Below are 140,559 nucleotides of genomic sequence, written 5' to 3'. Positions count from 1 at the left end.
TTTTGCCCTATGAACAATGAGAAGCCACCATAGCAGATATGAAGGTCCAGGAACAGATTAAGGGACTAGACAAGGCACCCAGGATGCAGGAGCAATAGACGGATGCAGAAGTCTGTCCTGAGCTGAAGTCTTGAACTAAAGGGGGGACTGAGCCTTCTATTCTTACACCCTCTAGAAAGAATGTTTTCTCAGCATATGTTCCCTTTGGGCTAGCATGGGTACAGAATACTCATTTTTGTTTAGGAAATAGGGAGCTGTTGAAAATAGTATTTCACTTTTCTATATAGGCAGGGCTTCATGTTCAAAGCATATTCACATCCAGCTTTTCATTCTGTCCTCAACAAAATTTATCATTTCGACTCATCCCTTATTTAAAGATCCTTGCATTCACAATCTTGATCCTATTGCGATGTGTATTTCCGGGCACATCATCAAAAACCTGCAGCTGCTAAGCCCATTATGAAATCCTAGACTCTCTGAGGTTTGAGGGAATATTGGCTCTCAGTTACTACCATCCCACTTATTTTACTGAGGCCCAAAGAGCTAGCTGGAGGGAGAGCACGCGGGCGGTTGGGGGGGTGTTCCAGTGAAGTAAAACAAGCACAAATCCAATCGATACTCAGGCTTCCTAGTAATTACTGTATTATTTTCATGTTTGCTTTTATTTCAGTGCTTGGGACCCAATGCAGAGTCCTGTATAGTCTAGGAAGTTTTCTTCTACTGTTTATCTCAAGCCTCTCAAAGGAGTATTTGTTTATTATTCTGTGTGTGCCTGTCACGTGTATGCAGACACTGGTACCACACATGCATATGGAGGTCAGCGACCAACTTTTTTCTTTACATGGGTTCTAGGGATCAAACTCATGACGCTACACCTGCATGTCAGGTGTTTTTACCCAGTAAGCCATCTTGCTGACCCTCATAAAGGAGTTTAGAAGAATTAAAATGACAACCACGGGTAGTATATGTATGCTTGTACCCCTGTGTGCAATCACGGGCAGTATATGTATGCTTGTACACCTGTGTGAAACCACGGGTAGTATATGTATGTTTGTACACCTGTGTGCACATGTACGGGAAGACACCAGATGAGGTTAACAGGACATCCTCCCCTATTGCTCTTTAGAAATAGTCTCTCGCTGAACCTGGAGCTCAGTGATTTCTTCCAAAGGCTATTCCACCCCTGCCCCTACACTGAGGTTAAAGTTGCATGTGGCTACACCTGGGTTTTGATATAAGTGTTCACTCTCAGGTTCTCATACTACAGCAAGTGCTCTCACCCATAGAGCTGAATGGCAATGTTAAGACTTTAATGTAGCTCAGTGTATCCCGATTATGCTAACATGACAACCCAGTTATCACATCTGACAAGCATATTATCTCAATCATCAAGTGAAGTGTGGCTCAAGGCCATGCGTAAGACACTTCAAGATGGAAGTGGCCCAGTCTCCTCATCCTGCCTCTCCAAGTGGGAACCAGCCCACACCAAGTACTTTCCTCAGTTGTCCTGCCTCCGAATTCAATACCAGGATAAAAACATCCAAATGGCGCGGCGGTGGCGGCGCACGCCTTTAATCCCAGCACTCGGAGGCAGAGGCAGGTGGATCTCTGTGAGTTCAAGGCCAGCCTGGTCTACAGAGTGAGTCCCAGGAAAGGCGCAAAGCTACACAGAGAAACCCTGTCTCGGGAAAAAAACAAAAAAACAAAAAAACAAAAAAAAAAACATCCAAATGGGTGGAGTGAGCAGGTGAGTCAGAAATGTCTGCTCTGGCAGGGACCCAGGGCAGCTCTTCTGAGAGACTAGAAAGTTGCACATTGCCTGGAATTTAATGAACACCAGAAGCCTGTTCAATAGAGAGGAGAGGGTGGCCGTGCACTCAGGCAACAAGCTAAACTCCCTAGCCTTAAAATCAGCCTCAAAACTCCTATGATCAGCTAGGGATGTAGCACAATGACTAGAGTACTTGCTAAGCATGCACAAGACCCTGGTTTGATTCCTAACACTACATAAACAGGCGTGGTGGTGTATGCCTGTAATCCCAGAAATCACGAAGCAGAAGGAGCAGTGTAGTCATTCTCAGTTGCATGGTGAGTTCGGGCAGCCTGGGATATGTGGATCCCATCTCAACAAAAACAAAAAATGGCTTGGGAAAGTCAGTAAAGTGCCTGTATTGAAAGCACAAGGACCTGAGTTCATATCCTCAGAACCCACATAAAATGCAGGGGTGGTATGGTGAGCAGATGGAGTTCTGAACTTGGCTAGGTCAGGGACCCCAATGCCTCAGACCCCTGGGAATGGTTAGGCCTTCTCCAGATGAGGCTCAGAAGAATGGCAAAGCCTCTCCCTGGTCCTAGTATGGGTGCGGACTCTGTGTGTAGAAATTGCCAAGCACAGCTTCCCCTCTCAGAGGACTGCAGCCTGAGGCTGCTCCCTCTGAGACCTCCTACTGAGATCAGCTAGCCTAGACCTTCCCCCTACCTACTGTGTATAATAAACTGGGTGAGTTTCCCTACTGCTGCTGGTAAACCAGCTTTAGCACCACATGGCCTAGCCAATCCCAGCTTTTGAGTGCACACACCTGTTATTTCTTCACTCCATGTTACCCCAGTTTGGTCAGTTTCTAAGCTGTGCAGGTAACAGCAGAACACTCCTGTAAACCTTGGTGGGGGAAACAGATTACTGAGGGTGGATTCTGGAACCTCACTGGCCAGGAAGCCTAACAGAATCTCTGAGGTCCAGGGTCATTGAATGATCCTGCCTAAATAAATAAGTAAATATAAATGCAGATTTCCATCAAAGACGTGTCAATCCTGAGTTATCTACATGTATGCATGAATAGCACACACGTGTCACACACACACACACACACACACACACACACACACACACACTTTTAAAAAGAAATCTTTAAAAGCCTAGGCAGTGAGTACTTTATGGGCTGCTGAGTCTGCCACAGCTACTCAGAACTCCTCTATGGTGGATGTACAATGCAGAGCATCCTACGAACACAAATACACATTCTACAATGCCAACTTTACAGACGCTGACATTTGAATTCTAAGTCATCTTCATGTCATAAGCTCATCGTTTTTCAACCACACTAACATGTAAAAAACCTTAGATTGCAGGCAGAATGGAAGCAGGTGAGCTAGCCTTGGCTCGCAGGTGTAAAGAAAGATGGCCAGTCTGGTTGTCTGCTGGGACTGGAAACATCGGTTCGTGCTCAGGAAAACTGAGCTACCACTGCAGAAGTGGTGCCACTGTGTTTTGTGGTTTGATGCCCCTTCAAGCCAGTAGTATTCCCCAGTGTGCTGAGTGGGGAGCTCAGTCAGTAAAGCACTTGCCTTGTATGCAAGGGACCTAGGTTACCTGTATATCCCATGCGTTGTTGTTTGCTTTTTAAGTGTGCTGTAATGTGCTGCTCCACGGCAGCCAGCCTAGCTTACCTGTCCACTTCCAGAACAGTGAGAGACCTTGTCCCCTCCCCCAAAAAACCATATTTTGGATGATGCCCAAGGTTGACCTCTGGCTTCCACATGCAGGAGCATATGCACCTGCACACATTATGAGCATGTACACCCATGCACACCTGTGAATGTACACACACACACACACACACACACACTTCCACCTATTTTCTCTGGTTCTCAATCTCCTTGTCTGTGCTTCCTTTCTCTGATCCCCACCCCATCCTCCCACCCTTGCAGCTTCCAATTGTAAGTAGAAAGGTGTGAAATATGAGCACACACTTTTCTGTTCCATTCATTCATACAAAAACTGCATGAACTACTTTATTAGTGATATCTTGTTATTTATCTATGCATTGGCTTTAATACATGGAAGTGAACCATGAGGAGAAAAAGACAAGAAACTGAACTCTATGGACCATTATTTGCAAACAGGATGGTTTGTACGGCAAGCAAGGTCAGTTTCTCTCAAGACAGCACTCAATAGATGGCTAAAAGCCCAGTCTCCACATCATGAATGAAAAAAAGAAATAAAAAGGACATGACTGCTCCTAGGTATGGTAGAGATTTTCGCAGATATAGGAATATGGAGATTTATTGAGATTTATGGGAAATTAAACGATAAAATAAAAAAAAATTAATATATAAAAAAAAGTATGCAACTAAAGAGAGCTACTTGTTATATCAGCGTTATCCTAAACTCGCCGAAAAACAAGTGCTGGGGTTAAGACGACAAAGCTTAATAGCAAGCACTTACGAGAAGCATACTAAGAATACCCTATTAGAAAACAAAAGCTGAAGGGCAAACAATCATTAAGCTAAAAGTCGTATTCAAAAAGGTAATATAAAAACATGTAAAAAACTTATAGAAAAAGACCACTGCGAGAACTCAAGATAATACTCCAAAATTACCGATTCTGCGAACGCTGACCTGCCGATAACAACCACCTTGCAACAACAATAATAACAAAGACCCCAGAAAAAGATAACTGGCCCACATAATAAAACGATCATACGAGAGTCAGCGGTTCTCTACGAGTATCAACCAACAAGGGCCCCAATGCAGAACAGCTACTTCTGAAGTGAGCAACGCAATCTGACAACTCATTATATGGAAAAAATCAGCAACCGAGGCCCATACTATGGTGAGGAGACAATATTGGCTTAGAGAGCAGCCGTAACCTCGACCGCAGCGGATAAATCGTATTATATTACCGCTTTAATTGGATACATGAAAAATGATACATCTCTCAGCATGTTCACCTGATAAACTACAATAATGCAAGATCAGGTAACTAATTTAAAAAATAAAATATTATACTTTATAATGCAAATATAAGCATTCTATATAGTGCTCAGGTCCATGCAGAGGAGCAACTGCACAACAGACAAGTGGCGCCCATTTAATTTCAAATAATTGTAAGAAATTAATCATTAATGTGGGTTATCTAAGGTAGCCAGGCGAGGAAAAACTTGGGATACATGGTGAAGTTATTAATATATAGCGTATAGCGTTATACAACTAACACTGGTATTAATAGAACTGACTTAGTTACATTAGATGGAAGTAAAAATCATAAAAAATAATGTCAAGCAAGTATCATAGCGCAGGACTCAAGCTCGCGTAAGTAAGCAGAATGATTAATGCCTCACAATCGCTCTATCCTGCTATTATCAGAGGTGACCCACCTAACCATAGAAGACTCAAATCTGCTACACCGGACTTAACACCTAAACTATATTACAGATTCAAATCCTAACCAATTATCCTTACCAATCAGCCATAAAATATAAACCCGACAGAGATGATTATGAAAAACTGGAAATGTACCCAGAACCATGATAACAAGCTCTTTCACCCATAAATAAAATTAGAAAACCCGTAAAGATCCCTTATCTGATCTGGATCTTATATATCTCAAAGACAACAGAAACCACAACGAGGTGCTGCTGCAAATGATCTTTCATTAACATTTAACTACTCCTATGACTTTTATGAAGCAAACTTAATGTCGAAAAGTAATAAATATTCATGTGAATCACAAAAAAATGGGTAAAAAAACCCATACATCTTCTCTCAGTCGAAGACGACACCAGAACATCCCTGCAAGACAAAGAGCTTAAAACTCAAGGAACAAACTTGGGTGGCTGTCCTGGATAGGCGAGTGTAGTGAACAAAAGCAAACATCACATAATAAGCCTAATTACGAAACGCATATTTCGAGAACACAGCGCAAGCGTGATGTGTAGGTGTATATCAAATATATTTCAGTAATGAAATAAATATTCAAAAAATATCATATAAAAGGTAGTTATCAAACATAAAAAAAAGAGAGTATAAAATTAAATACACAAAACAATGATGTAAAGAAGCTTTAAAGAAAAATGATATACTACATTACGAATTTAAAAATAAAAACAAAATTATTATAAAATTTTTTAAAAAATTAAAAAAATTTAAAAAATGATAATAAATAATTAATTTAATAAAATATTAAAAATAATATAAAATTCTGAATATTGATAAAAAATTTAAAAATATAAAAAAAAATTTAGTATTATAAAATTTAATAATTTATATAAAGTAATTAAAAAAATATTAATAACAGAAATAACTGTAAAAAAATATAAGTAAGAATAAAATTAAATAAAGTTAAAGTTAAGTTATAAGATGAAAATAAAGATTCTTTTTTACTTTTTTGTTGTACTATAAAAACAATGAGGTAACCATAAAATACAATGGAAAAAACAACAACCATAGATAAAAGATAAAAAATGATAGATAATACATAGAAAACAAAAAAGTATCACTAATAAATAAATAACAAAGTAAATAAAAAAATTATCAAACAAAAAAAAATATCATAATTAATAATTATATATTAAAAAATTAAAAAAAAATATAAAAATATAAATTATTATAAATCAATTAAGTATAAAAAAATTATAAATAAAAAATAAAAAGAAAAAAATTAGATAAAAAAAAAACAAAATTATAAATTGATACAATATATATAATCAGATATACATAATTAAATTACATTAAAGAGAAAATAAAATCATCAAAAACATACTTCAAAACGGAAAAATAAAACAAAAAAAACGATAAAAAAAAAAAAAAAAAGAAAAAAACATAAAAAAAAAAAAAAAATACAAATAATAAAAAAAAAAATTAATTAAAAAAAAAAAAAAAAAAAAAAGAAAAAAAAAAGAAGAAAAAAAGTAAAAAAAAAATAAAAAAAAAAAAAATAAAAACTATTAAAAAATAAGTGTTAAAGTAATAAGAACAAATAAAATTTAATAAAAAGTAAGAATATATAAATAATAAAATAATAATAAATATATATAATACAGTATATTAGGTAAACTAATATAAAAATATAGTGGGGATGTAGGTTCGAAAAAAAAGGTAATCAGTGAATAAACACACAACGCCCAAACTAACAGCCTCAGTCAGACCAGGTCAGAATGTCCTATGTGTAAAGCGCCAAAGGCGTGACTAGAGCGCTTCAAAGAGTTAAACAATGGATAGAAGCCCGACAAAAGCGCTTCATAACACCCACCACTTACTGGGTGTAAGTGCCTGACATGCCAATATTTTGGTATACAGATCAAGTCTCTCTGTTCATAGTATGGACAGAAGATATAGTGGTCGGGACGCCAAATGCAGTAGAAGTATCATGACCAGAACCCGTATCCGAACCCCCGCGAGTCGAAAGACTACTCTCATACATAGCATCAGAAAACAAAGTGAATTACAAGCATAAACACATAAAGCCTAAACCCTATGGCCAATAGCTCAATGGAGCATACTGTCCGTAAGTCTCTGCCAACGAGCCTCCATATAAAAAACCTTTAGAGCAACGCAAGCATCGACTGTCTTTTTTCCTTAACTCTTTACGAACGCCAAATACACCAACTCAATTGGAAAGCAGAGGGAGATCTCATAACCACAAAATTAACAATCCATATATAATATTCTACTTTCAAAATTTGATCTGCGTCTAATTTTGCATATACAGAAAGCAACAATAGCCCAATGCAAATGAAATCTCAAGTGAATCTTTAATCGGTCGGACATTGCCAGATAAGAGACAATAACGATCCAGACCTAGACTGCTATTCAGCTCAATGCTGAAAAAATGAACCGGGCTTTGCGTCAGGTACCCAAAGGTAGCAGCAGCGATTAATAATAAGCTGGCGAAGTATAAAGTTGATGCAAATAGATATCTTCAGATACGCGTTCCAATGTCATAATGGAGTAATATCAACTGCGGAGAGAGATGAGACTTATTAAATTATGAAGTTTGCGAAAAGTATGTTCTTTGCCTAGGAACAATTATGCCTAAAAACACTCTTAAAAGTCTCTGCGCTGTATCTAATAATATTACGCTCAATAGTTTTACCGTCGACAACTACCCTCATAGCAATAAATCTCGCCTGAATCTACCAGTCAATTATCATCCATAGACTCTTACCACCATCATTATAGAAGCATCTATAATACGCTCAGTATAGACCCGTGTCCAATTCAAGTAGGACTCCAAGACATAAAAACATATCACAAATGAAACATAATAATAGTCGCATGTCAAGATGGTATATGCTCCACCCAGGGCGAATGGTAAGAACAATAATAAATACAGAAATCGATAGGTATGTAATTATGAATAGGTAGATTATTAAAGCCAATCAATGACGTGACCTATAATGCGAACTGTGTAATTAATATAGTACTAGCGAAGCAGGAGATAGCAAGAAGATAATAGTATAGTTTCCTAGTATAATACTTATTAACATGCATTATGCACACAATGAATCATAGAAAATAATATATGTTATAATATTAGAGTAAGACGTGGGAGAAGATCCTGATGAGGACTGACCATACATGTGGCGTAACTCTATGATTACCGACACGAGATGAGGATACCTCTCTATGGATAAAATACATTAATGTGATGACATATATAGCATAAAGCATCCACCAATAAAGATAAATACTATGAGGGTACAGTCAATAAGGACAGCGCGGAGATACGACACAATTAAATAAAATAATAGAGCATAAATTTTGAACAGCTTAATATTAACAAAGCTAGTCTAAGATACCAATAGGTCGAGGAAATGACCTTATAAGTGCTCTGAAGAGTTCAGAGTAATAGCATGACAATTTCACTGCCAGAAAGTTACTATCTATAACTATCAATTTCCAAGAAGTGATGATTGGTACAGCGTAGTACTTAAATCTCGCGAGTCCATGTGATCAGCAGGACTGCACTGTCAAGCTCCGTAGGAGGGTTAACAAATTATTGGGTGAAAAAGATAAACCTCCCGCTAATATGATCATCATATCTCAACATAATGCCTGATCTAACTCCACCGACCCTTATGAAGAACCATGAAAGGCCCAGTTATCTTCACAAAACAAACAAACCTTCTATAGACAGAATTCGAGTAGCTTATAAGACAGGGAGGCTAAAAATGGTGATGAGATGTAAAGTGTAATAAAAAGTAAGTTAAAGAGAGGCACTAATAGCAGATAGATTAGGAAATAAAAGAGATGATAGTTATTGATAATAGCCAAGCAAAGAGAAGGACCATCTGAAGAGTCATAAGTGACATGGCGGGGGGACCAACAGAGCTGGGCTGGGGCCCCATGGTACTGTGGGGGGGAGAATAGCAGGAGCCAAGGGAGTCAAAATGGTATGTAAACAAGGAGCAGGTAGCGCCAAAATGGCTGGCTTATACAAAGAGCAGTTGTGGTGAGGGCAGCCCAGTCCTGGGGGTCAAGTTCAGGGGAGGGGGCAGGGCGTGCCAGCCAGCATCTGCTTTGATGTTAACAGCACCTCAGCCTGTTGTTCCGGGTTGAGACCTAACACACTGTATGCTTACTTTCCTGTTTACTAGAGTCTAATCGGACATTCTCATCTCCTTTCCTTACTTTCTTTGGCCTTATTAAGCTACTCTTCTTGGGTTTATTGCTTTGGCGTTCCAGTTTGGGTTCAATTTTACTTTTCTTCTTTTAAAAATTAAATGTTAAAGGTACAACATTTTCTGAAGTACTGCTTTGGCTGTACCATACATGTTTCGATATTTGGTATCTGTTATTATTCAAGGCCAGCCCTGGTCTACAAAGCAAGTTCCAGGACAGTCTGGGCTGTTATATAGAGAAACTGTCTCAAAAACAAAACAAACACAAAACAAATTAACTTCTTCCAAAATTTTACTATTGCTTCATGCTCATATATATATATATATATAGATAGTATATATGTATATATACATATGTATATGTATGTATGTATAGGCTCTCTATATATGGGGGTCAGTCTGTGAGGACAACCTGTCCTTCTACCATGTGGGTCCTGGGTATAGAAACTCAGATCCTTAGGCTTGTGGTAAATTAACTAACCCTTGCTCCTTTAACACTGAGTCATCTTCCATAGTGCTAATCTTAAATTTTTATCATAGGTCTATTTTATTACTTTTGCAGTGTTCTTAATGTTTCTTGTGTGTGTGTGTTGTGTGTGTGGGTGGTGTGGGTGCACAAGTTTGAGTATGGAGGTAAGAGGTTAGGTGTCTGTCCCCACTTCCACCTTGACACAGGATCTGTTTTGTTATTTCTATTGTGTATGCCAGGCTAGCTGGCTCATGAGCTTTCAGGATTCCCCTGCCTCAACCTCCCATTCTCCTCGAGTCCTGGAATTATAGGTACATGCTACCATGTCTGGATTTTAGAGAGCAAATGAGTCAGCACCCCCAAGGCCTTTAATATTTCTTAAATATTTGAGATGTCTATAACCTAGCCTTTTGAAATTTATTTTATTGCCTAATAATTTTATAAATTTTTGTTTGAAATTAAAGTATACTTCATATTTTTAAATGTTTTATGTATATCCTGCACATATGTATATGTACCATGTGTGCGGTGTCTGCAAAGACCTAAAGAGGATGTCTGATCCCCTAAAACTGGAGTTACAGGCAGTTGTGAGCTGCCATGTGGGTTCTGGGAACTGAACCCAGTTCCTCTGCAATAGCAGCAAGCACTCTCAACCACCGAGCTACCTGTCCAGTGCCATGTTTTATAATTTTGAGATACAGTGTGTATTCATTATGGACAGGTTTATTTTGGCTCAGGAGTTCAAGGATACCATTCATCTTTGTGTAGAAGCCATAGCCCCAGGAGCTTGTGCCAGCTGACCACACTTTCTCTGCATCAGGAAGTAGAGGATGAATAAATGCTAGCTTTCCCCTTTTACAATCTGGGACCCCAGACCATGGAAGGGTGCTACTCAGTTAGGGTGGGTCTTCCCACCTCAGTTACTCTAATCTAGGTAACTCTTCACAGATACTCCAGAGGTTTGTTTCCATGGAGATTCTAGATCCTTTCAGTCTAGATGGTAAATCTGACAACCAAGATTAACCAGCAAGCAGGGGACAAATGAAAAGCCTAAGAAAAGAACCATTCACTGGAAGAAAAGGGTTTCAGATCTTCAGGAGATAAGTCTCTACGATAATATGTCGGCCAGACCAATAGATTAGTTGTTGGGTGCCTGCTTATTGTGCTCAGGACAGTGAGCTCATTCTCAGAAACACAAACTTTAACAACCTTCTCTCTCCAGAGGGAAACAACTTTAATCAATTGCAGATCAAGCTGCAGGAAGTAATGGATGAGTGCCCACATTTGCTAAGCACAATAGACTTGAGGTTGCACTATGACCAGGAAGCAAACAGAAGCCTCTTTGTTAGCTCCTAAGGCATTGCACAAACATGGTACAGAGGCTCACCCTGACTTTCTACTGTCACCTTCGAAACATTCAAAGCATAATTCTTTTAGTGGCATTAATACTGAAGTCAGGAAGGATTTAGTTTTATTTATGTGTGCGCCTGTGTGTAGCACATGTGTACAGGTGCCCACAAAGGCCAGAAGAGGGTGTCAGATCCTCTGGAACTGGAGTTAGAGAAAGTTGTGCGTTGCCTGATGTGGGTCCTGGGAAACAAAACTAGCTTAAGAGCAGCTAGTGCTCTTAACCCCTGATCCATCTCTCCAACCTGATAGACTTCCCTCTGAAATCTTAATATTGTTTCAGCGTGGACAAGGCAGAGGTGAAAGAATGGAAGAAGCACTTACGTAAGTGGAGGGAAAACACAACAACAACAACACCTGAACCTAGAATGCGATGGGAATGGTGCACACCAGAGGCTGTACTGATGGAGCTGTGCACACCCGAGCCTTATTCTGAGATGGGAGCTGTGCACACTTGAGCTTTACACCACTCCCATCTCAGTGCAAGGCTCAGGGTGATGACTAGGCCAACTGGATGGCAGCAGTGCAGCGGTCCATCGAGGCAGAGAAGAGCATGGACAAAGGTCTGAGGGATGAGGGCAATCACTGAGAACTGGAGCATCCTCAACTTTCTGGAAGAGACACACCTGGGTAATTCAGCATCTGGTTTAATGGAAGGCTATTATGATGCAACTCAATGGCCTTGCAGAAATCTCTACATTTCCTTGACCTGTTACACAGAGTATACTTGTCTAAAGAGTGCCTTACAGCCCTGTGTCCCGAGTAAATCCGATGACTTTCTCAGCATCTCATTAAGTAACTGGTCTTAAACCCCATTTCTCCTTACAAGAACACATCACATCATTTGTAAACATGTTGCTTTCATACTTTAACAAGATCTACTAACTAGCAGGAAGTTCATGAATTCATTGTTCTTTTAAATTTTAAGGCATAGTAAAAACACCGACTCCCCACAAAAGGCCTTCTTGGTATGAACTGACATTGCCTGAAAAAGCTACATCCATGTCATAGACTCTACAACTGACTAGAACTTTGTCATTATGGAGACTCGTAATTTTGCAGGCTGAGAATCAGAATTACCTTGGGCTATCCTGAATTCCTTCAGTAACTTTATCATGCCTCCTCTGTATCAGGTAAAACCTTTGCAATGTACTAATTTAGCAGATTATTCTACCCGAAGCTAAAATATGCCACCAGATAGCATCTGAGACCTTTAGCAATGGTTTCCTCCCACTACAATTCACGTGTTCAAGGTTCCCACCAGTGTATGTGGGGATTGCATTTATGACTAAACATTTGTTCTGTGACCATAAAAGCTTATGCAATAATTTCCACAGCAGAATGTGTCATTCAGGATAACCTGAATCCATGTTCCCAGGCTATGTTCACTCAGACCTGGCTAAGATAAATCTCTCATTTTCCTTTTGGCATAAGAGCTGTGTGTTTTGCATTGCTGTGGCCTTCCTTAGAAGGACAGAGAGGTGGCTGTGTAGTATGTGTGTGTGTGTGTGTGTGTGTGTGTGTGTGTGTGTATATATATATATATATATATATATATATATATTATATAGTGTTAAAATTCCTTTTTAAAATTCTACCTCTACAGACTAAGTTGAAAATTATTTTTAGCAGGAAAAAGTAGGGAAGAAGATGGAGGACACAAAGATCTAAGATATAACAAACATTAAAAAAAACCAAATTGATGGTTCCAATCTGACAATGAGTTAATAAGTAATGGAAATAAAGTTAAACCAATCTTCAATTGATCCTGTCCTTCCTTCCTACTCATGCATAGCCTCTTAACTGTTAAAAATTATTTCCTTAGTACAACCAGCAGCTCTGAGGGAAGAGGGACAGTAATCTTGCCATGTTTAAGTAACCCTGCCCCACAACTCTACTCTGGTTCCAAGGACAGGCTTGTGGAAAGATGACAGAAATGGCTCACCGTTCTTTCAGGGGTGATAAGGGACTCACTGGAGATCACCGTTTTTCTTCTGCCTCAAGAAAAAGTATCTGCCATTGCTCTGGTGAAAAAGAATCCCTCTAGGGAAATGTCACCAGTGAGTAATTCCACACTAGACTATGTCTAGCTTTTAAAATAAGGGTCAGCCAAAGTGGCCAGGCCTCAAGGATTCCCTGAGCACCACTGCAATTCCATGTTCCACTTTTCTGGGACTCTCCATGCCTCAGTTAGAGGGCTGAACAGGGGTCCAGGAATGAAGGGGAATAGAAAAAATAACTGCCTCATGATCTAATTCTAGAGGGAACACTTATTTCACATGACCCTTTTAATCCTACGAAGTGTGTCTGAACCTGTCATAGACAGACAAAGTGCACCAGGACTCTAGAGTCAGAGACAAGGGTTCAGACCAGGGTGTTCACTCATGGGACCTCAGCAGCACTTCTTAACCTCCAGAGTCTCCTCTTAGGAAAAAGGACCCATACATTATAGTTAAGTAAGGATTAGAAGTGACCAGGTATAGGGTACTTCATGGAACAATAACATTCTAGTTATTCATGTTAGACTTAATATTACAAATGGAGTTTTGAACTATCATTTATTTCAAAGATCTAAAAACTCATATCTCAGAACGATTAATTTTAACTAAATTCACTCCAACTATCAGACATTGACAGATTTTTAATCATTTATGTGCAGGTATGTGTCTGTATGAACGTATGCCGTGTGTGTGTGTGTGTGTGTGTGTGTGTTGTGTGTGTGTGTGTGTCTGCTGTCTGTCTGTCTGTCTGTCTCCTCCATAATCAGAGAGTGCATCAGATCCCTAGAACTGGAATTACACGTCATTGTTTGAGCAGCCTGATGTGGATGCTGGGAACCACTCAGGTCACCTGAAGAGTAAGCAAGCACCTTGAACCGTGAGCCACCTCTTCAGCTATCTGGTTGCTCCTTTAAGGAGTATTATTGCATATGCCACTATATTAATCGCATCACAGGAACCCAATTTAACTTCACTGATATAAAACTGCTCTTATACTTGGTATTGACCTTATGTGAACATAAAAAACTTTCTCAAAGCCTATAAACAAACATGATTTTGTACCATGTACAATCTGGGTATAGTTCATTCTTCAAATGACTACAATTGTAAACACAATAACCTAAAAACATTATTTTGGTGTCGTGATAGTATCACAATTGATACTGCCCTAACAGTTCCCCCTTGTTTTTGACGTAATACAAAGGCCAAGTGGTTAGTGTACGTGTACACACACACACACACACACACACGTTTATAGTTTGTTAAACATTTGCCACACATCTTTAAGGTAGCTAGTAACTGCAGCATGGGTACAAACCAGTAATTATGTAAATTAAATAATTCTCTGGATCAAGGGTGAGGTCATGAAGTCGAACTGCAGGTGAACTTTCAGTTAGAGAATATGACTCTGAAGAATGAAACCCCACTTCAGATGAAGGTGCTTAGCCTGCCTGCTTTCTTCTCTAGCGATTACCATCTTACATAGCATATGCTCTGAAGAAGTAAGAAAAAGCCCTTTTAAAATTTCATGATTGGTTTAATCAGGTAATTCCAGGAGAAGGGAAATCACTGAAACAAATCGTCTACCATCTGATAAGTCCAATTACATGGTATGATGGAACAAAAGCAGTTACAAACTCATATGTGCATATTTACATTATATACTCACAACTCTCAAGCTAGTTGACTCTATGTGGGGAGATGCATTAGGACAGCAGTTAAACAGGCTTCCACTGCTCGTTAGAAAGGATGCAGTTAGGCTCCTAGTGGGGGTAAATATACACGTGAGGCACTTCTGAGGTCAAGGAAATAGCAAAACATCCTACACACTGGAAATGTTCACACAAAAACTTGTGTATCTTTTATACAAAGGCTTTCGACTAGATTATTTTTGAAAATTTTCAAACACTGACAACTTTTTCAATTCTAGCTTTTGGGACAATGGGTAACGTTAGTATACCAAAGCAACTGAAAGGTTTCTAATGGTCAGGCTGCTAGGCCACGGGGACCTTGATGCCCCCTGTAATTCTCCTTTCCTCCCCGCCCACTTTTTGGTTTGTATAAATCATCTCTGTCAGCGTGTGCAAGTTCTTAAGATTTTTAGTTTGACTCACCATAAAACACACATGGCCCTCATATCATTTATAGCAACTTCCTAGTGTTTTCCCTAATACTTAGAAATGTGATTCTGGAAGCCCAGTCAACATTTTAGTGATGAATTGGTTTTATCCGTTAACTAAGGTTCTCCAAGTTATTTTTCAGAGAAAGGTTACACTTGCTCAATTACACTGTTGGACTACAATTAAAATTACTTTAAAAAAACATTAATCGAAGTTACACATTCCAAAATATAATCAGATACTCAATTTCAACAGAAGACCCATAAAACTCTCTACCTTGCCCATTTAGAGGAAAAGTACATGCTTTTCTCACTCTGAAGACTGACAGGAGTATGAGAAATACCTGTTGTCCACTCATTAAGGGGAGAGGGAGAGGGAGAGGAAGAGGATAGCTAGCTCACCCAAGGACTTAGCTGGCACTATACACATGAATTCAAAGTGCATTTGTATCATTTCAGAAGCTCATTTTAGGCACTGCTGAATAACCAATGGAAATAGGTAGTTTCAAGTTTTTCCCTTTAAATTTAAGCCCTGTCTTATCATCATCATCATCTACTTAGAAAACACACACACTCTCTGGAGTTGTCATGAGAAAATACAGGCAATTATGTTTATTTTTTAAAAATTCTCCCTGACTGGCACTGGGAAGAAAATAGGAATACCATTTTGGTAATGGCTTCTCAGTTAAAGGAACTGGTTGTATAACTGCTTCAGTACATACATAAGTTTGACTGCCAGTTCCAAGTTTCAATAAATATTTTAAAATAGGATATGTAAGAAAAAAGTGCTTAAAATCTTCCAGCAACCAAAAAATGCATTTGAGGAAAGATTTATTTACATTCCTTTGAGCTGTTCCTTACCCCTGGTTTCTCTGGTAGGCAGTGGGCCACCCTCTGAACAGCCCTTTACAGGGCAGACACCATCTCCATCTCTTGGCGCTGGTCTAAAATCATCCAGCAGGTGGCACTGGGACTCCACAAGTATTCCTGCTCAACAAATCAAAGGCTTCCCGTGAAGCCACAAGAATCACTTGAGAACTACTGATTCTGAGCAAACGAGCCCACCAGGCAGAATTCTTTCTGGTCACGCCATTCTGATGATTTTCGAAATTTACTTTTACTCTAACAGTTTTGTTGAGCCATCTGCTTAAACTTTAGACACAAGGGGAGTTTTAAAGGAAACGCCCAATGGCAGTGCCAAATCTGTACAGCGAATGAGAAATCATTCCCAAATCCACCTCTACGGTGCTTGGGAATTGTATTAAACTGCCCAACTGATTTACATAGGGACTCAATACTACTATATCATCAGCTACTTTTCTGGACTGGTTTGAATTCATATATGCTAATTACAAAAATCCAAGGTGGAAAAAAAAACCATTTCATTACCATAGTTTTAATGAAGAGAAATGTTTAAAACTGTAAAGGAAAAAAATGAGAACAGGATGGCAAAATCTTAGCAGCAAAGTGGTTAAACAAACTGAAAATAATTAATGCACAAACATTAAAATATTAAAGCATGTATGTTGCATATAAAATACAGTAGAGAACCAGGAGATGCACTATAGTGACTAGTGCTTAACAGAAAAATGATTAATTTTGTTCATTCCCCGAAGTATATACACAGTTCATTTCCACGCATTTCCTACATAGCCAGCAAGTTATTTTCTTCAGTTATTCACACCTTGCTCCAACCTGAAATTATAAACTCCATACTTACAAATATGAATATTCATTCAGAAAGAAAACCAGTATTTCTATTTCAACAATAAAAAGGAATTTTAAAGTTAACAGTCTGCTCTAGGAAACCAAGTTATCTGAAAATGTCAGGGATGAAGATCATCTGTGTAGCAGCCTCCAAATATAGAAACAGTAAAAATAAGACTTAAAATTGCTGCTACAGTGTCCGGTTTTGGATTTAGTTCATCCAATTGATTTTAGTACAAAACTAGAAATAACCTCTTCTTCATAACATCTATAGTTATCAATATATTTTCTTCTTTTCAATGTGAAATAATACTTCAAGATGATCTATATACATAATGTTGTCAGTTCAAGCTGTCATATAAATATAAATGCTTTCTTAAAAAAAGTATCTTACAGACAGATAGTGTTATATATACATTGCTCAGTTTGATTCTGGGCAAAAGAAGAAAGCTAACACAAGCTGAAGCGTGACACATAAAGTAATGGTACAGAAATGACACTGAAAACCTGTGTGATTTTCTATCACTTCAGAAACTGTAAGCAAAGGGAAAAAAAGGCACACACTGCTCAAGTGTCAAGGGAATATTTCAAAGAATCCCCAGATGGTTAGAATTTTAAAGTAACATTTTTAAAAAAAGATAATTTGACCCCAAAACACTTTTAAATGGTTTGTTGAAACATACCATACCATTCTGTAAATCAAACATCCCATAATACAAATGCTCTGCAACAGGATGTGATGACAAGATCTGATGAACAAGATCTTCCATTCACAATGGCGGATTAAATACTTTCCTGGAAGAGTTCTGCATACATTTTAATGCAAAGTAAACTTTGCTCCTGGCTAGCTGAAATAAAATGCAGCTGAAAAATGTTATTGTTATGTAATAATACACACAGAGGATTAAGCTTAAAAAAAAAATCAGTGAAACAGCTGTGTACATTCCGGTTTAGCAGAATGATAGAGACTCAAGAAGAAACTGCTTCACACTAACTATCCAGTTAATGCTCCTGCCTTGTAAAACCTTATGAACAAGGTTAAGTTTTTTTTGAAGGAGGAAACTCTGAAAGAAAACAACTTGCTGGATGAATACCACAAAAACAGAACAACTAAAAACCCTCGCTTTCCCTTCTATAGTTACTCAGTCTCTTGATATAAAAATAAGTGTTACGTTTCCATCAGAACATTAGACAATTACATCTGTGCTTAAAAAAAAAAAAAAAGTTGGTCACTCAAGGCTATTAGAGTATTTTAAAGAGTTTAGAGTTCCAGAATGTACAGATAATAACTCAATATAAACTGCAGCCAAAGAAAAATGAGGATGAACATATCAAATCTTTCACATGGATACAAACATTATTAACTAGATGAGTTAAATACTCAAACTACATGGAATGTGGTGGTAGATATATGCACATCTACCTCAGAACTAGGAAGGGCAAGAAAAGTTTAATATGTCATAGTTCGTACCTTACATTTAGTTAAATATAAACATTTGTTATTTATACATAAAACTGCTTTCAAAAAACAACTAATAAATGATTTAGTTGTACTTGTTTTCTCTTTTAATTTCCAAGTATTAACTTTTCTGTACTGAAATCAACTGTCTCTTAGTGCACTTTTTAGTTAATGTCCTAAAAAATTCGTATCTTTAAAAGTCCCGTCACCTAGTGCATAAATATAAAAATGCCAAAATTAATCCCTTTTAGTTGGATCATAATATATGTTGACCTGTTGTAGTCAATAACCAGAAATGACTTTCTTCTGCAAATGCTCTATGATCTGTCCCAGAACATGCCATGCACTCAGGGAAACATCGGCACGGCTGGCATCTGTAAATCACAAGAACTGACGAGTTCTGCTTCCTCCAAGCATGGCCCCCAATACCAGGCAAGATTCCATACTGCTTGCCAACAGCTTCCACAAATCCAAGTTAGCTAATTCCTGGAGATGAAGATTTTAAGCTCGTGTTGGCCCTGGACTGCTTCACCCAGCAGCCTTATGTTTCCCACCACAGCACCCACACGCCTCACCACACCGATGGCACATTCTCAAAGGGACGTAGCAGCACATACATGGTACAATGAAGGACAGAGCTACCAGGGCTAACCATCTTAGCAGAACTTGTCATCACTAGTGTCACATGAACAAGGGTCAGAAAAGTCTCCCTCTGAGTCTGACATACAATGATACAGCATGCTCTCTGCACAGAGCATGCAACTAACTTGATATATGCATCTTTTAACAGGATCTGGAGCATCCTGGCATTTTCCCCTGCATTTTCTTCATGATTAAACCTTTCCTGGCAGTACACGCAGCGAGAACGTTCCCCATCCTCTTTTCTTCGTTTCGACTTAAATTTTAACGAGGGAGGCTGTGTCTTAAATACCACAGAGTCTTTCAGGGAACTTAACTTAGTTTCATCTCACAGTGGTAGAGATAGTCTGATTTTTTACTGTCTTGTTTAGAAAATGGAATATTGGAGTCAGTATCGTCTCTCTCCAAGTCATTTTTCCACATGTCCGGATGTCTGTAGTCTGCATACCGACGTATTAAGATATCTCGAGGATTTTATTCTGACAATTTCATCCTCATCTTGAAAGCTGACGTGTCTGATTGACTTCAAAGGGACCTAGACAAGATAAAAATTGCAGAAAGGACTATGACAGTTAATTTTATGTCAATTTGATGAAGCGACCCTATCTAGGGATTCATTCAAGGAGCTCTGTGAAAAGTTTTAGATGAGATCAACACTTCAACTGGTGGACCATATCTAATCAGATAATACCTAAAACTGAACTGTCTCTCTGGCATGGCAAGATGAAGTTCTGCCAGCAGGGAGCCTTTGTACTCAGGCTCCAGTTTTCCTCCATCTCCCAAACCAATGGCTTATCTGTAGATGTTGGGTTATTATTTCTCTCCAGTACTGGAGATTAAGCCTAGGATCTTGTGCCTGCTAGGCAAGCACTCTACCATTGAGTTACACCAACTAGTTCTTTGCACTTTGTATCTTGTTACAGGACCTCACTAAGCTATCTAGGCTGGTCTTGTGTTCTCATTCCTCTTGCCTCAGCCTCTTGTGTAGCTGGGCTTATAGGTCTGTGCCATGAGACCTGGACTAGATTTTGGATTTATATCCCATTTACTGTAAAAGCCAATTCCTTAAAAGGTCCACCTACTGGTTCTATTTTACATTTTTTTTTTTTTTAAGTGCCATAGAGCTGGCTGCCATTGTAGTATCTTTAAAAACATAAACAGGTAATGATTCCTGACTAGAAATGTTTTATGACACATGTCAGAGCCTCAGAAACTACTAGTAGAAAATGGCCTATAAGGGCCTGCTGGTGAGGACTAGGACAGAAACAAGAACGTGCTACTGGACACTGGGAGAAAGAAAATGTAAGTGACGAGATCAATCAGGTTTGGTACACTTGGAAGGTAGAACTTGGAAGTAACAATACTGAGCAGAAGTGCTCAAAGTGTGGCACAGTTTTCTTCTGTTACAATACCGTGTGTGTATGGCAGGTGTGTGGGCGGTTGTGCTTGCACACACAATAAAGGACTTCTAAGCAAGTGAAACTAAAACTTTGGATAATTCTCAGCGCACTTTTATTGCAAACAATGGGGAAGTGGAGAGGATACCCGGCACACGGCTGGATAAGGCAAAGTGCTGCCAACATGGACTAAGCAGGTAGTACAGGATGAAGACAGAAGGTTTCATCTCTGGGTCTCTGCAAAACAGGCCAAGAGCACTGTGTGGCTACAGGCATAGTCCATCCTTCCAGTAAAGAAGCCTGACTCTGGAGGTAGGCGCTGAGACATGTTCCCACAGTTCAAGAGGGAAGGCTAATCTTTTTATTGCAGTAGGCCATGCTATGGTATTCTAGGACCCTGATGTCAATACTGATACTAGGGGTGAGGAGGAAGCAGGGAGGATCACCAACTCAAGAGGGCAAGAAGAAACAACCCACAAAACCAAAGATGATTAATTCCAAGTCCTAAAATGGAACTAAATTCTTCTTATTAGGGTTTGGACTCCCTTAGGATGAACTATGGCATCTTCCATTTCAGTTTCTCAGTTTTCTGTAATGGGACTGTCTATTTTCTACTCTACACTGTTTCCTAACACTGTATTCTAGAAGCTATCTTCTGTCTGGTTCCACAGGATCACAGCTGGAGAGGAATTTTGTCTCAAGATGAAATCATTTCCCAGGGGTTATCTACACTTTGTTGAAATGATAGTTTAAGACTTGGGAATTAGAGTACATGTTGGAGTGGGACAAGCCTTCTGGACCCCTGGATGCAGGTGCTATTATTATTCTCTATGTGAGAAGGGCACGTGAAGGCCAGAGTATAAAGTGAAGGATGCAGTGCATAAATTAACAACATGAGTTCCTGTTTTGTCCTACTCTGATTGATGCAGAGGTCAAAAGCCACTCAGGCTGAATAGAGCCTACGTATAAAGACACAGCAGATACATACTGAGTAAATCCCATGTATATTTCACTCAAGTGGAAATTAGTGGAAATTGGATGCTGAGCTGCTGCATTTCAGGCCAAGAGACAAATGACCATTACTTACCCTATTTTGGGACTTTAGGCTCCCACACTCCTTAATATATTTGCCTCTGTACATATTCCATACTTCGGCTCTGAATGTCCAGGCCTTGCTGACTGAACGGCATCTAAAATTCCAATAATTTCTATTTTAAGTGACAGCAGTATAAATTTCTTACTTTAAACAAAACCAAGTACAACATACATTTCAAGCCTTTACACCTGATAAGTTGTAAAATCATGCCTAACCAGCCTCTCACCACCGCACACACCAAAAAGCTGTTTGGATAAAAAGCAGAATCAGGCTAGAGAGATAGTTTAGCAGTTAAGAATACTTGCTACTCTTACAGAGGACTTTGGATTTGGTTCCCAGCACCCACACGATGGTTCAAAGCCATTTGTAACTCAGCTCCTAGGGATCCAAGCTGTTTTCTGGCCTCCACAGGAACCACACATGTATGTTTGCTATGCATGTATGCATTGTGCATCACACATGCAGGTAAAACATTCATACACACAAAATAAATCTTTAAAAAATAAAAGGAATGAAAAAGCAGAATCAACTTCCTCCCCATTTTACTCTTGGAAAAGAATATTCTGTTGTTGTAAAATGCATTTTAAAATCCCAATTTAGCAAGTAATATCTTGCACCAAACTATCCCTTGCCCGCCCCCCAAAAAAAAAAAACCCTACCACCGCAAACCAAATAACACAGAAGATAGGTATGGTAACCCATGCCTGTAATCTCAGCACTCAGGAGGCTGAGAAAGGAAGATCACTAGAGCTTAAGGATAACCTGGACTAGAAAATTACAGTTCTAGTCTAGCCTGGGCTACAAAGTAAAAATCCTGTCAAAACAACAAAAATGGGAGGGGCAAGGCACAATAATCACAATGGGTTTTTGGAGTAATAGAAATATTATGGAATGGAGTATAGAGTGACTGTACAATCTTGTAAATATATTAAAACCAAACTTAAATACACTAACAGGAGAGATTTTTATGGTATATGAATTATGTTTTTAAAAAAATGAGGGCAGTTAATGTCCTGATAAGATTTCTTAGCTTGAGTTGTAAAGAACATGAAAACTCAATAGATTGTGGTTAAAATTTTATCAGTTTACTTTTAGAATTTTTATAGTAAAATTAGACATAAAAAGTAAAGAATATAATGAACTTCCATGTTAATCATCATCAGTATTTCAGTCATTCTGTATTCTTTTTATTGTTTTACTGAAACATTCTGATCTAAACCCTGCTAACACTTAATAATTAAAGTATCATTTGAAAACAGCAACACACATGTGTTCTATATGAAGTATGAGGTTTATATGTAGAACATATAAGAATTCAGGAATTAACAGGAAAAGAGACGAATATGGATTAAAAGTTCTGGTAAGACTCCATGAAGGAAACAGAGAATAAACTATTTGTTAAACTATTATAAATAGGGGAACATTACAGAGAAGGAAGTAAGAGGAAAACTTCTTGACTTAATATAATGACCTTAAGTTAAAAAGTACGTAGTCTTAATGGCCAAGGGTTATAGCTCTGGGGTAACACATTTGCCTAGCACGTACAAAGCCCTGGTTTCAATCTACGGTGCTAGAAGAAAAAAAAAAAAAACCCAAACTTCCTGTAATAGTTGTTTTATTTTGCTCTAGGAATAGACTTTACAAAGTAAAAATGTCCATTTTCTCTTATATCTCTATTTTACTATCTCAAAAATCACATATACACACCCCATATAAACACATACACATTCTGCAACTATCCAAGTTAATGGATACTGTTCCCCCGTGACCTGTAAGTAAAGAGACAAATGGACAATACTGGTTTTACACTCATTTAACAAAGGTGTTAAAAGAGACACTGCAATTAAGTGCTGCTTTTGAAAACACTGGGAATACATGGTATTTCTATTATCTTTAGGATAATTTATCAGCTCAAAAGCCAGAAGATACTTCTTAAAAGGATTCTACTCATAATGGCATTCTACTCATAATGGCAACAAAATAGTACAAAAGAGTAAATCTGACATACAATCCCTTTTCTTGAAGAAAATATAAAATTAAGAGAAACAGAGGAAGAACTATATAGAAGGATGTACCATCTTCACGATTGACACCAAAGCCTCCCTAAGCTAATGCACTGATTCAAAACAACTCAAATATAAAACACAAAGTTTTCTTTTTAAATCAAACAAACTGAACAAGCTGCTAAGTTAGGACACTTGCTGAACATTAACATTTCTTACAGAGATGGAATCTAAAGATGACAATGTGGTACAGAAACAGACAAAATGGTAACAGATCTTATCAGAAACACTAGAAACAGACCCAGACATACAGGTAAGCTTGGTATGTGACACTCAGGACACTATGAACCAGCAGGAAAGGCTCCAATACAGGGACTTTCTGTATGTGACACACAGCACTGTGCACCAATAGGGGAGGTTCTAATAAATCAGTTCTATGCAGGAAATAAAAACAACTGGAGCTCCACTAAAGAAGAAAACATATCGAGCTGTGTTAAGGACAAAAGTCACAAAACTTTCACAACAGGGAGGAAAATGGCAAGATAAGTACGAGAGGAATTTACTAATTAACACCAACAATACAACACTGATACTACATTAAAAGTTAAAATCCTTGTTTATTAAAATAACAACAACAACAACAACACACACACACACACACACACACACACACACACACACACACAGGAGCCACAGACAAACCTCAAAAAGGACTAGCATTCAGAGCACACAGCAAAAATAACATTTAGTTTACTACTCAATATGAGGTTTGATATGACAGCATGTTCTTAAATAATTTATCAACAATAACAGCTATTTCCAATTACTGGAATTTGTATTGATCAATATACACTCCTATGCACAAAGCATACATTACTTATGTAGTCTAACTTGCATCTTCTTAAACTGAGTAGTGACCTCATGAGGTCACATATTTGAAATAATGTGGAATTCGAAATAATAAAATTAAAAAGGAAACAGCTGGGGGTTTCCAAGGATACAACCAGACCCCCAAAAAAAAAATGAATTCAAAATCAAACCTCATCAGTCTGGGGTGATTCTGACAGCACTTACCACGTTACCACTTCTCCGCAGCCTGAGTCTAAATACACACAAGGCGACACTGCATGGTACACGTCTGCAGTTCACACCTAGGAACCCTGCCTGAAACGTTCTGGCTTAGAACGAAGACTGTGTATGAACGGCAGTCTCCTTACTGTACACAAAAGGCTTCCTGCACTTACAGTGTCACAGTGGTTTAACTGTGAAATGGGCTTTATTATTTTCCTGCTGCCATTCCTCAGCATGTACCAGCACTCCATCTTTAGACTGTACGCTAACAGTATTTTATTTCAAAAGTTGCTGACTTAGAAAAAAGTCAAATTTTGGTAAAGGATTGATTAGGAGATTTACCTGCAAATTTCTGAAATGGCTCTAAACATATACCTGCTATTTTGTATTTGTGAGAAGTGACATTCTCAGCATTGACAGTAATAAATCAAAATATTGATCAATTCAGAATTTTTTTTAAGACACACAATGTTTTGCAGTACTAAATATTGCACCTGAGGCAAGGTTTAATTTTTAATTTTATGTTTATAAGTGTTTTGTCTATATATATGTTTATGCATCATGTATGTGCCTGGTGCCTGTAGAGGCTAGAACAGGGCACTGGATCCCCTGGAACTGGAGTTACAGTTGTGGGTCCTATATGGGTTCTGGGAAGAGGACTGGGGTCCACTGGAAGAGCAACCAATGCTCTTCACCACAAATCACTGGTTTATTTATGTAAAAATCTTATTAGTGCACATGTTGCATTTGTCTCTGGTAAATTTAAATGCTGCCAAGGAGCTGTTTTAAAGTCGACTTAAAAGTTATCATTTGTATACCTATTTTATATCCATACATACCCATGGTCACACAAAAATTTCTTATGCTAAGGAGGGTTGCTAGAGGGGAAAGTTTAAGAAGGGCTGGACCAATTTGTCATGGAGTCTTTTACTGCACACCAACATCAAAAACCCACCTATGCACTCCCTAAGAAACTGACACATGCAAATAGCTGGAGAAAAGCATCAAGCCTGTCAGAAGAAAAAGACAAAGTGTAGAGATTCAGAAAAGCAGAACACTAAGCACATGAAAACCAAAGTAACAGGGGTAAAGGTAAGGAGCAGGCTGGAATGCTTCTGGGTTGTGTGGTGGCTTCTAGGGTGCTCCTACATTTCACAAACCTCTGATCATGACCTCAATTCATAAACATTATCTTGTTCATGGTAAGAAAAGCAGCTATAATGACTTTCATGCCAGTTGGTTGAACTAAGCCTTCACTGAGTATTATCATTTTCAAACAATGTACTTATCTATACAAACCATTTAAACAGCCCATGGAACACTAAAGGAGCCAAAGAAAAACAGTGACAACGTCTGTAAGCATTTCTGGAGGGAAGACTCAAAGCTAGTATTGGGGACACTTTCCCACAGAGCTCCCTTCTGCAAATCTCCTGGATATATGTTTGTCCACCTTTGTTTCGGACCTTTTTAAGGATATATGCACAGGGAATCCCCTGAAAGAGAAAATGCTCTCTCTCTCTGAAGGCAGGACTATTTAGTACCCAGAGAAAGGAAGACGTAAGTAAAACAGTCAGGCCGGTTACAGTCTTGACTTCCTGAAGTTTAAGGTTCTGTTTTAATTTTTAGCATTTCATATAAATTTCTAGATACATTTAGATTATTTTCTTCTCTTCTCCTTCCAACTCGTTCTGTGTCCTCTGCTACTCCCTCTCAAATTCATGGTCTCTTATTCCTTAATTGTTATTGTTAAATATATACACATAAATTTAGAAATACAACCAGCTGAGTCCCTTTGATACTTCTCATGTGTTTGGGATTAGCTCAGCAGGGGCTTGTTCCTGAACTCTCCTTCTCTCAGGAGCCATTAACTGCCTACAGCTCTTCATCGAGGAGTGAGTCCTTGTGAGAACTCCCCTATGCTGGCATACCAACTGGTGTTCAGTTTTCAGGTCTTGCTTAGGCAGCCATATTGTTGACTTTTCACAGCTGCAGCTTCTCTCTCATATAGAGAAGACACTATCTCACAGCAGTTGTCCTAGTTTTCTGGCTCTTTAATCTTTCTTCCATGTTCCCCAAGCCTTTTATCTGTGGGTATAAGAGTAAGTATTTAAAATACAGTCAGAAATTAAACTGGTTTAGGAAAGTGGCAGTAGGGGGTTCTTCTCTAGGGCCTGTGACCTTTACCAGCCACAGAGAGTTGGCCAACTCCCCTCCTACTCAGTGGACCCAATGTCCAACTAGACGACTGTTGGTCACTCACTGAATACAAGCACCACTATTGCATCTTTCCGAATATTAACATCATTATGGGGGTGTCACAACTGGGTATGTCTACTGAGTACTTTTCTCCCTTGGCAGCTTGCATAGCTCCTGCAAGTACTGTGAGAACTAGTCCTCTATAGCTCTAAGCTCTATAACGCAAGCCTACTTTGTACATCCTGAGCAAACACCAACCTGATGTTTTAGAAAACAAGGAAACCAACATGAAAATGAAGGTCATGCTACTACACTGTACTGAGAAATAAGGCTCTTTGTGTCTTACCACACAATCTTGTGTCTTCTGGAAGAATTTATAAACATGGCAGCTAAATTTGGTAGCTATAAGTAAGGTAACATTCTAGACTTTATAGTTCAACAGGGCAACTGTCCAGTCCTTTTGAAAAGGTAGCTTCTCTGTTGTAGAAAAGGATCCGCCATTAAGATAACTCTGAAGCAGACAACTAAATATTCAAGCATATTAATTCCTCTGTTGAACACTTATACTCACACCAAGAGGTTTTCAGTGGTTGCCCAGATCATGAACTAGTGCATGTAGAATATGTGCTAAGATGATAAGATATTGGTTATATAATCCTCTTGGATTCTGATTTTTATGTATCATTTCCTCAAACTGAAGTATCTGAATCTTAGAAAAGGGACTTTAATTTAGTTATTTTGAAAAACAAAATGAGGTTTCTGCTCTGCAAACTAAGGGCTGGATTCTGTACTGTGGGATATTCTCCATGATGCCTTTCAGATTATATCCAAATACAAATAGTATGGAATCCTAACACCATTGTGCTGAACACAAGGGTGTTTTACTCTTGGTAAGTATGAAAGCACCATCATTTGTGGTGATACTATGTCCCCCAATATATTGTACACCCTAATAAACTTATCTGGGTCAGAGAACAGAACAGCCATTAGACAGACATAGAGGCCAGAAAATGGTGGCACACACACCTTTAATCCTAGCATTCTAGAGGTAGAGATCCATCCAGAGCTCTGTGAGTTCAAAGCCACACTGAAAACAGCAAAGCATGGTGACACATGCCTTTAGTCCCAGGAAGTGATGACAGGAAGCAGAAAGGTATAGAAGGCATGAAAACCAGGAACTAGAGTCTGTTAAGCTTTTAGGCTTTTGAGCAGCATTTCAGCTGAGATCTATTCGGATGAGGACACAAAAGTTTCCAGTTTGAGGAAACGAGATCCGCTGAGGAATTGGTGAGGTGAGGTTAGCTGTGGCTGGTTCTATTTCTCTGATCTTTTAGCATTCACCCAATACCTGACTCCGGGTTTGTTTTTATTAAGACCTTTTAAGATTCGTGCTACAATCATCAAACGCATAATTTTGTATATTAACCCCTCAACAAATAAATGTATAGCTTTTTTTTTTTTTTTTTTTTTTTTTTTTTTTTCGAGACAGGGTTTCTCTGTGTAGCTTTGCGCCTTTCCTGGAGCTCACTTGGTAGCCCAGGCTGGCCTCGAACTCACAGAGATCCGCCTGCCTCTGCCTCCCGAGTGCTGGGATTAAAGGCGTGCGCCACCAACGCCCGGCGTAAATGTATAGCTTTAAAGGAAACAAACCCATCACATTTAATTCCTGCTGAGACAGTTACTATCTAGCTCTGTCTATAATCTTGGAGATCAGGACACATTTGAATTATAAGAGACTAGGAATAATATTGTTTTCTTTATTTAACAAAATACTTTCCCCAAGTGCTTTATATATCACATTTTGTCATTGTAGTTTCCTAACTCCTGGAGGCAGATTCTAGTACTACCCAATTTATAGACAAAAAAACAAATCCTGAACTATGAAGATGTTATAAGGCATGTACCCAATAAAGGACTTAGTTCTAAAATAATGCAAGAGAAATATCCCTGCAATTCAGTAAGAAAAGGCCAGGCAACTCAATATGAGACATGCAAGACTTTTTAGGTTCTTTATAAGAGAATTCCACAGGAGAACAGCTGCTCAATATACTAGCAATCAGGGAAATAAAACTTAAAATCACAATAAAATACTATTTATTTCTACCTAGTGACTACTTCAGTATAAAAGAAAAGAGGTAGAGTAATACCAAGTGCCCCAGGAATTGTCAACTACCTGTGGAATGCAAATGGGACAATGACTTCATATTGTTTTTGAGTAAAATTGACAAACCATATAAATGTTCTGTGTTTTGTCTCTGGTATTTGTATAACCCAATACACAACTGTGTACCCAGGTTGGTGAAAAACACACTTGATAAAATACAAGGTGATTTCCACAGTTTGAACATTCAATAATCTGGTGCCGGTTCTCTGCTTTTTTCCCTTTGTTTTTAATATGTTGTGGTTTTCTTCCAGATTATATACACCTTTGCTCATGGTGTTCTTTGTAATGGAAACTGCATGTCTCTTCTTGAAATCAAATGTGGAATTTCTAGCTTCCTCTATGTAACAGTTATTTGGAGATAGGCCTTTGGCTGATTGTTAGATCATGAGAACAGAACTCCTGATCTGACAGAATTAGTGTCCTTGTTAGAGCCACATCTGTCTTTATTTCTATCATTCCCAACCAACTGGGGACATGGCAAGAAGCAGCAGTTGGCCAGCTAGGAAAAAAAGGCCCTTACCACAGCCACTCCAACTCCGTCATTCTAACTGCTAGAGCTGTAGGATGAAAAGAGACAAACAAAAACCTTGCTGTTTGAGTTACCCAGTTCAAGTTGTATCACAACAGCCTGAACTATGATACTCCCTCCTCCCTGTCTGCAGCACTCATCTTCACATCCCCGTGCCCTTTTACAGAGCACTACATTAACTTGTCTATGGCCATACCACCTGAATGCACCCAATCTCGTCTGACTAACATTTAAGTGAAAATCAATACCTTTTCTGGGTTTTGTTTATTTTTAACCTGGTAAACAACAAAGGGTCTTGGTGTTCTTCTGTGGCACACCAGTTATATATGCTACACATACGAATAGTATGCATTTTCCTCACCTGGCTGCCTTGCAAGTAGACTCTTCTGGCATTCAGATCTTCAAAGGGTAAAAGGTCTTATGTCTGAGCTTCTGTAGGGCTCACTGGTAACAACTGTCTCTTGCTGGAAAAGGTGATCTTTCACTAGGAACGAGAAGCGTCCTCTTCAGTGGTCTAATGGGAATAACATCAACAAAGAAAGACACTTCAGCACAATGAGTAAGTCTATGCATTACCATTGCTACGAAAGGCGGCAATTCCCTGAACTCAAAAGCACACAATCTGAATGCCATGCCAAAACAAGAGGAAATTTAGAACATTTACACTTCATGAACACCGACCTTATTAAAAATAACTCAAAGGAAATGAAAGGCTACTGTTTCATAGAGATACAATGATAAAGCCTTTAACTACATTGAGAGTAATACAAATACATAGGTGATAAAGAAAATAGAAAGAAAATTCAAGTAAATATAACAATTTGCAAATTAATAATATAAAGCACACAGTAAAAACTATACTGATGATAGATACAGTGAACAGAAACATGAACAACAGTGGTCCATGACCATGTTGAACATGCTAATGACTTACACTTAATTAAACGTTTCATCAGTCATCAAAGACTTAGGTGAGGAAATATACTTGACTAGTGATTGTCACTTAAGACATTATTTCAAAATATCACAAACAAAAATGTCTATAATAAAATAAATGTGACATAAGTGAGAAGTAGCAACTATAAGACAAAGTCCTAGGTGTTTCCATTTCTTTTCAGTGTAGACGATACCATGTGCTACTGTCTCCATTAATGTGTAATTATTTGAGAAGAGATTTTGACAGTCACGTAGAAATGGCTGAGTATTTTCACTGACTCAAATTATCCTAAAATAATCTGGAATAATCATTATAGTATTAGCAAATTTAAAGGTTCAAGATGTATATTTTGTTTCTTAAATGAGTTTGCAGAGTTTACTAATGTTACTTCTACAATAAACAAGTGAATTACATAAACTGACTAGGATCTTTTCAATTCTATCTTTTGCTCTAGAACCACAGTCTCCCAGCTATGTAATTTCTCCAGAATACAATTTTCTCAATCACAAAACAACTGTGACATCTAGTAAACCCGTTTACATGAAAGCAGCCACTACAGCAGGAACCAAGCAGGTAAGGATTAAAATACACAGGAGGACCCACTGCCAAGTAACACCAACTATGTCAAAACCAGGTAATTCAGACAAAACAAAACACAGTGCTAAATAATTCCTTATTGATAAAAAAAAATGCAGTTTTAAAATCAATAAAAAAAAATTCCTTAGTAAAAAACAAAACAGTTAAGTCACATTGTGACCTAATTCTCCTAACAGTTATCCCAAACTATTACGACAATTAATGCTAAATTATTGAAAGGAAGCTGGCTAAACACTGTTATTCGGCAAACATTTTCTGTCAAAATATATTTGAAAATTGGGAAGAGCAAAAAAAAAAAAAAAAAAAGAAAGAAAGAAAAAGAAATAAACTTGTTTAGCTGCTGGAGACCTTCAAAAACAAACTACCTAGCTACCACAAACTGAATATAAGACAATATAAAACACAAATGGCTAAGAAAAAGGACCTCGGAGGCTTTGATTCACTCATTAAAATATGATAGAAAATTTAAGTGGTCAGCCAACTTTTTACTATAAATTTGGTACAGTATCAGCCTTAGAGCTGGTTGAGATACTTACAAGATAAAAATTTTAATAAGCATGAGTTGTAGCAACAAAAATAATTATAAGGCAATTATATCTTTAAGATAACTTCTTTGATTGTGTTATCTTTTACTAAAGTATAGCCTAATTGAGAAGTCGTTTAGGAATTCTAAATTAAAGCTGGGAATGTAGCTCAGGGTACCAGCACTTGCTTAGCATGAGCAATGCCCTGGATTCCACCCGCAGCACAGCAAGGAAGCAACAAAACTTTTTGTTCCGAACAATAAGCCTTACTTAAACTATGTATCTGAGCAAACACAAAACGGTTATGTAGCCCAGTGCTGACTTGGCTAGAATTCTATACTTCCATGAGCTGAGTGACAACTGATGGATTTTTAAGTATAGACTTAAATAGGTCTCAGCCAGTAAAACAACTAAAGCATCATTTGGATGTGAGAAATGACCAAGCAAGGGTCTGAAAAGTGCTATGCACACAATGTATAATAAAGCACGTAATACTTATATATTATGAAAATGTAACATTTTAGACAATCCCGAACCAGGGGAAAGGTTTGATTATTTTTAGGTTGTTAATTTCTTTAAAAAAAAATTAGGTTTATGCTTTTCCCCTTACTTTTGATAAAGAATCTTAGTATTTTAAAATATAATACAAATACAGTCTACCAGTGAACCAGTCACTTTTTAAAAACCATAATGTATCTTTTCCCTTTCACCTGATACAATGGACTGCAATATTCTATACTCTTGCCTGAGATTTCCAGATTGATGCAGAGTAACTCTCTATGTCCATAAAATGACTTTGTAAACATCCGAGCCTTTCCAGCCACTTTCCAATCTATTTCCTCTTCTCAATACCCACTGTCTGACTGAAAGCCCCATTATTCTTCTTGCTTATCTCATTTTAGTGTGATTCAAACTGATCTTTTCAGACTTTGGCCCATCATTTTTCATGAAGAGTTTTTGATTTTTTTTCTTTAATACTCAAAGTCCTGTTAAGAGTCCCAACTACCAAGGCTGTAAGAGACTGGGCAGAACCTCCAGAACATTCTCCTAAGATAAGTAACTACACAGTCCACAGAAATGCACTGCAAAGTTTAATAAAGTTCAATTTTATCTTACATGCAAAGAAATGCACATTGCACTTGCTCAAGAATTTTATTTTTGAAGTTATCACAAATTACATTTTTGAATAATGTGTGGCTAGATGATATTCAACAAGACAAAACCTTAATTATTAAATATATATACATAAGCATATATATATAGTAGTTAAAAAACTGTATGCTCAGATTTTGTCACCTTATAAATTCCAAAAACTTCTATAATTCTGTTGTCCTAACATCATAACAAACATTTCTGTACAATGTTTCTAGTGTCAGTTCATTTTAGAACTGGCCACAATCAACTACTCTGTTTAAGAGATCTCCTCAGGTACAGTTCTGATTAAGAATAAACTCAGGCCCCTCATATACACCTTTGACTCTGAAGACAGGGCCTCACTAAATATGTAGCCCTGGCTTTTCTGGGACTCATGACGTCATTTAGACTGGCCTTGAACTTACACAGATCTGTCAGGCTCTTGCTCTCTAGGGCTCAGATTAAAGGTGTATGTTTTAATGCTTCCCATGCTTCCCTTAACTTTTTAATTCTGTGCTTTTCTAAGAGTTTTGTCTAGAAACATCACTAATATATAATATTCTACTTAAGCAACCTCAATGAAATAATTGTGATGAAACAGTAAGAAAGGAACATAATAATGTCAAGACATATCTGGCAAAAATTGTATTATAAAAAAATCGGTCCATGTGCTGGCTTAGATAACAGAAGAGCATTCCAATGAAAAGTTCATTTGGCTTAAAGGTACTTTTAAGTTTGTAGAGATTCTTTACTGTAGATATAGTTTTGAGACAATAAGCAGTAGTTACACAGTTCTTGCTAACTATATAAATCTTCATCTAACCCTTTTTGGTAAACCTATTTCTAGGATTCTAGCCCAAGATAACACTTAAGAAACATGAACAGAAATGTATGTGAAGTGTGGACAATCAAACTCAACCTAAGAAGTATCAGAAACCTTCAGAGCCATGTGACAATGTGTCTAAAAGCGATGCTGTGTGCACGACATTGCAAACACTCCGGGAGAGAGCTAGGGCTGTCCACTCACCTCATGCTCAGAAACAGAGCCTTACTAAAAGTAAAGCCTTTCAAACTCAGCATGTCAACAATTTATCTCTCACAGTCTGAAAACTATTTTTAGACAACAAGTGCTAACTGAAAGCTTTTAAATCATTTTGGCTATTGCATCTCATTTTACAAAATGATTAAACTGAGTACTTCTCAATAGTGAAAAGAAGATGTGAGAACATTTAAGTTCTGACCAGCTGGTTTTTCTTTCTGCCCTGAAGCATGGCACCTAAGGTCTTTTCTTTGTACAGTCTCAAGTATGTTGTGAGGCATATTTTGTGGTTATATCAATTAAGATTATCTTAAGATATGTTCTTCTTGGGAGAAGTTCTGCCTTCTCTGATTGGAAAGACATTAAAAATGACACTGAAACAAATACAAACTGGAATTAAGAAACAAAGTAACTCCCACAAAATCTTAATTGCTTCACTGGATTTGTCTAAGAAAAGAAGCTAAATAAAAGAACACAGTGGTTAAGGTTTTTAAGTCACAACTTTAAACTTAGCATTGTTCTTTAAAACTTCTTTCTTAAGTAACAACTATGTTTGTGATCAAGGCTATAATACACACCAGAAGTAAAACATGAACAAGAGAGGATTTTAAACCAAACGATGGACCTGTTCTGAAACTAGTCAAGGACAGTTCTCATGGCAGGAGTCAGACACTGAGCTGCTGAGAGCAGGAGGTGCTCGCTCTGCCACCCAACAATCTTGCATCTAACAATGATGGCCAAGAATGGGATCTTAATATCTGCTGGATAAATTAATGAAGGAGATTCCTGCTCTGACATTTAATCCTTTCAAGATATTAATTTAAATTTGACATTTTTTACTTCTACTAAGCTGAAAAAATTAAAGAAGAGGTCATATCCTAGTTGTCATTACAAATAACTGTCATAAAGTAACTTGTAAAAAGTAAGTAACACATGGGTCAATGAAATGGCTCAATGGGTAAAAGCATTTTGCCTCCAAGGCTGATGACCTGAGTTCAACCCCTAGAACCCACATGGTGGAGGAACGGACTGATCTGTGGCACACATTCTCTCTCTCTCTCTCTCTCTCTCTCTCTCTCTCTCTCTCTCTCTCTCTCTCTCTCTCTCACTCACACACACACACACACACACACACACACACACACACACACGACTCCCAATCATTTATTCTCCAAAACTCTGGCATATTATCACTAGATAAACTATACACCATTAAGGTAAATTAAGGTTTTTGTTTTTCAGTTTCAACCCTGAACAAACTCTTAGAACAGTGTTTTGGGGGAGGAGGGGATAATGACTGGTTCCGAGTACTGGCACTTTCACCCTTCCTTTCACTCTACTTGGTGGGGAAGGGGTCGGGAGGACATATCCTATTCCAAGCACCTACATGGAGGCTCACGACCACCTGTGACTTCAGTTCCAAGGGATCCGATTCCTTCTTCTGGACTCCTCTGGCACGAAATGCATGTGGTGTGCAGACAAACACCCACACACATAAAATACAAATAAGGACGCTCTTTTGCTGTGGAACAATCCATTTGTACAGTGTGAAGATCTGTTGCTGTGACTGGTTTAATATACAAGCTGACTGGCCAGTAGCTAAACAGAATAAGGCAAGAAAGCCAAACTGAGAATGCTGGGAAGAAGAAGGGCGGAGTCAAGAGTCACCAGCCAGATGCAGAATGAGTTCGACACACAAAATGGGATAGAAGTAAAAACCTTGAGCCTCAGGGCAGCACATAGATTAATAGAAATAGACAAAGGTGTAAGAGCTAGTTAGTAACAAGCCTGTGCTACTGGCCGATCATTTACAATTAATACAAGTCTCTGTGTTGGTTATTTGGGAGCAAGTGGTTCAGGGCAGGAAAACTCCACCTACACTCTTTCTACTCATCTTAAAGAAGTTAGCTTCTCTGCTCATGCACTATTTGCTGTATAAGACATCTCCACAAAACTCAACAGCTTCAAACAATTTTCATAACATAAATTGAATCAGAAATTTGGGAACATGGATGTACAAAAGTAAATAATCTCTACCATTAAGCCAAATTGTTCATTGGAATGTTCTTCTGTTGTACAAGCCCCATTTTAATCAATACACAATAAGTAAAGGAGATTTCCCTCAGTGTGTGAGGCCTTATCCACATAGATGATATCCTGAAGAGAAAGGACTAGGGGTCTGGAAAGCCAGTTCAGTGCTGCAGCAGGAATCTGACCAGGTTCCATCATGCCAGTCTGACCATTTGATAGATTTTAGACTTCCAACCTCTACAACTTCACGAGTCAATTCTTACAAAAACAAACCTATAGGCAGTGGTTCCACTGATCAGGAAGACTAGGTAAATAAAGCATTTTTGAAATTTGTGAGTTATTAACATGAATTCTAATGACTTCCTAAAAATGTTTATGTTTTGTAACTCTTTTCAAGCCAAACTACTTACTTGTAAATCATTTTCTCCTCCTTCAGCCTCATTTTTTGATGCTGGGCACCCTAAAAAAAAAGAGGTTAAAGTTAATTAAGCATAGCATTTACATATATTTTGCCTTAGATTTTAGTATTAATGGTTGACTATGTCATTATAAAGATCAAAGATTGATTTCTGGGTTGCTTGGCAATAGATTCAAACACCACATTGTAGCTGTTCTGTTAGAATAATAAAGTGACTTCTATCATCTCTTGGCAAATTCCCACTTTCTTTCAAAGCTAAGCAGACTAGTTGTGTTCTATTTCTCTGGTTGTTTAAGTGATGTCAAAATGTGACTAACACAGTATTTCTAAAGTGTGTGATCCAGGAAACATGAGCATTCAAAAATCAAGATTTCAGTTGCTCAAGTTAAAAAAGAAGTCAGTCCTGACTTATGGGCAGTCAAGGCTCCACTGACTGACCTGTCATACCATGTCTGCATAAGCTTTTATGATGTTGAGTGTCTTTAGTTACAATAAATTAATGTAAAATGATGTGTAGTAGTAGTGTATACTGCATTTATGTTATGACACATAGCTAGCATGAAACAGGCATGAGATGAAACATAACCCTGGTAAAAAGGAGTTTATTCTTTGGATAAAAACATACATATAAGTGACAGAAACTTACTAAGTTCAGAGAACTTTGATGATGATGATATTCAATGTTTAACAAGACAGGCTGAATACAGCAATAGTAACCTGCTTAGGCAAGTATGCATTTCCTCCTTAAACATAAACTGGCACAATACTGTGAACCTGATTTACTCCATCTTAGAAAAGGGAGTATTCTCTTATAAGTGTATAAACACAGACTTAAAAAAATAAATTCTAAATTTAAAATATATGACTTTAAATTTTAATAGTTATGAATAATGATTTTCTCTTTAAAATACTTGTTTTATAAAACTTAGCTAAACAATTAGAATCAACTGGGGAGCTTTAGAAAATATGCCAAAATCAACCAGCTTCATACACTATCAAAACATACTCAGTATTAAGCATTTTCAAGTTCATATCCAGTTTTCCCATAAGTAGTTTATTTCTTGATATTTTTCTAAAATACCCCTTGTACTCTATTTTCTGTCTGCTTGCTTTTTCAGATACAGTCTCATAACCCAGGAAGATCTTGAGCTCTCAAGCTCCTGCCTCAGTCCCTGAGCACAGGACTAATAGGCATGTTTGACCACACTGAGGGTTATTATGGTTTGATTTAGTTACTCTTAGCAAGTTTGTTTCTATTATTAAAGACCTTTTCCTTCTCAATTAGGAGGGAAAAAATGGTTATTCTCTCCTATGGGAAGAGATGGGTTTCAATGTACTTTCTTTCTATTTAAGTAAACACACACCAGAACTATGGGAAAATAAATTCTCCATTTAAAATCTCCATGTTTGGGGCTAATCAGCATTTAACAGACTGGTAAGATATAAAAGGGGATAGATGAGATTGCAGTCTCTGCCAAATCTCAACAAAATCAGAGTTTTATACCTGAGTATCTAGAGTCTACATATGTTTGAGCATTACCATGTTTCTTTGTATCTCATTAAAGAGAAAAGAGTGTGATGTACCATGACCCACACTGTTGACAGGCTCTTCACAATACAACATTCAACTGCTATCAACTGCGACTTGACAAACATAAAGGAAGCCAAGCAGCCTTCTCACTGCTCACTACTCTCTCTACTCATTATGTCCTTCAAAGTGTGGTCACAGAACACAAACACTTACTTGATTAAAGGACAGCAATCACTTCAGGTCAATGTTACAGAAAATATCTACTATATCTATATAATGTGTAAACATTTAGAAAATGTTTAGAAACCACAACAAAAACCCCACCTTGAGATATATCCTCTATAGCTCTTCGAATGCCTCGATCAAAAGCCCTGGCATCAGCAGGACTCTGAAAGGTAAGGCCGAACTTCTTGTCATCGATCTTCCAGTGGTGAAATGTGGGAGTGACCTTATTATAAATGAGGTCTCTTTTAAGCATACATTCCAAAACCACCTGCCAAAAGTCAGGTGCCAAAGTTAATGAACACACAAAATCCATCTTATGTAGCTATTACGTAAACACTGAATACTATAAATATAATGAGTATTTTTAAATAAATGGAGATATTGAAGTAATCTTCACAAAGTCAACTTAATAAAGGGACTAAGAGAGGATTAAAGAGATCATATAAATTGTAAACAGAATGTGGATTATGCTATCATTTAAAAGAATAAACACAGTGCTGCATACAAAAATTTCCAGAAGAATATAGTTAAAATGGTTTCTGAGAAAACCTGGTAAGTAGACACAACAGAAGTGGCAGTAACAATGTAACTTTTAAAATCACTCTCCCTTTCCCTTGTGTTTCTGAGCATCTAACAAGTGCTCCACTATTAATTACGGCTTCCGGCCATTCCTTTGCTAAATTTCTTGAGCCCCATTACAGAAGCAGATCAAATACCTATTTGCCCTTTTAGTAGCTTGGTTATAAAACTTGTTTCCCCCTCTTTGAGACAAGGTCTCACTAAGAATGTCTGACTGGCCTGAAACTTCCTAGGTAGAACAGGCTGGCCTCAAACTCACAGACTGACTCTGCCTCCCAAGTGCTGGGATTAAAGGTGTGTACCACTATGCCTGGCTCTGGTTTGGTAACTTTTCAAAGCTCTAGCTTCCTCATTTTGAAAATAACAGTAACAGTATTAAATACACCTTATAATTTGTGAATGAAAGTTTCATGTAATTTGTGGGACAATACAGCTTTGTTTCTTCGTATTTTATATTTTCTGAAATGGTTTCAGGAAGTAACAACAATAGGTAAAATGCCTTCCTCCTTTTTATTTGGGTTATCTATTTTTAACATTCGCTCTATACATTCTAATGTATACAATTTATATTTTATTTCATTTCTGTTTGTCTATTTTTGCAGTGCTAGGAATTGCATTTAGAGCCTCACACATGCTAGGCAGGTGGTCTACCACTGAGCTACCTTCCTAGCCCAACATTTTTGTTTATTTTATTCTGAACTGTAGCACGGAGGTAATTATTTGATGTCCCTTTAATTGCTCTTTAATCTTGGGTGCCTTTCTTAAGACAAGACTGTTCTTGTATGTAACACAGTGACCAACGTTAACATGGAGACAATACTCTTACCTAAGTTCATATTCTAATTTTGTCTGATAATAACATTTTAAAAACTTCCAATACAGGATTCATTCCCGGATCACACATTATATTAAATCTTTAATATGGGGGCCACTCTCTGCCTTTGTCTACCATAATATCCACAGAGTACTTTCTATCACATCAGCTATCATTATTACTACACAAAAGAAAAATTACACATCTTAGTTATTTTAAGATTACTCTTTAAGGCCAAAAGAAAGCAATCAAAACCCACCTAAATAACACTCAGATCATACATCCTACTTTATTTCTTCCCACTAGTCATAATGACTTCAAACCACTTTGTTTCCTAGTCTGCTCATTCCAGGTGCCCCTAAGACCAGGAATGCCACAAGAACAGAACTTTGGACTTAGCTTTTTGCCAGTTTTCTGACCCCCAAAGCAACATGTACTATGCATATATACACACACACATTATATGTTAAAAACAGTGGTGAGATCTGAGCATCTCCTCACCACTGCCCTCTATTCCACCTATCTCCTTCATTGGCATGCCTTTTCCACACATTGCTAACAATCTCTTCAGACAGGGTAACTACTCTGCATGTGAAATATTTTCTTTCTTTTTTTTTTTTTAAATAAAAAGCATACTTTGTTTCAACGTTTACAGTCTTCCCAAAGCTAGGATCAAAACCAAAATCCTAATCATGGCTCCTTACAACCCAGAGATGGTTCTACTCCATCCATCCTCATTTCCTACCCTCTTCTTTGCTCCCTTTACTCATCTGACAATGACTCTGGAGAGACATTCACAAAGTACAGGTCACTTCCTTTCCCTATACTTTATTAATACTTCCTACTTTAAGATCTCAATTCACAGTCAGGAAGTGGTGGTCTACGCCTTTAAATAAGTTCAAGGCCCCGGTCTACAAAGTGAGTTCTAGGACAACCAGGGCTACACAGAGCTGTCTTGAGTTCCACCCCCCCCCCCCCCCCCATCCCCACTGCCAAATCTCAATTCACACATACATTCATTAAAAAAAAAAAAGCCCTTCCTGACCCCTAGACAAGATAGAGTCTGATAAAGTCTCTGACACTGTAATTTCAAACTGGTTATTTTTTAACACCTCCTTCCACTGAGTCTATAAACTGGATGCTATATTTGGCTATCACTGTATGCCCCAATCCTTACAACACAGAAGCAACCTTATATATCTAACAAACATCCTTCCTCAGAAAAATACACATGTGCATAGTTTCTTCAAAACATCTGTAGGCTTCATGTGTTTCCAGACCCTACACACTGATTCAGGTCACACCAGGCTACAGCTGACTTTCACAGGTCCTGCAAAGTCCACTGGGTACACATTCTGGAATTTTGGAAGTCATTATTACATCAGTATTCCATGCTGATTTACTATTTTTTATACAACTATTTTTCAGAAACAGAAGTAAAAAAGAGACAAATTAAATTCTAGAACTCAAAAAGTAAATACTGTATTGGTGTTAATCACTACAATACTTACACTGTAACTCATTCATAAACATAGGAAATGCAGTATTTTAGAAAATGTTAAACTGGATTGTTTGAAAACAGGACGAATAAAAAAGTTTGCTTCTAGTTACTATGTAACATGTTACCGCATCTTAATTTTAATGCCTGAAAATATTACTGAATTAGCTCGTTAGATTTTCTAAAATTAGTACTGTCTGTTTCCTCTTAAGTAAAATCTCAATGTAATGTACACTACTGTCCACCACCAGTTTCCAAATGCGGTCTTCTCGGGGAAATATAAAAAAAGGAAAACAAATTTTAAAGATGAACCTGAAAGAATACTGAAGAATGGAAAGAATAATGATGCAGTTTTTGGACACACATGAATGTTTATAGAAGAGAGTCTACCCAGAATTGTGTAAACACGGAGTTCATGCAATATACCAACAGGTACAAGGGCAACATACTAACTAATTATGAACCAGAACTCAATTTGTTTTTACCTACATACTACGAATTTACTTGCTGATACTACACAATACATTTAATGTAGCAGAAAGCTTTTCTTTTAGGAAAGGGCGATTATGGTGGTAGCTACTAAGGGTTTAAGAGGAGTCAGTAGAACAGAAAGACAAGCTACCTATTTATTATTACTACCCCACAACGAAAACCTTTGTAGATAATCTTCAGTGTATGCCCCTGAGGATGTGTTCTATCAAACAACGGTTACATAAATCTCAGATCCCATGTCTGAGTTAAGTAATTTCTTTCCCATTTAAGTCACATAAATTACAAAGCTGTTTCACATTTGACTGAAAGCAACATTAACTGAGGGAGACAAGGGTAGAGGAAGGAATAGCAGGGAGGAACTATAATTATTGGAGCTTCTTTATAAGAGAAGACCCTGCATACAGGAAATGAGTAATTCCAAGTTGTATTAAAACTATCCTAAATCCAACTGCCAGACATCATAAAAACATGTTTTAAAACTATAAATAGTTTAGTTTGCTTATCTCGCCATTCATAAATGCAGTTATAGCTTGAAATGCAAGGCCAGGAGCTGGATCTGTGGGCAAAAGTGTTTGTGGCACAAGTGTAAGGACCTGAGTAGACGATCTCCAGAACCCATGTAAAGATGAGCATGGCAGTGCACATCTGCAGTCCCAGGGCACCTACTGTGAGTTAGGAAACAGGCAGGAGAATCCCTGGAAGTTCTCAGGCCTGCTAGCTCGACATATTCAAAGGCAAAACTATGAAGACAAACAAGGTGGAAGGCAAAAAGAATGTTGTCTGACCTCTACAAGTGTGTCTTGGGATGTGTATAACTGTACACACACACACACACACACACACACACACACACACACAAACACACACAGAGAGAGAGAGAGAGAGAGAGAGAGAGAGAGACAGACAGACAGACAGACAGACAGACAGTCAGACAGAGAAAAAGATTGAATGCTTCAAATGAATGTCTACCTAATTTCATAACTCAAATTTTTTTCCAGAACTTACATTTAGGAAATGGTTAAATTTAGTCAGGTCCCCTTGATAACCTTGATTAATGTGTTAGTGAGACAGAAACACACACAAAAATACAAATACACACACACACACATAAATAGCCTCATCCTCATTTCTACCCCAAAGAAAAGCTTATATTAAGTTAATAAAATATAAAAAGCTATTGTATATATTAATGCAATATTAAATCAATAAAAGAACTATTAGAGAATACTTTCCTAAAATATTTTGACAAGAATAACCCCTAATTGTGACTGATCCATTTAGAATGTGGCTGGTTTGCAAAGATCAAATTAAAGAGCCATGTTTTGAAAATCACATTACTATTGTTTTTAACTCGATCATTAACAAGTACACTTCTGTTAGAAAGTAAAAATATATTATTCCTACTCTGTTAAGGTTAAACAGATGTTAATTATAAAAACTATATAAAACTCTGGTATTGCAGAATATTAGTTGAAGATGTGTTTATGCTGTGGAATATTTGTTTAATGATGCAAAGACGTGTTGCATTCTTTTTATGTTGCATTTGTTTAACTCTGTAAAGCTGTGTTACTTTGTCTGTCTAAAAACACCTGATTGGTCTAATAAAGAGCTGAATGGCCAATAGCTAGGCAGGAGAGAGAATAGGCAGGGCTGGCATGCAGAGAGAATAAATAGAGGGAGATGAAGAAGAGGAAAGAGAGAGAAAAGGAGAAGAGAGGAGGATGCCAGGAGCCAGCCATGCAGCCAGCTACAGAGTTAGAAAAAAAAAAGAAAGGTATATAGAATAGAGAAAGATAAAAGCCCAGAGCCAAAAGGTAGATGCAATAATTTAAGTTAAGAAAAGCTTGACAAAACAAACCAAGGCCAGGCATTCAAGAATAAGTCTCCGTGTGTTTATCTGGGAGCTGGGTGGTCAGTCCCCAAAGAGCAAAGAGTAAAAAAACCAACTACACTCTGGAATTTAAAAAATTCTACTACTACCAATTTATTAAAACCCAATATTAAAGGGAAAGAGGAAAAACAGAGTCTCTGTGCTATTAAGCAGAGTTAAAGGAAAGTGGAGAAGGATGGTATATTAGCTAATTTTCTCACTGCTCTGACAAAATACATGAGAAAGATAAATTATAAAAGATAAAGTCTAAGGAGGTAAGGCATATCATGGCAGGAAAACACGGTGACAGCAGCATGAGGCGGCTGGTCACACAGCCACAGTCAGGAGGGAATAAGATGACGACTTGAGCTGTTTGGTCCCTTTTTATTCGGCCTGGGTCCCTAGTCCACAGGTCGGTGTGCTCCACATTCTGGGTCTATCTTTCCTTCCTCCTCAATTAAACCTCTGTGGAAGCACTCTAGAGGTCCAGAAGCATGTGTCCTCAGTGATTCCAAATCCAGTTAGGTTGACGAAGATGATTATTCATCACACAAAAGTTAATGAGCATGAATATTTTTAGTAAAGTATCCAAAATAACAATATTGAGTTATGAAAAACAGAACAAACAGAAACATAACACACTCCCAAAGCATGATGAAAGATGGTGAAAAAGAAATTTGGTACAGTAACTTCTTAGGTCTGTGGGCCTTGCACCAAGAGCAGTTGGATCCCATTCTATGTCTACCACTTACTGTCCAGCTTACTTTGAAGAATTAACTGAAGTAACACACAAAGTATTCAGAGTGGTATTAGCTGTCAACTTTATAGAATTTAGATTCACATGGGAGATGGGCCCTGAGCAGGCTTGTGGTGAGTTATCTCAATTACATTAATTGAGGAGATGATCTATCCTAATTGTAGATGGGGCCATGCCCTGGGCAAGGATCTTGGACTGTATAAAATGGAGAAAGTGAGCAGAGAACTAGAAAGCATTCACTGATCTTTGCTTCTTCAACTGTGAGAAAACAGATTTAAAGTTGGAAGGGTAAAGTTGATTTGGACAAGACCATTAAATTTCATCTGCTACCCACATGCTAGAAACAAATGCATGAAAGATGGTCTTTAAGGTGTGTAACATTTAAATGTTTATCCACAGTATAAAATGTATCTTGACAAAAGAATCTCAGACTGCATTCTCTAGGATAAAAAGTGAAAATAACCCAATTCTCTAGTGAACTGTACAACTACTTCTAAATGCCCAATGAATCAAGGAACTCAGCAAGAGAATCAGACAACCCTAAGAATCAAAGAGGAAATAACTACATAGGAGTGGAGGGCAGTGCATGAGGGAAGAGTTTTGCATATATAAAGGCCTAGGTTTCTGGAGAGCAGGAGGCAAGGGGGTGGTATCCTATGTGGGACAACCAAAGCAGAATGTTTAAAATGAGTTTGTAACATAAAAACAGATAAGAAAACCAGGAAGCAAAAAGAACTTGATGTCAAATGTATAAAATAAATATACTTTTTTTTTTTTTAAAGAATTTAGAGACCTGAAAAGAGATTGGATGACTGGTCATAAATACAATTCCTGCCAAGGTGCCATAAGCTTTCTTGCAGACAGAGGCAAGAGCAGCACTTCGAATATACACAGAAGGGAAGACTATAGGACCTACAATCACCTTGAAGAGAGAAGAATCAGTGGGAGGACTCCTCTCCGGGTATCTCTGCTGCTGATCCATACAGCAGCGTGGGATGCTGCATCTGCAGGAAAACTGGCAAAGCAGAAGAACGAGAGAGAACCTATGAAATGTATTTAGCTCATCTTAAAGGAAGACAGAAAGGTGATTCAAGGAGGAAGGACAACCTTTTCAACAAACTGTGCAGAGAAAAACAGAGTATTAACATCCTGCCCAAAGACAGAGAATCTTAAGTATCACACTAACTAAAAATTAATCTAAAACATAAAATACAAAACGATAACACTTGTAGGACAAATTATAGGATATAGCCTCAGAAACCACAGTCAAGAGAACAGTCTGTGGAATTGACACTAAAACTGCAGTCTACTAAAAGAAAAACAGATCAATGAATGTTACCAAAAGTTAAAGCTCTGTAAGAGCCTATTAAATAATGAAAAAGAAAATTATAGGCTGGGAGAAAATATGTGCACAGCATATATTTCCACAGAACAAGTATTTAGAATAGAATCAACATTCAGGGCTCAACAGAAAGAAAGTACCCTAGTGAGGAAATGGGCAAGACAACAAATAATCACCAAGAAAGGAAACTATTAGCTACTAGGAAATGCAAATGAAACCAAACCTACAATGACTTTCTTACTACGTACCTAATTACTAAAATTGAAAAGTAAGTCCATGCAATGCTGACAAGAATGCAAATTTAACACAGCATGGCCACTTTCAATATAAGTTTGGAAGCTTCTTATATCATAAAACAAATGATCGACCAGGTGGTGGTGGTCCATGCCTTTAATGCCAGCACTTGGGAGGCAGAGCCAGGCGAATCTCTGTGAGTTTGAGGCCAGCCTGGTCTACATAGCAAGATCCAGGACAGGCATCAAAACTACACGGAGAAACCATGTCTCGAAACCCACCCACCCCCCAAAAAAAACCCAAAAAACAAAACAAAAAAACCCAAATGATTATCACAAAATCTAGCATTTTTGATCATTTATCCTAGAAAAAGAAAAACTATGTTCACAAATAAATGTATGGTAAAATGTATACAAATGCTCACAGTAGCTTTATCTATGAAATGGTCCTAGAAGAACCTAGAAGTCCTTCATTAGTTAATGACTAATATAAAAATAAACTATAGTTAGATTACAAAATACTAACAATAAAAAGGCCACACTTTTAAGGCGAGTTATGATGAATGAAAAACAGACAATTCTGAAAGGTTGCATACTTCCAATTCCACTTTTATAGCACTTTGGAAATGACAGAAATCATAGAAATGATCCACAGAACAAACAAATCAGTGCTTGTCAGGCTAAGAGTGATATGTATGTGGTTATAAATATTAACAAGGAGTCGCTGGCTACTTTGTATCGTACCTGTGAATGTTAATTTATGTGCTTAAACTCTACAGATCTAAATACAATAAAAACTGACTAAAGATAAAACAGAAATCTGAAAGTAGTTGTCTGTATGAATATTCTGGTATAATACACGGTATTAGAAAATGTCATTTATCAATGGGAAACTGAGTAGAGGATATACACAAGATCTCTTTACATTGTTTTTATAACATTAATAATCTAAATTTGCTTTAATAAAGTTACAGTATCTATGGGACACATTCTAAATAGGATTTCATAAAAATCAGTAACAAATTCTGGTGGCAGGTGAGAAATACAAAAGTGCTATCTATGTCCACAATACAGGGTAGCTCTCCAGGTAACATTATACTAGAAAGTCTGTAAATTCACAAAGACAACAAGGGTCCTTAATCATCATTCAGAAAGATCCACTCAGTACCTAAAAAAGAAAAGTTACATGAAGAACTTTAAAAGACTTTAAGAATGGTAAAAAGGAAATGTGATTTTTATGTATATATGAAAAAGATTAAATGAATATACTCCTATGGCTTAACGATAAACCATTTATACTTCTCAAAGAATGAGCAAAACACATTCTACAAGAAAGTAATAACACTAAACTCTCTATATACAGTTATAATAATATAAGAAAGTTTGTTTGCCCAGAAATCTACTAGCCCAGAGTTAAGCAGGAAGCTTCCTGCAAATGAACTGAGTCCCTGCAAATTCCTCTGCTGTAGCTCTAACCTCCATGTGGCTTTCTTTGAAGACAGGTCTGTGAGGGAGTGACAAATGTCACATGGGATGGGACATACAGGGCCTAAGTCGTTAGGAAGCCAGTGTCCTTGTAATGAAAGAGATAGCAGCACTCCTCTCTAGGCCAGAAGACTGGGTGAAGAGTCCGCCATGGAGAAAGTGCCTTCATCAGAAACATATGCAGGCAACACCCTTGATCTGACTCTGCGACTCCCAGAACTTTAAAAATATCCATTTTTTGTTGTTGAAGCCATCCAATCAATACTGTATTATGGCAACCTGAGCAGGAAGTCCAGAACATAGAAAGACAACAGGAAATGATTAAATACAGACAGGAGTGATATTAATTAACCAGTCAACTAAAAGCATGGATAGTCATTTACAATTTAGTCTGATGAAAGTAGTGGAGAAAGCTAGTATTCAGCACCAATAATTTCAATTGAAGATTTGGACTTTAATTCAGTAATTAAGAAGGCTACAGAAGTTTAATAGCCTGGACAGAAGTGTAGCTCAGTAGTAAAGTTTTGCCTAATAAATAAATATAAGGTCTGAGTTCAATACCCAACATGACAAAAAAACAAATAAACAGTTCAAAAGGAAACAGAGTATATCAGAATGGGAGAGCTAGTCTGAAGCACCAGCATTAGGCACTAAAGAGAAAGATGACATCAACATAACTAACAGGTGTGACACACCAATACCAGTACAAATCATTTCAATATAGCAGAATCACAGGACAAATTGAGTAAACTAATGAACCGACTGGTGATAGTCTTTTAAAACACACAATTCAATCTTTAAAAAATGTGACGCATGGGCTACAGAAAGGTCAAAGTACGAAAGGTGAAGTTGTCTCAAAGAGGAAATAAAGGCAGCTAGAAGGGTAACTGGCCAACAACTCCCAATCCTAACTTTCAGCAACCAGGTACCACAAGGCTCCAAAAGACAGCAAACAGTAAGAGTAATGGTAACAGGCAGGGCTTTTCCTCTTCAAGAGGTATCAGCTACATTAAAAAATCAACTGCTTTTAAAACCACTTCTGATAGAAAGTCACTAAACTTATGGGTGTCCACAAAGATCCTAAAGGTGTAACTGACTTCTGTATCTGTGGACTGACCTGAAGTTCAAAGGTAACGATGGACTGGTTGAACACTGCTCACATCTGTCCCAATTCCATTTATTCACAGCAAAGCTGATTTTCTCAAAGTACTCTATCTCACCCAATTCTATTTTTGGCCTGTGGCAATAGAATGCAAATCTGCTCTCTACCATTACCTAGAGTCATGTGAGCATCTACTTACAGTCTCCTTTCTACAGAATTTTAATTAAACTTTTAAAATACTTGTTTTATGTGCATGAGTGTTTGCCTGCATGTACGTCTATGTACTGTGCACATGTGTGTCATGCCTGGTGCACAAGGTCAGGAAAAGAATCCCCCAGAAGTGGAATTACAGATGGCTGAGAGCATCCATGTGGGTTCTAGAAATGGAACCTGGGTCCTCTAAAAGAACACCAGTGCTCTTAACCCTGGGGCTATTAGTTCCAAACTTGTAAGAGTAGATATATATTGCTTTAGCTGATCTGTAAGTACTCAAGCAATAACATGAAAATAACTGATGGTCTATCCTTGAGAAAAATGCAGCTAGACAGATAAAAACAAAGCTGGTGAGGGGCCAGATCATTTTCTTTTGAAATAAGAAATAAGATTCTCCATAGGAAAGTTATTGGTAAATACAAAGGATTAGTAGCTCCAAGCTTTAGAAGGTTTGCAATGGTAAACAATATAGATGCTACAAAGAACTGAGTAAAACTGGGGCAATGAGAAAAATTAGGAGTCTTATCTTATGGCAACATAAAAAAGATGCAGAGGAGGATGACAGAGACGAAGTACAATAAAAGCCCGGTTGAACAAGCAGAGGTCACAGTTAATCCTAGGTGAATGACTATTGTTAACAAATATTCTGATTCCACTTAACAAATCCAAAAAAAGTCCAAGATTTAATATAGCATACTATCCAAAACTAGCATCATAATTGTATCCTACTTTAAGAATGCTCAAGCTGTGGAAACCTAAACATACAAACTAAAGTATAAATCATCTTCACATAAATGTTATCCAATCTTTTCAGTCAACCTGCTACTCAACTTCCGAGGGAAAAAAAAAAAAAAACCTTCCTATACCTTTCTTCTAGCACTACTTAGCATATTGCTTATTCAATATTTACTTCTCTTTCAGTAGAATGTATATACTCTGAGAACAGAGATTTTCATTTACATAATCCCAGTTCTTTTAATTGGTTTGGCACAAGCATCTACTGACAAACTATGTGTTACATGGTTGGAAGGACAGTTCACCTTTAAAAATGTAGTATTAAAACAAGTTATAGTATATGGATTCAACAGGCTCTATCTGGAATATGTGTGTATATACAAGTAAATATGTGCATGTGATAGCAACTGGTGAAAAAGAAGGCTATGAATTAGCGAGAAAGGTACATAAGAGGGTTTAGAGGGAAGAAAAGAAAGGAAAAATATAATTCAAATACAATCTCAAAATATTCTAAGCTTTTAAAATGTAGTTATTAAAATGATATGCTGTACGATGTTGCTTTTATAGTGATAGAAAAATTCACCAACTTATTGCCCAGCACAGAATGAATGAGAAAATAATTTACAAGACAAGAAAAATAAAATCAATGCTGATAAATATTAATAAAATAATACTAAAGACAGAGGAATTTAGTGAGCTTAGGAGAAAATTACAGGCAAAGTAATTGAATAGGCATTACATTTCAGGGCAAAAGAGGAATGTTAGGAAACTACAGAGTCCCAAGTGGAATAGAATAGCCTGACTACCAACCATATCAGGAGAACCTGCTGGGAAGAAGACCAGAAGGTCAAGAAGACAGAGAGCCCTCAGGAAGGATAAGAAGGCCATAGGTGGAAAAGCTGATATGGAAATATAGGATATGGATATGATAGGATAAAAGGGTGGATTGTTGAACCTACTTTTAAAGAGCAACTTGCTTAAAATGTTTTACATTGGTATATATTTTTTAGTTTATTGATACAATTTTTAAAGTTAATTTTGTTATTCTGTGTGTGTGTGTGTGTATATATATATATATATATTTCTACTCTTGTTTAAGGTATTATGTTTATGTAACTCATTTAAACTATAATGGATAATTAAGAAATACAGATTAATAATTAGTCTTCTATGATAGTGAAACTTATAGTCATGTTAAGTTTCTAGGTATATATAGATATAATTCAATTAGGTAGGTAATCTTCAAACACTTCAAAGACCTTACAGAATATGGCATTTAAAATGTTTTAAAAACTTAGACTTTCTGGACAATGAGATACCTGGCAGCACAATTACTTCAAAGAGGAGGATGGGCATTGAAGACACTCTATATGGATGGAGTTTATCTTCTTCTTGGCAAAAATAGCCATTTGGGCAAGAAACTGTTCTTGCCTGGACTGCTTGACAAAATGTATCGACTGGACATGCAGGACCACAGGAAGGTGACCACTGAATTTTGCAAGGCAAAATGGTCCTTCAGGTTCCTGCTTCGCAGAAGAAACTGCCAGACATTCTACAGGACACAAAAAGAAATGACTAAGAGACTCTAGGCCTATGGGCTGAAAATAGATGCCCAACATTGCAGAAGAACTTTAGGTGACTGTCCAGGCTGCCAGCTTTCTCTGTCATTCTAGATTTTTGAAAATTGCTTGTAATGCACTTCCTGTTTTACTTATGTAACATTATATCCTTCTGGGATCTTTGATGTAGTTGAAGACTAGATAGTTATAATTTTCCTTGGTTATGATAAAAGATAAATTAGATATGAAACTTTAGACTCACAAATATAGGATAGATGATGAAATATTTTCTTTAATTTTGTAAAATACAAATAGACTAGATATTGTAACTGTAATTCTTGCTTGATAACTGCTCTATTGTATGTCATTTTACTATGTTAAAGTTAAAAACCTTCCTTTTTGATTAGAAAGAAAATAAGTGCTGTGGAATGTTGTTCTGTATGCTGTGAATGTATGTTGCTCTGATTGGTTGATAAATAAAAATGCTGATTGGCCAGTAGACAGGCAGGAAATATAGATGGGATAAGCAGACAAGGAGAATTCTGGGAAGAGGAAGGCTGAGTCAGGAGTCGTCAGCCAGACACAGAGGTAGCAAGATGATATGGTAGAACTGAGAAAAGGTACCAAGCCACGTAGCTAAACATAAATAAGAATTATGGGTTAATTTAAGCTAAGAGCTAGTCAGTAATAAGCCTGAGCTAATGGCCATACAGCAGTTATAATTAATATAAGCTTCTGTGTGTTTATTTGGTCTGAGCAGCTGTGGACCAGGCAGGACACAGGAAAACTTCCAACTATAACGAGTTGCTTTGGGGAGCAACTGTGAAGGTCAGAGCTGAAAGTGAAAGTCAGAGGCTGTGATCTGCAAGTACAGCATCAGCAGAGGAACTACTGTATGTGGGCAGCACTCAAAATAAATAGCACAACACCTCTCCTCCACTTCTCCACTCTTCCTAACCTTGATATTCTAGTTCATACAACAGTGTCTTTCAGGAGACAGGACTGCCAAGAAGGCCTAGCCTAAATAAAAGCTAGTAAGTTCTTTAGTTTTCGGTGGCGCACACTCCTATAGTACGGCCATTTGACAGTGGAGTAATTCAGAGGTATCTTGGGAAACTTAGCAGGAAATTCATGTTTTGTACTTTTACCAAGTTCAACCCACAGTAGAAAGACACCAGTGTTTTAAGATTTCCTAATATAGAAAGGGGGTCAGTGTCATTTTAAACGAAGTGATGGGCATTATGTAATTATTTTATCTTCTTCCTGAGAAATATTCTCATTTTGTCATGGTCTCCAGGAGATAGCAAAAAGCCCCACTTTAAAAAATATTTCTGTTGAAGAAATGAAAAACTATTTTAATGAAACGTTATTTTTATTAATTGTTTATCACAATCTATTTATTAATTCTAGAAATAATTCCTTGATCTCCTCAGCAACTTCCCACATTAGAAACGTGTGTCTTTCTTTTTCTCATTTCAAAATTACCTTAGTCAATTAATGTTTACATTAGTAACTATTTTCTAACCTTCTTGTTCTTGTTTTCAAAGCACCTTAAGCAATTTTCCTGTTTTAGGAAGGTCTCACTGGATCTTCCTCTTGCCATTGTATAATCTTTGGGAATCATAACAAGTAATTACAAATCAAAGGCTGAAAAGTCAGTCTTCTGTTAAAGCAAGGCTCTGTTTACACTTGGGGGAGGAGGCTAGCTTTCTTTAATTCAAGAGTCTTATAGGCATCCTTTAATATCACCTAGTATGTCTCTCAGTCAGCAGTGGCCTTCTGCAATTCTTCTACTATTTATTTTCTTAAGAGGCACAAGTTCATTCAAGAGTCTAAAGAACAAAAACTTCACTTCTATAATTCAAAGGGACTGAACTCTAAGAATCAGCCCACAAAGGAGTACAGGATAGTTTCTAGCAACTACCTAATTATCACATGGAAAACTATTAAAATACAATGTTTATTTACTAGGAAAACCTTTTTAAAAAAGTAACTATTAATTTGGAAAGAATTTGTATATTTCCAGATTTGAAGAATAAGGAAGCCTTTGAGAAAACAAAACCAGACCCCCCTGTCCCCAGGGTAGGGGAGGAAGGTATAATAAAAATCAATCAACAAAATAAGTCATAGAAATAGACACTGTCATCTTAGAAGGCCTATTATCTCTTGATTTCAATATTCCTGTCTTCTTTGCCTTGAGACTGTATACTTTAATATTTCAAGATATACCAAGAGTTATTGCCTATACTTTGTCCCTAAGTCCCCATAACCTAAAATGCTTCGGTACAGTAATCTCTGAAACAAAATTATTACAACCTTCCAACTAAAAGCAATGTCTCCTTGAGGTCTACATCTGATCTGCTTATTATCCTGCGTCACAAGCAGACAACAGTGAAACAACAGATGCTTTGATGCCTGGTCAGTACTTCTGGCAGAAAAACCTATCTAGTTCACTAACCATCACAGATGGTCCTCTATCCCAGGAAAGGTTCTCTGTTTGCATATGCACACACTCTTTCTTTCCCTCTCTCCTAATTCTCTGATTTCCTATTGTTGAAAATAAGATTGTCTTCTGAATACCAGGTTCATTTTTTGTAGTTGTATGTTAAAGTCACATACTGAACACTCACTGTCTCCATCAACCTGAGCCACTTCAGACCAGCTTCACTTCAAATTATACTGTTTGGGTTCTTAATTAACATTATGTAAACCATCTCAATTAATATATTCAAAGTTTAATCTTATATTTAGGTCATCTCTTACTAGCAAATATCCAATTTTTATTCCATATTTGACTTGTATTTAAAATATTACCAAAGGTACCACAAGAAACATCTTAAATCCTTCCTCTTTACACAGTTTCTAAAATCTACAACTTATTTTTTAAATACTTAATTATCAAATTAGAAACATTATACTCTAGGACAGACTACTTACAACAGCATTATGGTCGCTACTTAGCATCTCCAAGCTTAAAATATGCAGACACCATTCTATGTGTGTACAGAACCACTTTTAAACTTTATAAGATGACACATTCAATTTATTATATTTTCCTCTGATTCCAACTGGAGTTTTCCATAAAACTGAACATATTCTAGTTAACTGTGTTCCATTGTGTCATGGGTACCATTAAGAAGTAATTATAAACCCACAAAACAGTGGTCTTGGGAGGATTTCAAGGTGATTTAGGATAACTCTAACCATGGGAAAAATTTGGGCAAAGATTAGTTTAGCAACTTTCTAAGCTATTGAAATGATACATCAGTAAAAAAAACATGATGAAATCCAAATCCCAATCTAAAATATAGTTGCATTCAAAATGTTCATGCACAAAAGAATTATTTAAAACTCAAACATCTCTGAAAAAAAGTAACAGAGGCTAAATATGCTTATGAACTCATCTGCAAATATATCTAAAGGGATTTCTAGTTACATAAGATCTTAAGAAATTTTCAAGACTCTTTCTATTTTACTTCTACATATATGCTCTTTCCTTGATACAGAAATGACCCTAACATAACTCAGCTTCTCAAATGTAGTAGTTTTTGGCTCTCAGGTAAAATGAGAATAAGCCTTCCACACTAATTAAAAAAGAACAGTTAACATCAAGCACTAGACTACCATTTTAAAATCTATCTATAAAAAAAAAACATATACAAAGGTGGAAAATAAGGAGTGGCCTGTAGGTAATCTTATGTGGCTAAAAAAAATTTATGGGGAACTAAGAGAGAAAACCTGAGATCCTAAGAGTCTAAGGCAGAAGTAAGCAGTTTCTCTGCAAGGGACTACACACTTAAGGCCTCTGTGGCTGCTACTAAACTGTCTTTATAGCATGAAAATAGTAACAAACATAAATGAATGACTTCTGCCAAACTCCAAATAATTTGTATGGGGCTGGAAAGATGGTACAGCACTTAAGAGCACTGACTACTCTTCCAGAGGACACAGAGTTCCATTCTCAGCACCCACATGCACCTCACAACTACCTGTAACTCTAGTTCCAGGAGATCCAACACCCTCTTCTGGCCTTTGAAGGCACCAGACATACATATAGTGAGCAGAAAAAAATGCAAGCAAAATACCCATATACATAAATTAGAAATAATTTTTTTAAATTAAAGACTATTTATGGACACTAAAATTTGATTTCACATAATTTTCTAAGTCACAAAATTATGATTCTTTGACTTTACTAACCATTGCTTTTTGAGAAAAAGTCTGTGTAGCTCAGGGCAGCATAGAACTATGTATTCTAGGCTGATCTCAAACTCATCATAATTCTCCTGCCTCAGCCTCCTAACAATCAAGGTTACCATGAGTCACCATGATCAGCTTTCATCAACTCATTGATAGTGTTTAAAACAAACAACATGGCCGGGCGGTGGTGGCGCACGCCTTTAATCCAGCACTTGGGACGCAGAGGCAGGCGGATCTCTGTGAGTTCAAGGCCAGCCTGGGCTACCAAGTGAGTTCCAGGAAAAGGCGCAAAGCTACACAGAGAAACCCTGTCTCAAAAAACCAACCAACCAACCAACCAAACAAACAAACAAAAAAAAACAAAAACAAAAAAACCACACACCCCCATTAGCTCATGGACTGAATAAAAAACAATAAAAAGAACAGGTGGCATGCCTGAATCTGTCTTCAAACTAGGAGTTGCTGATCTCTGGCCTAATGAAAAAGGAGAAAAGTGGGGGAGGCTAGAGAGCTATTCATGAATATTATGGAGTTAATCGAAACAGTAAAGCAGGAGCCCATGCGATATGTGTACATTACTGTCAGATCCAGCCAGACACATTCACATATTGCTGTCTTTAACATAAACATAAAAATGACTCCAAGAATTAATCATTGAGTCACAAACAAAATTAACTAACTCTCACATAAATGGTATACCAGTTAGAATTTTAAACAGATAAGTCATTTCTTCAGAAAGTATCCTAAAATTACAGCGATAGCTACATTAATCATTACCATTTTGTCCTGAGTCTCTCTCCACGGATAAAAAAGTCCGCACAGCCATTCTCTTCCTGATGAGGGACCCTGAAGACAGTGACGCTGCTCAGTCCGCTCCTCCGAGTGGTAGCCATCCGCCACTTGAGTCATCTCTGGTCATTACCACAGCTCGCACTTGTGCATAACTATTACTAAAACAGATGCAAAGATCAGGAATTAGTGTTTCCATAAACAACAAGAAAGCCAATGTGTTGGTCTTGTTTAAGACACCAAAGACCACAGTAATTACTATGTAGTAACTAGTATGTTTATTACTTACTTCCATAATAAGCCATAGGAAAACCTAATTGAAAGGGGGAAATCCACAAACTGAAGGTTGTTCTTTATTTTGAAGGATCAACTCAGAATAAGACTACAGGACTCCTATTTCAATTCATCATTTGGTAGACAGAGCATATCTGGATCACCCTGTATATGTGTGATCATAGACCCCAGAGAGAATTTGTCACCTTGCCTCTATGTATTCATTTGATGCAACATTACAATAAGGACAAATTACTGCTGTATTTATTTTAGCTCATTTAATTATTTCTAAGTTCTGAACTGTTCTGGAATATATTATAAACAAAAAATTGAAATAATCATGCTTAGACTTAGAAGTCCATTTTTAAAAATTTCTACCAATGGAGAGCCTACATAATTTTTATAAATCACAGAGGGATAGATATTCTGTTTATTCATCAATCAAACATACCTGTGGACACCTTTCATGTCTTCATTTTGCTAGAATCTACTCTTAAGAGACTAGTTCCATTTCAAATTGCTCTCCCAAATTAACAATGATTTTTTACATAAAATCTAGGATATTCACTTAATGCATTAAATATCCTATACAACTGACATGTAGCCCTCAGTTTAAAAACTTTTACTGACTATTAATAAACCATTTCTAAGTCTGCATAATAAATCATGCAGACATAGAAATGTATACTGGATACAACTTAGATCTGTGGATAATTATAAATATAAGCTGAAGTTCTACACAACAGTTCTATACCTCTTAATGTGTCTCGGCATGCTCTAAGCTGCTTCTTGTCATTCCTATGGTACTACACTTGTCCAAAAGTCCTTCCCTTGCTTCTGTTGTTTCCATTATTTTTCTAATTTTTAAAAATTATAAACTCTAATTATAAGATTTATTTATATTATTTCCCTCTTCCCTTGTTACTCCCTTCAACTCCTCCTGTGAAAATCTTTGTTATTTCTTTTATTGAGGTAACTTCATACACAGTACCATGCATCCACTTCAAATACACAGGCACCACCAAAGTCTACAGATGTGTACATATGCAGCTCAGTACAGATGTTTGTGTCCTGCAGAATGCATTGCTATCTAAACCCAAAGGTGAGGGTATGCGGCAGTGGAGAATTTGGGTCAGAAGGCAAACACTCATGACTGGGGTGATCAACCTTAAACAAACTCTTAAAAGCTACCTCATTCTTTCTCCCATGTGATGGCATAGCTAAAAGAGGGTCACCTATGGTCCTGAAAGTGAACCCAGACAGACAACTTAATCTTCATGTTCTCACCCTCCAAAAGTGTAAAAAGAAATGATTGTTGATGACAATCCATCCCACCTATGCTTTATTTTGTAGATGCACAAATGGACTAAGATATGAAGAACCACCATGGAAATTTAAGATATTTCCGCCACACCAAAGAATCCCCTTTGCCTTCTGTTTTTATTTATAACATGTAGACAGTTTGGCCATGCTAAGTTTTCATATAAACTGAAGCAAGTAGTATTACTATCATTATACTTTTTTAACTCACTACACTGTTTTAGTGTATCAGAGTAAACTTGACTAAGTAGTCCCCTAGTTGAATCATTATTGATTTTTTTTCTTACACTGAGAGAAATCTGAATCATTCCAGTTTGTAAGCCATGGTCAAGTTCATATACAGATCTCTTTTTCTATAATCCTGTTTTTGAGACAGGGTCTCATACAAACCAGGCTGGTGTAGAACTCACTATGTAGCTGACAAGGACCTATACAAGTCTATTATTAGCAATGCTTTCATTTCTCTTAATTACCTAGAAATGCAATTATTAGGTCACAAGGCAGTTGCATGTTTAACCATATAAAAAGTTAGTAAACTGTTTTCCAAAGTAGTTGTAATCATACATTTTGTCAAAAATGACAGCTTGTGTTCCACATCCCTACTAATATCTAGGGTTTTCGGTATTTTAAATATTACTGTATTGTGTACATTAAAGTGCTATTTGCCAACTATTCTTGTTTTTCAGAAGATTAATGAGAGCTAGCATCATTTCATTTGGCCATGTGCTTATCTTTTAAGTCTTTTCATCTCTTTCTCTTTTTTTAAAGACAAGGTCTCATTGTGTAACCCTGAGAATGAGCTATGTGGAGCAAGCTGGCCACAGATTCAGAGATCCACCTGCCTCTGCCTACTGAGTGCTGAGATTAAAATTATGTGCCACCATGCCCAGCTTGCTCATTTTTAAATTAATTTCTAGAAGCTCTTTACATATTCTGGACACAAGTCTTTTGACAAAGAATATTACACTGCCCAGTACTGTGATTAAGAGTGAGGATTTGGTTGACCATGATGGAACACACCTTTAAGCCTAGTTAGTACTCAGGAGGCAGAGACAGACAGAACTTTGTATGATGGAAACTGGCCCCATCTAGTCAATGTAGCAAGTTCCATGTCAGCCAAGGCTACATAGTAAGACTGTCTAAATAAAGAGCCGGGCGGTGATGGCACATGCCTTTAATCCCAGCACTCTGGAGGCAGAGGCAGGCGGATCTCTATGAGTTCGAGGCCAGGCTTGGCTACCAAGTGAGTTCCAGGAAAGGCACAAAGCTACACAGAGAAACCCTGTCTCGAAAAACCAAAAAAAAAAAAAAAAAAAAAAAAAAAAGACTGTCTAAAAAGAAAAGAGAAGAAGAGGAAGAGGAGGGGGAAGGGAGGAGAAGGAGGAAAAAGAAACGTGTAGATTCTAGTCAAATGTCCGTAAGTTGAATCTAGGTTTGGCTAAATACCAGGTCTGCAACCTTTGGAAAAATACCAAAGCTTCTGTGCCTAATCTTTGAAGAAACAGCACCTATCTTTATTACAAGTAAACAGTGCCCAACACATAGTAAATGCTGTATTTAAGTAGATGACAAAAAACATTAAACTAAAGTTGCCATTCTGGTTATCCAAAGCCAGACAGTGACGACTTTCTATCGCTAGTCAACAGAAGTACACAGAAGCTCTGATGGCATTCGCTTTACAGGGAACCACTCGGGGTCTACACTTTTTAGTACTTAGTTCTTTAGTCTCTTGCCAATCTTCCCTTAGAACTGCTCAGAGACATAGGAGCACAAAGGCTGCATTATTAACAGCTTCTCGAGGCTAGATTCTTTAAGGTACATGAAGGAGTTCTTAAAGGATTTTCTTCATTCTTGTTTTTAATGTAAAACCAATATGATACCAAAACTTCTGATCTCTGCTCTCTATTTGAACAACTGTTTAAAAGTATTCATTCACATAAAGTAGAAGAATTAGCTACTACAGCGTAACACAAGACTTATTTCTAAGTGAACAAAGACTTATTTTCCATAGATCTGGAGACTAGAAAGTCCTGGATCAAGAAACAGGGGACCTTTTTTATCTCCTTACAGTTCAGTTCTTTTGCTCCAAGATGTTGCCTTAAACGCTGTGATCTCCAGAAAATAACACTGGCCCTAAAAACTTCTATATTAAAGGCTTGGTGTTCAGCTGATAGCACTCTTAGGAGCTGAAACTTTCTAAGTGGACTAACTGGAGGAAGCATGTCATAGGAGCACAGTTTCAGAGGACACAGTGAGATCCTTGTTCCTTCCTCTTTCTGCTTCCTGGCCCACTAGGAGTTAGGCAGCTGTTAGATGGTGAGTTCTCTGGCATATGATCTACTTTACCACAGACCCAAAGTACCTGGGCCAATTGATCATCTACTGAGATCTCTGAAACTATGCCAAAGTAAGATGTCTTCCTTTAAAGCTTGTTTTCTCATGTAGTTTTCAAAGCAATGGAAAGATGACTAGCACAGACAGAAAAGTTAACTGGTTGGTACTTGGAAATAGTAGGAGCTCCTAGTCACCCAGTCATCTCTCAGCCTCACACCCCACACACATCTGTAATGAACTGTAAAGCTCTTTAACCATGTATGTGTTTTCTTTTCTAGAGACAGCATAGTAGTTTTAACCACAACTTTTCAAGTAATGTAAGGACCATGGCTACACAAAACAGAGTTTCTTGGACTACTCTAGCTTCTCCCAGGTCTAGCTCGGAAGTATTTCTCATCTAGCCTATCTGTAGCTATGCTTTGGCCGACTAGCTTAACATTTGTAAAATAAATTCTTTTCCGAGTTTTTCTTTCCTCTCTGCCTCTTACTCTAACTCTTCTACAATATACCAACTAACACACATCTTATCTTTATGTGAGCTTACTAAAAGGTTTACTTAAGTTTCTGGCCTCCAAGCAACAATGTAACAAAATTCTATTGCCTTAAAGACACTGGTTCTCTTGTAATTTGTTCCAGCAGCAGCAGCAGCAGCAGCAGCAGCAGCAGCAGCAGCAGCAGGAAATGAATACAAAAGCATGAAGGAAAACCTTGAGGATATGAGAGTAATCTGTATACAGGAGAGGAAAATAACCATTTTCCTACAGCAAATGATAATTAACTGCCCTTCTTACCCACAAATCGAAACCTTCTAGAATTCTATAAGTTGTATTCAGTACAAGAATTAGGTGTGTGTGTGTGTGTGTGTGTGTGTGTGTGTGTGTGTGTGTGTGTGTGTTTTCCCCTGATGTGTGCTTACAATGGCAAATGGCAAAGTATTTTTGTGTTTTCTTTTTACTTTCCATTATGGCATATTTCAGGCACACATTTGTCATTCAGATATTAAGGCAGACACTAAGCGAACCACATTACAACTCATTAATCTATTCACTTAACTAGGGAACACTGCTTTTATGTCATGTACATAAACAATATAGGAAACTATGTTCCCTTTTCTGTAGAGGCTTCACACCACCTCTCCAGTAAAGACTTAACAAACAGAAATTACTAATATCTCCTTTATTCGGGATGGGGTAAGACAAGATCTCATATGTAGCCCAGGTTTCTCTCAAACTTGAGGCCTTCTCCGTCAGTTCCTGGGTGCTGGGGTTATAGGCAAGTACCACCACATATGACTTAACAGTCAATAATTAAGCCTTTTATATATGCTAAAGATTATTACTTGCTACAGCAATAACAGAATGCAAAATGCAGTAAGCTTGGAGGGAGACTGATTTGTGTTTCATCTTTCTCAAAACCTTGCTGTACTAATCCTAAAGAAGGTAGTTACTTTCCCACTTGAATAAGAAAATTAAGGATTGAGTATGATTAGAAAATTCCAAGTCCAAATTACTCTTCTGCACTAGTAAGTTTAAAAGTGAATAAACAATTCCCATAGAGTAACCAAAGTCCCAAATGGCATTATGTTCAATACCAACCAAGTCAGGCCTCCTGGCTTTCCAAAATCTATGGTAGTGAAATCACAGGCCTAGGAAGGAATTTCCTGTTGTTTTGTCCTAAGGATTCAGAGAAAAACTACCTTCTAAATATCTGTGTTTATACACATAGACTAATGCAGCTCTTGGCCTTGGTCAGAGAAGCCTCTTTCTGAAGTAGATGAGTATTTAAAGCAGGGACCCATAATTGCTGAGAATTGGTGACTGCTGAATACTCACTCCAAATGGTATATGTATGCCATGTCCACTGAAGTCCAGGAAATAGAGCAAAGAACAGCTGGAACGACTATGGGAAGTGAAAAATGTGGGAGGGGTAAGGGGGGGCTTTACAGAGACAATCATGTACACAGAGTAGCAGTAACTTCCCTCTCAGGGAAAGGGAATCATTCTGAGCAAGGAAAGACCAGAGGAGAGTGGAATAATATACAGACACGAGTGTAGGAAGGGGTCAGAGGAGAGTCAGCAAGCAAAGAAAGAGAGGGAAGATAGAGGATAGTGGAGTGTGAATGAATGTAATCATAGTGTATCGTATATAAGCATGATACTAATTTTCTTAAAAAGCAGAATGAATAACAGGTACTAAAGAGAACTCAAATAACATATGATGTTTATATGCATATATCTATATGTTCTAAATGCCTGTATGTTCTAGTATGGTTTCTGTTGCTGAAAAAACACTGACCAAAAGAAACTTGGAGTAGGAAAGGGTTTATTTGGCTTATAGATTATAATCTGCCATGAAAGGAAGTCAAGGCAAAAACTTAAGGCAGGAACCTGGAGGCAGGAATGAAGCAGAGACCATGAGGGAAGCTGCTGCTTATACAACCCAGGACTAATCTGCCCAGGGTTGTACCACCCATGATGAGCTTGACCCTCCCACCTCAATTATGAATCAAGAAAATGCTCCACAACCATGTCCACAGGCCAATCTTATAGGGACAATTGAGATACCCTCTTCCAGGTAACTAGTTTACTCCCTATATTTTCTTCAATCAGATTCAGGGTATCTGGCCTTGTGTTGAGGTCCTTGATGCCATATGGAGATGAATTTTGTGCAAGGTGATAAATATGGATCTATTTACATTCTTCACACATTCTATACATCTAGTTTGACCAGCATCATTTGTTGAAGATGCTGTCTTCTGTACAGTGTGTATTTCTGGCTTCTTTGTTTGACCAATGGAACTGAATTGAAGACCCAAATCTAATTTTTTAACTGTTTCTACATCCTAATTTTTTTTTTTTTTTTTTTTTTTTTTTTTTTTTTTTGGTTTTTCGAGACAGGGTTTCTCTGTGTAGCTTTGCGCCTTTCCTGGAACTCACTTGGTAGCCCAGGCTGGCCTCGAACTCACAGAGATCCGCCTGCCTCTGCCTCCCGAGTGCTGGGATTAAAGGCGTGCGCCACCACCGCCCGGCCTACATCCTAATTTTTAAAACTACATTTTGAAGCAAAAACATCTAAAGTTTTAAAGCAATGTCACCAGTTAAATATGATAACCTTGGGCTCTCCCTATCTCGTTTTCCTGGCCTGTAGAGTAGGGTAATGCCTACTATCACAGTATTATGAGAAATAAATGAAGATACAATGTGAAATGCTTAGCACTGTGTGTGCTCACACTCATGTGGCTAGTAAATCTTATAATGATCTGATCAAATTATCTTTCTATGTTAATGTGAGCATTCTGGAAATGTCTCATTTTGTATTCACTATGGTTTTGTGGAAGAAATCCAGGAGGTAGTGTCCTTCTCAAAATTTAAGATTATTAACTATAGCTAAGAATCAATAATTAATTTTCTAAATCTGCCACAAATTGTTTATATTATAGAATGGAAACACATCTAACCAAGTCAGGCATCTGCAAAGTCCTCAAAGAGGAGGAGAACTCATCTTTTTAATCTGAAGAATGAATGGAAGTGTTGAATTATCTTTTTAGAATGAACTAAACTTCTAACTGACAATATCATCAACTTCCCAGAATACATAGTTTAAAAACTATGACAGCTGGCATGTGATCTCTAATCTGAAGAATATAGCAGAGCAATCGTAATCTCAACACCAATCTGGGCTACATAATAAGATCCTGTCTTTAAAAAAAAAAAAAAAAAAAAAAAAAAAAAAAAAAAAAAAAAGAAAAGACCAAAAACCAGAATGAGAACCATGGGAGATGGTTGAGTCCATAGAGTACGTGCCACAAAAAAAGAGTGATGACTTGAGTCTGCATGTCTAGCACCCATGTAAAAAGCCTGGCATAACAGGTCACCTGTAACCCTAGCACTGCAGAAATGAAGAAAGGAGGATCCCTATGGTTTGATGACTAGCCAGGCTAGCTGGATGAGTCGGCTCCAGACTCAGGAAGAGATCGTCTCATAAAATAAGGTGGAAAGCAATTAAGGAGATCAACCGACACTGATCTCTGGCTACATATCTAACATTCTCAAGACCCTATGTTGATCCAGCATGGAGAAATAATGAGAGGGGGAGTAAAAGAGGTGGGTAAAGAGATGCCAACATTAATACTACAATTCAGGATGAAATAAAAGCATTATACAACAGCACAGTAAGATAAACTTGACTATTACACATGCCTACACAACAAACCACCACAAACAAGGTGATAAACAAGGTAACAAAAAGTAAGCAGCAAACTGATGGTAGCAAAGTATCACACACACTTTACTGTTGCTTCTGATATAAAAAATTGCAAACTAAGTAGTTTAAGACAACACACATCTATACAGCTCTGTGATTTGGAAGTTCATAGTTTCACTGGGTAAAAGCCAAGGCACTGGCAATGCTGCAATCCTTTCAAGAGGCTCCAGGAGAGAAATAGCTCCTGGAGGCTGGTAGTATTCTTCAGCTTACAGCCCCTTCTCTCCTGTATGAATCTTCCTGAAGTCACTTCTCTCTGATCACCATCCCACAGTTGGGAAAGCTTACCACTTTTAGAAACCTATGGGATTCGACTGAGCCCATTCAGGTAACCCCAAACAAGCTCTCCACAGCAATGCTAACTGCAGTCACACTTTCAAGGCTGTGAGCATATTTAAGAGTTTCAGGTTTAGGGAAAAGAGTCTTTTTGAGGCAGGGGAGAAATGAAAGATATATTATTTGTTCTCTTTGGCACAAATAACACAAGCAAGCAAGCAAACAAGCAAAAGGCATTCCTCTTTAAAACTCCAAAACTCTGTAATAGTATGAAATTATCAAGAAACAAACTTAACTTAAAAAATGACAAGAAAAAGAAAAGGCAACTCCAAAAATCAGTAAACAAGGAAGATAACTCAAAGTTTGTGAATAACACCCACAGGCCATTAAATAAAAAAGAATCTTAGTTATAATTAAAAGGATGCAAATTAGAGATGACCAAATATCAGGACGTTCGCTAGCTCAAGAGACAGTGAGAATATGAAAATATAAATTAGTATGGTAGATTTTAAAGATAATTTATGAATATCCATCAAACTTTAAAATGTGAACATTCACAATTCAGCTGCTCCCTTCTTCCATATGTCCAAACCTACTACCCCCTACATAATACAAGTAAGTACGCTCTGTCAACCTGGAAGGACTGATGGCTCTGTTCCCACCTATTTACTACTTATAATAGCCTATATCTCACTCACTTGCTCCAACATAGCCTGGTATTGCAGTCTTTTCCACACTCCTTTCTAGAACATACAACATGTACTCCTTCTAAGGGTGCTATGCACACCTCATGAAACAAAGCAGCTGTTCTATGGAAATTGAAGGGGCAGCTCAGTGTCTTGCCTAAAGAAAGGCTGATGCTCTCATGTGGGATATGTAAAATGTAGACATTTCCTAAGAGAGAAGCTAGGAAGAGACAAGCAGGAGAGATTATTTTGCAAATGTTTCCATTAAGTGGGGTGTGAATCCAAGACTCAGATAATGTATATCTGATGGCTAGTGTGGTTAATAGACTTATTTAAAGCAAAAAGCAGACACCACTTCATTTTTCTAATACAGGTTAATATAGCTTTCTGAGAAATTCCTTTTTGCCAGCTAAGAAGGCACGCAAGTCTATTCTCACTTCTGTTTCTAGTAAAAATTATATTGCTCAGTCATTATTACTTGGTATTATCTGTGTTACCAAAGACATTAATGACAATTGTGGGTTCATGGGTAGGATGAAATACTTTTCTAGTTATGTGGGACAGCAGCAAGAGCATTTGGTGACAGATCACTGTTCAAGGAGATTTGTGGATCATCCTGAGATTTCTCTCAACATTGGAAGATGGTTTTTGCTAAGAATGGAAGAGCAAAACCTGTTCCATTTAATTGCTAGGACTTCTGAAAACACTGTGAACCCTTCTAAGGTTCTGTGCATACAACTTCATTTAGCAAAGATGAAAAGCACTTACTTTTCCAACTGCATCGAGGGGCAAATACTTAGCTATATGCATGCTGAGAGAGCCCACATAACATCTTGGCATTTAATGGTAGGTAAGTGAAGTAGGCTGTAAGCTGCCAGCCTTAAGGGTAATATAGTCAAATTTGGGGATACAAAACAATACTGAGTCAGTGGCAGGAACCCAGATTCATCAACACACTAGCAAGGAAGAAAACTGAGTATGTTCACATAGAGTATTAAAAAAACCACCATCTGACTGCCCTAAATATGACCACCTGAAAGTCTTAGAAGTACCTCCAGGCATTCACTAAATATCTGAGTGAATAGGGGAAGATGAGAGTAACAAAGAACAGATAGAGGAGACATTAAAATGGTTAAAATGCTTCTTATAAAAACCTTTCAAGAGTGACTCTGGCATGTGAACACTACAAGGTGACTTACTCAAAATGAGAATTCAGTCGGAATTTAGCACTCCTCAGTGGTGTGCATACAGAGTGACATAATGCTCCTAGAATTTTATCCACAGAAGGCAATTTAGAAACTTCCTCTTAAGAGGCCACACTAGTCTGGAAATAGAAGCTGTGAGACTGTGGGACCTTTGAAATTTTAAACACTCCTTCCTCTTAATGCAATATAAATCGATTTAATTTTCACTGAAAATTTAATGTCTTGCAGCAGCACTGTCCAATAACAAACAAACAAACAAAAAACAATTCAAGCTACATAACTAAAGAGAGCAGCACTGAAAATGGTGACTATATTACTCCAAACATAAACACCAACAGACTGAGTAAAATGTGCCCAGAACCAACTTTGTTAGAACTGTAGGTACAGTGACTAAGCAAACACCAAATCAAAGAGAAGAGGAAAAAAAAAAAAAAAAAAAAACCTACCATCAAGGCAAACCTGAACTACATTAGTAAGTTCAAAAAGCCTATGTCACTATGTCAATTTTGATGACTGCTCTGTAATTACATGAACATAAATTAATAGGTACAATACTGGAAATTTATTTTAAAATGTAAGGGGAGGGGCTGGAGAGATGGTTCAGCAGTGAAGAGCACTGGCTGTTTAAAGGAACTGGGTCTGCTTCCCAGTGCCCACATGGCAGCTCACAACCCTCTATAAATCCAGGACCAGGGGATCTGACACAATCTTCTGATTTCTGCAGCACTGTACACATGAGGTACAGACACATACACTAAAATAAAAGTTCTTTTAAATCTTTAAATTTAAGGGGACAGTACAGAGAAGGACGGCATTCTAATGCTTTTTTAGGAACTGAAGTACTCATAAACAAATAAATATTCTTGCCTTTTTTTTTTGTCCTGTAGAATGCTCTTTTCTCCTATATAAAAAATTCATACATTCTCACATGATGGTTGAGGCTATGAAGACTTCTCATTTATGAACTTTAGGCATTTAACATCTATCTTACGGTTTTTAGAATTCCTGTGATGTCATCTATCCACTCTTAATGGATTGTTTTCAGCTGAACTAAATAATCAAAAAACCATCAACTTGAACCAAGCAAGACTTCACAAAAAAGCAAAGAAGAACCTAGATGCTTTTTTATTTATTTATTGGCACTTTCAGCTCTTAAGTTACAGTTCGGTGATGATGAAATGAGCTCCTGTAAACATAGGTAGGTAAAAGCTGAGTTCCACTGAGAAACCAAAATATCTGTTAATAATCCCACAGCCAGCTTCAAGTCATGACAAGGGAAGAATGTTAACTCTGGCTTTCCACCAAGCATAAGTCAGCCAGTCCCACACTACCAGTCCCACACTGTTCATCAGCAGTCAAAATATCACCTAATAACAGTGCTGACAGTCCAGACAGCCAGAATTAAAATCCACTCAGTCATTTTCCACAAAAAAATGGATTTGCTTAACTCTTTATCGCTATCTAGAAGGGAAGAGCCACTAGGTAAACAGGTACTTTCTTACAAATATACCTTATTTAAAGAAGTACTTCCTCGTGCAGTTCACTTTGTTAATATCAGTTTTCAGAATATATTTAATGATACCCTGTCCATGTATGATGCATTGATAAACACCAGAAGTAACTAGTCAGTTCTCACACAGATTTAAAAAAATTTTTAATATTCACTAATATTTATTTATTTGTGTGTGTGTATCTTTGTGTAGCAGTTCCTGTACCACTGTGCATGCCTGGAGGTCAGAGGACACCCTACTGGGGTCAGTTCTCTCTTTCAACCACGTAGGTCCAGGGATCAAATGTCACCAAGAATGGCAGAAAGTGTCTTGACCCACTGAACCATTTTGCCAACCCCCTTTTTTTCTTATGGTGACTTATAAATCTGAAAAATCATTGCTTCTTTAAAAAAAAAAAAAAAAAGTCACTGGAAGAGGAAATTTAGAAAAAAGAAGATTGTAAAAAAATACTCTGAAATAATAGCAAATATGTATCTTGGATCTAAAAATGGAGAGCAATTAGAGAGTTCACAGATGTGACCAGCAGAGAGCCAGCACCCGGTAAGTTTTGAGAATGGAAAGCAAGAATACACACTTCCCTGAATCAAACCTTCCAAGGACAGTCTGGTGGCTGATCTTGTTTCCAAAAGATCTCTCTGGCGGTATTTTCTGGCAGACTACAATAATAAAGTTTTTCTTGCAGTGAGATATCCTTAAATTAACTCTTCTATTTTTCCATACCTATATTAACACATAAGTGTACCCAAGTCAAAAGATAGCAAGTAAGTCTCAATATCTCAGTGGTAAGACATATGCCCATCAAGCCAGCAGTCCTAGGTTTCATTCCCCAGCGCACACACAAAACACACACATGCACGCACGTACACACAAAAGATCTTTGAACTTCCTCCCAGATCCAATCAAGAAAATATATTTACATTTACACATACTCTACCGTATAGCAAAAACACTTCAAAGAAAAGGTACTTATTTGTAAAATACATTGAACTTCATTTTAAATTTGCCTCTAGCTAAGGGTTGTTCACTGACCACCACCTCATCAGTTTTAGGTTCATAAAATTCTTAGAGTACCAACAAAGTGTCTCTTCTCAGTGTTCAAGATCTTGGAATTGAGTTCCACTGTTTAATTAATTTGTCTGTTTTGGTTTATTTGCTAATTCCCAAACCAAACACACCTAAAGGGTTAACCCTGACTTAATGAAAAGGTCGGAGAGTGGGGAGGGGATGACTCCCTGAAAAGAAGGAAGGCACTCTCACAGATAAAGAGGCAAAGTGTGCCTGACAGACTAAAACTATAGATGGACATTGACACCATGGGCACTGACTTAATTAGAAATGTGGTGCAAGATATGTACATATGCACTATCCAAGCGTGAGCTGGATGAGTCTAAACAACAAGAAAAAATGAATTCAACTGAATATAAATTTTACCAGTAGATGGCCTTATATATTAAAAAATGAAACTATTCTAGGCCTCAATGCTGGAAAATACGATTAAAATCTAAGAATAATTACACCAAAAAATAGACTCAAGAAAGCTTGGAATAACCAGAAAGCACAAACAGAAAGGCAGCTAGGAAGATGTTATTTGAATCTTGGTACTATTTTAATGGTGAAGCCTGGGAATACAGCAGTGTCTTTACAGACAGAGCAAAAATGTAGAATTCTAACTCTATTCCTTTCAACAAAACTCAGGCATAATAAGCATTAAAAGACAAAGGATGAGACAAAAACTACAGGAATCAGATAGTCTCCAAGACTACAAACCTGTAAAGACTGAGCCCAGCAGGGTGAAGAGAAGTTGCTGGCCCAGAATAAGCAGTCAGCATGGTATTATGGTTTGGATCACAACTGTCTCCTGTAGGCCCCATACTATAGGGCTTGGTCACCAGCCTGGGGTGCCACTGAGAGATGGTGGAAACCCTCTCCTGTCCTACACCCTTCGTCCCAGGAAATGAGCAGCTTTGTTCTGTGACATGCTACTCTCATCACAGGTCCAAAGCAACTGAGCCAAGCAGCAACGCAAAGATGAGTGGCACATGCACTACGAGCGTCCACAGGTAGTAACAGGAAGCCTGAGTGACAGTGCCTCGTCATATAACACTTGCTATTTTTTCAAATGGACAGTCAAATTCACTCAATCTTTTTAAATAAAATAATACACTAAGGCTCGCTTGTTAAAGGGCTTGCCACACAAGTTAAGACTCAAGTTTGGGTCCCCAGAAGCCTGTAACTAGGTGGGCACAGCAGTGTGCACCTGTGATCCCAGCACTGGTGAAGCAGAAACAGGAGGCTCATTGGGTCTTGGTGGCCAGCCAATCTAGTTCAGTCACAGTGAGCTCCCAGTTCTGCAAGAGATGCTGTCTCAAAAAAAAAAAAAAAAAAAGTGAAACTGACCACTGAATGTTGACCTCTGGTCTTTCAACACATGTATGTGCATATACACACAAAAAACAACACATTAAATACCAAATACCTGCTGGGATGGTCTGTATGTCAAATGTGTTGCTCTGATTAGTCAATAAATAAAACACTGATTGCCCAGTGGCCAGGCAGGAAGTATAGGCAGGACTAACAGAGAGGAGAACTGAGAGAACAGGAAGGCAGAGGGAGACACTGCCAGCCGTCGCCATGACAAGCAGCATGTGAAGACGCTGGTAAGCCATGAGCCACGTGGCAAGGTATAGATTTATAGAAATGGATTAATTTAAGGTGTAAGAACTAGATAGCTAGAAGCCTGCTCCATTAGGCCAAATAGTTTAAATAATATAAGCGTCTGTGTGTCTATTTTATAAGTGGGCTGTTGGACTGCCGGGATTGGCAGGACCCGGAGAGAAAACTCTCCAGCTACAAATACCCAAGATAAATAAGACACAGTTCCTATCCTCAAAGTACTCACAATATAGTGAACTTTAATAATGTAAGGAGAATAATGTTCTGAGGTGATTTATTCTGATGGAATTATTCTATGTATTTAATAGAGGCTCTGGAAGTAAACCTGTGAGAAAGATTGTAAGTCAGGCTAATTTTTTGAGAAATACTCCTTTTAAAAATCAGTGATAGGAGTCACGATACACGATATAGGTGGGTAATTTAAAATGTAATTAAAGTCAAGACAATGGTTTTGTTTAAAATTCAGAAGTGAATCCTATGTTTAAGTATAATTTGAATGCAGAAGCAATAACAAACTGGCACAATAAATGTGAAACACTCATTTCTTCAGTTAACAGGGACGAATGAATTAGGTTATAAAATCCAGATTCTGGTATCTTTTGATCAATCCAAATCACTTTAGAGTCTGCTAGTCGCTGTAAACATCTGAATTTTCTCAGTGGCCTACATACCTGTAACAGTGTCACAGGTCTTAACATGAACAAGAAACAGTAGCTGTAGGTTGGATAATACTTTAGTGCTGGAGGCTCCAACCATCTGATGCTACATTTCACTCCAGATGCTGCCTTGTAGGAATGGAGGTGCAGTATTGGGAAGGTTTCAAAACTATTAAGAGAAGTTGGGCATCTTGCTTACGTGAAAGCTCCTGGTTTCTTGAATGGTGGCTCACTTAAATGTGGAGGACCATTTGCACTCCACTTTCCAGGCTGTCTTAAGGTAGCCGGTAATGATTCTTCAGCACAATAGAAATATACATGTTTCAGCCATTTTTACTTTGGCATGAACCTGGCTATAAGTTTTTTGTTTTGTTTTTGTTTTTTGTTTTTTTGAGACCAGGTCTGATACTGTAACCCAGGCTGGTCTGGACCTCACTAAGTAGCCAAGCTGCCCTCAAGACACAGCAACCTGACTCCAGCTAATTACCTTTTCTAAAACTACAGAACAATAAAAACTACATAAACCTAGCACACTTTAGAATGTATAGACAATGTAATGTAAACAAGAAGCTTATCACTCTATCCTAATGACTTATCTAAATTTAACTCTAATGACTTTTTTTCATTTCAGTGATGAATATTTAACCTTTCAATATTAAATCCAAAACTTAAAAACCCCAGCAAACTCATTAGAGGGCTTACCTTCTTACTACTCCCAAAGCTCCCTCACTGTATTTCAAACACACATCTTCTATTCCTTAACAGTTTTCTTCTACCCCAGTTGTCTCCACTTGATTACCCCAGAATATGTAATTAATTGGATGCTTGCTTCTTCAGTATCAGTTGTAGTCCTCCCCACAGTAACACTGACACCTCCTTGACATCCTAATACTTACGCCTGAGATAATCTAATTAATTTAAATATTTTTGTCCATCTCCTAGTAACATGGCCAATAATTCATATAAAGTGGGTCTTTCAACTGTATCCCACACAGTATATGGGATAGTAGATGTTCAATATGCAATCACTGAGAAAATCAAAAGAAAGTATGAGAAGTCCTAACCTTCATCTCAGTTCATTAGCATGTTATGTCTATCAGTCTCTATGAAGACAGTAAATATTTTGTGAAAATTTTGTCCCAAGCAAAGAGAAAATTTCGATATGCAATATTGATCAGTAGGTGTTGTAATATAATTCAACCTCCATTCCTAAAACAGCTGCTAGAGTGCAACATCTCCCCTTTATTAATAATTTATTTTTAAAATTTATTTTATGTGCATTGGTGTGAAGGTGTCAGATCCCCTGGAACTGGAGCTACAGACAGATGTGAGCTGCCACATGAGTACTGAGAATTGAACCCAGGTCCTCTGGAAGATCAGCCAGCGTACTTAACCACTGAGCCATCTTTCCAGCCCCAGGAACATCCATTTTTAAGGTTAACTTTTTTTCTGTGGGAGGGAAGCCTAAGATTCCAGAAGGACCTCTAATAATACAGAGCAGTTAAAGAATGTACATTTTTACACGCCAGTCAAAAGCCATTCAATATGGAAATGTCTCAATTTGTGTCATTCAGAGAAAAACATCTCTGATCTTAGAGACTCAGTCTTTCCAGGAACCAGGTGCTCTGTATCCAAGCGGCCCAAGGAAGAGGAGAATATTGCAAGAAGGAGCAAAGGATTCTCCTGGTAGAATATTATCTTAGACAAAGACCACAAGGCAAGAAAATGTCTAAGGTGAGAAAACAATGCTGTAAGATACAAACAAACCAGTGGACACATGGTAAATATAAAGCTGCTCTTTACTAAGAAAAACACTTTTTGAGCAGGGAAATGTAAAATCTACATTTAAAAAAGAAAAGCACTGTCTTTCAGATTAAAGTAAAAAGTGGGGAGGGAGCCAAGTGAATGAAACACAGCTGAGAAATATAAAATTAGGAAAATAACTGGAAAAAAAGGGTTAGACAAATCAAACAGCATAAAGGCATACTCTGTGCTGCCCAGTGTGCTTCTGAAGCTTAAGTCTGTAAGTTGTACTTCTATGCATTTTTCAATTGACTCTGATCTCTGCAGTAAAGGCTTGTCAGATATTCTAAACAAGAATTAATGGCATAATCACCTCCACTCTACCTATCACCCCATGTGGCCTGTTCCAGGACAACATTATAATACATTTGCTGTACATCGTTGTTACGTTCTGCTATACCTCTCACATCAATGTTCTACGGCAGGAAACCTAAGATTCCAGAAGGACCTCTAAGGACAGAGAGAGGTACAAGCAGGTACATTCTTCTTATAAGGCAGGCAAAAGAAGGGATACTCCACTCCAGCAGCTGTCTTAAGACAGGTATGTTGGCTGAGTTAATATTATAACACTGAACTGATTAATTTGTAAGCTCACAGACCCTCTTTTAAACTCAGTGTCTGGTAGAGAATAAACGCTAAACAAAAGTTTTAATTTTAATAGGGGAGTGTTTTTTCTTGAGTTTTTACTGTATACGCTACACATACACAGGGTAGGGGTGGCAGAACTTGCCTATTAGGCAGCAGGAGTAGAATAAAGATATAGTATTTAAAATACTGTAGTCCAGATGAAACAGCCCTTAATATACATGCATCATAGTGATCTAATGTGTTTATTATGTCACTGGTTCATAAATCCCATCAAATTGTTTGAATACATTTCTCATGCCAAGGGCTAATAATAATAATAACCTTTAAAACAAAAACAACAAAAAAAATGAAGTGAAAACTGCAGAAATGTAGTCTGGAAAATATATAAATGTATCAAAGTATTTAGTATGAGACTGCAATAAGGCATATCAGATCTGTGGAAAACAGAATGTATGTTCAGTAGTGTTAAAGTAAAAAGCAAGCTTTCTGGAGAAAGAGCTAAAATTAAAATGCAATTATTATTAGAAATGTTCATAACTCAGAATTTGGAAGCTGAAGGATCAGCTGAAGGTCAGCACCAGCAACAGAGTGAATGTGAAGCCAGCCTGAGATACATAAACTTTTTCAAAAGAAAAAAAAACAAGCAAAAAATACTATTAAAGACAAGCAGAGAAAAGGCACTTTATAAGATGAACATCACTGGTGTTCAACATCACTAAGAAATCACTGAAGTAGAAATTATTTACAACTGAGATGACTTCTTCAACTAGTGAAATATAATAACAGTATCAGTACAATCCATTCTTCTACACAGCTTATGAGAATGCAGGTATAGTTTGGCAACACCCCCTCCCCAAAATACATTTAAAAACTATACACACATATACCCTCAGAGCCAAAAATTTTACATCTTAAAATTAATTCCATAAAAACAGAAATATACTCAAGACTATGCACAAAGCTATGGGTTGCAGTTTAATAAGGAAAGGAAGCAACTTACTAGAGGCTCATTAGCCAGAGACTAAAAGTAAATCTTGTGTAACTAAGTGTTATTATGAGGCACACTGTATACAAGCTGACACAGTAAGTACGAGGAAGTAGACTTTGAAACAGTAGGAAACATCATGATCTCAGTTTGAGATAATTTCTACAAATGGATTTGTTCCTAAGGAAGAGTCACAACATATCGTGGTGGTCAGAAGATACAGAGGTTACTTTTTTCTTCTTTCACAACAGCAAAAACAAGGAAACAAAATAATCTGAGCTCTAAAAATATTAAACTGTCCATTTAGCATTGAAGATTTTAGTAGCCTGTTATGCTTGGGAAACTGGGTTCAAGACATGTTTAATTCTGACAATAATGCCTACTGACAAGACTGCATCTTGTGTAAGAGCCAGAGCAAGGATTCAAATCCCTGTCATCCCTGTTCTGCTCTGTGCCTTAATTAGATGTGCCTACAAAGGAGGCTTCATTTACGAAAGTAGTCTTTGGATGAAGTGGATATTCTCTATTAATTGCAGTTTTATTGATGTAAGTATAAGCACATAGCACCTATTGAAAAAAAATACAATTCCATATTCATGCCCCCAAACATTGCAACCTCCAAACATGTGATTGTACTACACAAACATTCATCTCCAAGTGTTTACCATTCACAGCTGCCTTGAACTTCTCACTAATCCCTCAATGTTCAGCTACTCACAAGTTCATGGAATTCACTAGATGCTGCAAGATCCTTTGTAACAAGGATCAATACAGGCTTCAAATCAGCCTCATGATTCCCATACAAAGCAGCAAGAGAAATGTGGTTTAAGAGCAAAAAGGTTTGACAGTGAAGCACTTAAACACTACCAAACCATGGTTTTTACTCAGAAGGGGAAAGGTGTTTGGTGCGTGCACGCACGCACTCACTCACACACACAGGCATCACTAGGGGAACAAAACATTTAGTCTATCAGCTTTTCATTTCTGAAGTTTTAATGAGTCAAAGATTACACTAAAGGCATACAGAACACACTTTCCAAGCTACCAACCAACAGACACAGATAATTCATTCTGAGTATTTTCAGGACCCACAAATCAAACCATTCTATTATTGCTTATCTGTTTTGTCGACAACTTTTCTATCAAATAAAACTGGAGTGAATCAAGGATATTAAAAAAAAAAACTAGAAAGAATCAAGGATGTTAATCATGACTTCTACATCTGAATAAGAAATTTTTAACACATTCCTTAGTTGTATTTATAGATGTGTAGATTATGTTGTAAAGCATTATGACTGCAGTAATGCTAATGCCTGCCAGATTATAACAATTCCAAAAAGGTCAAGTGATTTCTTTAAATAAGTGAAAGCTATTCTATCACAGAAAAATATGCAAACACACAAAAAAATTGTATGAGGTTTGAACCCAGGGCCCAGTATGCTAGGCACAGCCTCTCTTTCTCCTGCCCTGAGCTACATGAAGAACTAATACTTGCTGCCTTATCAATGGATAAACGTTTCCTGCACAAGTCTACAAACAAGAGGAATGGAATTTGGATCCCAGGCACCCATGTAAAATGCAGGCGGATGTCGGGGCATATCTGTAATCACACCCCTTCAGAGGTGGTGACAGAATCCTGGAACAAACTGGCTGGCTAGACTAACCTGACTAGCTGAATAGGTGAGTTTAGGGGTCAGCAAAAGACCCTGTACTTCAGTAATAAAGTGGAGAGTGATCAAGGAAGACACTGGACACTTCAACTTCTAGTGCACATTTGAACTCATACTCCCCTCAAAAAAAAAAAAAAATCAAAAACCAAACCAACAAGCCTGTGGGCAATTTCTGTGGACAAACCAACCCTACATGCTGTTCTGTCAGAAACAACTAATGGGGGCAGTTCATTTTTTTCTCCACTTATAAATTTCAAGCTGTTTCTCTAAAGCTAAGCATTGTTTCTTTTTTATACACACATTTTCGGAGAGTGGAAAAGTGAAGAAACAGCAGCATATTAAGTATAGAGGGCTAAAAGCACAGACCCTAAGCGACTATAAGGAACCTTAAGAGACTTAGACCAACTTGACACAAAGCCCAGCACTCCATTTTGAAAAAAATTCAGATAATCAATCTTCTCTCTATGAAAACTTCCGACTTCCTAAGACAATCCATTCCACCCTCAGACAAACCACATCAGGAACTTAGCTTCTGGCTCTATACACAGAACAAAGTCTGCTCTCTTCCTTTAAACTTCCACTGCTCAGTCTACTTTTACTCTCAGGAACAGAGTGTGACTCATTTTTTACCCTGTGAAAAAATCAGGAGATTCCTACTATCTGGAGCTAGTTCACTGACAAGTTTCCTCAAAGCTCCGTTTGATGAGTCCTGAAACTTGTCTTCATCTACTCTACTTTCTGAATATCACAGGACATTAAATAGAGGCACAAGTAAATGCAAAAATGAAAATAAATTTAGTATCGTATGTTTGTGCATCGTATTTACACATTAATTGAAGATTCTAAGCCACCCTAAGTACACAGAAAATGAAATAATCACAATCATCACACCACCACCTGTACTAAAGCACATGCTTAAGAAAATGGCATAATAAACAAAACATTTAACAGTGTCTCCAACATGTACATGCATAGGGCAAAAAACTACCAATATTCAACACAGCCTTACTCAGAGCAAGCATGTAAATGGTTTTAGAATTGCAATGGCTATTTTTGGATTTGAAAAGCTATATACATTTTAGTATATTTTAACTAGGCTGTGTCCAGGAAAGGCAAAAAACCAAAAATTATTATTAAAGCAAATGTGAATTTCAGAAGTGGTGGCGCAATGCTTTTCATCTCAGTACTTGGGAGACAAAGACAGACAAATCTCCTGTGAGTTCAAGACCAGTCTGGTCTATATAGTGAATTCCAGGACAGTCAGGGTATGTAAAGAGATTATGTCTCAAAAAAAAAAAAAAAAAAAAAAAGAAAAAGGAAAGAAAAAGAAAGAAAAAGAAAAGAAGGAAGGGAAGGAAGGAAGGAAGGAAGGAAGGAAGGAAGGAAGGGAAGGAAGGAAGGGCAAATAGGTAAGTGTAAGGAAGGAATATCAAATATCTAAGTGGTTAAGTTACAACAAACCCTGCCTTAGAATAGGAGTCTAAGTTCATAACCAACTCTTATTACAACTCTATCTGGATTTTCTGAGAATATCTTTAATTTCAGCTTAGTTTTCTCCATCTGTAGTGTAAGCTAAATAATACTATGGACTTACTCCAAAGCCAATGAGCATGGCTGGGAAATTTTTAAATATATTCTCCAATAAAAAGAACCAGTGCTCCCTGGAAAAATGGTGACTCCAAAGCAAGGACAAGCAAAACATGCACTGAGCCTGTACATTTGTGATACCAGAAAGGAAGGATCGCAAAAAATGAAGAGTTATCAAAGGGACAGAGAAACCAACATGCTGGCGCTTCCCAATGGCCAAGTTCAGGGGACACTGAGCATAAAAATGCTGGACAATGGGCCAAAGTCATACTAATATAAGTATTCATATTAACCAGGAAGAGAAGGCCCTTCTACCATATACCAAATTATTAAAAGAGAGAAACTAGAAAAATCATTTGGCAAACATCACAGTAATTATTGTAGATAAGAATTATCAACAAATGAAAAAAGTAGTGAATATACACAAGAAAAACATATTTTCCAGGCCTCAAAAATCTCTCCAAAAGTTGGTTATTACAAAAAGAATGTAACAGTTAAGAAACCTGGCAAACATTTAGCCAAATGTTCAGTTCGTCTCACAACCTCCTGATGAATACAGTCCTACACTTTCTAACATGGTGCTGGTGCACACTTGATTTGAGGAACAGTCTGCAAATACCTGCCCAGTACTCTTCAGGCAGTGTCAAAATCATAAAAAGAGAAATCAAAGAGCTGTTTCAGATCAAGCAAGGAGGACTAAGCAGAAATAACAACTCATACTGCACATAACAATCATGAATTAGGGGCAACTGGTGAAACTTAAATAGTGTTGATAGATATTAGTAGTGTCAGTAGACAATATTGTCTATGTGTTAACTGTTTCATTTGGCTATGCAAGATAATAACATTTTGGAATACTAATTGAGATATGTGCATATTATTTGTAAACTTATCCCTACTTTTCAAGGTCTAATATGTTTCAAAAGAGATACTATTTCCTAACCTTATTGAACTGCTTTGATATTTTGGCAAATAACAAAAAAAAAAAATTATTAGCAGATCTCAGCACGTGTTTCTGATTCTGATGCTCCTAGAAGCAGACACTTGCTCTTTGCAGTCATGCAAATACACCCGTAAGTCTATAGAAACAACCTGAACTATCAACTGTAGAATTCTAGGCTTAAACCAAGGGTATCAAAGAATATTTGGATTCCTACTTTAAAGAGGGAAAAAACATTTTTTTTAAAGAATTAGCTTTGTCAGTGAACATAAGATACTAAAGTATTCAACTTTTATGAAAGCAAAACAGCAATATGAGTAGCTATAATTACAAGAAATGCCACTATCTTCCAACAGCCCCCCAGGACAACCCTTGAGCATATGTAGGTAGACAAGGAAGTAATGATAGATGAGTATATTTACCTCACTCTTCCTGTTTCTACCTTCACCTTTTACCCATAAAGTCTTCAGTTTTCAGAATAACTGAATGGAAAGGGAGAAGTAAATACCGTTCAGTCTGCTCATGGTCAATTAGAGGAGTATGCAACTCCAAACTTGTTCTTTCACCTCAAATAACTTTTTGTCTTCCTGATCAGAAAACGAAGCTTTTGGAGCATAACTTTGAGAGCAGCACATCTCACACTCTTACATTAAATGCTGGCCAACTGCGCTAATTGTCATATATTAATAATTATAAATTATTCACTTCAAAGTTCTTTCTAGTGAAGGAGTACCAGATAGTGTGTGTGTATAATAGTATAAAATATATATATAGTATAGTATAAATATATATTATTATATGTCACTCATAAAAAGTTTCACCCACAACATATAAAATATAAAGGTACAAAAACACGACTTCCACAGTACTCATTTGCTCTTCTCCAAGCTATAACCAATACTTAAGCTTTTAACTTTTAAGTAAGACAAAATTTACCCAGCCATATGAACTTTAAGATACTTCATCATCAAGATTGATGTTACATATCATAAGACTTCTGTTGTGTGATATTCTCATCTACAGAACATGGCATTAATGTTTTAATAACATTAGGTTCATTTTTTTTTTTTAATGACAATAGAGACATGTCTGCTCCTTGCAGCACCAATCTACGTCAGAGAAAATGATGACATCAAAGAAACTCCATATCGAAGTTACTTTCTTTGTGGCAAAGTTAGCCACTGGGCAAGAAACTGGCCTTGCATTGGACAGTTGCTGTCCAATTTGGACAAGCAGGACACAAAAGAAAGTGAACTGCCAAACTTTTCCGAGACAAGGCAGGACAGTCCTTCAAAACTCCTGCTTCACAGGAGCAAGATATTCTATGCCTGTTGGCTGAAGATGGATGCCCCAATGTTAGAGGAACCTTTTATGGACTGTCCAGGCACCTGCCTGTTTCTGTCATTCCTTAGTTTTGGAAATTGTTTGCTCTGTACTTCCTGTTTACTCAGATAATATTTATTCTTCTCAGGATTCTGGAGTTGAAGTCTAGATAGTTATAGTTAGACTTTCCTTGTTACCAAATTCAAAAAAAGAAACTCACAAAGAGGTGTAAAGTACTAAGGTTGAGAGACATAAAAAAAGTTTGGGGTTGGTAATCCAAGTTAGGATAGAAAGTGAAAAAACTTTGGTCCCATCAAGATAGGATATATAATGGAGTATTTTCTCTGATTTTGTCGAATACAAATGGACTAGACATTGTTAATGTAATTTTTTTTTTTTTTTTTTTTTTTTTGTTTTTTCGAGACAGGGTTTCTCTGTGTAGCTTTGCGCCTTTCCTGGAACTCACTTCTCACTTGGTAGCCCAGGCTGGCCTCGAACTCACAGAGATCCGCCTGGCTTGCTCCTGAGTGCTGGGATTAAAGGCGTGCGCCACACCGCCCGGCTTGTTAATGTAATTTTTGCCTATATATATTTGTATATAGTTATTGTACTTACTGTATATAGTTTTTCTATGTTAGTTAAAACCTTCAGTTTTTATTTAGACAAAAAGGGGGAAATATGTGATATTTTGACTGTGTTCTGACAAATAAAGCTTGCCTGGAGTCAGAGAGTAGAGCAAGCCACCAGCTGACCACAGAGGTTTGGAGGACTGTAGACAGAGAGGAAACAGGAAGTGGTAAGGCAGGGCTGAGAGTGGATCTACATCCAGGAGGATCAGTAGAAGTAGGAAGCGACTGTGGCTGCTCCCTGTTCTCTGATCTTTCAGGTTCTTACTCCAATATCTGTGTTGGGGAATATTATTTTAAGGCGTGTTACTTCTGTTTATATTGCATTTGTTTAACTCTGTGAAGCTGTGTTACTGGGTCTGTCTAAAACACTGATGGTCTAATAAAGAGCGGAATAGCCAATGGTGAGGCAGGAGAAAGGACAGGTGGGCTAGCAGGTAGAGAGAATTAATAGAAAGAGATCTAGGAGTGAGAGGAGGAGGAGGACATCAGGGGCCAGCCATCCAGCTACACAACCAGCAATGGAGTAAGAAAGAAAGGTATATAAAAACAAAATAGAGAAAAGTAAAAGCCCAGAGGCAAAAGATAGATGGAATAATTTAAAGTTAAGAAAAGCTGGCTAGAAATAAGCCAAGCTAAGGCCAAGCATTTATAATTAAGAATAAGCCTCCATGTGTAATTTATTTTGGAGCTGGGTGGTGGCCCCCAAAAGACCAAAAACAAACAACAACTGCAGGGTGTGCACAGCTTGTCCGGGGGAGGGGGTGTCAGTGCATTTCAAGTCCACTCCAAGTTGGTTTTTATAATTTTTAATCAATATGAAACAATGCACATGTTTGTAAATGGCTTCAGATTTTTTAAATTACCTAAATGGTTAGTCCACAAGATAATTAACTGAAAATAGAATTAATAATTAGAATAAGTCTTACTCAACTGTTTCACATTTTTATAATTAAAAAAAGGCGAAGTAAGACAAATAATATCTTGAAATTAATGATGCAATGAACAGGAGAATAAGTCAAATTACAAAACAATTAAAACCAAAGTGCTAGAAATCATCAGAGCAATCTTACTCATCTTATCATCAGGGAAACTGAGTCTAAAAACGGGTTTTCAAATGATTACATATCAGACAATGCTTAATACTTTATGGACAGAATGAACTGCCAGCATTCACTATGATGAACAAACCCAAATAACCCCAGGAAAGAAAATACAGTGTGTTAACAAAAGGAATATGACATAGCAATACATATGAATTAAAACTGCATGTTAAAAATGCTTAAATACGCTGGGCAGTGGGTGGTGGCACACATCTTTAATTCCAACACTCAGGAAGCAGAGACAGGAAGATCTCGTGAGTTCAAAAGCTAGCCTGGGGCTACAGAGTAGAGTTCCAGGAGAGGCTCCAAAGCTACACAAGAGAACTCTGTCTCGAAAAAAGGAAAAAAAAAAAGGCTTAAATATGTAGCTGGAGAGATGGCTCAGCGGTTAACTGTGTAGTGATCTTATAGAGTTTAGTTCCCAACACCACATCAGGCAGCTTACAATTGCTGGACTCTTAGCTTGAAGAATCCAACACCTACTGGCTTATGTAGGCTCTGCACTCATGTACAACCTCCTACACACATATACATAATTAAAAAGGTAAAATGTTTATAAAATAGATACCACAGATGTACACTATAATTTATATACTACTGGAGTTTTTTAAAAATCAAGTGTGTGGGTCAACATTTAAGTAAATACATTCCTTTAATAGAGTTCAAAAACAATAAGACTATTTAGGCATACTGTGGATTTTTAACTTATTTGTAGGCGCATTTGTTTGCAGGTATACATATGTGCATCACAATTGTGCTGGCACCCATGGACATGAAAGGGGCACTGTAACCCATAAAGTTAGAGCTGGCTGTGTGGATGCTCAGAACAGAACCTGGTCTCTGCAAGAACAACAAGCATACCTAGCTGCTGAGCCATCTCTCCAGCCCTGGGTGAGATATTACTTACTTAGGGACAAGCAGAGAGTAGGCTGGCATCAAACTTGTGATCCTCCTGCTCGGTTCTCTAATGGGCTTACAAAGGGGTGCACTACCTCACCCTGCTCCATTTCCTGATTTTTAAAAGAGACTAATGTAAACACCAGTTAAGAGTTAGTTCTGAGGAGAAAAAAAATGATAGAAAAGCTGGGCAGTGTGGCACACGCCTTTAATCCCAGCACTTGGAGACAAAGGCAGGTAGATCTCTGAGTTGAGGCCAGCCTGTCTACAGAGTGAGTTCCAGGATATCAGGGGTACAATGAGAAATTCTTTATCAACAAAACAAAAAAAGAATAGCAAGAACTAAAATGTAAAAATTTAAAGGGCTGAAGAGATGGCTCAGTGGTTAAGAGCACTTGTTCTTACAGAGGACCAGTTCAGTTCTCATCACCCATGTGGTGGCTCAAATCATCTGTAACTCTAGTTCCAAGGGTCTGATGAGGACACCAGGCACACACATGGTACATATACATGGATGAAGGCAAAACACTTACACATGAAAGAAAGAGAAAAAAAAGAAAAAGAAAGAGAGAGAGAGAGAAAGAGAGAGAGAGAGAGAAAGAAAGAGAAGAAGAAAAGAAGAAAGAAAGAAAGAAAGAAGAAAGAAAGAAAGAAAGAAGAAAGAAGAAAGAAAGAAAAGAAGAAGAAAGAAGGAAAGGAGGGAGGAAGGAGGAGGGAAGGAGGATGGATAGATGGATGGATAGGAGGGAGGGATGGAGGAAGGAAGGGAAGGACAAAGGAAGGAAAGAAGTAGGTAGATGTGGCCACAATTTAAAAGAAAAAAAATGACAGAAGCACATGAAACAGATGTTACACATTCTTGCTCGTTTGACTGATTGGATTCTATAAAAGTTATTAGTCAAATATTTAAAAATAATAGACTGCAGAAGTCTATACAAGTGCCAACGATAACAGTATGAAACAAGAAGTAACTAATTCTGTTTTGAACACCTAACAAGGACTGAGGTTAAGATAAACTGTTTTGGTGCAGAACGAAACAAGATAATGCATGTCTCACATAGCAAACATTTGATCCATGTCAGTCACTGATCAAAGTGACAAATCTACCAGCGGTTATTTTAGAATAAATATTGGTTTTTAAACATTAAAACTCTCCAGGAGTGATGGTCATACTATAATCCCAACATTCAGGAGACAGAGCAGGAGATCAGTTGTTCAAGGTCTTTCTCTGCTATACAGGAAATTCAAGTCCATCTAGACAACATGACACTCAACTAATAAAAAAACAGAATCACTTCTCATGTTAAATAACCCTTTTTGTTTCCCCAAGCAAAAACCAAACTTTAATAGTTGATGTTTTTCTGTTAGCTTAGTGGCTGCACATGAATCTACTGACATTTTAATTATTGTCTGCAGCCCAGAGCCCAACAGTCAGCACCCTACCAACCACTTCAGGCCAAGGCCTAGTAGGGCTTCTGGTCCAGAGCCGCAATATGTAGGTTTAAATTAAGTCTCCATTGTTCTATTTACCAGCAAAGACTTGGAAGTCAGATGTGGGGGGTAAAACTGCTAAAACTGCAAGAGATGGTCTCTTCCCTCACCCAGAACCAAAAGGAAGCTCAAACTTTAGTCCAGCCCTTTCCTTCCTGTGTGTCTTCTCTATCCAAATTGCTGGCTTCTCTATGCCTAATTACATCAGTTAATTGCTGGCTCCGCCCCTGATTCAAAGTAAACTTTATTGACAGTCTGGAGTGTCACAGTGCAATCAAAATATTCCACAACAAATACTGACTATCCCCAGGGCAAACCAGTGGCCAAGAGGGTTTTTCCTTACTTACCAATCAAAATCTCCTTTTGCTAGATCAGTACGCCACCAAGTTTTGACATTTACTACTTTCATCAACTTTTTGGATGTATGTGTCAAGAATCTCCAAAGTATGATGTTCCAAAATAAGGACAGTTCAATCATTCATAATTGACTGTATGTATCAAAAGTCATGAATAGGTAATGACATTTAACAGAGCAAATGGACCATGCTTCTCTATCAGACGAAGGGTTTGTATGAGTGCACACATACACACACAAGCATATACAATATAATCACTTGTTAACCTTCTAAGATGAAATGTAAACATATCTATAAACATCAACATTCAACACATACTAAAAAGGACTAACCTTAGTTTAATTTAATACTGTTTTTGCAAAACAACTAAAATGACCTACTTTCAGTGACACTTCTACAGTTTAGAAAGCTAAACCTCAAGCTTTCTTATTAAAGTGTAGAATTGTCAATAGCTTTAAAAAGAATGATACAGTTTTCAAGGTATTTTTCTGGATGAAATTGGAAATACTCCATTTTCAATTCAGAAATGGCTATTAAAACCATGATATTACAAAGTTAGCTCCCTAGGAACTCCCACCACATTCCAAGTCTCCTACTTCTGACCTAAGGCCATCATTTTGCCAGCATGGAGGCCTTTCTTCAGCTATGGAAGTTTCACTGCAACTTAACTTTCCGAGCCTCAGTTTTCTCACCTTTATGAAAGGGCAAAGTAACAGCAATGACATCTACTAAAAGAAGTAGTTGCTATGAAGCCTAAATCTACATCTTCCTCAAGCACTCTACCACTGCGCTATAGCCCCAGCTCTTCTGCAAACTAATGCTAACAATCCTTCAAATATTAGTGGTAATTTAATTATGTATCTGGAATCATACAGCACTAAAAATACAAAATGAATCTAGGATATTTGGAACAGATTTCACTTAAAAAACAATCAACAGAAAAAATATCAAGTATCATTAAAAAAACGTATGTTCTTTGGCAATTATCATCCTTTCACAAACTTTGACAGCTTCTGGCAGGAGTGGGGCGGGGAATACTCAGCTTTCTTTAAGGTCTGGCACTGGGAGTCTGACCATGCTCCAGTGGGCAAAACAAATTGGACTTGGCTTTTTCCTATTTTTTTTTTTTTTTTTTTTTGTTGGAGGCACAAAGGATGGACATGGAGGACTGGCAGTGTGATCAGGGTACATTATGTAAAATTCCAGGTAATCAATAAAAATATTATGTTGGAAAAAATAAAAATAAATTAAGAAGCTGGGGAGATGGCTCAGTGAATAAGAGTGCCTACTCTGCAAGCATGAGATCTGAGTTCAAATTCCTAGCATGCATAAAAGCTAGGTATAGCCACATTATCCATAGTCCCAGCTACGGAGGACAGAGAGAAGGATCCTTGGAGCTTGCTGGCTGACAGCTTAGGTCCAGGTCAGAGAAAATAAGGTGAGTAATTAACATCCTTCTCTGGCCTCTACAGACACACAGACAGACAGACAGACACACACACACAGACACAACACAGACACACACACACACAACACACACACACACACACACACACACACGGCGAGGCAGAGAAACAGAAAGGCAGGAGATGCTCTCCTGGAATTTACTATGCAGCCAAGTTCTGTCCTAAAATTTGCAATTGCCCACTTAAAATCCTCTTGCTTCAGCCTCCTGAATGCTAGGATTCCAGCTGTACACCAACCATACAATGTTATTTGTAATAGTAAAGAGCTGGAAACCTACATTCATTAAGAGAAAATAGCTATGTAAGCTATGAGATTGAAATACTCCAGACTTGTGTCAATTCAGAAAATGGCTTTTGGTAAATATGATGATATATTGCAGTATAAGTGAGAACTATTAAAATATGCATATAAAACATAGTCTTTATATTAGTGTATCAATTAGGATGAATAATAGTTCTATTGATTTTTGCCTCTTATTATAATACAATTTAACAATAACTTTATATGTACACTAGAAACACAAAATTATATTCACATAAAGCTTATGTATATGAAAGGTCTGAAAGATGTTTGCTTTTTTAATATCTCTTTCTTCAACATTAATTGCTCCTGTCAGTAACCAAAGTCAATTAAACGTGTCCATTTTACTTTTTTTGGAGACAAGTCCACTATGTGGACACACTGGCCTCAAGCTTAAGAAATCACCAGCAGGTGCCCATCTTGCCAGTACTGGTTTCCTACTCTTCCGATTAGGTAAATATATTTAAGCAGGGTAAATTTGAGAATAGGATGATCTGAAGTTAATCAGTAGTTACAAACCAAACTACCCTTTTCCTTTGATATGTACTGGAGAACAAACAACAACATTATATAGGTTGTTCAGACTCAAAGCAATACAGTCTGTGTCTTCTCATCAGTAAACTTTTTGTCACTAAAGCTGTTTGCTCCCTTGTTGAAGTGTCAAGACTCAGGAAAAAACTGCCAAGGAAAACAAAGAGTGGCTAAAGGTCAGTCCATTTCATTCATCCCTCTCTTTTTTTTTAAAAACATAAAGTTGAACAATATTCTGGTTTCATGCATTTATTAAGGTTATTTGTAGCAGGCGGTGGTGGCACATGCCTTTAATCCAGCACTTGGAGGCAGAGCCAGGTGGATCTTTTCGAGTTCGAGGCCAGCCTGGTCTACAGAGCAAGATCCAGGCGCAAAGCTACACAGAGAACCCTGTCTCGGGGAAAAAAAAAAGTTATTTGTTACATGGTCTTGACTTCTGCCTAGTTTTTTTACTCAACAAGCCTGATTTGAAGTTCTGATTTATGTTTATTCAACCTTAATTCCTCAATAACTTCAAATTAGTTCCTAAACCAAGTATATAGTTATCTATCCAAAGGGGGTTATTTCTAAATTAGCAAATTAATTATCTCAATAGCAGGTTGAATATCAAAACTAAAGATAATATATATTAATTTTTTTGCTACAGTTTTCATGATCAAATTGGCTGCCTATATAGAAGCTGACAAATCTTTCTTGGCCAATTAAAGTTCTAACAGAACTTTGTAACCAAGTTTACAGAAGGTGAACTTCTGGCTAGCAAATCTCTCTCCACTAAGAGATCTTAGCTGGATCGCAGCTTACAAAACGTGAGTGTTTATTACTCTTGAAATAACTGAAACTGAAAAGGCTCACTTCTCCATGAAAGTAAACTTTTGACCCTGTACAGTGATATAAACTGTTAGGAAGATGGCCTTTCCACCTAAAGAGGTATTAAGACTATTCTCTTTTTCTTTCTTTTCTTTCTTTTTTTTTTTTTTTTTTTTTGGTTTTTTGAGATACGGTTTCTCTGTGTAACAACCTGCTGTCCTGGAACTCACTTCATAGACCAGCCAACCTCAAACTCACAGAGAACACCTGCCTCTGCCTCTGTGTGCTGGGATTAAGGGTGGGTTCTGTATTACCCACTCTTTTGCTCGATCTTTGACCAGAACATGGATGAAAATGTTCACAATACATTAGTATGATTTTGCTTGTTAGACAGAGGCAGAGGTAGGCGGATCTCTGTGAATTGGAGGCCAGCCAGGCTACATAATGAGACATGGCCTCTCTCTAATTTAAAAAAAAAAAAAAAAATGTTTTTTTTTCATTCCACTTATCACAGACACAAATTTCATAGACCTAAAGACTTTAGTTCTAGACTCTTGGGTACGGTTATTCCAACTTGTCACAGAACTATATCCAAATGCTGGGGAATACTACAACATTTTACCTGTGTTAACTTCGGAAACTAATAATATGCTATTAATATGTTTTTGATAAATGGCCAAGTGAGAATGACTTTGTGGTGTTCTTGGTCATTAAGCAAAGCTTAGAAACTGGCATAATTTAGTGTGTCCCTTATGGATTCCTCAAGTCAGCATAAGCCTAGCAGCTTTTCACGTTTCCAACTTAACCCATGCTAATGAGGTGGATGGTTAACTTCCTTATACTCCCAACTAACTAGCTGAGGTTAGCAGATTATTTAAACCTGATGAATCCCAGAAGAAGCTGGATTTATAGTGGACCTCATTTCCAATGACAACAAAATAGTTAGTCCAACTTAAAAGTTTCTGATGTACAGATCAGTGTAGCTAGAGTTCCAGCACCATTTGTAGCTAGAGTTTGCCTGGCCCTGCTGGTCCACGGTCAGGACAACTCTTTCTCACTGCCAGTCCCCAGCTGCTCAGACCCAACAAGTAAGACACAGAGACTTAAATTACTTATAAACTGTTATAAACTGTATGGTCGTGGCAGGCTTCTTGTTATCTAGTTCTTGTATCTTAAATAACCCATTAATAGAAATTAACCCATTTCTATTAATCTGTAAGTTGCCACATGGCTTGTGGCTTACCAGTACCTTACATCTCACTTATCATGGCAGCGGCTCGCAGCATCTCTCTGCCTCAGCCTCACTCCCCAGAATTCTCCTCTCTCCTTGTCCACCTATACTTCCTGCCTGGCTACTGGCCAATCAGTGTTTTATTTATTAACCAATCAGAGCAACACATTTAACATACAGAATATCCCACAGCAGATCAGTTGTCTGCAAATTTTATCTTTTAATACAAAATTCACGTGTTTACTTTACCATGCTATTAGGCAGGATTTACTTAAATATGACAAAAATAATATAACAAAATTAGCAAAATCAAATGACCTTGTGTGTCTACCATTGATAACATCAAAACAAATCACACACTATAGCATCAAAAAGGCCCATAATGCTTAGTTCAAACTCCTTCATTACAAAGGAGTCAACTGTGACCAAGAGAGGCTATCACTCACCCTTGATCACAGAAGCAGTTACAAGAAAAATGTCTGACAATTTCAAGTTCAATGTTCTTTGTATTATACCACAGTGCACAAAACAGTTAAAAGTTAAATAGATATGCAAATGACTTCTGAATAATCACTTTAATTCTATTTATAATGCAGTATTTAAAAAAAAACCTAGATACCTTAAAACATTTTTTTCTAAACAAATCATTTCTACTTTACCACCCAGCATATTTTAAAGACAGTGTGAATAGAATTTCATTCTCTGCATTTAAAACTGACATAATCCTCAAAGACATATGGACAGACATTTCAAAGCCTAAGTATTTCTATATACTAAATTTTCTTTTGTATATGGTAATTTAATAAAGAATTAAGACATGATATTCCTAGATTACCTCAAGGAAAAAACAATAGATACTGATAAAGAAAAAAATTCAAGGTCAAACTAATACTGTTCAAAAAAAGAAAACCCAGAACAAACTAATTCTAGTATTAGACTGGTAAACATAAAAGTATGTCATACACTGGACATACAGTAGCCACTAAAAGTCACATTCTAGAAAGATAATTAAGGGACTGGAGAGATGGCTCAGCGGTTAAGGTACTGACTGCTCTTCCATAGGTCATGAGTTCAATTCCCAGCACCCACATGGCAGCTAAACAACTATCTGTAACTACCAAGACCTGACACCCTCACACAGACATGCATACAGGCAGAACATCAATGCACATAAAATAAAAATAAATAAATTATAAAAAAAGAAAGATAATTAAAAACACAGCAAAATATTTACATATATTAATCTACCAAAGTATCCATTGTGAAACTCCACTCCAGTCAGAGAGGGTATGTGTGCATGTGAATGTGTATAAGCATTAGTTACATAATTCTAAAAATAAAGCATTTTTCACAGTGCTTGGCACAAAGTGAAAAACCAATATATAAACATCATCATCAAAATCACAGGTAAAGGGTATCCATGAAATTATATTAAAAAAAATTATAGTCCTTGTTATCTCATGGTAGCACAGTAAATAAATTATTCATCTCTGAACTATAGTTTTTGTTTTTGCATGGGTGGATAAACTATTTCTCAAATTGGCAATTTTAGTCCAAATGCAACTCTTTGGGAAGGTTGGAGAAGAAATGCAAACCTCTCTGTATGACCCTTCCCAACACTTAGTGAGACGGACCTACTAGTCAAGTTCAAGTTACCCTAATCAGAGTAAGGTTGTCAGTCTTTCCCCTTGGATACTACTCAGTCACCACCAGCTGCATACGATTAATTAAGGGGCCTATAATTTTTACCCCTTCCCCATCAATGACCTTCTTTATTCCTAGCCAGTTTCTCATATTTGGCACCACAGAGAAGCTGTAAAAGGAAGAAATTTTCAAATCTTCAAAACTGATAAACAGATAGATAAATGACTACCCTTTTGTTGATACAATGCATACATAGCTCAGTGGCCAACACAGTGATTACTCCAAAAGTATCTATGATAGTTTTAGGTCTCAACTATTTCCAGAACTGGAGGAAATCTAACATGTCAAAAATGAAGCCAATTTTGGCCTTAGGAAATAAAAGGGTAAATTTTTAAAAGATAACAATAATTCTTCCCATAATCTTTCAGCCTATTTTCTAACAAAACTAAATGATTACAAATGCATAAAATCACACACACACAAAAAGTATAATAAGCATTATGAATTAAGGGGTAATAAGAGACATAGAAATGAGTAAATGATTAATGACTTTAAAAAAATCTAACTATAAGTATGGCTCAAGTACACAAAGACACAAGAGAACAGACTGTTGGAAAGCATGGCACAATTGAGTCTTCTGGGGAAAAATTATTTCCACAAGATTTTTTTTTTTTTTGAAAAAATCATTTTGAGCATGCTAGCATATAGTTTAAAAACATAATTCAAGACCAGAAAGCTTTCTATGGAAAAGGAGGAATGAAGTTGGAAGCAGATGAGCTAGCATTGAGCTCCAATGAACTCTAGGCAGATTTTACATTATGTATTCATGATATCTACAAACATACATTACTTGAATAACTGCTACAGAGCTTCCCAAGGTTTCTTTCCATATGTGTATAATGTATGCACAGACATACACATAATAAGACAAATGAAAGAAAATTCATATACTCGCATACTCCCACTGTGAGGTAAATTTTTAATGATGCACTAAATGATATAATCACAAAATTTGCTTTTGACGGGAGAAATGGTTCTAACTCAGATTTATCTCAAGTGATTCAATTCTAATTAGCCTCCTCCAAAATTACTGTAATCCCAACTTGATATTAAAAAGCCCAGCACACTGACATGGCAGGTGGTTCTGGTTTGCTTAAGCACAATAAACAAAACTCTTGGGTTTTCAGCTATTTCACTCCTCCGAGTGCTCTGGCCAAATTGGCAAAAGGCACGTAGTATGATATTCACTCAACAGCAAATCACAAAGATCCTTAGGTATTACATAATATATCCTTAAGTGTTCAAAATTGTATTTAAAAGGCTAACTCATTATACATAATATGGTACATCTTTATTCAGTTTCTGCAAAATGAAATTTTACCTTCGAAAATAAAATCATGTGTGGTAGTTCCTTTATTTGTGGCATAAAGCAGTTTATTTACTGTCTTTTGAAAATTCATTTAAAAAATGCTTTTATTACATTTATTTGTGTGACTGTGTTGGACACGCAGGTGCCACATAGGTCAGAGAACAACTTGTGGGAGCAGGTTCCACCATGTAAGTCCCAGAAATGGAACTCAGGTCACCAGGCTAGAGGGTGTAAAGTGAGTTTAGCAGTTGAGCCATCTTACCTGTCAAAACAAAAATATTTTTTAAACATGAATTTGAAACAGTCTAATGCTTCCTCCTATTCTCATTCATTTCCACATTTGACTTCTCACTGTTCAGAAAAAACTGTCTACAGAATTCGTCTTCCACTAATTCTTGATTAGATATGCAATCTCCTTAGCTATTTATCTACCAAAAAAAAAAAACCTAAATTCAAATAATGGTTCAGAATGAGGATTCTAAAAGACCTTATTATATTTCAGTACAATGGCTATCTATTAATTTTTAAAGGTCAACACACTCTTCAAGAAATTAGTGATTCTCACCTTCTTTCAAAGGCTAAAAACAAAGAAAAAAATGAAGCAATAAAATGTTAAGTACAATTTCTACTGTAATTAAATCCCATGAACTATGGCTTAAAGAAAAAAGGAAAAATAATACAGGGCCATTTTAAACTATACCTAAACCACGAGGGCACTACTGTATCTCTTGCTTTTTCATAATGTATGATTACAAATAATGAATTTCCATTTCCAAACTTCACCTCCTACGTTAAAGATGAGATATACAAATGACCAGATTAAAATCGACATTCCAAGAAATCCACTTTGTGGTTGAGCTAAGGCACAAGTAAACAATGTCAGCTTTTGCAGCAATGATTACCAGATCACAATCATTTTTCCAACGTTAATTAAAAAAAATACTTTTCCTCTATGAAGAACCTTCCAGAGAATAAATATGTGCTAAAATAGATTACTCTTTTCCTACCCAAACTAATATTACAAGGCTCCTGGGGAACAATGTATTAATAAGGCAGGATATATTTGTGAAAACAATTTTAAAAATCTGGATGAATAATTTCCAAATTGTTCTGTTTCAAAGCATCAATATCTTGAGTTTTAAAACCATCGGAAATATTTTTTTCATTTTGGTGCAACAAAGGTTCCATCCACTGAGATCATTCTCACACATTTACTTGCACTTTCAATTTACCATAGTACCAAAAAAAAAGCCCGTTTGGAAACAAGCTATTATATGCCTGCATTAGTCCACATCCCATGGTTTGTTCCTCAGCCGCAGCAAGGCAATAAATACTACTTTCTACACTATTAAACTGGTAAGACATCCTTGCCCATCTCTAAAATAGATCTTAAGATTTTCTGCCAGCTGCTTTCTTCCAAGATACTAATAAAAGTTCCAGTCCTTCCCTTCAGCATTTTCGCAGTTTTTCTCCTAACCCAGTACTGAGACAGGCTTCTTGATCTCGCTCAAAATAGGTCTAGTCTGCGGAAGGCAGTGACAGTGTACTGCACTGTGAATGGACAGCCAGGTATTTTATGAATGGAGGCGATCACGTGATCCCAGCACCTCCCCGAACTGATATTTCCCACATAACTGTGTCAACATTCTGAGAACTGGGGTAGTTGTTTGTGTGTTCGTATGTTCTAAAATTTAATCTAAAACTTCTAATTCTCCTCACTTCCTGAACTCAAAAATCTACGTAGAGACAAACAAGCTTCGAATGCTTTTCTTAGGAAACCCTTTCAAGTTGTCCAAGGTGATGGATGTTTAATTATTTTTTTTTTTTATGAATGAAGTGTGCTATGCAAATGAGGGCGATTCACAAAAAAGAGAGAACATGGCGGCCACTTCTGCTTCTAGACTGCAGGACTGCAGCCATCCACCTCCTTCCACACCCGTTCCTCCGAGTGTGCTTTTCAAAGAGGGGGGAACCCTGCTTGGCATTTTTCTAGCTGTTTTATGCTAACCGGGCTTCAGCACTGGCCTTTAAAGCCTTCTCGAGGAGGTCCGACTTGAGGAATGTACTTTATTTAAAGGAATGCATCCTCACTTAACTCTTCATAATCCTCCAGAAACACACAAAACTTGAACTCGATTACAAGAAAACGGATGCCAATATTCTGCCCCAAATTAACTCTCTTCTCAACAGGAAAATCTTACAGCACCATTATTCCTCCAAGCGGCTGCTACGTTAAAGCAAAACGTTTAAAAGGCACAGTGCTTCGTTTGGAAAAACGTAAGTACAGCCCAAATAAGCAAAAAAAAAAAAAAAAAAAAAAAACTTAAAGTCATGGAATGCTCTAGATGAAACTGATGAAGTCACCAACGCGTTCGGCAATGTAAACGGTGCTTTATCACAGACGAAAGCCAGGCACACTAGCATTCAAAATTCTCAACCGCTCTGTTCTTGATGAAGACAGGTTCAATATTCACAAAGGTTGAAAAAAAAAAAAACAATAGCTCGACATCGCCCACACTCCAGGTGTCCCTAATCCTATTTAATTCTTAAAATGTTTCCCTAACCCTATTTTTTTTTTTTTACTAGAATAGCATAGGTCATGAGTTTAAAAAGTGGGGCAGGGGGCGAAGGCTTAATCGGCATTTAAGAGTCACTGAGTCATCGAATTAGGATTCAAGAGCAGTTTGCGGCAGGAGGTGCTCCCACACATTAGTTTCCGAGCGAAATAGCTGTAAGGGGAGGATGGCTCGGTGGTCAAGGGGCTGGGGTGTGTGTGCGCAGGAGTGAAGGGCAGGCAAAGGGTACTTTCTACTCCACTTTGAGCCACCCGCATTACTCCGTCTCGGAGACGTCCGATGGCCCCAGCCGCCTCTGCTCTGCCCTCGGTCGCCTTTCCAAGCAAGGGAGGCGAATGCAAGGATGGAAAGGGGGGCTGCCATGAAAGACCACGGCCCGACAGACACCCATCGGGCATTCTATCACCTCCCGGGCGGGACGGGCTGGGGGAGGGGGCTGCCACCCGGCTCACCCAAGCCAGGGCTCGCTTACTCGTTGTCAGAAGTCGCCGTCTCCTCGCTCATCTTTCCCTCACCGTGATCCGCTCAGGAGATGGAGGAGCAACAGCAGGCAGCAGCGGGCGGCACCGAGGGGCGGCGGGCGGCGGCGGCGGCGGTGGTGGTGGTGTGCGGCGGCGGCCGGCGGGGCGCACGGGCAGCGGCTCGGGGGCCTCACCATGGTGGACGCCTCACCCGGAGCGGCGCCCCGCGAGCCGGGCAGCCCGGCCACCCCCGCAGGGGGGCGGCGGCGGCGAGCGCGGCCGTGGCGACCCAGCGGTTCGCTGCGCCGAGGCCGGGTGCGACGCCGACGGCGCGGGCGAGCCGGCGCGGCGGGCGAGCGGGCGAGCTGCGGGCGCTGGAAGGGACCGGCCGGCGGCTGAGGCGGTGCTGCTCTCAGGGGCGCGACGACAGGAGGGCGGCGGGGGCGGGGGGCAGCCGAGCGCTGGCTGCGGGCGGCGGCGCGGTCCCGCCGAGGTGCCGCGCACCATCTCCCGCCTGGCCGCCGGCTGCCCGCGCGGCGCGCCCGGTCGGCCCTCAGGGGCTCCCCTCAGGCGCGCTCCAGCTGGGGGGCCGCAGGCAGGGCGCGAAGCGGGCCGTCCGAGCCCGAGGGCGCAGTGCCGAGCGGCGGCGAGGAGAGCGAGAGCGGCGCAGCTCCGCGGGCCCGCGACTCACGCCCGCGAGAAGGGAGCCGCGAGGGGGCGGCGGAAGCTCTCACGCCGCCCGCTCCTTCCGCCGCGCGAACCGGGGGCGCCCGCGGAGAGGCAGGCGAAGTAGTCCCTCGCGACTTCTGGGCGGCGGGCGCGGAGCCGGGCGGGCGGCGGGCGGGCGGGCGAGCGGCGGACGTGGGGCGCGGCTGCGAGCGGGCGAGCGGCGCGGGGCCTCGGAGGGGTGGAGGGGGAAGACCTCAGAGCCACGGCCCGCAGGCGAATCACTGCAGCGCGAGATCGTGGGCAGCATAACAAGTTTCAGAAAAGTAGTTCCCTCCTCCCCTCGCTTCTTCCCAAATCGTCGGGCAGCGGGAGCGGGGACGAGGAGGGCGGCGGAGGGATATGCCGCTGCACCGCGCGCGTGTGCGTGCGCGCGCTCCAAACTCTTGGCACGCCGCGAAAGGGGGCGGGGGTGGGAGCTGTGAGCAGAGCTGCTCCGGGACTGGCATTGTTGCGACGCGCAACTCCCCGTTACCCGGCCTGGAATACCCAAGTCGTCTGTAACAACTGCCCGCGTACACCGTGTGTTCAGGGAAGAAATCAGAAGGCCACTCGGTTCTGCTCAGCTCGCGTGCACGCGCGCGCGTGTGTTGTGTTTTCCTTGCAAAGAATGGAACTGGCATGAGTTCATCTCGAGTTAGTGGGGGTTACAGGCCGGGACTGCAAGCGAGCTCCTCCTGCTGTCCCTCTAGTTGCATTGCTGCAGTCCCCTTGCTTCTTGCACAAGGGAGTGAGAAGTGTGTGTGCGTGTGTGTGTGTGTGTGTGTGTGTGTGTGTGTGTGTGTTGTGAAGAGTTGATTTCAATACCTCGCAGCGCGATTCTCACTGAGCAAACAGCATGCCATGCAAGGCATTCATCTCTGAAAGCCGAGTGCTTGTTAATGGAGAACGGCTTCCATTGAGCCCGGGTAGGGGTTACATGAATCTGGCGCATCCAGCAGCACAGGAAATAACTCCCGCTGCGAGTGAGGTTGCATAACTATAGCGCAGGAGATGCCTGTGTAGCACGAACTCAGCCGAACGGAGGCGGAACGATTGTTGGATAGGCAGCTGTCACGTTTGCATTGTCAGAGGACAATGTATGCAGTCGTCCAAAAAGGTCTTTTTTGCATAAGAACCTTCTAGGGTTGAGGGCTGGAGCCTGGGATCTTGTGGACGGAAGGGCTAAGAACTCCGGGCTCTAGAAAATTATCTCTTCTCCATCTACGAAGTCAGCCTATGTACAAGATGGCCTGGGGGACTGAATTCCAAGCGCTCCCAAGCTCCCGTCACGTCTCCCAGGCGGTTCTGCTCTAGGCTTCTCACTTTGTTCTCAAGTTTACATGACCCCTAGGGAAGGAAACTTGCAGCTCCAGCTACCTTGAGGGATATAACAATTCCAGAGGAAGAAGAAAGTGAGAGGGCCTCCCAAGGAAACCGACACTCTCCTGCCAAGGGTTTCCAGGAAGCCTCAGAATTGCTGCTCTCCGGATGAGTACACACTGGTGTGCTAACAAGATTGTGCGCATAGGAGTGCCTCAAACATAGAAGTATGTTTGAGGAAGGAGTGAGAGCGCTAACCAGCCAGCCGTGCACAAAAATCCATACCGTGGATTACTGAGGTTTCTTTATATAACTGCCTTCCGGCCACGTCTGCCGGGTTTGTTCTTCTTCGGAAGGAGGAAGGAGCAGTCGTGAGGATGAGAAAGAGAAGTGAGTGGAGCCTGGGATGAGAGCTCTACCCCGTACCATTTTGAACTTGATTGTGCTATGAAGAACCTGAAACCCGAAGTGCTGGTGCTTGTCTGTCCTCCAAGTACAGCCACTAACTGACTTGGGCTGCCACTCAAGTTAAAATCAATCTGGGCCCGACTGGCAAGGAAGGGCCTATAATTCCAGATAATGAGAGAGATGAGACAGGAGGGTTGCAAGTTTATGGTCTCCCTGAGTTAGAGAACCAGTTCAAGACCACCCTGGTTAACTTAGCAAGACCCTTTCACAAAATAAAAATTTACATTAAAAAGAAGCCAAAGAGTACCTGGGGAATATACTTGAGGTTCTGGGCTAAGTCTCCAATACTGAGGTGGGAGGGGAGAGCTGGAGTAGGTCAAATCCCTCCTAGACTGTTGGGAAGCAAGTCACTTAGACTCTGCCGAGTGCTATGAGGTAACAGCACCTGTTGGTGGAGGTTTTACAGGGGTCACTGGGAAAGCAACACACATAAATAACTTAGAACAAATTCAGAGGTGAGAGCAGGTCCAGTTCTCACTATGATTTTGCAAGACAGGTAGAAAGCCCACATCGCGGTGCTGGCATGTGAAGGTTAAATGTGAAGCTCTCGTAGTGTTCCTTCAACAAATAGCCATCTGTCGTCTCCTGTGGACCCCAGCAGACACATGACCTGGCCCTCGTAAGCCTCCAACAGTGATAATCAGAGTTATGATTAAGGACCAAGTTGGCCATGTGCAAGGCAGCTTTCACTTTTGAGCAGGCACAGCTGGCTGAGGCTCCTGGCAGCACAGAAATAATCAGACTCAGCTTTTGGGGAAGATGAGAAAACTGGCTTTGTTTACCATACACCAAGCAATGTCCCCTCCACTTACACAAAGAGAGAGAGCTTACTGAAAGGCTCAAAATGTGGTCAACAGCCTAAAGTATTACTCTTCAGCTTTTCTCTGCCCTATGGATAAGACACGGTGGCCAAGCCATCAACTCCTTTTAGTTAGGATTCTTCTGTGTCCATTTTAAGAGGACATTTGTAGTTCTCACAACTTACCAGTAGTTGATGATGTTACATATATGTGTGGGGGGTGGGGAGGGGGGGTGAATATGTATATATGTATGTGTATATGTGTGTATATATATACCCCTGGTCTAGGCCCGACCTATATAAAACATATATCTTTAAATAGTATATATAATATATAAAATGTATGACATATATTATATATTTATGATATATACTATAATATAAAGTATATTTTTTTAACTGTGGAACAGAAATGATCTTACAAGGATGCTCAGAGCCCAGCATCTGGGTCTCTTGATGTATAAGAGATAAGGCAATTGACTGGTCAGGGCCCTGGAGGTGGCTCCAGCATGGGGTTTGTTCCCACATGGCTGATAGGGGCAGGCAGCCCCACTGGTCCCACGCTGGTGGTGATGGGTATGTGGTGATGTGTGGCAGGAAGACTCTGCTGCTGCCGGCTCTTTCAACTTCAGCCCATGGTTGTAGCTAGAGTTTTCCTGCTTGCCCACAGTCAGGACAAATCTCTGTCTGTCACCCGCCAGTCCCACAGCTGCTCAGACCCAACCAAGTAAACACAGAGACTTATGTTGCTTACAAACTGTATGGCTGTGGCAGGCTTCTTGCTAACTGTTCTTATAGCTTAAATTAATCCATTTCCATAAATCTATACCTTGCCACATGGCTCGTGGCTTACCGGCATCTTCACATGCTGCTTGTCATGGTGGCGGCTGGCAGTGACTCTCTCCTCAGCCTTCTACTTCCCAGAATTCTCTCAATTCTCCTCTCTGTTAGTCCCGCCTATACTTCCTGCTTGGCCACTGGCCAATCAGTGTTTTATTTATTGGCAATCAGAGTAATTTGACATACAGACCATCCCACAGCCCGTGGTCAAGGACATTGGATGCCTCCAGGCAGAGTTTGCTGCTGAGCAGGACTGGAGCAGTTCACCAGCCTGGGAGCTGCTCTTAGTCTTGGTGGGTGAAGTGGACGAGTTGGCAGAACCCCTTCTGTGGAAGTCTGATTTAGAGCCTGCTCCTCAAGCCTTGCTACAGAGGAACAAGAAGCCCTTCAAGAGGAGCTTAGTGATGACCTCGTTTACCTGGTTGCATTTGCAGCCTGTTGTCATACAGCTTTACCTCAAGTAGTAGTCTCCAAAATGGACACCAACTAATGATGTTACCCAGTCCATCTGTCCAGAGGTTCTGCCTGCAAGTCCACAGACTTGCCCCGTGGGACCATCTTTGACGACCAGGCTGTGGGGTGCTGCAGACCCTGCCCCTGAGTTGAGAAACCAGGCCTCCACCTAGAAACGCAGTGTCTGAACAGCAGAGATGGACTTGTTGTGGTCTGGTCTTACAAAACTATTTTTTATATTGAAATCTTCCACTATAAAGGTGTTTTCCTCAAGTCTTCTGTGAATGCTGCTTTTTGTACTTCTTTACCAAAGTGCTGAGGCTCAAACTCAGAATCTGTGTGAACTAAGCAAGTGCTGTACCTCTGACTCTCTCCTCAGCCCTGTGACTGGGGAGGCCGGTTTGTAATATGGCCAACAACTCTCCTTTTTTTAGAAAATACGCCAGGTCCTTCATAGCCTTCCTCCCCTTTCTTTGCAAGCACCTTGTCATCCTGTCTCCTAACACATCCTTAACTAAAACCACTGCTCTAGCCAGTCTGCCTAAAGGGACAGACTCAAATGTATGTGACATCCTAAAGGCATCACGGTGGGTACCTTAAGTTCCAGCTCTGTACACTTGCTACTAGCCAAGGATTCTAAGGCTAAGTTCAGGTTCTTCAAGGGAGGGGATATTTGTATTTTCCCCAGGTGAGTGGGGAGGAGGGCGGGGTGTAGAAGGAGGAGGGCCACAATTGCTGGATCCCACAGGTGGCTAGCTCTCTGTACTTAGTCCTGGGCTTCTTAAAGTTAGCCACACCCACTTAACACCAACCTGCTAAAGGGGAGTGGCCGTAACCTGAATAGTTAAGTCAAAGGAACCCTTCCCTCCCTAAGATGCTTTCCGTTACATTTGTCATACCAACAGAAAGGAAACTGGAGTAATTATGAGTAGTGCCAAGAGCCAAAGAGAGGAACAAAAACATGATTGTCAAGTGAGGCCAGGACAGGACAATTTCCAAAAAGCTAAGTCACAGGTAGGTTCTAAGTTTCGGGCAGGTAATTGTCCCAGTTGTGTTAATACATTGCTTATCATCTCAACAGAATCTAAGAGAAGTGTCTGTGAGAGGTTTTCCAGGTTAGGTAAACTGAGGTAGAAAGACCCACTTTAACTTTAACCCTCAAAGTTAGGGTCCTGGACTGAATATAAAGAAGAAAGCTAACTGAGCACCAGTACCCATCACTCTCTGCTTCTTGCTTATAGATGCAATGTCACCAGTTGACTCAAGTTCCGGCCACTCAAGTCTTCCCCGGCAGGATTGGCATAGCCTGATACTATAAGCTTTGCTTTCTTAAACTGTTTCTGTCAGGGTATGTTGTCACAGCAGTGAGAAACACAGCTCATAGAGGTGACGAGGATGGTAAATGGTGCCCTCTCCTCTGCCCTCACCCGTCTTCCCACTCTACTCCATAGGAACCATCTCTCCTATGAACTCAGAATTTGTCTTCTGAGGTTCTTTCCTTTTTACCTTTACTGTTATAACTTTATTGTTAACGCATTAATGACCTTTTTTTGCTGCTTATCTTTTTTTATGAATGTATATTTATTTCCTTGATTAAACTTTAAGGAACTTGAAAACAGAGGCTACGTTTTCTGTTTTTTTGTTTGTTTGTTTGTTTTTTTCCAGTGTTCTTTTTAGCAATGGTTTTAGATAATAGAGCTTCCGAGGTAGAAGATTGTGCTGAGGTCTTATCTACATATAAAAGTGAAGTTGTGTGGCCTGGTTCTGGGCTGAAACCAGAAGTTCCTCACACTTCCCACTGTACTGGAATATTTGGTGGTTCAGCATTTCACAGGCACTATGTCTTGGTACTCTTCACTCTCCGCAGCAGCAGATATTTGCACACTTGGCAAGCCTGAGAGGAGAGAGCCATGCCAACACGCGAGTTCTCTTGGTACTTAAAGGACGAGTTCCCTTCTCCTCCCCAGATCCCCCACCAGCACTGCTCCTTTGCGGTTGTCATTCATCAGAGTTTACAGTTTGATTAGTTCTTAAAGGACTCTATTTTCATGTTGCAATAATGCTTTGTACAATCTCTCTCTCTCTCCTTCCCTTTCTTCCCCTCCCTTCCCTCATTCTCTCTCTCCCTCCCCCTTCTTCCCTCTCCCTTTCTTCCCTCCAATCCCTCCTTTTTTCTCCCTCTCCCTCCTCCCTCCCCCTAGTTCTTTCTTCCTCTCCCCTCCCTCCCTCCCTCCCTCCCTCCCTCCCTCCCTCTCTCCCTCTCTCTTTCCTCTTTTCTGTAGTATAATCAATCTCTTGGCTAATGAGCCCTACCCGCAGTGAAATTACTAAACAGTAACCACGGTTCTAAATCGTTTCCCTTTGCCTCTAGCGTGGGTCTCTCTTCTTCACTGAGTTTCCGTCTTTTTCCAAACGAATGTAAAGTATGAAAGGCAATTGTGCTATTTTCTTTTTCTCCCTAAGGACGCAATTGTTAGTCTGGTTGGTATCCGGTATGTATGGAATCAGTTTACTTTTAATGCTATAACTGCCTTTTACAGGAAGTTTCCACAGGCTTCGGATAAGGACAAGGGAAATGATCAGTCTGCGATTTCCTTTCTGTTCAGTGTAATCCTAGCAGGGAGGATGCTTAGCAGAGCCCTGTGCTACTGAACGGAGCACTCCCCTCTACCACTGTCCTCCCAGACGGCTGCAGCATTCCTACTCTAGAAAGGTTATATTCCCTTATAACAGTCATGAAGGGTTGAATATGCATCACAAGAGATTTCTAAGGCTATGCGCATGCAACACAGATTTTATTAATGGTATAAGAAAGAGTCTAGGTAGTTCTCAGATTTTTGTTTTATAGCATCGACGTCTCCTTTAGTGAGTAATAATTAACCTTTGTATAGGATCTTAGTGTCCTTTAGGACCTAAACTTCTGTGTCTTTGCCTGGTAAGTATTATATTAACCATAAGTTACAGAGATTTGGATTGAAAATCAGGGAGATTAAACTGCTTGTCACGGGGTTCTACAAGTAGTAAAGATGTAGTTGGAGCAGGAAGTGAAATCACGTGCTTCAACCCCCCCCCTCTCATGTGTTTCAGTTATTTTATAGAATATTTTGAATATAGGCTCCTAGATAGGATATGCTTCCATTTTGAGTCATTGTCTTTTGGATGATGGTTTAGCAAGAGAATGCTAGCTTTAGATAAAGGGGATTAAATTCCTTGGTTGTTATCAGTTGCCTTCTATGGGTCTCAAGTTTCCTTTATGCCGCAGCTCTCAGGGGTGACCCCAGAGACTTCTGAGGTCTCTTTTATAAATTAGTAGTTAAATTAGAGCCTTATAGTCAAGTATCCTTCCATCAAAGGCAAATATGCATCTGGTTATCTGGTGTCTTTGGGTGGTGTTAGCAGCATTAACAATCATGTGGCTGGAAGCCATGTGTGGCTATTTATTCCTGGGGATATTAGAGACATTTCAAGTGCTCAACAGACACAAAACTTAGTGGACAGTCAGTATTGAACATGTCTATTATCACAGGAAGCTCTCTTGGACACCTTAGAGTGTAGATGTGTTGCTATATATAATACATGGACTTATTTTGTTATTAAAACAGACATATAAAAATGATTATGCCTTCAAATGTGTTATTACTGGCTTGAACAGGGACCCTGGATTCCCTCTCTTGTTATCCTATTATCTATTCATTTCCACTCACTAAAGGTGAAAGAGAGGATAATTTCATAATTAAAGGTCTTTAATAAGCCCACAGGAGGTATCTCTCTGTTGGGGAACAGAAATTCACTGATTTTATTTCTTTATATAAAAATACTTAAAGCATCCATCCTTGCTACTCAGAGCTGCAAAGCATCACCTGAAGTTTGTTAGAAATGTCAGCTCCTAGCGTCCACCCCATCCTTACTGGATTAACAATATTCCCCAGAGAACTCATCTGCACATTGGTGTTTATGGAAGCCCCCATGCAAAAATGAATCTGTGGATAGTAGTGTCCTTGCTAACACCGATGGGAACATTGCATCTCACACTTGTCGGACTCTAAGAATACAAAAATGTGAGGCAATCCCATCACGGATCTGGCTCCTTTCCTGGTCCCTCCAAGCAGAGCCTTTGCTCTGTGTTCTTTGCCCTCTTATTTGCAGTCTATGACTTAGACACACACAAACCCCAATTACCTTGTCTTGCCTCACCTCTGGGTGGGACACTACTTACCTGGTTCCCTGCAGTCCTGGACTCAGCTTGAGAACTGTGCCTCTCAGTGAAGGTAGAGTAGGCAATGGACCTCAGGGGGCATCTGTGAGGGATTTTTTAGGTTGGGATCATTGATGTGGGAATGACCACCCTCAGTGTGGATGGTACCATTCCATGGACTGGGCTTCTGGGTTGCATAAAAAGGAGAAAGCTTGCTGAGCACGGACAGTCTCCTTCTCTGCTTCCTGACGTTGGGTGCCATGTGACCAGCGGCTTCAAATGCCTGCTGCCATGCCTTCTCCACCATGACGAACTGTGGAGCCGTGAGCTGAAATAATCCCTTCTTTATGTAGCTGTTGTCAAGTTCTCCCTCTACCCAGCGATATACAGTAGAGCTAAGACAGTCCCTGCATCCTTCTTCTCTCTAAAATTTACCTGACTCACAACAAACAACAAAAAAGCCATTCTCCCCCCGCCTCCAGCTCCCTCTGCAATATTACTTACAATTTAACTTGGTCACTCATGGTTGGGTTTGTATAAAGCTTGGTATTTGTAACACAACTCATTTGAAGTTTCTTACAATTCTACATGTTCTTATAATTGTCAAAACAAAACAAAACAAAAACAAAAACTTAAAGACTCTTCATTTATGTACAGCATTGCTATATGTAACAATTCTTTATCTGGTGGACAGGATGTATGTGTATATATGTGCAGTTGTAAGTCAAAACCATAATGTAGATGTTTGATGGACAGAGGTGGAAGCTAGAAAGGAAATACTAGTATTTGAGGGAAAAAAATGTTTTTTTTTTTTTTTTTTTTTTTTTTTTTTTGGAATAGCACCTTGTGCTATCTAAATATTTTCTTTTAAATGTTTATTTGTGTGTTTTGTTGGGGTGAATCTGGAGGTTAGACAACCCGTGAGAGTTCTTTCTTTCCATCGTGACAGTCTCAGGATTGGAACTCAGATCATCAGGCTTGGAGGCAAGCTCCTTTATCCACTGAGCCATTTTACCTGACCTTCCTTTCAGTTTGAGATGTTACCATAGTTATACTTAGGACTGAAGAGGAGAAAATAGCTATTGTAATAGTCTCTATGAGCCAGCCAAGTGTGGTGGTACATTTCCATAACCTTAGTGATGGAGAGGCTGGAGCAGAAGACCTGCCTTGTATTTGGGGCCAGCCTGGGCTACATAGTGAATTCCAAGCTACCCTGGGCTACAGACTAAGACCTTGTTTTTTAAAAAAAAAAAAAAAAAAAAAAAGACTATGCAAGATTGAAAATTGAAATAGTGCTCATGGGTCTTGAAGCTAGAGAAAAGAGGTGACTGCAAACGCAGGGTGTGGTAGGATCCACAGGGCTGCTTCACGTCTTCAAGGAACCCCATACTCTTAGGAAGATGTGCAGACACAAGGCAAACATTTAGTCAATAAAAGATGCCATGTGACTAAATACCTAGAAGTAATAAGTTAACTATTAGGACTTTCTTCAACTGAAGCGAAGTTTTATTAATATCCTCAAATGTGTCCATTTTGGAAAATTTATGTGGTGATATTGTGTTCCCCAAAATATTATGCACCCTGATAAACTTATCTGGGATCAGAGAACAGAACAGTCACTAGATACAGAGGCCAGAAAATGGTGGCACACACACCTTTAATCCTAGCATCCTGAAGGCAGAGATCCATCCAGATCTCTGTGAGTTCAAAGCCACACTGGAAACAACCAGGCATGGTGATTCATGCCTTTAATCCCAGGAAGTAATGGCAGAAAGCAGAAAGGTGTATAAGGCATGAAAACCCGGAACTAGAGTCTGTTAAGCTTTTAGGCTTTTGAGTGACAGTTCAGCTGAGATTCATTCTGGATGAAGACTGAGAGACTTCCAGTCTGAGGAAACAGGATCAGCTGAGGAACTGGCAAGGTGAGGTGGCTGTGGCTTGTTCTGCTTCTCTGATCTTCCAGCATTCACCCCAATACCCAGATCCAGGTTTGTTTTTATTAATAAGAACTTTTAAGATTCATGCTACAAATTTATTTTATTATTGTATGATGCGCTGCACTTTTATATAGTAAAAACACTCATACAAACTGGACGTGGTGGTGCATGCCTTTAATACCAGCAGGCAGGTGGATCTCTATGAGTTTGAGGCCAGCCTGGTCTACATAGCAAGTTCTAAGACAGCCAGGGCTACATAGAGAGACCCGGTCTCCAAAAGAAAAGCAGAAAAAGAAACCTCATATAAAGTTGAAAAAAATCATTTACAAGTTCTAGTGAGACCTGGCCAGTCACCTCACCGTAAAGAACTGCCTTCATTCTCCTGAGACTGAACGTTCAAGCAGACACTGGCTTCCCTTTCCACTGAAGAGCCACCTTCTGCTCTATAGCTCTTTATCAAAGGCCCTACAACACTTCACACCCTATTCGCCTCCTGGGCTTCAGCCAATCTTTGTTTATTTCAAGTTTCCTTCCTTTGTTGCCCTGTCCCAGACTTCCTTCTGGGTCCCTTGCCAAGCCATGCCACATCCTTTGAACAGTCTCTCTTGACCTGCCTCATTGTGCTTACATATTTAAATCTCCTGACTGCTTCTACAAAATGACTGTTTTGGAAAAATAAAATTGCTTTCTGCAAATATTTGGCCCAGCCCATGTCTTAGCACTTTGTAGCTATTCTTGTTTTGGGCCATGAAACTATTCTCAACTCCATTTACTTAGTATCTATATGTAGTTTGTCTGTCCTTTTCAATGCTTTTCTAAAATTTCAATATTCAAATGTATCAATTTGTTGTAAGAACTTACAAAGTGAGATCCTGGATAGGCTTTTGTCAGCAGTCAACATGACTGTGATAATTCAACTACGCTTGGGAGGACAGCTTGGACTTTGTAACTGTATCTGGGGAGTTGCTGTGCACTCAAGTTGAAAAAGGTATCACGAGAAGGCCTGACAGGCTTCATCACATTTATGAAATCTGCACTACAACAACGTAATAGAATTCATTGTTATAGCATGAGCACAGTGTGTGTGTGTCTGAACATGCAGGTCACAGCACACATGTGGAGGTTCAGAAGACAGCGTTAAGGAGTTGGTTTTCTTTCCACATTTCTGTGAGTTCCAAGGATCCAACTCAGTTCACCATGCTTGCATGGCAAGTCCACCTGCCTGCTGAGCCATCTTCCTGATCCCATTTGCCTTTTACTTTCCGTAGATCTAAAATATCATTTACTTGAAAAAGTACTTGTGATAGCTCATTTAGTTGTAGCAACTACCATGCTTGGCTCAGTATTTTTTTAAAATTATTTTTACCACTTTCGCTTTTAATACATATTTACTTTATAACACTGAAGTATTCATTAGTAAAGTACTCTTCTGAAATATCTGAGCCACCTAGACTTTACTAGCGAGCAGTATTTTGGTTTAACCCTCAAAGGACTGGCTTATCTTTATAAACTCACAGAAGATCTCATCAGGAGAGTTTTATTTGTTGAGATATTCATTTTAAATACAACGTTCATATTAGAGATGACGTAAACACAGTCCTTGACTTCAAGAAACTTGTAGTCTAGTGAAGACATTGAGCGGTTAAAGACTGTAAGTGAAGAGCTGAGTGAAGCATCATGGAGCACCAGGCTTGGCATCACAAAATAAAGAATTAACAGTAAGTCACCATGAAGCATTATTGTGAAACATAAATAAGAACAAGGAAGTGAAAAAAAAAAAAAACAGCCTTGAACTTGACTCTCCATGTGTGCACAGAGAATGTGAACAGAAAAGTGCTGACTGCTGCTGTTGGTGTAGATTCAGCTTCCCAGGGGCCAGCCGGTGCCCAGAGATCTGACAAGTGTGTGCTTCTCTCTTCTGCACTTTGAGACACCAAGGCCACACCACTGAGTGTGAGAACATCATGGTTCCCTCCCCTCTCCCTGCCCTGGAGAATACCTACCTGTCTGGTACACACAGTGACCCCTAAGTGTGGACCTTGCTGGCTGGTATTTTTTTCAGCTGTATTTTCTGGCAGGTTTTTTTTTTTTGTCACTTTGGTCCTTTTGAATTAGAACAGCAATCCACTAATCTAGTTAGTACCTAAAGACCCAGAGAAAGTAACCTTTTACATAATTAAATGTGTTTTGTTTCGACTCCTAGATCCTAACTGCCTGCAGTTGTCTTTTGCATTACTTCTGAATGCTCAAAGCCACACCTAACTGCTGGCCTCTCCAGCACCCATCCCAGGGCATTGGCACTGCATCTTCCCTTCTCTTTTCTGAGTGCATGTAAAATTTCTACAATACCTATATCTTTGGTGGGGTCTCATTTTATTCTTTAAAAAATGTTCTAAAAGTTTCTAATGCATGTTCTCGATATTAAATTAAGGAGCCAGGAGGCCTAAAACGGGGCATTGTGACCAGTAACTTGGAAGCTGAGGCAGGAGGATTGCTGCCAGTTTTTTAACCAGCCTTGGGTCCATAGCAAAATCCAGATCTAGCCTCGGGTGTGGCACATTTGAGGCCAGACTGAGACTCTGTTTCACCGCCACTCTCCACCCCCACCCAAAATAATAGAAAGAGACCAGGAATCTTACATCCTAAAATATATTTTGTTTTCCCCAAATATCTAGACTGCACTCTCAACAATGTAGTAGATGGAAAAATCCCATGCTGTGGACTAGAAATCTGAAGGAAGCTCATGTGAACCTGAGACATCATGTGTAATTCTAAACAATAACTCCAAAAAAAAAAAAAAAAAGCACAAAATAACATCAAATGGAGACATCACAATGACTTCTACTCAGATTGAATGGACTTGGAGTCTTCTATTCCTGTGGTGCTTATGTTAACTGTCAACTTGATAAGACGCAGAATCACTTAGAGGATACGCCTTTGGTACAGAGTGATGGATGGACTGACTGTCTGGGTTAGACTCACCTCCTGGCAGGTCTGAAAGGAATTATCTTGATTAGGTTCATTGAAATGGGAAGGCCTGCCCACAATGCCCCTGGCTGGGATCCTGAACTGTACAAAACAAGAAAATGAGCTGGGCATAAGTATTCCCTGTTCTCGGCTGGCCAACTGCAGATGGGAAGGAGCCTGATGCCCCAGGCTTCAGCGGCTAGGACTTTCCAGCCATGATAAACCAGATCCTGGAACTGTGAGCAAAAAGAAACCCTTTCTCCCTTAAGTTGCTGTTGTCAGGATGATTTATCACAGAAACAGGAAAAGAAACCAAGATACCTGCCCCCTAGGAATCCCAGAGAGCAAAGAAAATGATACTAAATTGCTTTTGAAATTAAATAAAAAAAAATTAAAACAAATATTCCTTGTAAACACTAGGAATTCTGTCCGAAGTTACTGCAGAGTCAGAGAACACCAAGTTTACACATCTCCAGGGCACTACTGTTAGTAGTTGAGAATATAAATGTGCATGCAGTAAACATGGGTTTGCTTATACCACTATTGTACCACGCACGTGCATGCTTTATAGCAGTGTTTATTCTTTTAAACAATTATATGGTAGTTTGTAATGTGGTTATACAGTAAGGTAGCTCTTGTGGAATATTATTTTAACTATGTAAAGATGTGCTACATTTGTTTATTCTGCAGAATATTACTTTGACTGTGTAAAGGTGTGCTACATTTGTTTTTGCTGCATTTGTTTTTTACATGTAAGAATGTGTGTTTAATTCTGTAAAGATGTGTTGCATCAGTTTCACCTTGTCTGCCTAAGGCACCTCATTGGTCAAAAAAACTAAAAGCCAATAGCTAGGCAGGAGAGGGATAGTAGGAGGAGAACTCTAGGCTCAAGATAAGAAAGAAGAATGAGAGAAGGAGGAGAGAAGCTCTGAGCAAGAAGCCAGGCAGACACCAGCCAGCCAGACATGAGAAGTAGTGAAAGTAAGATATGCAAAGGTAGATAAAGAGAAACGGGTTCATTAAAAGGAGCTATCCAGAAACAAGCCTAAGCTAGGCAGAACATTCAAAGTTAATAATAAATCTCTGTGTCATAATGTGGGAGCTGTTTGGAGGCCCAAAAGAAAAAGCCCGGTACAGGTACCTGCATCTATTTATTGATCTGTTTCTGTATCAATCATTGCTCATTACTAGGTTTTATTTTTTTACTGTGAGAAACAGCACTTTCATAAAACTTTGTATATTTAAAGTATACTCATACTTAAAGACAAATATTTCTCTCAGAAAAAAAATTTATATATAAGTGGCATTCCTAAGTTAAAAAGAAAGAACAACTTTCTTTCTTTCCTTCTTGACAGGCTCTTACTATGTAGCTCACGTCTGCCTCAGCCTCCTGAATATAAAATACTACAGCTGACTTGAGAATAAGCATTTTAATTAAAGATAGAACTACATGGCCCTCCCTCTAAAGCATGTTTTTTTTCTTTAAAAAAAAAAAAAAAAAAAAAAAAAAAGATTTTCTCATTAGTACGAATACAGTACCACAACACATAAAGGATATTGATCTCTCTTCATTTTTATTAATGTGGCACCCTACCCAAATACTCTATTTCTGTTTTGTTTTGTTTTGTTTTGTTTTTGTTTGTTGGTACTTCCCTAATCACCAGTTTTTAATGTCATTGGCATTTCTTCTTCATGAGCGTCATGATTTACCTGCTTCTCATCTATTTCTTTGCCCCAGTTTCCTGTTCTGTATCCTTGGCTTATAACAAAGTAGTCATAGTGACACTTCTTACTCTAATCTTATTTAGGATGATGATTTCGTGGTGTTGGGGATTGAGTTCAGGGCCTTATCAGTGCTAGGCAAGTGATCTACAACTTAACATGCTCACAGTCCTATGAAAACACTCATTTATTTTATGCTATTAGTAGAAGGTCATTGATTTTGTTTTCTGAGAAAAATAATGGATACATAAGGGTATCATTTAGAAAGGCTTTTCCAGGTTTTCTTTCCAATATTTAGTGTGATTTCATGTTTTGCTCTGGACACACAGAATGCACCATGCATTGTAGTTGCGCCACAATAACTCTGCTTATTCTCCAGGAAGGAATTCAACAGAGCTGTTACAGGTACATTTGTTGCCCAGCACAAAGCTGTTCAATCAACTCCTAGGAGCAAGTACCCCAATGTCTTCTTTCCCAAAGCAGAAATGAGCAATAACTCTCCAGAGAGGCACAAACAGGTGGGTGTTGCTGGACTCTGCAAGTGTGGCCCATGTTCTCTGCTGGTGGAAAGGAAGATAATAGTTAATGTTGTTGGATGCTCACCACCTGCCCTTGTCCAGTCCCCCTTGCTTCATATATGTCTGGGGTCGTCTCACCACAGAGAAGTCCTCTTGGCATCGTCCTCCTTTCAGTAGAAGGAAATGAAAGCGGATGGGGGTTAAATAGCTCGAGCTGGTTTCACAAGAAAGTATCAGAGTCCTGATTCAAAGTCAGGCCATCTGGTTTCATGACCACAATGCTGGGTCTTCATGACCAGCGTGTACCTAAAACAGTATCAGAGAGGAAAGAAACTATAAAAAGGACATAGACAGAGACAAGGAAAAAGTGAGGGTCAAGGGGGAAACCAGAAGGAAGAAGAAAGTAAATGGTAAGAGTAAAGAAAGAAATGGTGAGAATTCCTTCTCCCATCCTAGACCACCGACTGAACCCATGGCTAACCACACAAGCTCAGCAAATGTGCTACACTTTCAAGTTCGTTTTGCTCAGCCTCCCCGGCCTCAGCACACCCATATGCAGAAATCCTTCTCCACCTCGAAAACATCCTCAAGCTCCTCACTTCACCGTACTACAGCTCCCAGAAACTCTAAGGGACCTGAACTCTTTCAAAGAAAGGTCTAATACAAACTTCTAAATAATTACAAAGTATATCCTTGAAAACACTGTGGAAGAGCCATCATACAGTTCAGAATTGGGTTTTCAGGGGCTTACTAATTCATTGGACCACTTATTTTAAGGCACAATAGAAAAGATAGTAGAGAATCATTTCAATCCAAGTGGCCCTCAGCTGAGAACAATTCCCTCTGCCCCATCCCAAACACACACACACACACACACACACACACACACACACACACACACACCACACACACACACACACACACACACACACACACACACAGGACATTTGGTGATGTCTGGAAATATTTTTAGTTGTCACAGCTCAGGGGCTGAGTGGGAGGGAATGTCACTGGCATCTAGTGGGAATGTCCAGGGATACTCCTAAGGACAGTCCTCACTGCAGCAAATTATATGGCTCAAGATGTCAGCAACAACACAGTTGGAACCCCTGTTTTCTGAGAGAAAGTGGTACCTGGGCTCTCTCTGATAGGATGGAATCTGTCCCAAAACAAAGTCTAGAGGACACACACAGCTTCTTTTTTCTTCTATCCATTTTCTATTTTCTTTCCTTTCAACTCCTTCCTGACTGGCCTTAATTCAGACCATTCATTTAAAAAAAAAGTACACAGTAGAAATAGTATACAGGCTTAAGCCAATGTATTTGGGTGCAATTTTTTGCAGAGTTTTCTCTCTTTGGCCACGGAATTCTTTGGATAAGTATTCTGTGAATGATATTATTTGAATGTCTCTTTATAAAGCCATGGATTAAAATGAAACACAGCAGATGTTGAGATAACAATAGCAAAAAGGAGAAGCTTTATTCTGCTTAAACTATCTGAAGAATAATTATTACCCTCAAATTAGACTACAATGTTTCTTACCTTAACAAACTTTACAGATATGAATTTTTCCTCTTATATATCTATTAATGATAATCTACAATGTTTATATAGGGAATTATTTTACATGTTTAATGGTACTAACTGAAATTTATATACTACTTAAAATTTTGTGTGCTACATATTCTGTTCAGTCCTATGTGCATTAGATCATGAAGTGTCGTAAATCTTTTTAGTGGATGTGAAAACTAAGAACTCAGGTGAGGGATTTACTCAAGATTGCATAAGTGAGTTGTGGTGGTTTGAAAGAAAATGGCTTCCAAAACGAGTGGCACTATTAGGAGATGTGGCTTTGTTGGAGAAGGTGTGGTTTTTGTTGGAGGTAGTGGTCACTGTGGAGGTGGGTTTGGAGGTGTCATATATGCTCAAGCCACACCCAGTGAGACAAACCACTTCCAGTCACCTACAAAGTAAGCCAAGGACACTTGGCGCCTTCTCCAGCACCATGTCTGCCTGCATGCCACCATGTTGTGTGAAACCCTAACTGACCCAAATAAAAGGCACAGTAGGACTTGGATTAATGTTCTCTGAGTCTGGCCAAATCTAATATTAACACAATCTGATTCTGCCTGTCCCAAGATCATTCAAAAAAAAAATCAACTATATTCCCACTGTAACCTTAAAATAAGTAAACAAATCAAGGTACAAATACTATAAATACATTGCTCTAGTAATATATTATTTTAATTGTAAAAGAACTCTAAAGTAAAAGTTTTAAAAATGAATGCAATGAAGAGCAAATAAAAAGTTCTAATATTTTTCCCCCTAAATTTCAGTGGATATAGCTCTGTGTAGCCCCTGAGACTCTTCGAGCCTTTTCAGAAGACCACTGGAGTCTTAGGGTCATTTGTTCTTTGTTGCATGCATCAAATTAGGACACAAGGCTGTGTTTCTTCGGAGGCCCCATTAAAAGTGTCTTCTTGTCTGATCAGTGACAGATGCCAATCACAGTGCAGACCCACACATAAAGACAAATGAGCCAGTAACAGGAGGCTATGGTTCCCATCCATCAGATAGTGCAGCGTGGCAGGCAAGCAGGGCTGTCTCTTCATTACCCATCAGGAGGAAAATTCAGATTCACCACATGACATCAAAAGTCGCCCCCCCCCCGCCCCCGCTTCATTACAAAAGCCTTTATCTCAGAGTCCCAGTGAAATAGGCCTCTAATTCCATTCCAGCACTGCTTTATATATGAGTTGTTAAAATATGTAGTCAGCTCACTAGCTGAAAATGCAAAGCTCTTCTACTACATAATCAAGAAACCGTGTAAGCATGAAGGTAAACCTTGGGGGCATGAATCGTAAGCATGAAGGTCATGTATAAGCATACTATGTAGTTATTTCATATAATTTGGCTTACCAATTTCTAAAGTGTCAATTCTTTGCTTCCCTTTCACTTTTAGCAAGACCTTTTGTGGAGCTGGAACCTGTTGTTTCATGCCTGGGACAAAGATATAGTATGGTGAGTGCAGTACTCATCCCGAGCCAAAATTGAAGGGGACAGCTAACAGACATTTTAATTCCCCTTAAAAAATAAAGAGTAAAGTTTAAATAAAATACATGAAGCCAAGTATCCAGATTTTAAATTGTGACAGTGAGTGCGCCTGCCTCCCAGCTTCCTTAGGATTGTGGAAATAGCAGCTATCCTGCCTGTTTTCTGTCTGCCTTTCGCATTCAGGCACGATAACACATCCTTTAACTTCCTGATGGCCTAACTTAATCTATAGTTGTGGTCCCCATTCTAGGAACTCTCCTTTTGCCAGACATTCTTTATAAGTTTGTTTCAGTTAAATTGATTCCAGTGGTGCGGAATGCTCCTGTCTGGCTACCCACTAAGCCTTTGCAGCCCTTTAAGTCAACTCTTGGGCGTGATAAAGATGTGTGAATATTGGGCAGAAATATTTTCATCTCAATTAATAGATAGTTTATTGGCCAAGTGGCTGATTTAATTTTTGGAATAGGGAGCCTAATATTAACATAACGATTTGGTGGGATCCCATGACATAAAGGCCAGAGACGCACCAGTTCTCAGACTCACCTGGGATCACGTGATTCTGTCTCACTACTGTACCCAAAGTCCAGAATCTTCAGCGCTGGTTCTGAAACTCCTTGGAAAAATCTATTGGCTCAGTTTGGGAATGCTTCTGCCTGGATTAATACTGTTCTGATCAGTCAGACTTGACCGATGTGGTGGTAAGTTGTGTGGTCCCGCTAAAACTGCACAGATGATGGAGTTGGATGGGTGGGGGGGGACAGGTCCTCTGCTAAGCTAGAGCCTGGCAAACATAACTACCCATACTTGCCAAAGACATCACTTAGTCCAGGCCCTTCATGTAACCAATGATGAAAGAGGCTCAGGAAAGTGGGTTCCCCAAGGCCAGTGAGAAAGCCAGAACTGGTTCCCAGTTGTCCTGATGGCCAGTTCCATGTGTTTCTATTCAACAGACATCCATGAACGTTCACTGAGGACCACACCTGGTTTCCGGGAACACCGGCAGCAGAGTTTCTTATCCTGGCCATACTGCTTCCTAGATCAAACCGGTGCTATTCTGCTTCCCCTTATTCACAATAGTTTCCTCCTCCTCCACCCCCCACCCAAACCTGGCCAGAGGTCGGCACTCAAGCCAACACCTCACACATGCTTAGTCTATTGTTCTACCAGTGAGTTGTCTCCTCAGTGCTAGACAGCCACTGCTGCTGCTTCTTCTCCTCCTCCTCTTCCTCCTTCTTCCCCTTCTTTTCTTTATATCTTTGCCATAGTCCCTAACCTTCTTTATTAACATTGTCAGGAGATGGTCATCCTGTTTTCACATGCCAATTGACTCCAATATCAACTTCTCTAAAATCCACATTGAAGAGTGACTGATTATAGCCACAGCCATGAGAACATAGTAAAAAACCTACAGCAGGCTTTTGGAAGGGTGAGGGTAATTTACATCATGTGAGAGGCACACTGTACATTGAGAAGAGGAAACACACATCATTATTAGTAATTATTATACCCATTTAGTGCTTTGCCTCAAAGAAAGAACATTTATATTAGAGATTGCAAGTTCTTAGAGAATTGTTTAGAAGGGCCAAGAGGGAAAGAAAAGACAAGGCCATATAGGAAATCAACTCTTGGTTTACAGTCAGATATCATGCTTTCCATTTTCTAGCTAAGTGACCTTCAGAAGTTCACTCAGCTTCTTGGTACCTTATCTTACTAATTTATAAAATAATAGAGACTGGATAATATGTATTGAAATTGCTTATAGCCCTCACTCCACTGTGTTCTTTAAAAGTTTTCAGAGGCCACGTAAGTAGAAATTTCATCCCAGTTTCAAAAGTATCCTTTTTCATAACAAGAGGTTAAACAGTCCTTCATGTCCAGATGAATATGGCTGCACTTCACCTCTCTAGACTAAAGGCAGTGGCTTAGTCTCTGAATATCAGTACTGGAAAGCTTTGTCCTTCTTTGTCCCTATCATATAAGAATGCCTCTTTAGGTGGCTAAAATTACCTTCCATTGGCTTTACATAGATGAACAGCAAGCCTCCAAGTGACTCTCTGCCCAACTCATGGCTAAGGTATTTTGAAGCATAACCTAATTAATCTTACCAATAAAAAACAGCAGTCAGATATCATGGTAAAAACTTGAAAGAGGAGCAAGGGAGCAGCCACAGTCACTTCCTACCTCTCCAGATCCTTCCATCAAAAGGGCCGAAATCCTGTCTCCACCCCACTTATCACTTCCTGTTTCCTCTCTGTACAGACCTCCAGACTTCTATGGTTAACTAGTGGCTAGCTCCACCTCTGACTCAACAAGCTTTATTTGTCAGAACACAACAAATATCACACAACAATATTACAAATATATGAGGAATATAAGCTGCAGGTCTCCACAAATGGCATACAACAGAAATTTCAGAAAAGAAGGATAAAAAGATGTCTTAGTTACTTTTCAATTTCTATGAAAAAAAACACCATGACTAAAGCAGCTTATAACGAAAGTGTTTAATTTTGGCTAACAATTCCAGATGTTAGTCCATGACAATCATGGTAGGGAGTATGGCAGCAGGGAGGCAGGCAGGGAGGCATAGTGCTGCAACAGAAGCTGAGAGCTTACATCTTGAAACATAACTGTGAGGCAGAGAGAGCTAACCAGGGATGATATAGAAAGCCCACTCCAGTGGACCCACTCCTCCAACAAGGCCACAACCTCCTCATCTTCCTGAACAGTTCACTAGCTGGGGAATGGGAGGCAAGTATTCAACATGAGCCTGTGGGAACCATTCTTATTCAAAGCACCACAGAAGAAAAGACATCTTATCCCCTCATTGGACAAGACTTCTGTGCTCACTACTTACATTTTCTAGGTTAACACTAACTTCTTCATACTTGGCAATTGATTTAAATAGTTATGATTCTGTTTTTTCCATATCAGAACATTTTTCTATCTGGTATCTGCTATTTTATTTGAAAAATTCTTGAGCCAGTATTTCATATTACTGTGTTCTCTGACTACAGCTATGCCTTGATGGGTCCTGGAAGAGACAGCATGTAAAATGTGCCAGTTCCCAGAGACAGCCAACGTCTCTGCGCTCAGTCTGGGTAGACATTCCTGGAAGCAACCACTCAGGAGTGCTACTTTTAGAAAACAATAGCAGCTAAGATCCGCTGCTGCCGGAGCCAGGACACAGGCTTTATCTTTCCTGAGTCTTTGGCTAAGCTGCTGTTTGAAGTGCTTACTGAGCTGATAGTTGAGTGTTAGTCTCCATGCAAAATATAACCATCAGGGGTTTTCAGTCATCAAGTATGGATGACCTCAGAGCTAATCTTCTGGCACGCAGGCCAGAAATGGGCATCCAAATCCTTAAAATACATAAAATTTTATCTCAATAACAAATTGTCTGACACGTAAACATTTAGTTCCAGCTAGTACATAGGAAACATTCAATGAATATTAATTATTTTAGAAGGGGGACCATGTATCATGATTATAATGGTGAACTTAAATATCCATACTTACACACACACCACACACCACACACACCACACCTCAGTACATATATACACTGTAGGTGCCACTAAACAGTGTGCAATGTGCTTGAATTTGAGGGTGCATCAAAATTAACCAAAGAACCTGTTGAAGGCGAAATCACAAGCCCGCCCAGGATATTTAATTATTTGCTAGAAAGATCCATAATAGAAGAGATTAGACTCATATAACTCAATAAGAAAACATTAATTTTGCTTAAAGCGTGATCCTTTAAGTCAAAAAAGTATTGGCTTTTCCTTAACTAAACATTGAAGAGCTGGTCTGTATGTGTAGCTTAGTAGCATGATGCTGCTTGCTTAGCCAATGCAGGCCTAGGTTTGATCCTACATACCACCAAAAGAACAAGAAAGGAAGCAAGGGAGAGAGAAACTGCAGCCATCAATAGTTTCTTGTTCAATCAACTTCATCTTCCTACAGTCCTGTATTTAAAGGACATTGTAAGTCCTTCAGGTCATTGGAAAACAGACTTATTTTATCTATATGTTATTCATGAGGTAGTGTCCCCTCCTGTATGATGTCATTATAAAAAGTGTCCTTCACCTTCTTATCACGTCATTCCCTCTCTTTGCCTTTGGATATCCTCCGCTACTTACTTCTTATCTATTCTTTATAGAAATGGTTTAGTACACAATAGTATTTCTTCTGAAGAAAGAGAGCCATCAGAATGAGATTTAACTCTCAGGATGGTCTTTCAGTCTGCTTTCTCTGGGGCTGTTTCACAGTGAGTGCATTTGAAGGCAGAGGGAGGCTGCAGGTGAGCACTGTGAAAGGATTTCACATCCCTCCAGAGGTTGTCCTTGCAGCTCCAACCCAAGGTAAATAAATGACTGTGCACCTGTAGTTCGGCTTGCCCAATGCAAGGTATGATTCAGAAGTGACTGACACAGCACAGGTATTTTTCTAGATGACACCATGTGTCTTAGGGGTTCTATTTCTGTGAGAGACCCATGACCACAGAAACTCTTATAAAGAAAACATTTCATTGAGGTGGCTCGCTTACAGTTTCAGATGTGGCAGTCTATTATCATCATGGTGGGGAGCATAGCGGCATACAGGCAGACATGGTGCTGGAGGAATAGCTGAGAATCCTATATCTTTGCAGGCAACAGGAAGTCGACTGAAACACTGGGTGGTATCTGAGCATAGGAAACCTCAAAGCCTACCCCACAGTGACAAACTTCTCCAACAAAGCTATACCCACTCCAAAAAGCCATACCTCCTAATAGTGCCACTCCCTATAAATCATGGGGGCCAATTACTTTCAAATCACCACACATGCTTCAAAGAGCACCATGAGCATGCCATGCATTGATATGGAAGATTCCAAGCGTTTCTTTCTTTCTTTCTTTTTTTTTTTTTTGGATGCTTCCACTGTATGCCATTGTTGCCTGAGATCATAGAGCAATGCAGAATGATTCAGTAGGAGTACTCATATACTGCATTTTAAGAAGTGTGTTGAAGTCCTAAGTTTTTCTTAGGAAACAACTTCTCTAACAACTGAAACAAGAATGTAATGCTTATTTGTGTCAAGCATGAATGTCTCTGATCACTTTCCCTTAATATGGAGTTACTTGCTTCTCTGTAATATTAATCATCTAATTTCATTTATTTATTTTTTCTTTTGTGAGCATGTATGTGTGTATACGTGTGTCTAAGCACATGGAGGCCCAAGTTGATGTCTGGAATCATCCTCCACTGCTTTTTCAATTTATTCATGAAGGCAGAGTCTCCACAAACCCAGAACTCACTGATAATGGCTAGTCTGGTTAACCAGCTGTCTCCACCTTCTGAAGCTGGAATTATAGGCAGGTTGCCACACCACCTGCTATTTCTGTGGGTTGTCTCTGTAGGTGAGCATGTATGTGGAGGCCAGAGGCTAGTGTCAATTGTCTTCCTCAAGTTCCCTAACCCCTTACATTTTGAAGTAGGGTATTTCTCTGAGCCTGGATTCATGGACTTGGCTAGACTGGCTGGACGAAAGCCCCAGAGATCCTATTGCCTTCAACTCCCCAGTGCAAGATTACAGGTCTACACCACCCGCTCTTTCCCAGGGTACTAGAGATCAAATGCAGGCCTCCTGAATTACCAGGGAAGCATTTATTTACCTTTTGCTTACTGAGTCATCTCCCTGGCCCTGGCCCTTCATTTCTTACTAGAATGCTTCTGAAAATTCAAGCTTTGACTCAGACTAAGAAGAAGAAAGTGAGTTCCTAATAGAGCCAAGAAAATCTATGGGAGCAGGGTATTGTGGAGAACACCCCAAAGTACAAAATAAAAAACGAAATACTGCCTAGCGGGGAGAAGAACGTTCTAGAGGGAGGAAGTGTGGAGATGACTGAGAAGTGTAGACTCTCAAACTGAGTTGGACTCACTGGGATTTGCCAAGGTGGACTTTGCTTGAATAGTCATTGCTGGCCTCACTGAAGTGGGCTCTTGGCCTGGTCAGTCTTATCTCCATTAGGATATTCAAGTAGTTCAGGCCCCAAACCTATTGACTATCCATATCTTTGATAACTAAGCCTTAGAGCCTGAGAGTTCTGGGTTGATAACTTCAGCTCTGATACTTATTAGATGTGTAACTTGAATACATTCCTTAACCTTCTAACATTCCTAGTCTGTGCAGCGATATCACATCGTTCATTGTAATAATCAAGTGAGCTAATATATGCACACATTAGCATAAGAGTGGGGACAAATATTAATTACATTGCAGATGCTATTATTGTTTATCTTTTTACTTCCTAATTACCTGTTTTATGCAATTTAATTAAGAATTTATTGGGTGAGCTCTTTAAATGAAACACATATATCATAATCAGATAGAGTATATTTTCAAATAGAGGTGTATTCTTTCCAGGGGTTGAATAATTTTAATGTCCTAACTTATTTTTATTATCCAAACCCAAAAAGAACAATACAGAAACATAAAAATGTATTATATAGCTTCTACAGTAGCTAGCATAACCTAGTGACATACATGCTTGTGTTTTTTACATTAATGGAATATGATATTATTTTGGTAAGATTTTGTTTGTCTATTTATGTATTAGATAGGGTCTCACTGTGTAGCTCTGGATGTACTGGAACTACTATGTAGACTAGGCTGACTTTGAACTCAGCCTGTCTCTGCCTCCTGAGTGCTGGACTAAAGCATGTGCTACCATCGTGGGCTTTGTTCGTTCTTTGGAAGGGTTAGTTTCTACAGAGATAAAATAATTAGTTGAAAATGGAGTAAATTTTAGTTTAGTTGTAAAGACCACAGGAGTATGAATACTCTCAGTGCCCTGCTCCTCAACATGAACAGTTTTAGGAGTGAAATAAAGCTAGGTGGCAGTAACTGTCTCTTGGTGACTTCATTATTCCACTTTAGCTAAGTAAATATTATGTTACATATGCCATACACTAAACATGAGGGATTCAAAAATCAGGGAGTCATACTGTAACCCTGGAAATAAAAATAAGATTGTAAAGGTGTTGAGCACACGGGCACTGTGCTTTTGAGGAATGTGACTGTGCTCATATTAACTATGTCTAGGGTCTCCTCAGTCTGTCTTGGCTATAAAATCCTGTGCTTACATGCATTTTTTTCAGATGCGGGTTTATTTCAGTTAGGCAGATACTTATTTTTCATCTTATGAATGACAGCCAAATTCATGCCTAGAAACCAGGAACCTGGGTGAACCATTTGCTAGGACCCTGAAAACTAACTCTTTTCTGTTTGCACAAGCAGTTGTTGTAATCAAATTGGCGTCATGCCTAGAGCAGGGCTGTGTGACTCAGTGACAGTTGCAATCAGAGCATGGAGCTGGAGACAAAGAGGTCATAGATCAGGAAGTCACAGTGAGGATGGCCAGCAGGGGTTGAATGTTTTGATATGAGTGCAGCATTGTTGTTGTTTAAGAATTCTTTTAATATCATTCACTAAACACACCTCATCCTGTTTCATTGCTGAAATTTAAACAAATTTTGGTGTCTCAAATACTTTGATCAATTCTACAAGGTCATTCTATCTAAAAGCAAACTTCAAACATTGAATAGCCATTCAGCCTTTCCGGTGATTCTAGATCTGTGGTTCATAGGTTTAAATGCTTACTCTTACTTGAATCATACCTGATTTTTAACGTCCCTTTGATTTACTATTTACCCCAGGCTAGATTAAATGCTTTATAATTGGTTTAACAGAATTGATTTCCAAGAGAAATCATCAAGCCAGCATTTTCCCATGTTTCAAAGTCCATATTTTATTTTATTAAACAATGAACTTCATCTCTATATCTGGTTTCTAAGAGTTATGCATGTACATGGCTAGTGGTCATATATTTACATTGATTTAATAACTATGATCAACTTAAGGGAGATGCATACAAAAATGCTAAGAAATGTAAATGAGGATAAGATATAAGATTTATAGCTCAGTGTATTCCTTTTTATTATATCAACTATTTGGCACTATAAAGTTAAAATGCTTTGATAATAACAGAGACATCCTAAATTGTGGTTGAGTAGAACTTTGGTAACATTAGGTGTCTTAGTTCATTTGTTCTCATATACAAGTATCCGAGCTGAGTCATTTATAAATAGCTGAAAGTTATTTCTCACAGTTGGAGGCTGTGGTAGTTTTGAATGTAGTTGGCTCCCATATGCTCATAGGGAGTGGCACTATTGGGAGGCATGGCCTTGTTGGAGGAAGTGTGTCACTGTGGGTGTGGGCTTTGAGGTCTCATATGTGCTCAAGATACCACCCAGTGAGACAGACCACTTCCTGTTGCCTGCCAGATGTAGGACTCTCAGCTGCTTCTCCAGCATCACATCAGCTTGTGACACTCTAAGGGAGCCCCCTCAGTGAAATGCTTCCTATAAGAGATTTCCGTGGTCACGGTATCACTTCTCGCAATAGAAACCTCTAAGAGAGGCTGTAATTTCAAAATCAAGATGTATTTGGTCTCTAGTTTCTGACTCCAAAGTGGTGCATTGAACATTGTACCTTCACTTGGTGCAAGATGCCAAAGCAGAAGTTCGGTGTTCTCTTGACCTTCATTTTGAGGACCTTCATCCATTCAGGATGGAAGATCCTTCAGGACCTAGTCGACTCCTCAAGGCCTTGCCTCGTAGTGTGTTCCACTGGAGATTAAGTTTCCACATGAATTTTGGAGGGATACAAACATTCAAACTGTAGTTTCAGATAAAGACAAATAATAAATTTTAGGACAAAAGGGAGAAGAGTCCAAGATTCTGAAGTAGCATCTTCACTTTAAATTATTGCGGCTTTGGGGAGCAACTGTATTACTGCTGTGGGCTTAGACATTGCAGTGTATTGCCTGAGAGGAAACTCAGAATCAGTGTGATGAAATAACAATGATTGGGTTTGGGGTCAGACGAGACCTGGTTGGTTCTTATTTCTGTCTCTTATGTGGTCAGGAACGATTTACTTAACCTTTGAGACTCAGTTTCTTGATACTATCTACCTCACCTGATCTGATGGTTATAAGACCAGAGATAAAGTGTGTGTTTATCACCTGATTCCCATATACTAAATACAGCTGTTGTGATTACGTCATTATATCTCTGTATCCAAACAATCATGGATAGAGGAAGCTTTGCCAAACTCCTACTGCATCTAACTTTCCTTTTCTCATTAATCGGGGGACAACTTGATAAGTTGTCCCTAAGATAGAATGCAGCCAGCACTAGAGGAAAGACCAGCCCGGAGTTTTGCTCCCCATGTACTTTGCACAACTGAGAAAACGAAGCCATTCATTTAATTTACCAGTGCTCTTGGCACCAAGGAAGCCGTCCTCTCCGAAAGAAACAGACAGCTAATTTCCCAAGGAGAGAACAACAATTAGCTAATTCATGAACGAAGGTTGTAGCTACAGAATACTCAGTTGGCCAAAGATAGTCCGTCCCTTCTTAGCTCACACACCAGCAAACCAAGATTCCAAGCCACTACAGGAAGTGCTGCTTAAGGATCGATCCTACCATGAATTACAAAGAGATGTTTGTGATGCTAAGATAGTTAGTATTTGCGCAAAACAGAAAGCCAAGCCTGGAAGGGATTTCACAGCTCATTTGTTCATCCTTTAAAAAAATGATATGGAAACTAAAAAGCCTGAGAAAGGAAATAAAAGGTCAGTTCTCTATGATAGGATACAATATTTCTCATTATGATCCTACTCCTCTCCCCATCCCTAGCCGAGGTGCTGGGGCTTAGGGGAAGCAGAATGTGTGTGCAAGGGTTCTAAAAGCACTGACTGGCCTTGCCATTTAGATTTGGCTTCTGCTTATGTAATTTTCCTTGTGTTTTCAATTATTTTACAGGGATATATTATTTATATATGTCTAGAACTTGTGCTCTTAGCACTCACCAGCAGGAATAATTTTATAGGCTTGTGAGAGCTTCCTGTCCTTCCCTTTCAGATAGGGCTCTTTTGCATTGTTAATTAATTGTTACATTTCAGACTTGGGCAACTTCCTTTCCTGGCAGTCCTGTGGTAACTGGCCAGAGACAGTTATCTTCCCAGGCACATTCAAAATCCAGGTTAATTTTCTTGTCAGTCATTTCTCAACCATCGAGAGCCCCACGGCATGACCCAGCTGATTAAGGTCCTAGACATGAGTTTCTACCAGAAAAGGAGCTCGCTTTTTCTCTGGGGAAGTAGAAGTGACTTGTTTCAGCTCCTCCCCATCTTGTTTTTTTAAGTAGTCAAGTTACTGAACTGCCTCCTCCGTCTTTATTCTCCTGCTGCTTGGCCTGACTTCATGACCAGTGTCATCCAGGCTTCTGACCATTCAGGCTGTCATTTAGGTGAAGGCCAGAAGACCCACATTTTGCTTTTTTTTTTTCAGCCACTACTGCTTACTCCCAGGTGCTCCAAAGTGGCTCTTTGAATGCTTTGATGGCTGTCATCTCTCTTTGGGGAAGCCTGGAATGACGCCGTAAGAAGTTAACTTGGTAAGTGCATTGGAGAAGTGGCTGTCTGTGAAGAGGCAATGTCCTGGTCCCTGTCCTAATCTTGTTATCTTTGAGGACAGGATGCTTGAAGGCCAGAAGTTTCCTGTTTGGGTGGGCTAGTAAAAAACTGATTAGAACTCAGATGGCCACACAGTGACTGCCAGACAACCTGTAAATTCGTTGTAATTCTATCTGCAACACAGATGACTCCCTGCAAGCACCATGGCAATTGGCAAAAGAATAACCAGAAAAAGGAGCCAAAGAGGTAGTGTCCGAACTCTGGAAAAATCTCCATCGATTTCTAGAAATACATGAATATTGCTCCCTTTGAGCATACTCATGCCCATCTTTCTTTTTCTTATGCTGTATGTATAACCTCTGACCCACCAGGGTGAGAGGGTGACTTGTAAGTATACCTCTGACTTCTTTTGTGGCTTCACTACTCAGTAGACCCTTGGTGATGTTATTGGATGGTTCTGGAGGAAGGGTGACTCAATGTGGGGTGGCGTTGAGGTGAAGACCCAAAAGATCACCTGATAGTTTGGAGCCTGGCGTGATGGCAATGCAGCTCGCTTTTCTTCATGGAGCAAATGGAAAGTTCTTTGGTTGTTTCTCTCCAGCCTGGAGAATGCAGCTCTCTGTGTGCCTGTAGTTTTTGGGGGAAGTAAGGCAATGAGAATAACAAGGTTTATCTCAGTGGAAAGTGGGCAGACACAGCAATGTACTCATATAGAGGCTCTATGTGTATGGCTGCTATCACTCCAGGGCATGAGACCTTTGGCTGGGACAGAGGGAGGCTCAGAACTTGCACTTTTTTTTTTTTTTGGATCGATCCCTTCTTTCTCTTTGACAGAGCCATGGTAAGCAGTTCTCCCAGGCAACAGAGTACCTTACCACAGCTAGGAGTCTTCACAAGGATACAGACCATCCTCATGACTGTCTTGACATAGAGATACTACAGCCTAGCAACCAAATAGTTCTTAGGTAAAAGAACCACTCAAGGACATTTTTCTTTCCTCAGCCTTGTCAGTTTTCTTATTTGCTACTTCATGGCATGGTAATAATAATCAATCAAAACACTGGCTATTGACTGACAGTGATAGGTAGATGAATGAGCATCTTAGTGACAGCCATTGAACTCTCCAGACCTTCGCTTGTTCATACCAGGCCCCGTTCTGCTGCGTGACATATGTTTCAGGAGCCTTGACAGCAACTGTCAGTCAAGGCTTAAGAAATGGACTGGGATGCGTATTTAATAATGTGCCAGGAGCCCTAACAACAGTTGTCAAGGCTTAAGGAATGCACCACAATGCCACTGGTTAGGTACAACTGGCTAGCCACAGCATAGGCTGTCTGGGACCTCCTCTCAAGAGTTGTTTTATTTTTTTATGCATTGCAGGATAGATGCCAGAGGTTCTAGTGCTTGTAAGGACAGCTAGACAGGAGAATTCTACTTAGTACTAGCCAGTTAGGCCAAGTAGGTGGTAGTTGACTGTGTAAAAGTTGAAGGACAGGATCCTGGGAAAGATGTTATAAATGCCCCAGGAGAATTCATTTGCCACAATATGTATATTAGCTCCATGTTTAAACCATCTTAAATATCGAGTAATTTTTTTAAGGGGCTCAAAGTCTGGATGAATATAAAAAAGCCTTCCTGTGTGACATCCTAATGCTGTATCTTGGAAGCTCAAGCTAACAGCCTCTCATGGAGCCTTTGAGGAATGCTTAGCACAAGGCTACATTGTACATTAAGTAAGCGAAACTGAAAGAGACGAGGAAAGTAGCCCTTTCCTTCTAAATCCAACGTTCAAACTCACTCTGCATTCTCTTGTCATGCCCTGGGTACCTCAGGGATCCGGAAGCTTTTCCAAACCTGTCTGGATGTTAAACACCTCACCCTTTTTCTTGATAAAGATCTAGAGATCTTTCTTACCTCTTGTTTATAGCCCAGGTTAGGGCTGGCTTAGTTCAGAAACCTTCAGGGAGAAAGGGAGTGTAGCATCTGGCTTTCTCTTCTCAACCTTGCTTTCTACGCCGCTGCGGCCATACTGATCCCAGGATCCTTCAGGACAAAGGGAGATGCAGAAGCAAAGTGAAAAAGAAAAGGTCTTAGTGAAACAGGGTACTTCATGCTCATAATCTCAGCGTTTAAGGAGGATGAGGCAGGAGGATGAGGCAGGGGATAGCTGCAAGTTCCGGGCCAGCCTTGGCTAGAGTGAAACATTGTCTCAGACAAACCAAAACAGAAACACAAACAAAACAAGCATGGAGAAAGGGATAAGGTCTCCCGAGAGGGGTCGTGTAACTGGAGACCTATTTTCTTTTAAATGATAGAAGTCTCATTTTTGGATTTTTCCTGAATAGGGTGGTTCTGTGGGTTTCTCCAGAGATGCAGTCGGGGCTTTTCTAGTCTCTGTTGGTTGTAGAAGATCTCTCTGCCAAGCCTTTCACGACTCTCCCCAAATGGGCGTTTACATTTCCCCAGCTCTCACAGGATATGCCTTCTGAGAGAGTCCTGCCCAGCAAGCTGCATTCTGTAGCAAGGACTTTTCTACTGAATATGTGTAAGTACTTTCTGGGATAATCATTTGGCTCCTTGGAAAGGTTTGAAACTTTGCTGCACCAGAACCCTGGAAGAATGTCTTGTTCCCATGGGAGCCTTTTTTTTCTTTGCTCTATCATAGCAGGTCATTCTAATACCTCCATGATGGTTAGTATTGAAGGGGTGCAAAGTTGTGGCTAAAAGTGAAATGTTGGGTGTCAAGTTGACAAGGAGTGGAGTTGTGATGCTTTATTCTTAACTGTCAACTTGATGGGATTTAGAACTGGAAACAAATCTCGGGGCATATGTGTGAGGAAGTTTGTAGATGTGGTTAATTGAGGTGGGAGGACTTATACTAAATGTACGCAACACAACTCTATGGGCTGGGGTCCTAGACCGGATACAGAGGAATAAAGGCTCTGAGCGCCCACCTCACTGCTCTCCGCTACGTGGATGTGGATACATGTGGCCAGTCATTTTAAACACCGGCGGCCATGCCTTCCCGCCCTGATTGACCATAGTCTTGAACTATGATTTAAAAAAAAAAAACAAAACACAAAATAAAAAAAAAAAAACTTTCTTCCTTAAGTGGCTTTTGTCAGTCTTTTGTCCCGGCAACAAGACAAGTAACGAAACACCTTCGGTCTGGCTTTTAGCCTTTCTAGGCAGTACACATGCGCACAGGTGCCTCGGTTCCAGGGTAACCGGGCAACCTCCGCTACTGGTTTTTTTCACTGTTCTGTTGCAGGAACAGCAGCTCGGAGCACTCACTCCTGACAAGGACTGACTGAGGGGTGGGGGAGCTGTGTCTTATCTCCCTCTGGGAAGCCTCCTCTCTCTCCTAAATGTGCTTTTACTTGCTCTCTGTTCGACCCTTCTCTGGATGTGGGGGAACTCCATGGAGCACTAACTCCAATGTGAGCATGACATGTCTTCAGGCTCTTCCCTCCTTCTCTGGTCAATCTCCAATAGCTTCTTAGACAGATACTGAGGGTGGATGACATGCTAAGAGATACTATATAGGGCTCCCTTCACCAAATGAAAGTTTTAAATGATAATAAAACTGCCATTTAGAAAATGGGGTAAATGCTGCTTACTGTTGTAAGTGTTGAAACAGCCAAGATTCTAAGGCAATAGGAAAAGTCCATTTAAACGCCTCTGCCTTTTCTCTTATATATAGATCCTTTTTAAAATTTTTTTTCATGGGTTATTCTACATTTATTAATTTGGACATTGCTTTTTTCTCTAAAAAACATCCCTGCCACAGCTCCTGTCATCTTGCATATAGACCTGCTCTAATTCTTATGGTCTACATTACTCCATGTAGATGTTCCCAGGTTTCTGTGATTGCCAACAATGCTAAAGTAAATAGTCTCTGATTATTTTTGGAAGCATGTCTGCAGAACAAATTTTTGGAAGGGAATCACAAATTTATAAGTGAATTTTAATATATCTTGTCTGTTATCAACTCTTTCAAGCATCTACAAGCCATTAGGCTGTGGAAAGTCCATTGTCCATGGAAACCAGTCAGGGGAGGCAGAAACATTGATTGGCATGTTAGTCTGTCTGACAATCAAAAGGATGTTACATTGATTTTTTTTTATCCTTTGTGTCCACTGTGAACAAGGCTGTGGTTCTTGCCATATGTTGGTCAGTCTCTTTTTGTCTCTTTTCTTTCTTTTCTTTTTAAAATGTCTTTTGCTTAATTTTGTATTCATATTTTTTATATTGATTTTTAAAAAGCATGTCATATGTTAGAGGCATTTGTTTTCTGGAATGTCAAATGCAAACATTGCCTCCAGTCTTTGATATGTTTGCTTTGTGTGTATCTGGTTTTTTCAGGAAGTTTTCTACAGTAAATTCATCAGTTTCCTGCTGGAGCATCTGGATTTTATGGCATCTGTAGGAAAGTTGTAAGGTTAAAGAAAATATATTAACTCATTTTCTTCTAGTGGCTTTATGACATATTTTTCAGTTGATTTTGTGAGATACATCTTCAGGTAAAAAAAAAAAATGTGATGTTTTATTTGCTTTTAACAGATCCATGATCTCTTTAATTCTTTTGCTCTGCTTGACACTGGTAGATAAAAATGTAAATTTCTTTTTATTTTACATTTCTTCGCTTTTTGTTTTATTGGTTCGTTCAGATGGAGTTTCATGGAGCCCGGCTGTTTTTGAACTTGCTGTTCAGCTGAGACTGGCCTTGAACTCCTACTCCTTCTACATCCCTTGTAACAGGCATGCACCACCACCTGTGAGTCCCCTTTTAAACATAGTTTACTATAGATAAATGCAAAGAGAGGTCATAAAGGCAATATTTTGTTGTTTGAGATAATGCCCATTGTGCACTTTCCAGGAATCTTAGCCCCAATCTTCAGGTATTTGTTCAAGGACCAGCACTTGTTTGAATGGCAGTTACAGTCTGTTTCAGATCCAGTGATGACAGAGGCAAGTGTAGTTGCTCCACATCAAATTTTAATGCAGAGAGGGGAAGTAAAGGCTAAGGTCACAGAGCAAATTAGGGTGTTGAAATCCAAGGTCCTGGGCCATTTAGCCCATTTCCCTAATCATTGGACACCATCATGTGCACAGCACAGGTAGAAGGCATTCTTCTCCTTATTGCATCACTCAATAATTACATAATCCACAAAAAAACAGAGGGCAGTGGAGAGGGAAAGCTCAGCCCATTGAAATGTGCAGATGTTTCAGTGAGTTGGGAAAATGGCCTGCTCACGGAGATCATATATAATTGACAATGTGAGTCAGACTTGGCATCATTCAAAATTAATCTTAGCCCCTTAATGAAATTGCTGATTGTTTTGACTTGTTCTCTCTGTCTTTTCCAAGTTGCCTGACAGTGTGTTACAGAGACAGTCTTGTTGGTCTGAGGCTCTGTGTTCTAAATGCTGATTATGGAGTGCATTAAGGAGCTGAGAAGATGTGTTTGGAGAGGCAGGAACCAGTAAAGCTCTAATTTTTCCATGATGACTGATGGATTCGGAGCACTCTGAAGGGGCGGCTGTATAATGCTAAGTGTTTAACATGTGCCAGCTCTGTTACCTGACATGAACCCTTTTATTTCCAATCTCCCAGTCTTCACACACTCAGCAAGGAGTGGAGGGGGAGGGGGACTGCTGCAAAGTGGGGGAGGAAGAGGAGGAGGATTTCTGACTTTGGAATCAGGGAGAGGTGGGGGAGGGGGTGGGGGAAGTGTGGGCAGGGGCAGAGAGGCACCAAAGAAACCTGCTTGTGTCTTAATTACCTGGCATATTCCCTGTTTTGGTTTCATAGGTCATTGGATTTCTTCCAAAATGTTGTTTTGCAAAGGTGTGTGGGAGTGAAGTAGACTCGTTGGTGAATAGGCTATTCCTTGCCAACAACAGGATATGAAAGAGTTCAGCTCCAGGAAGGTCCCTGTGCCTAAAATGGTGGGGGAAAGTCGGAAATGGCCTCCATCTGACCAGCTGCTTTTTTCTCTAAACTCCAGTGGCTCTGGGGATTGGTCCCAGCACCTCATATACTGGGAGGCTGTGTTTCATCTCAGGTGCCTCAAGTTCTTCAGTTAGCCTGTGGCTTATGCGGTCAGTGCAGACAGCTCCGACCCCAATGGCGTTACAGGCAGCGACTGTGCTTGTCGCAGAAATGGCTCATTCCTTGATGTGCTTTCAAGTGCTGTGTCCTCTGAATCCTGTTGGCAAGAAAACCCTCCTCCACCCTAGCACTTAGTTAATAAATACGGCTTGAAAGGCAGCCAGAAATGCATATGTTTGCTGTGTTGTTGGATTCCTCCTTGACAGGGAAAGGCTCTTCTGAATGGGATGCCCAAAAATTTCTGTAATTCAGTGAGCTTCCAACATCTCCCTCTAGAAGGAAGAAAAGGTAAGGGCACACCTTGCGATGCCACTGCTTGCTTTGACAGTTTATTGTTCATGTGTCTAGGGAAGGAACCGCCACTCTGACCCCTCGGTGGTCCCTCGTATCCTTGCGCTGTCCACACAAAACTATTCATCACTGTCCACACAAGACTTAGGAGACCATATCCAGCAGGGTGGAGGCAAGAGGACTAGATCCCAAAGTCAACATCTTTGCAATACATTCCAAGATGCAAACTATCACGTCTCATTACTCTTCGATGTCTATAGCAGAAAACAAACTGGAGCATTCAATACTCAGGTTAAAGATGAAACAGATTTCAGGGCTGTGTTTTTTCCCCCTCTCTGAATTATCTTTATGTATGCAATAGATCTTAAAACATTTTAATCAAATGTATCCCTAAGTATAGTTGAGTATGTTCATTACAACACTCTTGGAAAGAAGACTTCTAGAAAATAACTTAAGCCCACAAAGATGAAGGTGGGGTGGGGGGAGCAGCCACCCAGGCAGGAGCACACATAAGGAGTATAATCAGAAGATGGTGTTGGATAAAGGGGCTAGGCAGGTACCTTTAAGACCCTGAAAACACAAAGGAATCCTTAGCTTGCTTTTTCCTTAATGAGTCTGTAGTTGGCTTGAAAAGATGCACCCTTTTCCCCAGCAAAGACCCAGGCTCAATTCTAAAACCAGGCTCCCTAAGACCTCCACCCTATTCTGGGTGACAGTACATGCCTTTTATTCTTGGTTAGCTTCATTGTGTATTTGTGTGTCCCTGAAGACTTATCCACCACCTTCTCCACTCTGGGTATTGTGGAGATGATGACTGCTCTGGAGCCGATCAGCTGAGTTCACTGTCTCTGGCTTTTGCTTTGGTTTGACTCATGGGCAGGACTGGCTAGAAGTCCTCGTAAAGTACTCTCACTGCTGGCCGTAGTAGTGCAGGCTGCTCTAGGACTCAAGTCTGAAACGATTGCAGACTGGCCGTACTGCCCAGTGCAGGCTGCTCTAGGACTCAGCCCTGACTCTTCTCTTGTGTTTCCGATTGCAGACTGCCATTGCTGGGAGCCTCCTCTTAGTGTGGGTCTAGGGATAGTTTCCATCATTTGTTGGCTTTCCTTAGCCATCATTCCTGTCTTTCCACACTTTGAGTGAGCCATCTGTTTTCTGCCATGATGATGACTTGTTCATATATCCGTATCAGCAAGGCTTCTGAGAACAGAGCAGTCGGTTCTTGATCTGGATCCAGCCGTTTCAGAATGTTGTGGGTTTCTGGTAGCCAGGCAGTCTTGGGCCCTCACCATTGGGCTTGCAATTCCTGCTGTGCTCTGGCTCTGTGCACTGCCCACGGGAGCTGCCAATGGCACGCTCGGCTTTTCTGCTCCAGTCTTTTCTTGCTTTGGATCAAGTGAGTGCTTTCTGTGTGTCATTTACTGTGATGAACTCTTTATGTATTTTACCACTTCTCCAGAATGAATGGTTTCTGCCTTTATCCACATTTTACAAACAAGAAAAGTGATTAAAAAAAAAAAGTCTCCAAAGATTACATGTTTAGTAAAAGCAGAGATTCAGATCCTGATCTAAGCTGTGTCCTAGCTCATCCCCCCGGCTTAAATCTCAGAGATGGAAATAATTCTACACCGTGTTTCTGTGTACATTGGTGCAGAAAACATCCCAGTTCTTCAACACTTAGCTACTGGCCTGACCTCACAGAACCTGTGGTCCTCACCTATCTCCTGTTCCTGCCCATCCGGAGTTTGATCCTTGACTTAGTCAGAAAGATCTATCATAACAAAACACAAATGAGTGGCTTCAAGAATATAATTTGTCTTTCATTGTTCTGGGGGCCAGGAGTCCAAAATCAAGATGTCCAAAGTCATTTTGAGGCCTCTCCTCTTACAGGGATCACTTCTATCTCTCTGTGCTCACAGAGTTCTTGTTGCACACATAGAGTAGCAGTGGGAGGGGGAGTGAGCTATTCTCCCCTCCACCCGCCCCATCCTTCCTTCTTATGTCCTCCATCTCTCATTCTCTCTTGGTGTTGGGGATCCACGCAGGGTTTGCATATGCTATGTAAATATTCTACTACTGCAGTATACTCTCAGCCTCTAATCTTAGGATACCAGTTCTATCAACTTAAGACACCGACTGCCCTTACAATGTCACTTAGCCTCTCTCACCTGTAGTAGGTTCTGTCTCTAAATAATCACATGGAAGTGAGTTTCTGTTGTATTTTAAAACCAGCGAGAAGGTGTCACACCACACAACAGGGCCCATGTGGGAGGTTTATTGAGGGGAGGGGAGAGGAGGGGCAGAGAAGGGGGCAGAAGCAGGTCCCTCGGGACAAGGGCAAAGGAAGAGAAAAAGAAAGAGACAGGAGGTGTACAAGGCCCGCCTTTTATAAGGAAACATAGGGGTGTGTATGCTCTTAGTGGCTGCAGCTGAGGTAAGTCCTGTCAAGACCCTAAGGGCAGGCCAGTACAGATGCCTAAATGCTAACAGTTTCAACACACAAAGATTAGGGGCACAATTTAGTCCATCACAATATCTTTGTTTTAGAAACTGAAGTTAGCATTAGTTCCTGATCCACTGTGATAGAGAACAAAAAGAGAAATCAGATCTTTTATGTTAGGGGGAATTTTCTCTTTACAACATTTACAAGGAGATAAATATTCTCCACCTGGGAGATGACTCAGTAGATCAAAGAGCTTGCTGTGAGAGCGTTAACACCTCAGTTCATCTCCCCAGAGTCCATGGAAAATGATATGATAGTTCATGCCAGTAATCCAAGCACGATGGAGAAGCAGAGACCAGAGACTCCAGCCTAGCTTCAGTGAGAGACCCTCTCTAGAGGGAATCAGGCAGAGAGGGAATAGAGCAAGTGGGGTGGTTAAATGAACCTGGCCCCCAAAGGCTCAACAAATTTGAACTCACAGTCACCAGGGAGTGGCACGACTTGAGAGGGATTAGTAGAAGTGGCCTTTTTGGAGAAAGTGTGTCATGGGTGGGTGCTGGGGTGGGGGTATGAGGGCTTTGAGGTTCAAAAGGCCCATTCCAAGCCCAGAGTCTCTCTCTTCTTGCTGCCACTGGATCTGGATGTACAACTCTTAGCTACTTCTCCAGCACACGTCTTCCCGTACACTGCCATGCTCCCACCATGATGATAATAGACTAAACCTCTGAAACTGTAAGCGAGTTCCAATTAAGTGCTTTCCTCGTAAGAGTTACTGTGGTCATGGTGTCTCTTCACAGCAATACTGACCAAGATGATTTCATCCTCTGGTCTCTTTCTGCACACATACATATAAAGGCACCAAAACAATAAAACCTTCCAAGGTACTTAAAATTAACTTTTAGACAGAATGACAAGATTTGAAGATACCTCCTAAACTAAATTTAAACTGTACAGGGAGGACTTTGGCAGAGTATTGTATTTAAAGCATCCCGTCCTAATGTCAGGCAGAGAAATACAAAAATCACACTCCTAAGAAGCAGTTACTTAACTTATTTTTGAGACAGAGTCTTCTTGTGCAGTCCAGGTCCTTAGAGTCTTGGTCTTGTTATGTCAGTCTCCTGAGTGCTTGGATTACAGGTATACACAACTTGCCCCCCCTCTTTAGGTGTTGGGAATGGAAACTGAAGTATCATGCATGCTAGGCCAATACTCCACCACTGAGCCTACCTCACATTAATATTCAATTTTGAATTTACATGTAGTTTCTGAAGTAGTTTGCATATAGGGAAGAGATGGGTATGCATATAGGAAGAGAACTGCCAGAGGTTTATTTTAAAAAAACGATCAGTGATGCTTAAGAGAAAATGGACTAGAGAGATGGCTCAGCGGTACGAGTACCTCCTATTCTTGCAGAGGACCTGGATTCTGTTCCCAGCACCCAGAGAGTGGCTTCACAACTATCTGCAACTCCAGTTCCAGGGGACCTGACACCTTCTTCTGACCACCATGGCCACCAGGCATGTACATGGTGCACAGAGACGCATGCAGGAAAAAACACTCATACACATAAAATAAAATACATAAAATTTGAGAAAGCTGGAAAGTAGTTAGTGAAGAGAGAGAGGTGAAGAAATGATTCATCCTTTGACAAGCTTTCAATGATAAATCGTTATCATGAAAAATGGGCCCATATAAACAGTTCATATCTTTTTTTCTTTCCTCTCCTCTTCCTCATTTCTTAAAGTCCTTCTGGTTTATTTGTTTCTCCTTAGTCTTACCTCTGGAAAAGACAGATGTACCATCTGCAGTGGAGTGTACTGGAGTTAGCTAGTTCTTACAGAAATGTTGATGCTTGAAAACAAAGAATCACTGGGATCTAAACATCTCGACATCTAGGTGTATGGATAATCTAATGAGGGACCATAACTCTTTATAAGACACTTACCATTCTGTGTGGAAGAGACAATTAGAGTGTTTTTACACATTTTTGTTTGTTTGCCTTTTTGAGATAGGTTCTCACTATGTAGCTCTGGCTGTCCGGGAACTCACTATGTAGACCAGGCTGGCCTTGTAATTTACAGAGATCTGCCTGCCTCTGCTTCCTGGGTTCTGTGATTAAAGGTGTGCACCACCACACCTGGCTATTTTTACACTTTTTTTTTTTTTAAATTAAGAGAACATTGTTTAGAATGATTATATATTGTGTGTAGTATGTATGGGTATATGTTTAGTTATATGATATGTTAGCACAAATATGTCTCTTTTTCTTTATGAGATTACACACATACTAGAAAGAAGATCCAATATAGTAGTAGTAATCCAAACTACTTGTGTTTTCCTCAATTTTCTCCACATGCGTTTACTTTAATTAAGAAATTTAAATTACATTTATTAGTTCATTTGTATGTATGTGCATGCACGTGTGCATGTAAGCGAATACACATGCCATCTGCATATGCCTCAACATGCAGGCAGACGTCAGAGGACAGCTTGCAGGAGCTGGTTGCCTCCTCCCGGTGTGTGGCTCTTGGAGAATGAACTCAGACCTTCAAGTTTAACCCACTGAACCATCTCCTCAGCTCTTAGGCACATTTTGGACAGAGAGAGTGATAGAAAGAGAGATGTGGAGAGCACTTCTGGGCAGGACAGTTACGGCAGGGTGCGTGGCTCCTTGGATATAGGATGCAACCTTTGCCCCGAGGCAGTGATGAGAGAACTAGTGGTTCAGCTATTCTTAACCAGGCCCTGACCTGTTATCACTCCAACCTTCCAGGACAGAGGCCCATTTCTTAGACATTCTTGGTCTGTAGTTCCAGCACTGTGGGATGGTTTTCTCTAACTAGCTCCAATGACTCTTGCTGAGTCTTAGCCTGTTGTTTCTTGTTCCATCTAGAGGAGAGTGCAGAATCAAATAGTCTCCACGTTGTCTGTGAAAGCTTTCTCTTGCCTTTACTAAGCACACTACTGTCCTCTGAGTTATAAACAGGTTAAAGAAAGAAGACAACAAAACAGGTATGACTTTAGACGAGTATCTTCAGAAAGTTTCTTATAGCCTCTGGATTTTCTTATTTTTAATCTTTTCATTTATTTTCTTGAGTAAGGGGCTACCTCAACACACAATAGGAAATGGCACACCATGAGCATTATGAAAGAGTTTTGTGAATGAGGGTCTCGAGTGGTCATACTGATGGGAACTTACCATTTGGTACCACAAATGCAATGGGCCTCTGTGCAGCCCACCCTACCTTGAAGCTTCCCCTCCATGTTTTTACCTTATGACTCAACACTTCTTCAGAGAAGCACAGAAGCACCAGGTAAACCTCTTACATGAGGGGTTTTCTCTTCCTCTTTCTTTTTAATGAGTGGAGAGGAAGACTTTCAGCTCCTTTGTTGGTCTTTCTAGCTTCCTTGCCAAAATTGTGATGTTCTAAAGATATTTCCCTGACATAATTTCTTTGACAAGAAAACAGTTCTTGCCATATTCCTTCCAGGAGGGCAACATTATAGAGGGAGGCCCCCAAACATGCTGCTTCTAGGACCTCTCACCCTTCCATTTTGGACTGTGTGGCGCATGAGCTTTGATTTGTGTGTCAGAAAGCATCTCGGTGAAGCTTGTGTCCCACACAAAGCTGCTGTGACAAAATACAGCAGTGATGCTCTGTCCTCCGATTAGTAAAAAGACCTCCTTCTCACACCAAAAGCTAGAAAGATAACCCATCCACCTGGACCAGCAGACTCTTTAATGGATCATCATATGTGTCCATAGTAGCCAAAACATGGGCAGATTGTATTCTGGATGTTTCTGTGAAGTTATTTTTAGTTTTAATCAGTATCAAAAATATATAGACATTGAGTAAAGCTGATTTCATACTTGAGTGTGGATGTGCCTCATTCTACCAGGTAAAGCCTGGAATAGAAAAAAGATTGATTCCCCCAACCCCTGCAAAGAAGAGGAATTCTTCCAGAAGGCTCTCTACAAACTGGACTGCAAGTCCTCAACTTCATATTCATGTGAACTCTTTCTTAAAGAATCAACCAACCTCTTCCTGACCAATACATTCTCCCTTAATATATACTAACTGCTTCAGTTTCTTTGGAGTACCCTCATAAATGCTGCTCTGGACATAACTTTAAAAATGGCCATGAAAGTTTGTTTGAAGCCAACTTGAGAACAGCAATTTGCTGTGTCACACCTGGATAAATGGCCAGTTTCTGCTCTTCTCAGGCCGTGGTTGCACATACATGGTTGTATGATGTATGTTGTCATAGGTAGACTTAATTTAGTCTCTATGTCTTCATTTTGTAAATTCATACTCTAAGTGTGTTGTTCCATGCTTAGGTAGTCTTTACTGTTTCCAAGGAAAGAGACAAAATGATTAACCTGGCCTATGGTAGTATGATCATAGAATTATCCAAGTGTTTTAAAGGTGTGGGGAATGTTCTTAACAACATCAATAGTATCTATATGACTATCACTTCTTTACCCCTATCTCACCCTCAATAGGTTCACTTTTTCCTCCAGTCCTCTGGGATGCCATGTTCTTCCTGCTTCAGGATTGTGGTGATATTGTGTTCCCTAATATGTTGTGCACTCTAATAAATTTATCTGGGTCAGAGAACAGAACAGCCACTAGACAGACATAGATGCCAGAAAATGGTGGCACTCACACCTTTAATCCTAGCATTCCAGAGGCAGAGATCCGCCTGGATCTCTGTAAATTCAAGGCCACACTGGAAGCAGCCAGGCGTGGTAACAAGAGCCTTTAATCCCAGGAAGTGATAGCAGAAAGCGGAAAGGTATATAAGGCTTGAAGACCAGAAACTAGAAGCTTTTGGCTGGTTAAGCTTTTAGGCTTTTGAGCAGCAGTTCGGCTGAGATCCATTTTGGATGAGGACTCAGAAGTTTCCAGTCTGAGGAAACAGGATCAGCTGAGGAATTGTTGAGGTGAGGAAGCTATGGCTTGTTCTGCTTCTCTGATCTTCCAGCAACCACCCCAATACCTGGCTCCAGGTTTGCTTTTATTAATAAGTATCTTTAAGATTCATGCTACACAGGATCTTTGCATGTGCCATTCTACCTGCTTGGAAAACTCCTATTTGTATGTATGTAAGTAAGTATATAAGTATGTGTAACGTGCACATGAGAGAAAACATGGGATTTGCTCTTGTGAGTTTGGCTAATTTTGTTTAACATGGTGCTCTCCAATCCATTTTCTGGAAAATTGCATACTTTCATTTTTCATTAGGATTGGTATAAAAATCAATGAACACACCCAGTCTTAAAATTGCTAAGAAATCCTCTGCACTTTAGATGAGAACTGATCTTTTTGTTGTTGTTGTTTTATTTTGTTTTTTTGAGACAGGATTTCTCTGTGTAACACTGGCTGTCCTGAAACTCACTCTGTAGACCAGCGCTGGCCTCGAACCTGCTGAAATTAAAGGCGCATGCGCCACCACTGCCAGTTTAGATTTATGGTTTGGAAGTGGCGAACCATATTCTTCTGAATAACAGAGTTACTGAATGAGTCATGCCACTTGACGGTGCAGCATTTTCTTTAGTCTGAGATTTTAGGGAGATTTAGGGAGTAACTTTGACACCTAATCACATGAAAGAGGGAGTCAGACAAAATGTATGGCACCTTCACATTTCATGAAAATGGAGATTGAAATCTCATACTTTCTATTCGTATATGACTTCAATGAATTTCAGATACAAAGGATCACACCAACGTTACTTTTAAATGATCCTTCAAAAGCAATATAGATGCCTGTTGCGGTTGACAGGAAGATAGTTCCATTTTGTTTCAGAAGAGCATGGCAGCCAGAGGACTGTGATTCCTTCCCTGGTTATCAGGGTGATGAGCAGACAGCATACGGACTGTGAAAAACAGCAAAGCTCGAATCAAAGCAGCCAGACGATGCTGTCTCCTGAAATATCAGACCCATAGGGCTGTTCCCAGCCAGTTCTGAAAGACAAGACAAAACAGAGCTAGAGCAGATGTGCTGACACAAGCCGAGGAGAGCAGTCTTACTCTATTACTGTAACAAATCTGGACAAAATCAATCTCTCTCTCTCTCTCTCTCCTCTCTCTCTCTCTCTCTCTCTCTCTCTCTCTCTCTGTGTGTGTGTGTGTGTGTGTGTGTGTGTGTTCAAAGCTGCATCTGTGTGACTCTGAAACCAACACAACTTGGCCATGTAGGTCATGTGTACATTCTGAGTGAATAGAGCCTTGATCACATTCCTGCCAATTATGCTGTTCTCAAAAAGATCTGTGCTAAGTCTTAACATGTCAAGAATGCTCTGTGGAAGAAAAAAAAAATTCAACAAAAACCAATGGTGGAGAATTTTCAAAGATAGAAGGAAGAGGCCTTATGGGAGTAGCAAGTCATGACTTTTCCCAGTCAAGTCATACTCAGGTAAAACAACCATTATATGAGTTATTATTGCATGATCTTGTATTAACTTTGGGCACAAAGATTTAGGGCCTTTAAAAATATTTTTTTTGGTAGCACCTACCCTTCCATCAGGCTCATGATTTTCTCTCATGGTGTTTACCTTATTCTGGCCAGAAAAACATGTACTTGCATTTTAGTTTCATTTTCCATATCTGCATTTTCACCCCCAGTCTCTTAGGCTTGAGTTGCTAAAAAACAGAAAATCTGTTTTATTCCTCTGTAATTTCAAGGCAGTTGTAGTGAACATGGAACTGGTTTCAGTGCAGATCTTCTATAATCAGAAGCCTGCAGCGTTTGGAGGATGTGTTCTCGAGGATAACATCACAATTCTTAACATGCAAACTCACCTGCGCCAGAGACTCTTCCGATGTTTTCTATTCAGCCTCTTGGGTACAGCCCTCCTTGGCTTGGACCAGATCCCCGTCAAACCAAACTGGCAGAATTTTTTTCCCTGAAAGTGGCCTTTAGGAACCTGGCGACAAGTCCATCATCCACGTCCAGGCTTTGTAATTGGCATACCTAGATGTGAATCCCAGCTTTGCCAGTTTCTGGCATTGACCTTGGGCAAATTTCTTAATCTCACTAAGGGAAATCGTCTAGACAAATTCCAGAGGCGGTGTCCATTGCCCGAGGGCATTTCCTGTTGCTTCCAGTGCTTGCGTAGGTGAGCTGGGTTCATTTAGAGGCAACAGGACGAGGATGACTGGAAGCTGTGTCGCCCATCTTCTGGGCACCATGGGAAACCTCAGAAGGAGACTTTGTCGTGAGCTGTTATTTAAAATTTATTCAGAGAAATAGCATAGAGACAAGCAACTGGGCCTTGGCGTTGCTTCCTGTGCTCGGAAGGGTTATTAACACTCCTACACAGTCCACCATAGAGAATCCAGAGTCGGCTGCTGGATCTGCTACTAGGAATCCCAGGCTTGCCACTGCACCCTTGAACTGTGAAGGAACTGTGGAAATCCCCGGACACTGCTTCCTCTACCCAGACCTGTGAAAGGAAATTACCCTTCTAGGCTTTTTTTGGATTTGGGAAATACAAT

The 140,559-nt window shown here is 39.3% G+C and overlaps 1 pseudogene; it reads right to left on the bottom strand.

The window, feature by feature from the left end:
* Window positions 1–18,985: 18,985 nt before the first annotated feature.
* Window positions 18,986–94,805, bottom strand: LOC114697534 (annotated as a pseudogene).
* Window positions 94,806–140,559: the final 45,754 nt, after the last annotated feature.

Source organism: Peromyscus leucopus, chromosome 4 (genome assembly GCF_004664715.2).
Source record: "Peromyscus leucopus breed LL Stock chromosome 4, UCI_PerLeu_2.1, whole genome shotgun sequence".
Classification (NCBI taxonomy): domain Eukaryota; kingdom Metazoa; phylum Chordata; class Mammalia; order Rodentia; family Cricetidae; genus Peromyscus; species Peromyscus leucopus.
Note: the sequence above shows the minus strand (reverse complement) of the source record. Positions and strands in the feature narration are given on the sequence as shown.